General features: G+C 36.2%; 3 protein-coding genes across 4 annotated transcripts; all 3 read right to left on the bottom strand.

Moving 5' to 3' along the window:
- Positions 1-22,907: 22,907 nt before the first annotated feature.
- LOC145667004 (uncharacterized) lies at positions 22,908-104,455 on the bottom strand. 2 transcript variants are annotated; one of them, XM_081734684.1, is made up of 7 exons: positions 104,288-104,455; positions 57,352-57,502; positions 52,965-53,053; positions 41,395-41,641; positions 37,095-37,221; positions 35,998-36,503; positions 22,908-23,301 (listed from the first exon to the last, which is right to left on the bottom strand). In XM_081734684.1, the coding sequence occupies exons 2-7, from the start codon at positions 57,494-57,496 to the stop codon at positions 23,120-23,122; spliced, it is 1,296 nt and encodes a 431-aa protein (XP_081590810.1). In that variant the 5' UTR covers positions 57,497-57,502; positions 104,288-104,455; the 3' UTR covers positions 22,908-23,119. The 2 variants fall into 2 exon arrangements, with proteins under 2 accessions (XP_081590810.1, XP_081590809.1); XM_081734683.1 differs by lacking the exon at positions 104,288-104,455 and adding an exon at positions 101,479-101,617.
- Positions 63,113-89,168, bottom strand: LOC145667006 (short-chain dehydrogenase/reductase family 42E member 1-like). Its single transcript, XM_081734685.1, has 3 exons — positions 89,013-89,168; positions 79,583-79,824; positions 63,113-73,894 (listed from the first exon to the last, which is right to left on the bottom strand). Exons 2-3 carry the CDS (start codon positions 79,809-79,811, stop codon positions 72,951-72,953), a joined length of 1,173 nt encoding a protein of 390 aa, XP_081590811.1. The 5' UTR covers positions 79,812-79,824; positions 89,013-89,168; the 3' UTR covers positions 63,113-72,950.
- LOC145667003 (uncharacterized) lies at positions 101,803-104,291 on the bottom strand. The gene has a single exon (XM_081734682.1). The coding sequence runs from the start codon at positions 104,191-104,193 to the stop codon at positions 101,806-101,808; it is 2,388 nt and encodes a 795-aa protein (XP_081590808.1). The 5' UTR covers positions 104,194-104,291; the 3' UTR covers positions 101,803-101,805.
- Positions 104,456-108,985: the final 4,530 nt, after the last annotated feature.

The following is a 108,985-nucleotide window of genomic DNA, read 5'->3' as shown; positions in this document are numbered from 1 at the left end:
GAAGCGGGCTAATAAGCCATACTGTATTTAGAATTGTTTTTAATCGGGTTTTCGTGTTACTTAGTTAATACTTGATAGTTTTGCGGGTCATGCGTTGAAAATCTTGGTCTTGGATTACACTCAATCTAGGCATTTCTGTGCTGTATGCATATGTGTATTTCCTAAAAATTAGTGGACACATGATACATTAAAAATAAATAAATAAATAAGGGAATTACTTTCACTTAATTTATTTCAGAATAATTTAGGTAGTTGGGGCAATACATTCAAATCTCCACTTAGAAACTAATTGGGAAGACCAAAAAATAGATAAAGCTTTGGCCACGAGTAGGGGCGAGTGTTGTCAATTGCCCCTGGATTTTCGAAAAGAGTCCAGTTTTTGAAAAACACTAGATTTGCTTACTCACACTAAAGTATTTCATAGATTTACTGTACTTTAAAGATGTGCAATGTGCGTAAATTCTTGCTTTGCATGAAGTATTATATGTACCAAGGTGCGTGTATTATCGACTTGGCTTGTGTGTCACTCATTTACCATTTCTTCCTGGCAAAAATCGTGGAGCGTCTTTGGATAAAGTTATTTATTTATTTCATAAGAGTCAAGAGTCAATCAATAGAACTATGCGAAAACTTAACAATCATAGTCCATTAATTACTAATGGACTCAGAGGAAGATGAGAACACAATTTATTGAAACTCCAGTAAATTATCGGAAGGACAATATTAGTTGTATATACGCCCTTCTGCAGACGTTATTGCATTAAATTGCTAACATGTGGTAAAATTTTCCATCAGGTTCCTCTTTCGCCTCAAACTTACAACAGTCTTTTATATTATTTGAAATCTAGATACTTCTTGCCTGAAATTCAGTTCGGTTACGTCATAAACCATTCTTGACATGATACTATTTACTTCTGGTAACATAAAACATCAAAAAATAATGTAGTTCTCCGTAACTAGTACTATTATTATTATTATTATTGAAATTCTGCGTCTCTATTCAGCATCGAAATTATGAGACGTAGACTCGCAGTGACGTAACAAGGGTGGGCAAACGGGGCTTGTGCCCCGGGTGCCGGATTGGGGGGCGCAAAATTGGGCAAATACTTGGGGAAACGGTTTGATTTGGTTGGTCAGGAGGGCGCTAAGGCGAGTTCTTGGCCCGGCCGACAACTAGCGTATTTGCGTCGCTGTAGACCTGCAGTTTAAAGTGAAATTGAACCACCATAAAATATTCAAATCTCAAAACTTTTCCATGGGAATCGAACGCGGGATCATCCACCAAAAGCGCACACCCTAGGTACTAGTTTACTAGTAAGCGGTTAGCGTACGTGCCTTTGGCGTGGGAGACCCGGGTTCGATTCCCGGAGGTAGCTCATGTGGTTCGAATTCCACGTTAATCAGTAGGTCTACGTTTCATATAGCATCGCTGCTGAAAGTAACGTTAAACTCAAAATCAACTCAAGTTCGCTAGTGTTTGACATCTAATGATACACATAATTGTGGATCTATTTACTGAGTACTGTCGATTTCAAGTTTCATCCTGGGTGAATTATGACACCGATAGTTGTCCATTTGTTCTTTTTTCCCCTCCTTAATTTATATGTTCAATGTTAGTTGCACTCTTTAAGATCATGCATGAAAGGGAAAATTGGAAACCATTGGGGTTTGACATAAATTGCCTTAATTCTGAGAGAAAGTAGTGTTGGGAAGGACTAAAAATAAACTGCGTTCTGAAGGGAAGGAAATAAAGAGAAATTACATAATTTCTGATCTGTAGACATTCTGCCTAAACTTAACAAGAACTACGTATAACCAACAGCATGTTGTAAAAATAAAAGTATTTTTTACAATCGAAGAGAGATAGGAAGGCTGTGATAGTGTTAGTAAATGATTGTTACATTCCTTCAGTCCAAAGATGGTGGGATTTCAACATTTTAAACTTAAGGCCTTGAAACAAAGGTTATACTTACTGTTAAATTGTTAAACAGATAAATACTTCTCTGTGCAAAAAATAAGTTTTTTTTTGAAAAAAAAAAACAAGAAAAAAAATAATCATCTTTCTTTCTTTAGTGTAGAGACAATAGTGAATTCTTTACTTATTGTTCACACTTTTTCACCAAGTATTTGTAGTTTGTCCAGAGAAGAGGTGGTGCATCGCTGGTATTATAGTTATTAATTTGTTAAATTTTGTACAGTTTGCCATCCCACATGTAGAGGGAAAGTAGTGTGGTAATGTCTGTCTTTTATTTTTCCGTAAATGTTAAAATGAGAAACTAAACATCAGAAGATAATGGCCACTAGTTGTAGAAGAATTTTTTTATTATTTCTACCCTGTTTACTGACCCTAAAAGAATCACACTTAGTGTGAAGATATATTGAATACATTTTTTTCCACCATATCATGTTGTCCATTTTGTACATTTGCCATTAACTTCTGACAGTTTATTCTATTTTTCTCTATCATATCTGTAAACCTGCCTTTAAGTCAGGTTATTGCTTTTCCTTGTTAATATTTTCCGATTTTTTTTTAAAAGAACTACTTTTCAGTGGTTATATATATATATTCATTTTGTCTGGTATACAGTATAATGCACATTTTTTTTTTCATGTTCATATATTTTTAGCTGTTAGAGGTACATTTTGAACAACTATGCTCTGTAATAATTAATGATGGTCCATTCTGTAAGATGCTCTTTAAATTATAGTAGTTTTTAAGTCCTTTTGTGATCACCAACACTTATTTTTTTTATGTGTACTGTTGTTGGGAAGAGCGTATATTATTTGTTCATTTCCTAATTAAAACTTTGGAGAGAGAGAGACAGACAGACAAAGCTAGTTTGTAATATTATCTGCGGCGATTAACTTTTTTTTTTTTTTAAGGGGGGAAAGAAAAGGTTGATTTTTGGGGATTGTCCTACTTCAAAATTTCTTCGTGGCAGGCATGAGAAGTAAAAGAGGGCAATAGTGCAGTGGGTGTGGTCATGCTGTTTTGCAAGTAAATGGATTTTTTGAGAGAAAAAAAATAAGCTTTAATCATGAAGATTGTTTTTGTTCTTTTTTTGTTTTGTTTTGTTTTGTTTACACATAACTTGTAAAAAGAAAAGCAGAAGAAGCGTTAGGAAATTCTGAGTGTATCGGTGACAGTGACATTAATATTATTACCACCTGTTGTGAATAGTGTTAAAACAATGCCTTCTGTATTTTTCCAGGATTTTCGTAGTGTTCTTTTTATTTCCTGTCAAGTGATCTAGTTTAGATAGCAACACTCTCTCCAGAGGAACAATAAAGCCATTGTTATGTGGCTTTTACGTAATCTTTCTCTTCCTTACCCCTCCCAATTTTTTAAATGACATACGATTGTGTACATATATATATATTAATTAAAAGCACTGATTGTTGTGTACTCCATTGTTACAAGATTGCATACAGATAGATTTGATATACTTCACAATGTCTAAGTGTCACACTTGTATGAGAAATTGTCTCCCCTCTCCAAGACACAGTTATGGATCAAGTGGTGTCGGGACCAACGAGAATTAAAAAAAGAAATAATAATAAATAAAAGACATTTATCACATAATATATTACATTTTTTTTGAAATGTTACAATTATTAGCCGTCAGTATATATATACATATATATATATAGTTAAGATATTAGTTAAGGTATTTGATAATGCAGATGTTTTCAGCGTTTGAGGTAACGTTTCACACATTTTACACACAATTCATACATACATACACACACACATACGTACATATATATATATATATAGAAATGTGTATATATATATATACATATGTATGTATATGTACCGCTACTACAAGGTAATGTAATGGTAGTTTTATTACTCTAGGTCGTATCTCGACAAGTGTGACAGTTTGTTCATATTGTTATATCACAAATTTTTTCAATATTATACAGGTAAATGGTTTATACATTCAGTACAAGGACACTTTTTTTTTTTATCAAGTAGAAAGTAATTTGACAATTCCAGCTGGTGTTAAGATTTTTATATGTTGTAATAGATGCTTGTTTCTTTTTCCTGCTATACAACTAGTGTAGCTTTTACATTTTTTAACGTACGTACGTAAATATATCTTTTTTAACTTCAGAAGAATGGTACCGAAGTTCAAAGAATTTGGCAGAGATTGACCAAAGTATACGTAACGTTAATTAAAAAGTATTGTAATTATTAGAAGTAAAGTGATAGTAAAATTATTCGTTTAAATAACAATAATAATAATAAGGGGTGAATATTCGTGGAGCCTGCTTTTTTAAGATTTTACTACAAACTAATTATTTTCACTTGTGTGTTTATTGTTTTTGGCTGGCTAAGTTGTAAGTGTAACGTTAATTTCTCTTTCCCATAGTATATATCAGATGTTCTCTACCTTTTTGCAGTGGCATGCCACCAACAGCGGTTCGCGTACCACAAGTTTAGAAACCTTCTGTGTGTATATATAGATCTTCAGAATATACACTTAATACTAGTTGTTAATTGCGGATTTCGTTCAGTGGTGGACAGTATGCATATTATAGCACAGTATAATTTCAAATAAAAATAGAAAGTTTCTTCAATTTCCATTACTTTTGCTTTAGTGATTTAGTAATTTTCAGCCTGTAGTTTTATTTTTTTTTCTTTCTTTTCTTGCTAATGTAAGTAAACCACGTGTTGTAGTTCCTTTGAAAGAAGAAAAAAAGTAGACTGAGAGATTTAGTGATATTGATTCCAGTTATATCTGCCAAATTCTTTGTATGGGAAGTGTTTGCATGGGGTATATAACTACTTTTTCAATTTGGAAAATTCTCATAAAGTAATTTCTTAAATGAAGTTTTTTTTCTGTGTACTCATTGTTTATATATATATATATATTTATATATATATGATGAACTGATGCGTGCAACACCGCTTCGCTTAAGTTATTTTTTTAAATCAACTTGTATACTCTTATGATTCTGCTGTATATTTATGTATATGTAATTGTGAATCCTCTTTTTTCACTTCTTACATTACAGTACACACAACTTTTTTTCGAAAAAAAAAAAACATAAAAATCAAATAATTACGTCATATATAGAATATTTCTGAAGATTAATTACCGTATTTACGCGATTCTAAAACGCATTTTTTTGTATTTTTTCCTCTCTCCAAAATCAAGGCGTGTCTTTGACTTGAGTTATGCAAATTTAGGCCAGATTAGATGGAGTTTGCCAAAAATTGCTAATACCGTTAGTCACGATTCTGTAAAGAATGTGTATTTGGCCATCAAAAGTGGAAAAATTGAAAAAATAGCCATACCGAGGAGCAAACAGATGATGAGCAGTAACGTGTCAGTGTTGTTCTTGCGAGTGAGAGTGCAAAACAGAAGAAAAGAAATAAGTTTAAATAATTGCTGAATAATTATTTATTTGTTTGTGTGTGTGTGTGTGTACATACTGGTATAATATACATACTGATATGACTAGCCTTTGGCTAGCTGGGGGTTACGCCCCCAGAACCCCGCATTTGCTAGGCTTACAGTTTCGCACCTATTAAACCCACAATTCCATCGAATTTCAAGTTTCTTTTCCTATTTGAACTATCTAAAAGATAAGATTTTGTTTCCCAAGAAAACGTCCATTTAAATAACATAGGAATTTCTTTATCCCCCTTTACACCCCTTAAAAATTAAAAATATTCACTTTTGGCAATTTTCCTGTCGGTTAGTCCCGGAAGTCCCGGAAAGCTACAATCATGCCAAATTTCTTTCCAAGTCAACCGGAAGTACCCCTTTTATTTATATCAGTTCATGCAGTTTTATATATAATTAAAGATACCGATAATGGGTTGCTATAAAACTGACGCAAGCACGTTTTGTACTAATTACATCAGGAAAATAAAAAAGTACCAGCAGATGCACATGAATATACCGTAAATTCGAGCAGTCCTCAACATTATTTGTTTTCCCATGTTTATTAATATTTTTTTATTTACTTGTTTTTAAATCAATGCAGTGTAGAGTTTTTTGATTTTCGCCAAGGGTGCGTCTTACATTTGTGGGCGTCTTAGATTCGCGTAAATACGGTATTGCAAAGCACAAAAGTCCGAGAAAACTTTGAAATTTGTTGCAACGGAAACTTAAGATTCATCTATATTTATAAAATGTATGTATATTTACAAAATGATCTTATTACTTGTGAAAAGAAGAGTAAATTCTCTAAAAAATAATGTATTTGCATTTTTATCTATATTTATCACTCATATAATGAGTGTTGCATTTTTTTAAAAAAAAGAAATCATAATATAGATATATATATATATTCTTATATATATGTATGAACATATCAAAATTTCTATCAGAGTTTGTGATGTCTTAATCTAGTCTGTGTAATTTTTTCTTCCTGTTCCGAGAGAATTGTGTAAAAAAGAAAACAAAAGAATTGAGTGGAAGAGATGTTTTAAAATCTTAAAAACACAGCAAAAACTGAAGTGAATGGTATATAGTGATTAATTTTTTTTTAGTGTACCTTTGTTAACTATTTGTTCTGGTTGTGATGGTTGGACTAAATGCATGTCTTTGTGGATTGAGCTTTTTTCTCGTAATTTATTTATTAATTTTTATTAAAAATGAAAGCTAATATTGTAAAAAGGTCGCTTTTTTTTTTCAAAGGGGAAGGAACGTAATGCTGGATCTTTTCCCTTTCTCAATTCCTCAAGGCATTGCATTAAGCGATCTCGATTGAATGGTTTTTGGATCCTTATGCACAGTTAGCAAGTGGTTTTGTGCTTGTGAAAAAAGACTGAATTTAGCCAGTATTCTTTCAAATGAATTGTTAATTACGTTTTTTATGAACTAAATTCTTCTTAGTCTCAGTGTGTAAGAAGAAAAAATTGTTTTTAATTAAAAAAAAACAACTAAAGAGCTGCATGCCATTGCTGTCTGTCAAAGGATTCAATGAATTATTTTTTTTAACTAAAGAAAAAGTAATATATAATATATATATTTTTATTTTGGCGTTTTTAAAAGTAAAGTGACCACATTCCCTTTGGTAGATATAAGGTTTAAGATTATTAATATTTTTCTCCCTTTTTTTCTGTTTTTATGATGCATTTTCAATTCTGACTGTTATTTATCTATCTTGGTAGCTTACTCCTAGTGGTTTTTCCCCTTGCAGTGTGGGACCAATTCTTAATGTCCTATTTAGATACATATATATATATATATATATAAAAACACACATGAAAATGTTAGAAATGGTTTTTAATATTGCATTAACTTCTTTTTTTCCTCTCTTCTTGATCATTGTTAAATGTGCCTGCACTTATGGAGGTGTGTATGGCAAATCTCAGTCTCCATAACCCCCTCCCCTCTTCTTCATCTGATCGTAGATCAGATTCATTATGTCCTAATGGTTAAGGAAAAAGAAGCAGCCAAATTTTCATCCTGGAGTATCAAAAAAATTTTCTTTTTTTTTTTAATTAATAGAATACCAACAGAAAAAGTGATAACCCAGGTTAGTTTTAAGGAAACAAAAATTAAACAAAAAAAATATTTCAATTAGAGGCTTTCCACCACATTTAGAGGTATTGTGTGGCAGAAGGCTTCTACTTTCTGTGTGGAAAGGTGTTTTGACATGCTTGTGGGAAGTGTTATTTTCAGAAAATTAAATAAAAAAAATTGTATATTTATATTGTGACTTTGGAGTAAATCAGTATTTATTACTGTGAATGGTGTTTGCTTTTTTTTCTAACCTATTGCTCAACTGAAAAAAAAAAAAATACACACAAGACACGTCAGTATATGTTGGGTAACAATGTTTGTACTGTAGCACAAATTATACTACACTAGCTGAAATACCATTCTTCGCATGGGTCAGATAAAATATCTATTGTATGTAAACAAACTGAACAACGAAAGGAAGAAAATGGTCGTTTTCTACTACTTTTACATGTCTCGGTACTCTTTCTCTCCCCGCTAGTGATTCCCGGCCCGCATACAATGGTAGCTGAATTTGAAAGTCATCGCTAATGGAAATGTCATCATTGACCTCAGCGACCGGAAAAACTATAGATTTGACACTAATAATGGTCATTTTGGATTATTTTTACATGTCTCGGTATTACTCCCCCCCCCCTAAACCACAGCCCGTAGCCAAATGGAGAGAATTTGGACGTTAGTGTGATCAGAGTTTCACTATTGATCTCAGCGACCACGAAGACTGAATTTGACACTAATATTGGTCATTTTCTACTATTACATGTCCCGGTAAACTTCCCCTTCTGAGACCCCCTGCTTCAAATTTGAGAGAAAAAAAAAAAAACGCTTCGTCTTGGTCTGGAGCCTGGACCAAGGTATCCGTGACCAAACTTTGGTAACTCTCGGTCTACTTGTGTGGTCCCCAGGCTTCACATAGACAGACACACAAACTATTTTATTTATATTATATTATAACGAATTGTTAAAACTTTACCTTCCTATTTCATGATTTCCTCGCAACTGGGAAAGCTACGACCGGTTTACAAACACTTTCACACCTTTTTTATTTATTTATTTAATATACGGTATTCTGCTGAATGTTTCGTTTTCAAATTTCAGGATTTTCGTGTGTAATTAGTGCAATGGGAACATTTATCATGGTCTTATTTTCGTTCATACGATGAGTATTATCAATTAAAAGGGGAACATATTCGTTTATCAAACACTTATTCAGTCAGTGGGCAAGAGGTCTGGTAAGGATAGTGTGTATGGCAAAGTTTCATGGCGCAATGTGTGAACTTCTGCAGCGGCAATTGTGCACAAGATATGTGACACGGTTGACTGAGGAAGCTGGAGTAAATCAGTGAAACTACGGACCACCTCAGTCACCGTGAACTTCTTTGAATGCAACGTCGGCTCAGAAAGATCTCTTAGGAGCTGTATCGCAATCATCTTCTGGTAACGTAAGTTGTAAAGCCTGAAAGTAGATGAAAGCATACAAGTATTTCTTATGGCGTATATAGCTAAGAAGGGCAGAACATAAGTTTTCTAGTAATACAAACACGTACTCTTCTCGAGTTAAGATTCTGAGATGTTGCATTCATTTTGCAGAAACGCAATAGAAAGAAAAAATCAAGGAATTCCAGTAGACTTTACATACAGACAATAAGTTACAAATTTTCAGTTACACTTTCTTATGTTTTTTTCCTCCAACATATGAATTCCGAACCCTATCTCGAACGTCTTGTGTGGCGTTGACACCAGTATACCACATTTTGGTCTTCATAGTTAATTTATAACGTATTAAGTTTGTCTTTACCCATATCTGATGCAAAAACACTCTCTTTGACCAGGAATTCCGTTAGTACACGCAGGCGAAACTGACTTAATACTTGCATTTTTTTTTCCTTCCTTGCTACTGTGCATTTGCATTGCACCGGTCACTTCACCCTAACTTCGTTTTCAGTGCGGACTTCGTAGAATAGACAGATTCAGTATCAGTGATCATGTAAGCGATTCACTCACTCGATACATCTTCCCTGAAGGACCGCAATAGATACTTTTCCTTCCATTAATTTATACACTTGAATACTTATTCTTGGAGTGGCCCCACGTGGCATAGTCGCTAACGTTCTTGCCTTTGGTGCGAGCGGTCCCGGGTTCGATTCCCGGTAGGGACACTCGGTCGAAAAAGTGTAAAAGCTTTTTCAGGCCAGCCATCTTGAGTGGTTTTTCCTCATTCACGCCAGTCAAATGCCGGGATGGTACCTAACATAATGCTCCCATACAGCTTCCTTCCTTCCCTTTCATCGGATAGTGTGCTCGCCGAGGGACGTCGTCCCTTATATACATGACGGGCTAAAATGGCCATAGATACCGAAAGCCCAGAAATCTAATTTCTTACTTATTGTTGGACGCTGTATGCCCTTGTAAAATCATCGATAATACGAAATACCAGATCTTGTGACTTGCGATTGATGAATACCGTGGATTTTGGAGAATGCTCACCTCTTTAAAACCCTTCCAGTATGTTATGTAAATCAAAGGATATTCCTAGAATTATTTTAAGATTTCAGCAATACTACTGAATGAAATAGTTTTGTGTTTTCAATATGCAGTTCTGACACTGACGTTCAAAGTGAGGGAAATGTTTTAAAATATGTCGAAAGCCAGGGAAATTTCACAGAAAAAATAAAGAGTGTCGGAATATTTTTTCAGCTGCTCGCAGAAAATACCAAGAACAATCAAGATCAATTAAAAACGATAAGAGAAAATATGACCAGAAAAGAAAATTAGAAATAAAGATGCTTGAAAAGCGCCGAAAGATGTTAACACTTGGAAAAAAGAAAAAAAAAATTCAAATGCTACGTAGATTTATTGGTTTAATTTTTCCCTCAAGTTAGCTGTAAACGATAGATGGTTGACTTGGGAGTTTAGCGTCCCGTTGAGGCTATATGAGACATTAACATACAGGCACTCTCCAAATACATAGTGCATGTCCTTTGAAAGCTTCACAAACACATCGATACCAAAATTGTCTTCCTGCCTTAATTAGGAGCTGAGCTATGAAGGTTTAAAGCCATAACGCAGATGTGCGTCAATAGGCGTTTAAAGTTGAAAATATTAGAAACAAAATATGCCAATTAGAGACGTCCATATAAATATATCAGTCTATGGGCCAGACAAGATTTGAGTATAATTTGGGGATACCAGATTTCCTTCAAACCACAATTGTATTGGTACCTGAGGACCACGAAAAACTATGATGGTAGTCTCGGAACGGTAGCTTTTCAAGATGGCTTTGAATCAAAGATGGCGCCCGAGTCGATTTATAAAACTCGCAATAACTCTGCTCAATTACCGAACTTCAACGCTTTTTTTTTTTTTTTTTTTTTAAACGATAACTTTTGCAACAAGTAATGTCATCATTTTGCCGTATCTTGGACGATATATAAGGAAAATAATAAATGAATTTCGAAGCGCTTCAAGTTTTATTTAATCTTCGTGACGACAAAAGATTCATGAAAAAATACTTTGGGCAAAAAGTGTCATTAATTAGCTTTCGTTTGATGTATTTGTGAACATTTTAACAATAATACAACCGTAAATATCAAGATTTGAATGTTCAAAGGGGCGCGGCGTTCAGAAAACTCAAATAAAAAATTGATTTTTAAAATAAAACTTTTCTTCTGCAAAGAGCACATAACATAAGCTACATTTGATATTATTTTACTCTCTTTAAATATGAACTTACCTTGCAAATTTTAGTTGAACTCTTTACTGTCTGAAAACCCAACTTCTTCGTTAACTGTATACTCCTCAGGATCTATTTGAGGTAGGTTGTCACAGTCCGTGAACTTACAAGCAGGTGGATATTTCATGTTATTAAGCAAACAAGAACTGCTAGGTTGCTTACAGGAACGGAAACAAAGGATGGGTAATCGGTCATCTACTGAACAGATACATGTCAACTCTCGTAATTGTCCAACCATGGTTTTCAGACTCGGGAATTTCGGGAAAGTTCTCCAGACATCGTTTCCAAATTGCAGATTGGTAATTTGCTTTGAGAGCATGCTGATAAAGCAATCTTCGCAGGGAGTAAATTGAACAGAATCGATTACACCTCGTTTACTTCGAAATAATTGGTAGTGTGCCTCATTTACTTGATTAATACGCTTATGTCTCAAATGCAGGAAGCAAAGAAACTTTTGTAGTTGGCTGAAAAAGTTCACTGTTCCAGTCTCTTCCAAAGAAAGAAACTAAATGTATAAATTCAGCGTCAATTCAACAGTTTAATTGCCTTTAATTTTTCTTGACTACACATAGCACTAACTGAATCACAACCAGTCATTATGTAAAGAAAGGATAAAGTAGACAATAAAGGAGATCACAAAACTGAGACAAGTTTTGTTACATCAATAAGACGAATTCGGTTTTTTGTTCCACGTTTAATAGAAACATTACTTTGATTTTCAATATGCACAGGCGTATATGCAAACAGAACGAACATATTCGTGTCATTTGATTTACATATGACATTTGAAAACTCTTGTAAGTTATGTTTAATATGTAACATCATTCTCGTATCAGCTGCGTCTTGAGAAGATGACAGTTCTGGCACTTCATTCATATCTTTTCCTGTACTTTTTAAACACATGTTTCCATACATTACGAACAAAATTTTTCCTTTTTTTCCTTTTGCTGCCAACTTTCTGCTAGGATTCTCGTTACCTTGTTCTTGCTGCCATTACTTGTTAAGAATCGCTTCCAGTTTGTAATTTATGTGCACTCTTCAAAACATGAAATGATATCGCTTCATCAACATCACTCAAAGTTCTTTAAGCGGACTTTATTGATTTCTCTTTATAAGTGTCAAAAACTACGTCAATTCGGTCACTGACATGACCTACTTTTAAAACTTCTAGCAGTATTAAATGAGATATTTCATCAAAGGTACATTTTTTCCATGTAACTTATGAACTACCTCCATTACGTCAATAACTGTTGCAGATTTACCTTGTGGACGGTCAGTAGGTGAAATCATACCCTCAAGAAAGTTCGCTAATGTAGCTTTATGGTGCCATTAGGATTCGCTAGACTCCATAGCAAAAGACCCAAAGGATGAGTTAAAAGTCCCTCTATGTTTAGGTTATGGTTTTCTGCTAACAAAATCATATTCCCGAAAATATTTTTATCTGTCTTTAAATTATTTCTTTGTTACTGTTTTACGCCTAACTTCTGGTTATTTTTGAAAGTTTGCAACTGATTTTTTTTAGTAGAGTCAAAGAAACATTTATTCTTTTCTAAACGATCATGTTGGAAGTCTTGGTAAGTTTTTTCCCTTTTCTGTCTTGCCAATAATAAATCATTTTGAATTTCTGTCTGCGCTTCTAAGCCTTTGAAATGTGTATAATGTTGAGGGATTTTTGTCGAAAGGGTTGGTCCACTCATTTTACAGAAGCTCGACTAAGGCAGAGACTTGTTCTTCGTCTTTAGAAATACGGGTCTTCTGAAGATCCGGATGCTGGTATTACTTGTCTGGAATGATTTCCACAAATTTTCATATCTTCCCAAGTGCTGAAGCTCGATATTCTGCGGTTAAATATTATTTACTGACTGCTTCAAGCTTTAAACTGAATCCTTTTGTCCCACCTACTGTCTGTGTATCTTTATTTACTATAACTATTCTATCAGGCCTTGTTTCCATTTTGTACTAATACACAATAACACACTGAGCAAGGCTATGTGATAATATGTAAAAAAAAAAAAAAAAAAAACAGTATCACGTAACAGTTTCAACACAATAACTGTGTCTTCATCAGACTTCCACTTTATTTACTCTCTCTTCTAGAGCCTGATCAACCGGAATTTGTGCAAATGGATTCTTTGATTTAAGCTGAACAGAAAATTCTACAGACATCTAGAACTCAAAAATGGAAAGATTTGTATTTTCTAATTGGGATAGTTCATCCAATTGAATTGAGAAGTACCTGGAATAGGTCATTTTATATAAACAAAACACCATGGGATCAATTTTTGTAAACACGAAAAGTAGATTAACCAATAACGAGCTCGAATCAAGTCCAACAATGATTCCACTAAATCTATATAAAACATCCAGAAAGATGAAAGTACTCCATTCTCATGTCTCAAATGATTCATATAGCCTTCGAAAAGAATAAAACTTCCTTTGATTTTGTCGTCTCCGTACAACGTTTCAAAATTATTTGAGATACTGTAGGTTTTCAAATGAACATTTAATTTTGTGATTAAAGGGAAGCTGAATATTTTCGACTTCGACATGATCCAAGAACTCATTCCAAATTATTCTTATTAAAGCTTCGTAGACGCATTCGTGGAATCTCACAGCACGGTTGTATTGCTTTCCGTCTAAAACTTTACAAATGAAGCCAATTGCAGTTCTTCCTGATTCTACTGCTAAATCTAAGTCCAGCATTACCAATAACTTCCCAATATTAGAAAGTAGGTTACAAACTATATGAAAAGGTCCCATCATTATGAAAATACTGTCAAATTCATTGAGATGTATCCATTTAATTTCTGTTGCTTTCGAAAAAATGGCCTGATCTACGACAACGATAATATTTTCCAAATTTAGCCTTGACTTTATTTGATTGCACTCAGTCAATATTTCATAAACTGTTGACATCAGTTTCTGGGTGATTTATGGAAGGCAAATAAGCTATTGGATTTGGTTAACGTTGTTCCTGACTAATATATTAAATCCTGTCCAAGAGCTATCGATCTAATTTCCAGACTTGCAATGCCGACTTAGAACCCAAAGTAAATTTTTCCGTTTAAATTCCGGAAACAAGCTAAGGCAAAAAGGAAGTCACTCTGTTTTAATCTTAGGACTCAATCTTCTTACCTGCAATATATTCTGGTAAAGGTGAATGGTGAAATACCACGTATCTTTTCTTCTTATCATTATTAAATACAGGTCTCAGAGGTAAATACGAGTCTGATACTTTCTGAATTATAATGCTGTTAACTCGATGAGTTTATGGAAACATTTTGCCTCACTATTCATTGTTTACATTGAATTGCAGTGCTGACGCGCGCACCTTTAAACATTCAAATCTTGATATTTACGGCTGTATTATTGTTAAAATGTTCACAAATACATCAAACGAAAGCTAATTAATGTATCTTTTCTTTTGCCCAAAGTATTTTTTCATAAATCTTTTGTTGTCACGATTAATATAGATTAAAACTTAAAGCACTTTGAAATTCATTTTTTTGTTATTTTCCTCATATATCGTCCAAGATACAGCAAAATGATGACAACGATACTTGTTGCAAATATAATGAGCTATCGTTTTAAAAAAGAGCGTTAAAATTTGGTAATTAGGAGCCGAGATATTGCGTTTTAAAAATCGACTCGGGCACCATCTTTGATTCGACGCCATCTTGTAAAGCTACCGTTCCGAGACGGCCATCATAGTTTTTCGTGGTCCTCAGGTACCAATACAATTGTGGTTTGAAGGAAATCTGGTACCCCAAATTATACTCACCTTACCTATACTGGCCTATAGACTATATCGAGTAATTAACAAAAAGTTTGTTCCCTTCATTTCCCATGAAGAAGCAACAGTTGGCTCAAGAGTTCTCTGCTAACAAACACTTCGCATTAGAAAACTTAAGAAACTGAAGCATACATCGTCAAAATAATTGTAGTTGTTAAATTAAAGACAGTTAAGATAATTTTGTGTTCGTAAAAAGATGCTCGTACTGCGATTGCAATTGCAAGGCAAAAGGAACTAGATAAAGAGCGTAAAATCTAAGAAAATTCGTCTGAAAACGGACAGGACACATAGAAGAATTAAAGGATAACAAACTTATAAAAAGTGTTGTAAATTTGTAACATTCAAATGACCTGCAAAAATTAAAATAAGCAAAAGAAGAACGCACATTCTGTAGCAGGGTTTACATTGGCCGTGAAAGTCAGGGAAATGATTTAGTATATGCCAACAGTCAGAGAAATCTGCTATGTTATGGAAGAGTCAAGTTTTTTTGAGTTGCCTACAAGATACGAAGGCCCTCCAAGAGTCAAGACAAGTTCAGAAAGGTAAAAATTCTGAAAAAACAAAATCTTTAGTAATAAAGAAGCTTGAGGAACCCCAAGGGATGTTAGAACTTTGAAAGGAAAAGAACAAATGAAATAAAAAATTCAAATGCTACAGAAAAAAAAGCTGTTTGTTGATTATAGATATCGAAAGTTATAGTTTGTATATAATTATTGTTTGGTACTAGCGTTTCATTGCACAGGGTGTTTCAAAATGAATATCGGAGTTTTAATGCTGTGTAGTATTTTCCTCATTTAACAATACATCAAATGAAAGAGCAACTCAAATAGTTTTTGCTACAAGCACTGGCTCAAATCCCAGGAGATGAGGGGGAAATGTCTCCTCTCATCTTGAAACTAGGGGGACTGTTACCCCAATAATCCGATTTGAAATGTGTTTTTTGGGGAGAAATGTGATTTGTGTCCGACTGCCACAAAGGAAAGTGAGATGAAATTGGATGTCCTTTGTCCTTAAACGTATTCAGATCTCAGAATGTGTTCACGCAGAGAGCGAAGAGGAAATCCTTGCACGAATCTTCGCTGCCAGTGACATCATCAGAACGATACCAGGGATATTTGAGCATGTGCAACAACGCTTCCTACGACGCTGTTCTGCTTGCAGCGATGCCAGGGACATCTACATCTATTGTGAAGCTGTGAGTACATTACCTATCATTTTAATATACTGTTTTACATAGTACAGTTTGTGACGGTATTATTTTGTAAATCTCGCACACTCACAAATTGTTTACCATGATACATGATGTTTGATGGGTAACAATCATGCTGAACATGTACTTAGTAAACGAACTTCGGAAGCAAAAACGTCCATGTAAGCGTAATCATGCCTATAGATCACAAATACAACTATAAGAACGTTGGATTTGCATTAGATATGTATTTAGATATATTTGGAGTATCTACTACAATGTGCGAATACTCAGAACGCGGGATAACTTGTATTTTAGCTGACAATAATGGGTATATTTCCCTTGTTCACATACTGTAAACCTATCACATCATCTACGTATTTGTAGCATTTTATTTCCTAGTAATATATAAACAATTGTGTAATATACTAGCTACTGGATACATTATATGCACACGTGGAACTTGTATTTGTGCTTGATGATAATGGATAAATACAGCGCTACACTAAACATTTATTTACAATACACCATATGCTTTTCGTGGATATCATATCAAGAAATATGGCTTTCTTCATACGTTACTATTTGATGGGCACATATATTAGTAACCTATGTCCTCCAGGAATACTGATTCACATATAGAGACACTCATGTCCGATTGATATGAATGTTTAATATATCGTCTTTACACAGAAAGTATGTTGGATGCAGAGCTTCCGTTCTGTTTACAGCACTATACACCGAGTATTACTACTCGCAGTGTTGTCAACTCGGAAGTACTTTTCATGTTGAGCAATGTGACTAAGCTCAAGAACCCATATTTTACCTGTTGTTTATATTACTTGTACAATTTAGTTTATCAAGTTAGTAACACTGTTATTCAACTGTTTGGTTTTTTCACCTGTAAGAGCGAAGTTACTTATGGAATTCTTGTTCAGGATCTCTACCCACTCCTGTTTTGGGTGAAGGAGTCCAATTTCCTACAATTGTCGACTACATTGGGCTTATGCAGACTTCCCTGTCAACAGATCTTTCAGGATCAATACCTTATCGTCGAGTACCTCCTCGCACGATACTTGCTATACCTGGAAGAACTTGTTTGTTTTCCTTTGTGCGAAATTCCTGAAATAATAGGCAAGTAAAAGCACCAAATCTCCTGCTTTAACCTCTTTCCGGAGAGCTTGTCGCTCATTGTGGGCTGTGTTACTTCCTTGTCGTTTGGTTAACTTATTCTTGAGAGCTTGAAGTAGGGGTCTGTTCTATTCATCTTGTATGTCTTCAGGATCGAGATTGGTCTTGGTTATTTCTAAATAGATTTGCACATAATGATGAAACATCAGTCCAACTGGCGTTACTCCTAGGGAACTGAACACAGAATTGTTCATAAGCATGACACATTCCTGCGGAAGCGAACACCACTTCTCAAGGTTCTCATGGTAAATATGTCGCAATAGCCTGATGAGCTCTGCGTGGTTTCTCTCTGGTCTGTTGCTGGAAAGATGGTATTCTGTGGTGAAACGTAACTTTATGTGCTGTGCTTCCAGGAGATCGGAGAGGCGTCCACTCCTAAATATGGTAAAATTATCATACACTACCACGTCTGGTCGCGTAAGATGCGAGGTATACGTTGATAGTGATTTGATAACATGGCTGGTTGAGGCCTTAGTGTTGGGGTAGACTACAATATAGTTGCTGAAAGCATCCGTAACCGTCAGTACGTATCGATATTTGTAAGTTGAAGCTGGCCATGCGCCCACGTAATTAATACAAAGTACTTGCCAAGGCCTAGAAGCTTCGAATACCTTATGTGGTTGTACGGGAGATGCGTATCAACTTTGCTTCTCTTACATTCCACACAATCTTTTTGAATCTGGATGTATTCTTTCATGTTGGGCGCCAAAAGCAATTCTCTGATAATTTCGTGTAGACCTCCCCCGTGCCGAAATGTCCTGTGCGTTCATGCCTAATCCACAGTATATCTGGTACCATATCTGCCATAAGGGCAAATCCTCCATTGTTGCGGGTGCCTGGGTTGTTTGACTTCTAACATGTCATTGTCCAGGCGGTAATTCTCATTCCAATAGCTCCATCTCGTATCGTCTTTAGCTACTCGAGGATCTCTGAGAGCCAGGATTATCGGAATCAAGTCTTGATATTGTTACTATTGAAGACTTAACAACGCTGGTGTGAGATGCTGGATTTCCTCACAGAGGGCCTATACGGAGTTCACCCGGTATTGGTAAGTTTCCCCATCGATGGCTACACGTAACAATACGTCCATGCTACATTTATCTTGCCTTTGTACTCGTACTGCTGCAACTCAATGGACCACCTGGTTAGGCTGCTGTTCCAGTTTCGCTCGTTCTTCAGTCATTTCATTACTTGGTTGTCGCACAAGATCTTGAATTTTTGTTCTACTGGCAATTTAGACCATTTTCGCACATCGAACGTATCAGGTAAGCATTTCAGCTCACTGGAACTATTAATTCCTCTCGGGTGCCTTCAACGTCCTGCTAGCATACTCGAAGACTTTAGCTTCGTCGTTGTGCTCCTATTTCAGACAAGCAGCTAACGAAAGACGTGAGGCGTCACTCTGGATCAAGAACTCTTTGTTCCGGTCAGGATGTTTTAGTACATCTTCTTGCACTTGCTCTTTGAGCTTTGTGAATGTTTGTTCATAGTCTTTTGTCCACATCCCTTTGCTGTCTGCTTTCAAAAGCTTAAAAAGAAGTTGCGCGGTCTCCGCAAACTTCTCTAAAAGCGGTGTTGATATTGAATCAACTCTAGTCAAAGCTGCAGTACCTTTTTTGTCATTGGACGTGGGAAGTTGATGATGGGCCTTACTGCATCCGTATCTTTTGTCACACCTTCCTTTATCATATATTCCAAGAACTTCTGCGTTCTTCTGCAGGAGACACTTTTGTCCAGGTTGAGATGTAAGTTGGCATGGCGAAAGGCCTGTAGCAACTTCCGCAAATGGTCCAGATACTCTTCAAACGTGTTGTCCAGGGTTTGGATGTCATCCATGCACTTGATCAATGATTCGCCGAATCTTTCTGGTGGGATCTCTCATTTCAGAACTACATTCAGCGCACTATTACCATTTATGTAGCCGTAAGGCACGACACGGAAATCCCATTGCTGTCCTTCGAACGAGAATGCGGTCTACTTCCTCGACTCTGGATGTAGGGAAGGGAAACGGAATTGTAACCTTGCATGATGTCCACCGACGACCAATACTTCTGTTGAAAGTTTTCCCAGGACATCGAGAGGCTCTGTCCTTACTTGTTTCAACTTTACGAACGAGTTCAGCCTTCTGAGACTGAGGCAGATAGGAATTTGGCTCCTCCTTTCTTAGGGAACACTAAAATAGGGTCGTGGATGAACTGGGCCGAATTATCCTGCTCCTTGCGAGTTTAGGCATCTTTCTCACTTGGTTGCGGTACTTCACTGGTATGGGGTAGGACTTCCTTACTATGGGCTGACTCAGTTTTACTTCTATCCTGTATATGAAGTCACGGCATACCCTGGTGTCTTGCTGAACACATACTGATATTCCATCAGTAGTTCGTAGAGTTGGTTCTGTTCCATCCTGCCAAGAATCTCCGCGCTCCGAGTCACATCGTGGATCCGTCCACATACACTTTGTCGACTTCTTCTTCCAGAGCATACGTTCTACTCAAATAGTTTATACAAGCGTCATCCTGTTCTTCGCTCATCCTAGCCTCAGATTGGAAATCTATCAGAGCTCCCAGTTCATTTTACACGTCTATGCCTAACGCCAACTCTTCTGACAAGCGCTCTACTATATACACCTTAACAGAGCATTTGATGTCGCACACCGTCAATGGAATCGTGGCTCTGCCTCGAACTCCAGATTCCTTGCGTCCAGTAAAGTTAACCAACATTACACTGTCTGCTTTTTCTTTCCTAGGCCGGTACATATCATGCGTGACTGTCCTCCATGTGTTATAACTTAGCAGGGACACTTCACTCCCAAACGGGTCCCCAATTTGGTTCGTTGGTCCAAGATGGGGCGCCTTGGCCAGGATATGTTAGTTTTCCTGCTACTGTGTGAATGAACTGACGTCCTGATATCATCATTGGTCTTCTCTCGGATTCGGTTTCCTTCTCCACTCTTCTGTTTGTCTTGCTCTGGATCCGTCTCGTGTTTCCAGGGACCATCATGACCATCACTTCCAGATTCTGGAAAAGAACCAGGACAGCATGTATGCAGTTTGTTGGAGGATCTAGAGAATCGGCTACAGAGAACTCAACATGAGAGAAAAACGTACTGAACTCCCAAAACGCTTGCCAATCAGCATGTTTTAAAATGTGGAATGTGATTCGGATTGGAAACAGGCAGACCCGGAGTGAATATCGGTAAATAATCACTGCCACAGAGATTTGGATATACATTTCGTATTAATGAGCCGGGAGGTTACACTGCATAAAGACTAGTGCAGGAATATTATCAGGGCCAGTAAAGAAGGATGCCGTCGTTTATAACGAATATCCCTCTCTCTTTAAGAAAGTCTGTCACCTGATGGCCCCGATCGTTCGTACGAATGGAGTCCTATTAGCGGTTTTTGCATATCTAAGATCTCCAACAATCGACATTGGAGTCTCGAGCTGGTGGTAAAGCTAAAGTAGATCAGCTGCTGTAAAGGCTTTAGATCGAGTGATATAAGGAGCAAATCGTGATCGGACAAGAAAAGTCGCACCGCAACTGCTTGCAAACAAGGGTGTTATGCTTACAATGGAAAGCGTTAGATACAGTTGCCTCGATGGCTATACCATCATGACTTGACCATCCGTGTGCTTATCGTTTCTATAGAGCATTAAAAGAAAAGACTGAGACGGTTGAAAATGGGTGTCTTGCAAGCAGGTAACAGCAGGTGAGTGGTGAGAGAACAGTGTTTCGCTTTCTTAAGGTGACTGCCAAAGTCATTAACGACCCATTGAAGAAGAGCCACATTGAAAAGATCAACATTTGAGTTGAACCTTGCTTCGTGAACATCAATCAATTGGTCCTACACCACATTATATTTCAGTGAAGTCGAGGGGGAACTGACGAAGACAGAGAGGAAAGAATTGCTAAAATAACAAATATGCTTGCTTAGCACAAGGGAGTAGCGATGGGGTGGTGTTTCTCTCTAAAAGACTGGACAGTCCCTAGACCAAACGGAATTATCACCCTTATAATGAACACAATAGAACTTAGTCGCTGTACAGGACTCCACAGTTCTCACAAACAGGTAAAGTTCATTCAACGAGCCTTTTGATCCTGATCTAAACATTGCAGAATGGTATTACTCCGTCAGTCATCGGATGATTGGCTATTGGTCAGCTCTTCTTTTGAGTAGTACGTGCTTGTACTCTGTCGGCGTTTTGCATATTCCCTGCACACGGGCATATTGTAAACTGTGATCCGCACATAAGGTGAGTCAAAGCCACTTTCTACGCATGCGTATTCTCTTTTGTTACATTAATTCAATTTAGTTCTTAAATACAGTGTTGTTTCTGTTATTTAATTGTAAGTAAATTGTATTTCTGGTAATGAGCCTTATAAGCCACAAAAACATTGAAAAACAGCTTACTTGATGATGGACTATTTTCTTGTGCCGCATGGATGTTACAAGGCTCTTTAACCAATAAAATAAAACAATCACCACGTGTATTTGTTTACATGCGGTACTGAACGTTCCTTGAATAAACGTATAGAATGTCGTATTGCAGGACGTGATAATGTTTCCGAAATGTTGGCATTTAAACCAGCAAAGACGACTGGGAATGTAGGGGCGATATACTTTTTATCGATATATTCAGTGTTCACGAATACCGATAACATACGCAGACTGAGAGTAAAAATCGCCGACTGAGTTGGAAGCAGTTTACTTGACATCTTACTTTTGATTCGAGCTACTTCAATGACATGTTTGTCAGCTAAATCCAGTCCTCTTTTCGCTGGTGTTTATGAGATCTGAACGCGAAATCGCTCCGGGGCTGATATTCACTACACGCTGAGGTTCTACTGAAACGTGAAGTGGTTCAATGCTTTCCAATTTGAGTAAATTCTCTGTTTGTCATTCATAGTTTCTTCAATGGTATATTGCTTCGTAGTTTTCGTATGTCTTTAACCTGTCCGGCTTTGTAATAGTAAAAGGGGACAGGCCCTTAATAGCACTTGAAAAAACTAGATTTTTCATTGGAACTAACAGCAAATGTTTTTTTAATTATTTATCGGACTACAGGAATCGCCATAATTGTTTCTTCATATTTTTTTGAATCAAGTTTATCTTTTGCCTTACATCAGATTCGAATTTCTATGAAAGAGTGAATCTGGTCCTGGAATCAAGGATTTTTTAAATCCATTTTTAAGAGTATTTATGTGAAATAATAAAATATATACGAGCGTCGCAACAGCACACGGGAACGTTCACAAGAAGAACTACCGTTTCTCCTCTAACAATCTCGTAAGCATGCTGTTATCATAGAATTAGGGTGGGGGTGACGTGGTCAAAGGGAAAAGGAGAAAAAAAGCATTCTCATCGACAAAAACACATGATTCTGGAAGATGAACAACACAAACGAAAACGTAAAAATGGCGTACATGGACAACAGAACAGCCTCACCAACAAAACAAATAGCATTTTATAAAAACATGGTGCAAAATTAGAAAGAAAATTCCTGGATATTTTGAAATAAAATTTATTTTAGTTTAAAAAAAAGCAGCAAAAATTTCATGTCATTTTCATTATTTAAAAAATATGACACTTTTAATATTAAAAAATTAAGTTCTAGTTTTCCTCGACGTATACCAATCCTGACGATTCACTAGTATTTCTTTATATTCATCACTCCTGAATCTGTCTTAGCAGTGCACGAACTTTATAGTTTTCACGCATAACAAAAACAAATTAATCTGTGAGTGTCACTATCGTGTTCCAGTCTCCACAAGAAACATTGATCTGTGTCGTTGCACTACACGTGTTTTGAGCTGTTTCAAGCGAAAGCCGAACCATTTGATCAAAACCAGGAACGTTGTTAAGACCCAGTTGACAATACTCGTTCCATCCGCAGCCCCAAAGTGAACCATCATCTGGAAAGAAAGTAAAAAAGAATTAAGCATGGCTATTTGGATGTGTTTACATTCAATATTAAAGGTAAAAGCAAGCATAAGTGAATGAGTGAAAACCACAATCGTATACCTGTAAATGCATAAATCTTGTTACTAAGATAAATGAGTTCAAAGTTGGCTCATCCCATAAGTTTGTTTAGAAAAGTATGACTGTAAGCAGTTATATCTCTGGCAAATAATATTATTCTGCTTAGATCTCTTTACCACTCGAACTTTCTTGTGTTTAGTCGTCTTTTAAGAATTTATTTCAATTTCGACCAAAATGTTAAGAGCAGCGTCCAATAAGTTATCTACCTAGACAGGAAGGAACGCACATAGGTTCATCTGGTCATCACCGTTTTTCGATGCACCGTCACCACTTTGTGGACAACGAAGAAATCCCAGAGAAAAAATAGACTTTGTCATGGCCTGCAATCGATGATCATCTCCGCAGAAAGCTGTGTGCGGAACTTCTTCGGAGGGCGGAAAATTGTGTTGTTCCCACTGCATGGACTCCGCTTGCTCTCAGGATCCCAACATAAATCCAGGTTTCGTCCTCTGTCACCAGCTGAGAGGTGCTCCAACTTCTGTAAATCCATTGTTCGCGGCGTCACACAAACATTTGCTACGCGTCATTACACAAACACTGCTCATTGCACTGCGTTGCTCCGACAGAACTCAAATTGCGCAGCGGGGTTCCCCATTGTGGCCTTGGCGTGCGTGTCAGCCGTCATTATGCTCCGCCCCTCCCTTCTTGTCTAGGTAAATAATTTATTGGACGCCCCTCGTACTTAAACCGTTTTCACCTGTAACCCGTTTGGGTTCGTATCTTGTCCGGTACGCCTTTCTTGTGACCCGACTGGGTTCGATTCTCTCGTTCGGGCACTAAAGACTTTCATTTATAGTGGGTTTAGTGGTTAGAAGGAACGAGTAATTCACTCTGCTATTAGTAATGGCTAGATTAGATAGCAAGCAAATCTCCAATTGGATCATGAACCAATATGAACTTAGATTGAGGTTGCACTTGCGCGTACCCACCGTCTTCGGCACGCCCGTCAACATTTACGGAGTGAACACAAATACCTGAATGTAATACCCACAACCTTGGTAGTAATCCATACGGTAGTGATTCATGCTGAAACAACAACAGGAAACAAACAAATATATGTAATAGAATTTATTTGATTAAAAATAATTCACATATGAAATTGCTTACGTACACCCTTTCTCAATAAATTTCTGTTAATAAATTTCTTTGTGCATTTTCAATACCTTAGCCCATTGCTGATTTCAATTAAAAAAATAACGAGGAATAAATTTTTTTTATAGAAATAACTAGATTTTTGCCTATGAATTGCCGGCTTAGTGGTGCATAACCATCTAACACACGTTAATTCACTATTATTACTTCACTTCACCAACAGGGGATTAAAATGAGGAAAATAGGGGGGAGATTGAAATTAATTCCTTGTGGTCTCGCCTTCTTTCTTGTCTGATAGTCTTGTCTTCATCCTGGTTATCGCGACTCACCTCGGCTCATGATGAAATTTGTGACAATCCACTTAATATTAAATAAATTAATGGTACTGCAAATGGAATTACACTTGCAAGCAACTGCAATCTTACTATAATTGAAGGGAGGCTTGTTTACGAAACTTAAAGATTCTTATCTTGATGAAAACCTCTAAGTTCATAAGTTCTACGACGTGGTTTCAAACGACTTTAAGTAATTAACGTTCCTCTGAAATATAATTGATAATCCCATTAAAATTTCACGTTCAAGTAAGTGCATTTACCCTTCTACACTCGTGCATAACTAATTCACTACATTTTAAACGATGATTCTTTAAATAAACGATTTTTGTAACACGGACTGCACTTCTTGGTCCATTCAATCATCCTTGGCGGCACCGAGCACACCTTCGCGCGTTTAGCGTTAAGCGTCTGTCTTCTTACGCCTGGTATTAACTACGCTTATTATTGAAAAGCACCTTTTCATAGACAATATACATATCGTTGAATGTCATTTTTATTCGCTATCAAAGTTACATAATCAAAATACTAAGAGTGACAAAGGTAAGCATCGATGATGCTGGAATTCGCAGGATTATTTCTTGAAACAGTGCAAACACTTTACTTTCCTTTGTGCCTTAAACAGGAAATGCAAGTCATAGTTGTCAACACGTTGAAAAAGATAAAACCATAACACAAAGTTTGTGTCAACGTATAATCCATAGAGCCTTATTCCACTTTAGACAAGAGTAACTGGAAAAATTAAAATGGAATGGGAGTGAGGGGGGGGGGGGGACACGCTCATACACCCATTCAAATATCGCACCATTTTCCCTTGATATTCCGGATCAAGCTTGGATTTAGCCTCGGGCCTCTAAGAATGAGGAATCGCTTTGAAAAAACGATTATGTAACTGATTTTTCTCTTTAAAGTATTGCTGTAATTTCAAAAACACAACAGACGTATAGCACAACAAACTTATCGTCGGCGGCAATTCAAAACCTGCTATGTGCATTTTGCAGGAGAAGCGAAAAACAGTATCCTGGTTAGCTTTTTGGCTTTATAAAAGTGATGTTATAAGTAATATTTGATGCTGCACGTAACTGGTACCTTCTCAAGTTACTTGAGAAGGTACCAGTTACGTGCAGCATCAAATATTACTTATAACATCACTTTTATAAAGCCAAAAAGCTAACCAGGATACTGTTTTTCGCTTCTCCTGCAAAATGCACATAGCAGGTTTTGAATTGCCGCCGACGTTATACTAACCACCACACGAGATTGCGAGAAGAAAAGGCAGCTTACTATACGCAAAGGTGTCCACAGGCGCGTTTTAGGGCGCAAGTTGTGCCCATGATATCTTTGTGGGTACATAATTTACCATTAAAAATGGCACAATTGAATTTTAAATTGCATAATGATGTTTTTTAAGAACGCTAAATTCAATGAAATTTAGAAGACGAAGCAAGTTATTTGGTTCTGTTACAACCAACTCTGGTCTCTTCTACTACTTTTGGGGGCAGAGAGGAGGAAAATGGTAAGTTTGGGGGAACTAGGCTCAAACACTTGGAGGGGGATGGATACCACTGGCTCTATGTGTAAAAAGTTTGAGTGAGTGGAAATAAGCTAACTACTTAACTAACTCTATGGCTTATTCACAAAAGCTCTCCATTGACGACTGTCCTTAGCCAACTGGATCCAATTTCTACTTTGTATTCCTATTTCTGCAAGATCCATCTTAATACTGTCCTCCCATTTGCACTAGGTCTTCCTAATGGTCGTTTTCCGATTGGATTTCTTCCAGTTAAAATTTTGAAAGTGTTTCTACTTTCTTTCATTCTGACTACATGGCATGCCCACCTGAGCCTCCTCGACCTGATGACTCTAACAATGTCAACGGTATAAATTATGCTATTATTATTATTATTGCAATAAAACATCACAAACGAGATAGGATTGTCTCTACGTTCTTCCTTTGTCTCCATGTCTTTTCTTAGTCGAACGAATGCAAGCGTAATATGGCATGAAACAACCGTACCGTATGTTTCTGTTTACCGCACGGAAAAGGAATAATTGAAGACCCTTCTCCACTGCTTACTTTTCGCATCCTGAGCCAACAGGAACGTTTTACGAGGGAGTTTATCACCCTCTTCGTGTATTTATTTATTTTTATTTATTTATTTATTTATTTATTTATTTAACAATCACTAGATACAGCTTAAAGGTCATTTTACACTGGATATCTAACAACAACAATAACAATGGAAAGGATTTGGGAAGGCATCGGCCAGGGCCTGTTTAGTAGGTACCGTCCCGGCATTTGCCTGGAAGGACTGAGCAAAACCCTGGAAAACCCCAGTCAGGATGGTCGGTAGCGGGAATTGAACCCACGACCTCCCGAATGCAAAGCCAACGCTCTACCACTTGAGCTGCTTCGCTCGGTTCTTGTATCATTTGTCGCAACTGTTGATAGATAAGAATAAGAATAATTTATTGTCGTTAAACGACATGATGTTATAATAGACAACGTCAAAATTTAAGTTTGCGTACATGTAATATTTACAATTTTAATTAATCAATACAATATTTTATATTTTACCTAGTACTACTTTTCTATTCTAATCCTGAAATTTCTTCCTGAAATTCTGAAATACTATATATACACTTTTCTAAGAGCCACTTTTTACAAAAACATTTAAAATTTTTAATCTCCATTTCTCTCACTCTAAGTGGCAATAGATTATACAATTTCATCCCTATATATTTATAACTATTTTGAGTTTTGCACAGCCGCACATGGGGAATATTTATTTCATTTTTGCGCCTTGTATTGTGTGAGTGAATACTACTTCGAGTAACATAATTTGTACAGTTTTCTTTGATATACATAAGGGACGATAATATGTACAAGGACGGAATAGTTATTATTTCAAAATCTTTGAAAAAAGGTCTACAAGATTCTCTCTCTGGAATTCCTGTTATCGTTCTTATCGCTCTTTTTTGCCACTTAAATACTGTTTGTGCTCCGGAAGAATTACCCCATAATAGTATGCCATACGACAGATGAGAGTGAAAGAAGGCATAATATGCAGTGATTAATAGACTTTTACTTACAGATATTTTTAATTTACGTAACACATATACTGCCCTTGATAATTTTTTACAAAGTTGCATAGTATGCACATTCCAGTTTAATTTCGTATCTAAGTATATCCCTAATAGATTAACTGAGGAGCATTCTTTTGTATCAGTTATGGAGCTGCTGAGATGAAAGTATAACTTCTCTGTTTTATTATGATTCAAATGTAATTTATTGTGGAACAGCCAAACAGTAGATTTATCTATTGCTTTCTCTATAGATCATGGACAGAACTTCGAAACCGACAAGAAAAGTATTGTCAAGTAGTTAAAATTTCAATTTTTTAACTGGAACTATAATAAAAGTAGAAATTAGAGAGCTCCTACCATAACAAACAAAACTTTGTGACAAATACCGCAGTGATCTCAGTGTGGAAAGTTTTTGTTGTAAAATTGTGCACTTTAATATGTGTTTGAAATTTTCTCTTACAGACGAGGCTTCAAATCTTTCATTCATTGAAGAAATATACAAATTAATGGTTACGGATATATTTTCTAAACTTGATGAGAACCGGATCATTTTGTCTATGCCAATCACTACTTGCGAAGCTGAGAAAGGATTTGCAAAACTAACCCTTATTAAGAACAAACTTCATGCTACAATAAGATAAGATAAGAGCAGATTTCCAACTTCGCGTTGATATCTGTTCAGAGTGAGATAGAGTAGAATATTTTTTCTCTCGTTAAGTTATAACTAGGCAATTGACAATGTCAACTGAAAGCTACATATATGGTTTAGAAATGAAATGAAATTTTGAGTTTTACGTCCCACGGTTATGCCGGTTAGGCTAAAGGAGACGATGATAATGAGTAATGAATGAAATGGTGGAATGAAGAAAGTGGGAGGAAACGGGAGAACCCCGAGAAAACCCACGCACACGGTGTTTGTCCACCACATATATGGTTTAGGAATCACTATATACTACACTATCGTAGTTCATACGTACTTGTTAACAATGAAAGTTACATTCAGGTATCACCGATGAGCACATAAGTTTTGAGGTTCAATGAATGTTGTAAAACGGCATTGCCACTAGACCATTATATATTTTAGTTTTAAATTTATCTATAGGCAAATGGTGCATGTAGATTTAGTAACATGTTCATAAATGTTATACCTACATTTTATATAGCTTTCTTTAATTTTAGATAGTCTAGAGTATGGTCTATCAATTTCTTTACACGATCTACTACTACATGCATGTATATTTTGTCCAAAACCATCGTGCAAACGTTCTGTACCATATACGTATCAGATTAATAACATGTAAGTATATGGGTTAACCAGTCATAATTTTTAATTTAGCAAACAGTGGTTTAGAATGCTCATTGTTGGACACACCACAAATTACTCTAATAGCCTTTTCTTTAAAGTAATAACAGATCATTAATATGATTGATGTTACTCCAAAAGTAATTTTTTCGTGTAACTTCTAAGCATCGTAATACACATACTGTCCTTGATAAATTGCTACATACATATTTTATGTGAGGATCCCAAGATAATTTATTATCTAGCATAATATCAAGAAATTTTGTATTATCCGCATTTTTGTTAGAGGTCATTTAGAGTAAATATTAATTTTAATTTTGTTTAATTTTATATCTGCCTAATAGTAAATTATTATTTTCAAACCACTCCGTGGCTTGTACCACTATATCTTCACTTTGTTTCTCAAGGTCTGTTGAACTGTTAGTTGTGTTCAGAAAAGTTGTATTATCACCATACAGGATTGATTCGGGACCGATACTTAATGTTAGATCATTTATCATTAGAAGAAAAATTAACGGTCTCAAAACATAACCTTGAGGTACACCATATGTTAATTCAGCAATCTGTGAGTACTTCCTCATTTACATAGACACACTGTGTATGGCCTTCTAAATATGAGTTGAAGAATCTCAACTCATATCCTGGAATCCATAACCTTTTAGTTTTTAATTAAAATATTATGTTCTATACAGTCAACTGCTTTGCTAAGATCACGAAATGTAGCACAAGCACATCTTTACTTTCAAATATTTTATATATTATATTTCTTATCAATATGTCTTTGACATCAACAATCTTGCCTTCTCTAAACCCAAACTGGCATTCATTAATTATATTCTACTCGATTAAGCAGTTAATAAAGTTGTTCTTTTACTGCTGCCTCAATAACCTTCTAGAATATTGGTATTAATGATATAGGATGACAATTGGAAGCACTTGTGGGGTCACCTTTTTTAAATACCAGTACAGCTTTAAATATTTTCAATGAATAAGGAAATACACCTTCCATAATGCATCTATTAATACAGACTGTGAGTGGCCGTGCAATATAATTAATAACCTGTTTAAGAAAATCATTTGACAGGTCATATACGGTACAACCCTGCTATTCGAAGATTTAAAATTATTACCAACTCGAATGATGTCCTCAGGAGTCACATGGTGAAAGACAAACGTGTTCGGATAATTAATTTGTTTAGCCTCTTGACTATTATCATGATACGAGTAGTTACTGAATCCTCCTCGGAACAAATGGACATCGTAGTAAATGGAAAAATATTGATTATGATAATGACTCCTCAACAGCTTGCCAGCAAAAATATTTGTGTTGAATAACTGTTGTTAGTTTTTTTTTTTTTTTTTTTTTTTTTTTTTTTTACGTAAATACGAGAATCGTAGAAAGATACTTATACTAGTGTATGTTTATTTATTTTCATAGATATATTTGTTTTGTTGTAGTTTAACTTCCCCTTCGAGAACCGGAGCTATATGAGAATTCGGACTATATTGTAACATTCTGCTTTGTGCAGATATAAGGTAGAGCAGCTATATTCGGGAAATCCTTTTCTCCCACAACCAATTTTATTACAAAATTTCGTTCCAAACAGTATGGTTCAAAATAAGTACAAATTCTCTAATGTTTAGCTTAAAGTAGGTTTCCCAAGGATCTGATAGCTTTGTGCTGGAGCAGCACTGTGTGGATTTTTTCAGGGTTTTCCCGTTTGCTCTCACTTTTTTCATTCCAACATTTAGTTTATCATTAGTTTTGTAGTATCTTTTAACCTCAGTGCATAATCGTTGGACATTAAAAACAAAAATAAATAAATAAAATGGAATACTGTGTGTTTACTGGTAGACGCAATAAAATAGTTAATAACTTATCATAAACTATGAAGACAGTTTCTTCTTACTTCCTTGTAATCACTTGTAATTATTTGAATTCAAACACCAATTTCCTTGTCTTTTTCGTGAAGTTCGTTTGATTTGATTTGATTTTGAGTTTAGCGTCTGTTTCAGCAGCGACGCTACATGAAATGTAGCCCTACAGCTTACCTGGGATCCGAATCACATGAACTCCCGCCAGGAATCAAACCCGGGTCTTCCATTGTAAAGTTCTTAATAACACCATCACAAAATTCGAAGCGTACGTTTTGTCTCATTTCACACAGTATTTGTTTTTCGATGGAAATCAAAGCTAAAAAGTTAAGTCTTTCCTGTCCTTGTATGGATCGACAGTAAGTCTTGATCCTTTTTAGAGAGAAGGAATGCCCTTACCGAGGCTATCGTGAATCACAATCACAATCTATGATGTACTTCGAAGATCCACTCCACGCAGTGAAAACGAACCAAAGTAAAAACAAAAAACACTCACTACTCCAACGCGCAATCAAAACCGAAGCTTACAATCGCAATCCGCTATGACCACTGGCGCAAATCCCGGGGGATGAGGGGGACATGTCCTCTCCAATCTTGGAACTGGAGGGGACTGTGCCTCCAATAATTTAATTTGATTTTTTTTTTGGGGGGGGGGAGAGAAACACTACCTCAGAGTACCACTACTTCATCTACATTAGGGTTGCCACATATTTTAAAATTAGAAAAGCGGGGGATTCTAAACCGTAAGTATTGATATGAACTTGTGTATTACAAACACTGACCTGGGATCCTTCGGACCTTTTTTTTAGTGATTTCTTTGTTAAGTTACACTTCCAATGTACTTTTCTAACGATACTAAAATAAAGCAAATTTAGATTTTGCCTTTAATGTTTTATTAAGTTTAACAAATGTGAGTCTCGAATTGTGAAGTAAGTAAGTAAGTATTACAGTAAGATATCTATAAGGCAAGTTTTCCAACAAAAAAAAAAAAAAAAAAAAGTGATATATGTAAGATATTGTTTATACGGTTTTCTCTCTAAGACACAGAATAATTTCTAAATTTTTATCATAAGAAAGGTAAAACATATTTAGGAGTCTTGATCCATCTCTCATAAAATTTCTAATCATTTTTTAAAGATTGCTACTTGAAATCTTACTAACATACAAAATTACTATGGTTTCACAATATATGAAATACAGCATAACAGAAAAATTTCAAAAGAAAAAATATTAATAATGAATCTAATCTAAACAAAGTGCTAAGGATACCTTAATTCAATTTGCAATCATTTATGAATAGACCTATATAAATACTAGGTGAACACACAGACAAACTAAAATCATAGACTTGTTCAGCCTGAGCTTTGAGTCCAAATTTAACTCAATCACGTTTGAGATTGACACAGAGATGTAGAGGTTTACGTTGAATATAACAACACTTTATCAACGAAGTCGTATTAGATTTTTCTCCCATCCAAAAAAGCGAGTGGCTTTTCGTGATTAAGAAATGATTAAGCGGGGGACGAATATAGGACCTGAAAATCGAGTGGTACCCACTAAAATTGGGTAATATGGCAACCCTATCAACCCTATTCTACATCGCCACTACCGTAATATAAGTCTCATCTCCCCCTTCCCCAGAAGTCTCACATCTGAGCACCTCCCAACGTTGAAGACGGGAACTGCTCTCCTGATCCTCCACAGCATTGTTTTTCAACTTCATAAATATTTTGAACATCACTTAAAAAATAAATAAATAAATAAATAAATATTATGGGAAAAGTCTTACCCGTCTTCCCCAATGTTGAAGACAGATTTGCGCCGCTAGCTATGACTACTGTTTTTTTTTTTTTTTTTTTCTTTTCTTCGTTTCGTACCTTCACCCTTTCGGCACCACCTGTTATATTTTGGAGAAAGCTAATGTTCAAGAAGGAACCCATAGTAGTATAGAAACAAAACACGACTGACTTGTATGAAAAACAATTTGGTTGTTGTATTTTTCTTATTTCCTTGTTTTATTTATTTTACTTTTTAATTTTGTATTTTGCAGCTTTCAAAATGGGTATTACAGAAAACAAACTTTAATTAATACAATAAAACGTGCTAAATACTCATATAATTATTTACTTTGTGTAAAGGAATATAGCGGATTTCTCGTCGTCTGCTGGTGAGTACAAATGTGTTCATGAGATGTCGTTTCAACCACGAAAACTGCTTCCCCCTTTGCAAGGATTGTAGCAGAAGCCAGTATCTCGCAAGCTTCGGTGGTAAACTTCGCCACGAATCCCAGGCGCTGTCCCATGCGTCTGGTCGTTGCTTTCTGTGCTGCTTATTCAGATGTATCTCGACAAACAGATGTTGGTTGCTCGCTCCATCCTCCGGTAAACTCAACAGATTCTTGTATCCGCTAGGTGGTGCTGGTGTTTCAATCTCGTACTGCAGACATAGCTAAAGCAACGAGACATTTTTATTTGTACTTAAAGTGAGAGAAAATTATAATAATAAATTTTGCTCCGATTATTTGTTTACCACCGGTAAACGCGGTACTGCCACTGCCCGAAAGAACTCCACTGTAAGCTAAGCGAGTTGGGGTAACCACGAATCTCTACTGTAAGCTGGGTGGTTCTGTGACAAGGAATCTCTCAATACTCCACTGCAAGCAGAGAGAGAGAGGAAAGGAGACCTAGGAGCCCCACTGCAAGCTGAAAGGTTTGGGTTAGGTAACGTTCTATCACAGTTCCAGTTCCACTGCAAGCTAAGGAAGGGGTCTGACCAGCCAGAGGTAACGTTCTATCGCAGTTCCAGTTCCACTGCAAGCTAAAGAAGGGGACTGACCAGCCAGGGGTAACGTTCTATCACAGTTCCAGTTCCATTGCAAGCTAAGGAAGGGGACTGACTAGCCAGAGGTAACGTTCTATCACAGTTCCAGTTCCACTGCAAGCTAAGGAAGGGGACTGACCAGCCAGACGTAACGTTCTATCACAGTTCCAGTTCCACTGCAAGCTAAGGAAGGGGTCTGACCAGCCAGAGGTAACGTTCTATCGCAGTTCCAGTTCCACTGCAAGCTAAGGAAGGGGACTGACTAGCCAGAGACTGATACCAGTTACTGTGATCCTCCTGGTTTTATAACTCCTCCGTTGTGCCGGTAGCGCTAATGTTCCTGTCGTCTGCCACTGTAATAGTTCGTAGTAGGAACGCACGTGGCTGTTGTTTGTAAATATACGCACGTATTGGTTGATGTCAACAGAACCATGTGCGGGATATTACTACATATATACTTATAATACGCGCAAAAGGATGAGTTTCAGTTTGATTAACATAGAAGCGTTGTTACATATTCGAGCTAAGAAATTATACATGTTACCCTAAGAACGAGAAAAGTATTCTTAAACTTATAAAAATACTTCTTAAAGATATCTTAGGACTTCTACATACTTGACGAGTTTGTAATTTTGAGTGTACTAACGTAATCGTGCTTATAACTTGAGAAACCCAGGGTGATCTAAAAGTTCCCGGAATGTTGTAATTTTGCCGTTTGTAATGCAATCACAATGAACCTTGTACAGTCCGCAGCAAAAAAACCTACAACATGAGCATGTAAGTTTATTGTGAAACGACGAAGTCTTTTGCTCCAAAGGGGCCACGGTGGCTCAGTGGTAGAGCGTTCACCTCTGGTGCTTGGGGTCCCGGGTTCGATCCCAGCCCCCGCCAAGTGAACTTTGTGGTGGACAAACACCGTGTGCGTGGGTTTTCTCGGGGTTCTCCCGTTTCCTCCCACTTTCTTCATTCCACCATTTCATTCATTACTCATCATCACCGTCTCCTTTAGTCTAAACGGCATAACCGTGGGACGTAAAACTCAAAGATTTCATTTCATTTTCTTTTTCTTTTGCTCCAAAATAAGTGTGCAGGGGAGGACGTCGAGGTTTCCCCTGGCGTGATTCGTGTCACTTAGACGTTATGTTGATTCCCTGCGCTGTTAGACGTAGTTTCACAATAAACTTACATGCTCATGTTGCAGTTTTTTTTTCTGCGGATTGTACAGTTATGAATTTGACAAGTGTGAACAAGTCATAACAGACAGCGTAGGCGAGGTGTAGCTGAACTGAGGAATGTGTGGTGATCAGTTGGTGCAATTTCACAAACCGAGCAATGAGCAAACGTCATGTTCATGTACAAATTGGAAAATATCTACTTCACAGACTTTGATAGCTTTAAAAGCAATTTAACATCATCGGATTTTAGATCTCCCCAAAAATAAAAGTGAGCCTCAAAGGTACTTGTTTTGCCACCGTAGAAGAGATCAAAACTAACGTGACGGCTGAATTTCGGAAGATACCAAAAGAGAACTTTTGTCAGTGTTTCCACCAATCACAGGAGCGATGGAGCGTGTATGTGTGTGTGTCCCGAATTGTCTACTTTGATTAAGTAAATGTATACTTACATTGGTGTAATAAAGAGCTATAACAAAATTCCGTGAACATTTTGACTGCCCTGGTAATGTACATGATATAAAGATGTGCAATAAATTAATGAACTGCATTTAACGTGACATCCGTACTCTCGACAGGAATCAAACCTGGATTACCAAAGATGAAAACATCACACACTTCCTTATTATACCCTCTGCATTAATTATTCCTTCCCTTCTCTAGATTTACATGACGAAATCGTAAACACTAAGAAATTTCTAAGGACAAAGAATGTGTTGTTTTCTTATTCAAAATCAATTATACCACCAACGAAAAGTTTGAACAGTGTTTAAGAAACATTTCCTTAAGAAGTCCCTTACGAAGCGTAATCGTTTAAACAGAAACTGACAAACTACAACTAATTACCTAAAGAGTAAATTAAAGAACATTCCACAGCGGTCTACATACCTGCTAGAGTCACGGTGTGTCTAGCTCCACAAGCTACTTTCACAATATTAACCATTACACCATTTGGCCAATCCACAGGAACAGGAATTGGCTGCAAAGCGACAAAGCCTTCTCTATTAGATTCATCTTGTTGTCTCTTCTCTGAACAGCTTTCACTTCCGACATCTGAAGGCCTTGAATTGGACACCACTTTCAGTTTCTTTCTACACTGAAACATGTCTTTATCCTCACTACCAGAAGAGTCCAACGTAACTTCACATGAAGACGAAGTCGAAGATTCAGCTGTTGCCCGTACTGCTTTGTTAAGAATGTTCCTGAGATTTTGTGACTTAAACCCTAGCTGTCCATAGTTATTCCATCCCCATGAGTATAAGTCTCCATGTGCTGTGGCAGCAACTGAATGCCACCCTCCTGCTGCCACATGCGTCACCTTCAGGCCAGAAAGAGCGCATACTTCACGGGGACACTCTTCAGGTTCCAATTCTCCATGGCCCAGCTGCCCTCGGCTAACAGAAAATAACAATTATATAAAAATCAAGGCAAACAACGATATTACAGTAACATTTATGCAAACATATTTTACAAAATATATATAATTTCCGTCTTGCAAGTTACAAAGAAAAGGTAATTTAAAACGCTATGTATGCATATATATGGAAAACATGTCAGAGTAAAAAATAAAAAAAAATAACACGATGGGATCGGGCGTTGGATTGTTAACAAAAACAAAAAATTAGATTGGACAAGAATTGTTTTACTAATTTGCCCTTGCTCGAATAAGGCAGAAAATTCAGTTAAATTATTAACTGTTTGATTTATTATTTTTACGATTGGGATTTATTTCTGGATAATCTAAAGGAATATGAGTTTGTCCCTAATTGAACTACGCTAGAAATTAACGTCAAGCTGATGTTCCAATCATTAGGACTATTGGTAACACGATGGGTTTCTTTAAGAAGGGTCGCCCTTATTGAACTAGTCAAAAGAAAGCAGCGGACGAAGAGTGAATTGTATAGTTTTAGGTTAAGAAATACAGCACAAGATGATAAAAACCTTGCTACAAATTTTAAACTGGAATCCATAATCAACTAACGTACCTGCCTGCTCCCCAAGAGTAGACAAGGCCTTCTTCCGTAAGTAATAATGAATGCTCTTTTCCGCAGGTTACATCTGTCACTTTCATCTTTGGCCCTGAAAGTAAGGAAGGAATGGCGTACACTCGTCCTAAAAGAAAAGAAAGAACGAAATAAGTTAGTTTCTTCAACAGTCTACACTTCTTCGCCAGATATATATACACAGGGTGTTAATAAACTATACCGACAAACTGCAAGGGGTGATTCCTCACATCAAAATAAGAGAAAAAGTTCATATGGACCTATGGCGAAAAGCGCAATTGTCAATAGGTGTAGAGGGTGTTCCCTACAGTGTGTAATTCTCAGATATTTTCAATAGAGTTTTCAGATATACCCTGATTTCAAGAAGGCTCCAAAGTAGGCAGGAGGTAAGCCTTGACAACAACGGACATCCAGTGCTTCAGAGGAAAGGTGGAAGTGTTAGGAACCGGCAGCTCCATGTTTCTTTGTGTTTGGTACAACGTGTGATGATATGTATTTCGCCACGGTATATTTCACGTTTTCTTCACTTATAAGCGCGAAAGAAAACATCGCAGCATGCGTTTTCCCGAGTACGAGAGACCGTGCTACTGACGATCCTTAACACTTCCGACATCGCGTTAAAGTATTCCGTGTTCACTGCTATCAAGGCTTATCGTTTGCCTTTGGATCAATCATAAAGTCAGAGCATATCTCAAAACTCGATAGATGGCATGTTTGGGAATTTCAACCTGCAGGGAATAATCTGTACATCCATTGAACATTAATTAAATATGCATTTTTGGATTGCGTATGCGTGACTTCCTTTACGATGATAAGCACCACCATCCACAGTCATTCGAAATAGGGCCTCTTGAAATTCGAAATAGGGCCTCTTGAAATTTTGCTTTTTCGTGATTTTGGACAGCCCTAGCTCTGAAACTATGCACTTTTCGTCATAGGTCCATATGAACTTTTTCTTTTATTTTGATGTGAGGAGTCCTCTTAAAGTTTGTCGGTATAGTTCATTAACACCCTATATATATATACAGTGAAACCTGCCTATGTTGGCCACCATCGGTTCCAACTTAGACAGGTGGTTAACTTACAGAAAATAAGTGTGATTGGTGTATTTTTAGAATAGGATTTCTAGTATTACTTGATTGTAAAATTTTAATAAGCAATGGCACCACAGCTACTTTTAAATAATGTATATAGAGCAGTCATAACAATATACAGTACTAAAATATTACTACAGTATGTTTAATGAGCCACAAGTGTTTCCCTTGGAGCAAAAGATGTTTTGAGAAATCTGAAGGAATTCGTATCTCAAACCCTCCGCTACCTTTCGCAGAAGCCGTCAGGTGTCAATAGTTGGCAATTGAGATGATTGTCTTTAACCTTGAGACTTTTCCGGAATTACTAAAGCTCCCCAGTGATGAAAGGAGCCGATACAGCTAATGGTTTTACAAAAACAGACAGGATAAACAAATACGTACAACCATTTCCTGAATTCCTGTACGTGCTTTTCCTTATTCACATTTTCCTTCACCATCCCTTTATCAGGGTAGTGTTGTGGCCATTGATCTCCAAGAACAAATCGTGGGAATCTATGTTTCTTTGTCTCCAGTTACAAATACAGAACATCTACCTCTCACATGGAAATACAAAAGAGTTAAGAAAAATAATAAAACGGTACTTTGCGTGGCCAAGATACGCAGGTAAATTTATCATTATCATCGTAGGGTAAACATTGCTTCAATGCGGCCAACTTCCAAGATAGATAGTTGGCCAACTTACAGAGTAATAAGTAATAAATGTCTTATGGGAAAATGCAGGTAAGTCAATAATTTATATTTTTAAAAAAACGTTTTTACATGATCGTTTAGCCATATTAAACATTATTCTTTTTTTTTTTTATTCAGAATCTACTAGCACTTACTCTTGAATCCCCCCAAAATATAACACCATAGTTTATTATTAAAAAAAAACTTTACTATCGTATAAGGACATGGCAGCTTCCTTGCACAAAATGCCTTGCAGTCTACGGAATGCAAAGCACAGAGAACTGAGTGTTGTATTAATGTATTCACTATGAGTATTTTTTTCCATGTTAAATCTTCATTTACGTATACCCCTAAAAATTTAAGAGGTTTGATTGACATAATTCTGCAGACTCTAAAGTTATTGTATAAATTCATTTCTTTGGTCCGAAAATCGAAATTTGACAATTATAGTTTTTCCTAAATTCATAGTTAGTTTATGATTAGCCAACTAAAATTTTTGTTAACGTCTTTGCAGTGACACTTCCTGCTTCGTCTACTGACACGTGAGTCTCCACTGACAAGAAAATGTATATCATCAGCATAATTGATTTGACACATCCTAAATTGTTAACTAAACCATTAATGTATATAACAAAAGATTATCTAGTATTGACCCTTGTAGTACTCCTTTTGTCACTTTCAGTATAGATCATTTGAACATTCAACAATTGGAACATAATAGAATGAATACAAAGTTCCTGAATTTAATATGTTTTCCCTCCATTTCATCCATTTTCTTTGGCCTATTCAATTCTCCTGTTTTCCAAAAATCCGCAAGAGAATGTTCGTAATCTGTATATCAAATGCCGTAATGTACCAAGTTTTATACCTGTTCATCCTGGGTCGATTCCGATGAAGCTTCAGCTTTCTTCAGTAGGATCACAGAATGGTTACAGGTTGCCAGGAATCTGACGAATAGCGTGAAGATGCAGCAAGGTATGTGAGGAACATTGTTCTACTATATTCACATTGAAATAACGCTAGAGATATATTCTACATATTTGACGAATGCAAACAGAAATCTGTAATAAAATTTTTGGTATCAAATGTAGTTTATTTTATGGTCCCTTGTTTCAATATTACGGAAGTAATCTTAAAATAGTCCTAATAAATCCCGACAAATGTGTGAATTTGCCGAACTGTTTCACATTATATATTAACAAAATGAAAGTATTTAGAAAAAGAATATATATTATATATATATTTCTGAATTCGCAATAAAATTTACGAATAATACTTCTATATACCTTAAACTATTCTTGGATATCAACTTATTCTGATTAAACGTAAAAACACAGTTATATATTACCAAAAGGAGGAAACAACTGGATATTATACATCAAATCCTCTGTAGGTACGAATTCAATAATATATAAGGAGTGAAAAACTCTTGATACACCATTTTTCACTCTTTGTACATAATTAAATTCGCACCTACAGAGGATTTGGCGTGTAAAAAATCCGGTTGTTTCCTCCTCCCATTAAAATATAATGATAATACAACCGTCAAAAGTGTTCTAAACATGGGCACTGGATTTTCCAAGCACAACAGCTGGGTTGTGGAACAACCCATGTGATCTAAGTATAGAGCACTGACTTCAAGAGTGAGAGAGTGTATGGCTCTTCTAGGAAGCGGACTGAGTGGCGTAATGGTTAATGCATCGGCACGGCATGCCGAAGATCCTGGATTCCAATTCCGATTGTCATTCTCTTTTTCATCTTTGTATATCAGTAAAAACGTAGTGTTTATTTCAATTCCATTTTCCGAAGTTTCAATGTGAAATCCTCAGAAACAAGAATGAATTCTGAGGGGGGAAGGGGGGTTCTTTAGGTTTGCCTCTGACTACTGGCATGATTGTTAGTTTTTTTCATAACTGTATTTTTATAAGACTTGTACGAGTGCTAGGTCAGCCGTACATTGACTAGAGGCAGGACAGCCAAGCCCAGGCACAGGGGGGGGGGGGGGGAAGGAGAGGATGTCTAAAGAGAGCTCGTGTGTCTCAATACAATACGGTACGACGATTGTTGCATTATTCAATAGTATTATGCCTCGGTTTGGTTATCCTGTTCTTTGGTCAATGTGCGGTCAACCTTAGTAATACATGTGTGATAAATAGTGAAGAATTTATTTGAAAGAAATTTGTTGTTTGGTTAGTTTAGATTTCTGCAGTCCGACCTATACTATGCATATTTTACGTTCCATGCCTAAGAAAAGCAAAACTTGTTATAATTACCATCTAGAGACGTCAGCAACAGAACACACAAATTGGAGACTTTTCCAAGGATTATTGCTGGACACAAGGGAATACAAAAACAAATAATGTTATGCTTTCAGTAGAGTTTAATCTTAATTTTAACCTCTAACAAACAAAGGGCAATAGAGGACATACCTAATAAGGCTGCCTCGTACCACTTATAAAACTCAAGTACGGGTTCAAGAACAAGAACTTGTACTGGAAAATAAACTGTGCACTACCTACCTGCCAAAGTTAATGCTAGATTTTGTTGTTCGTTGCAACAGACTTTGATTACTTGTTGTTCTTCTTGCATCACTCGTACTTTTTCAACATCTTGTTCCTCCACTGGTTGTTCACAGCTGCCTTCTTCAACATCTTGTTCCGTGGTCGTAAAATTAATCACTTTTCTTACTTTTCCTGATAAACGTTCATAAAGCCAACAAGAACCATCTTTGGCTACCAACAAGGCATGCTTCTCACACACTGCACTCTAGAAGATAACAAAATAAAATAGGTTATTAGTATAAAGATTGTTTGAACTTTATACAAAATGAACATTTCATGCGTGTTTAAATGTTTCAAGTTAAAACTAGCTGAACTTGCACTCTCTACACAGCGCATCATTCACATATGAGCATGAATCTCCTTCTCATTCCTCACAACATCTGTACATTTCCCTTTACAGACAAGTGAAAGACGTATTGATAAAAATCGTCAAGGGGTACCATAAAGGGGAGATTTTTCAATATCTCGCACCGTTTGCAAGATTTGAGCCTATTTCCGGTTGGAGTTTCTAATTCATGTATTATCAGTCTTTTTTCTTCTTACATGTAGTATGTAATAAGCAAATGCATTACATACACAATTAATTATAATGTCAGTAATACATGGTATTCATTGGGCAAAACAGTCCAAATAATAAAGATTCATCTTAGCTCGGAGAAATGGTTATCCTTCATTTTTCATCATCATTTGGTCATGAAACAAAACGCCTGATTAATATGCAACCTCCATATACAAATGTATGGTATTGGAATGTATAACGTGTAAGATATGATGCTTTACTTTTTTAAAATTTCAACAATCCCACTGTACGCTAAAAATGTATTAAACAAATAACGGCCATGTTTTTAAATATTAAATTAGAACTGGACAATCTACACAAAATTTGGAATCGACCAGCGACAACGGCACGTCTCTAGCACTTATGGTTTTCGAGATCTCATTGTCGAAAGGATTAGAGACAAACATATAAACTTTTCTTTGGACACAAATATATAAACCTAACATTTTAATATACAGACAAGCTGAACCTGCGCTCTCTACACAGCGCATCATTCACATATGAGCATGAATCTCCTTGTTATTCCTCACATCTGTACATGTCTCTTTACAGACACAAGTTAAAGACCTCTTAAAAATTGGCGAGAGGTACCATAAAGGAGAGATTTTTTCGATTACTTTTTCAATATCTCGCACCGTTTACAAGATTTGAGCCTACTTCCGGTTGGAGTTTTTAATTCATGCATGATCAGTGTTTTCTTTCTTCTTGCATGTAGTATGTAATAAGCAAATACATTACACACACAATTAATCATAATGTCAGTGATATATGGTGTTCATTGGGCAAAACACTCCAAACAATAAAGATTCAACTTAGAGTGGAGAAATGCTTATCCTTCGTTTTCATTATTATTTGGCCATGAAACAAACGCCTGAGAGGCATGCAACTCCCGTAAACAATTATGTAGTGTTGGAATGTATAATGAGTACAGGGAAAGAGTATTTGTGTAGTAAGTTAAAGGAAATGATAACTGCAAATGTAGCTTATAGTATAAATTCCAATGCAATTCCGCTTACATATAAAATAGATGATCTAACCAATGTGCAAAGTAATGTAGACAATGTAGTGTACGTAGGTGCCGAAGGTAAGGTAAACCGTTATGATTAAAGACTCAATTATGTGGACAGAATTTGTTTAATACAGAAGACTGATCATAAGGTAGATCACAAAGCTGAAGATTCTAATAATGACGTTTTAGTGCAAGGGCAGATTAGCAGTAATGTTAGTAATATGTATTATCCGGTAATAGAACTAACTGAAAAAACGAAGGTTGATACATATAAGAAACGTACTGTAAATAATAGCGAAATACCATGTCCAATACGACAATCAAGCAGAATTAGAAATCCTCCTTCTAAACTCAGTAATGGTGATTTTTTATGTATAACATTGCACAAATAGATGGTAAATATCAGAATCAAGGTACGAATTCGAACAAATTAAAACTTAATTTGAACACTAAAAATCAACAAAACACGTCAATATGTAAAAACATGGATCAGCCCCCAGAGAAATACGATAATAAAATTCCTACTAATAAAAATAACCCACTTACGCTCTTCCATCAAAATACACAAGGTTTTAATACAGATAAACAACTCCAATTAACAGTACAGTTACATGATTTGCACAGAGATGTTGATATTATATGTGTAACAGAACATTGGCATAGAAATGATGAGATTGACTATATTGCAATTCCAAACTTTACCTGTGCAGCAAGATATTGTAGAACTAATTTATCAAGAGGTGGATCATGTATTTTTGTTAAGAATGAAATGAAAGTAAAAAAGTGTATTATGTTTGAAAAACTTAATGAAGAAAAACAGTTTGAATGTTGTGTAATAGAGATACCTTTGCAAAAAATCCCGACAGTAACATTGAAATATTTATCAATAAGATGGATAAAATTTTGGCGTATTTTCATGTTAAAAAATACTTTCCAATTATTGTAGGTGATTTGAATGTAAATTTTCTAAGTGAAAAACTCAATGAAAACTTTGAATCTTTACTTCAAACATACAACTTAAATCCCACAATTAAATTACCTACAAGAATAACAAAAAACTCAGTATCTAACATTGACCAGATTTTAGTAAATCCATTAGTCATGAATTATGATTCAGAAGTTATAAATACAGGTTTTTCAGATCATGAAGCACAAATTGTAAAAATAAACATTTTAAAACAAACACCTGCAACTATAGGGAAACCCAGTGAAACACCTATAATAACGAGATGTTTTAGTTCAAATAATATTAGTTATTTTGTTTATTTGCTTAGCTTAGAGACGTGGGATGATATTTATGAACTAACCGACGTGAATGACGTATATGAGAAAATATATGATACTGTGAAACATAGTTTTGAAGTAGCATTTCCAATAAAAAATAATTTTAGTAAAATAAAGAAGAAAAAAATAAAATGGATTACACCTGAAATCTTAAAAGCAAACATGGTAAACATACAACTAAATAAAACTAGGAAGCGTTACCCTACCGGGATGAATGAATTAATTTACAGATAACACAAAACTAGTTATAAAAAATTGTTGAAGATAGCGAAACAAAATTATAACAGTAGGAACATTCTTCAGTCACACAATAAAACAAAGGCAATGTGGAAAGTAATCAAAGAAGAGCTCAACATGCAAATACGTAGTACCCATATAAATAGCATAATTTATGAGGGCGTGAACATCACAAATCCAAAGGACATAGCAATGTCTTTTAATAAATATTTCACAAATATAGGGCAAACTCTTATTAAAAACAAAGGAACTAGTAAAACTAACTTATCGGAACTTAAAACTAAAAAATGTGATAAATCTATATTCTTGAAACCAGTAACAGAGAGTGAAATAATCATCATAATAAAACAAATGAAAAATTCGAATTCGGCTGGGTCGGACGAATTATCTAACAATTTAGTAAAAAGTTGTTACAAATATTTAGTTAAACCATTATGTTATCTCTCAAATATTTCAATCGCCACAGGAACCTTTCCTGATAAACTAAATTTTGCTAAAGTTAAACCTTTGCACAAAAAAGGTAAACGCAATGAAATAGAAAACTATAGACCAATATCATTGCTACCCATTATAGGTAAAATTCTGGAAAAAATAATGTTCAATCGGGTTATGGATTTCATTAATAAATATTCTATTATATCCAACGCACAACATGGTTTCTTGAAAGGTAAATCTACTGAGACAGCAATTTTTCTTTTTCTAGAAAACTGCAGAAAGTTACTGGATGAGAAAAAATTATCTATAGGAATATTTTTAGATCTAACAAAAGCCTTCGATTTAGTAAATCATCATATATTGCTAGAAAAACTTAGTTGCTATGGTATTAGAGGCTTAGCAAATAAATGGTTTGAATCATACCTCAAAGATCGGAAACAAGTAACTGAAATCACAGGAATAGTTAAAAATAAAATTCAAAAATGTGTGTCAAGTGAAGAAATTATTAATCGTGGAGTACCACAAGGATCAGTTCTAGGACCACTTCTCTTTCTTGTTTATATAAATGATCTTTCTGAAAGTATTAATAGTTCATGTGTGACTTTATATGCAGATGATACAAACATAATAGTTACTGGGAAAGATGAATGCGAATTAGCTTCAAACTGCCAAACGGCAATGAACCAACTTTCAAGTTGGATGAATAAAAATGACCTAATCATTAATGTAAATAAAACATGTGCCTTAAATTTTAACAAAGGTAAAAGTAATCAAGCCAATGCAATAATAAAAATAAATAATAAAACAGTTAAATATGTAGAAACTGCTACCTTTCTCGGAGTTAAAATATCTAATAATTTCAACTGGGAACCACATATAGAACATGTAAGAAGTAAGCTAAGCAAACTATGCTATGCAGTTAGATGTGTAAGAGATAAGATTGATGTAAAAACAGCTAAGTGTATATATTACTCAAATTTTCATTCTACAATAAAATATGGCTTGATGTTCTGGGGAAATGCACCTAAAAGTATTGCTATCTTTAGGCTACAGAAGAAAGTAGTAAGAATACTTGCAGGAGTAAAATGGAACTCTTCTTGCAGAAATTTTTTTAAGGAACTTGGAATAATGACTCTTCCCTCAATGTATTTGTTCGAAATATTAATGTATTTGAAAAAACATAGTAGTGAATTTATTGTTAACAAAGACATTCACAGTTATAACACAAGAAGTAAAGACGACATTCACTTGCATGCACATAGGACAAATATATACAATAAATCAGTTACGCACAAAGGTACTCTATTATACAATCTACTTCCATCATGTATAAAAAATCAGGTCTCTGTCAATAGTTTTAGATCCAAACTGAAAAGGTACTTGATAGAACATTGCTTTTACTCGGTTGAAGAATATGTAGAAAATAATTCGTATACATGAAATTAAATGTATAGTAAATAAATTACTGAAACCATAAGAATCTATATGTAATAATAGTATGTATGTTTATGTATACTGGTATATATATATATAAATGACATGTCCAATTTCGTTGTATGACGATGAACGGATGCAATAAATTATGAGTAGGATATGATGCTTTAGTTTTTTTCTAATTTCAACACTTCCAGTTTACCCGTAAAAATGTAATAAAGAAGTAATGGCCATATCTTTTAAATATTCAATTAGAACTGGACAATCTACATAAAATTTGCAATCGATCAGTGAAAACGTCATCTTTCTGGAGCCTGTAGTTCCCGAGATCTTATTGTCGAAAGGATTGGCCACAAACGTATAATTTAAAAGAACTCCAAAGATGGTAGCACAATTCATTTGCATTGATTTTGGAGATGGCTTATTAAAATACATAGGCTTTGAACAATAATTTTTTAAAAAAAAATATGAAAAAGGTCTATTTAAATAATTTATTTAAAGAACACATACTTATAATATTTGTCTTTGTTAAACGTGAAATCACAAACAACCGTAAATCAAAGGTTTGAAGTCCAAAGATATAGGTAGGAGCTCAGGCGCTTTTGTTGCTATTGTAGCATTTTAATAGATAGATATTTCTGACGACGTATATTACGATATCGTCAGTTCTGCTGAGTGATTCGCAATTAAAGCTAATTAACTGAATGTTAGCTCAAGATCGAAAATTGAGTGTTTATGGTTTGTGATCTTACGTGGAAGCACATACCAAAGACTTTTCATCACCTATAAATTAAAAGAAGGAAATCTTACGATCGAATTCCAAACTTATCCCCCCTTATTCATTCTGCAGAATAGATAACCAGAGAACTTCATACATTATGTCTTTTATATAGCAACAAGTTTTTTTCCTTTAGGTGCGGCGAGGAAGAGGTGAAGAGTAACTCAAAACCGTTGTAGATTTTCTGTCTTTTGGAAGTTTAAGGTATGAGAATTTTTGTTTATTGTTAGCTTCCTCTTATTATTGACAAACTCTGTTAGTTTCCCCTTATCACGTATTGCAAAACTATCTCACACCTAGTAGTATTTCCCCTTGCAGACGCTATAATTTTCTTTACACCAAACAGAAACACTGTTGCCAGAAATTAATGATTTATAAATGACAACGATTGTAGGTTATATCGGTTAAAATTGTCTTTATATGAGGACTAAAGTTCTTTTATTATTGTCGTGTTTATACTTTGATATAATATTGCGACATGTTCAGGCAGGGATTTTCTATTTTCATTTTCTCTGACTTTTCCAGGTTTATGCAGCACATTTTCGAGATGGAATTTCTTGAGTTTCTAGTGTATATTAGAAAATCTTTGTTAGCTAAAAGTCTCACTCACTCACTCAATCTCTCTCTCTCTCACACACACACACACATATTTTAAGCAGAAATATTAATAACAAAAATTTACATGATGTATTTTGATGACAATAAACAGAACCTGGCATACAACATGCTGTAACTAACAAACAGTTGTAACAACTTTTTATTGCATTATGAAAGAGATTTTCTCAAAGTGGCAATTTCGACGTTGATAGCTTCTGTTTCCAGATCAGCTTCTTTTGATAACTTTGCTTTCTTCCTCTCTATTATAGTAATTTGATCAGCGATGCGTTTACGCTCAAGTTTTTTCGACTCAAATGGACTACTCATATCAAAACATACAGATTCCTTAGTTGAATACTTTTCAGTAACTTGCTAAAAACCTGATTTCATGCTTCTCTTAATTGGTTCTAAAATGTAATTATTTTCTTTAATTCTAACACAGAGTTCTAAAAATTTAAGCCGGTAAGCATCAAACATGAAATCTGAGAGAAAACAGTTTTTTTTTTTTTTTTTTTTTTAATTCCCTGATATAAATTGTTCTTCTATTATCTATCCAATATTCCACCTCCTTCACTCATACAATCAACTGGAGATTAAGAGTATTCACAGTCCAGACGGTTAACATTATTATTGGCATTAAGATCACAAAAACTAGACTGGTACAACCAAGTTCAGTTGGTCGCCTTAAGTTCTGGGAGTCCTTTATGTTAGGAAGCTTAGTAGTAAAATAAAAGTATACACACAATATTTCCCAAGGTCAAAAGCAGAAGTAAAAAGTAATAACCTTATTGATTTTTCTGTATTATTAAGAATTGAATTCCCTGACTTTTCTAGGTTCTCCAGGTTTTGCAAGTACCTGATAACCCTGCATGTTTATTAAGGTCTTCCTGATTCAAATTTAATTTTGGTTGTTTCATGAGAATATAAAAAGTTTCAAAAACAATCCATTGTGAGGCAAAGACAACAGATAAACCTTACCAAAAGAAAAGGAAGCTATTCTAAACTTTGAAATTTAAAAGATAAGAAAAATTCATCGGACAAAATCCAAAAATTGGTTTCCTTTTGTAACGGAGAGACCTGATAAATTCTTTTAATTGTTATAATATGATTTGCATACCACATAAGTTCTGTCTCAAATTGAATACTGAAAATTCTCGAAGATTGGCATAACTCTAACAAATTGAAAGAGTATATCACTAAATGACTGATCGTAGATTTTTCCAGGAATCACATGCTTTTCGTACTCTGCTGATTAGTGAAACTCTCTGCATGGTAAACGAAGCTAAACTGCTTGGTACCTGATAACTGCATGGCACCTGGTGGATGGATAACTCCAAAAATAGGAAAAGCATATATGATCCTTTGACTGTTTTAAGTTAAAAGTATCACGACGAAAAAAACAAAAAATATGTTTTTTAATTTCAGTCTCTAGTTCAGCATTGATTTTTTTCTGGAGGAGAAAGGATTTCTAATTTAAGCCAAACAATACATAAAACATAAATAAATAAATAAATATTAATAATGGGTACTCCGTAGTCTAGCAATTAGAGCGTTGGACTCACGTTCGTGTGGTCCTGGGTTCGATTCCCGGCCGGAACTTCCCAATATTCGGCGTCCACCCAGCGTCGTGAGGCGAACTGAGGAGTCGCGTGAATAAAACACATGACGGTCTAGAAAGCTCCTGATACGTCGGTTAGTGACAGGGTGACGCAGCGCGCTGACCACGTGCTTGTCGCTAGGCTGGCCGTAATTCAGCCGGTCGCTGACAGATGGCGTTGGAGCAGCTCAGGCCTTCAAGATGGGATGTTACGGTGCTGAAACGCGGTAACTGAAGAGCGGTGCTGAAACACACTTAGTCAAAGCAACGATCAGACGTCAAATAAAGGTGGCGTGAGTTGTGATATAGCGGAGTTGATTTGCGCATTCTTTTGTTTCTTAGTGGAAGATTGTCAACTCATGTTGGTACTTTTGTGGTTATTCCAATGCTGTGAGAATTTTGTAATAACTGTTTGTGATTCATCGCTTAAACATCCTTTGTCAAAATTTAATTTTGGTTTCTTTAAATGAATACATTTTCAAACAGGACACACACTGCTTCATTTTTCGTTTTTTTAAATCTTCTGTCTTGTTTTGAGTTTCATTTAAACGTTTTGATAGACCTGACACGGCTTTCCGCTTTCGAATCCCAAATATGTTTCTTGATACATACCTTAATGTTTCTTTTGGTCTTCCTATTTAACTCTCATGACAATTACATTTTATTTCATAGACACCTGATTTTCTCATTGGGATCTGTGTAACAATTCTTATATTGAGTAATTTTCTTTTCTACAGTTTTGGGAGTTTTTCAAAGCCGTACGGAAACCGTATTGTGTGTAAACGTTATTCAATGCAGATGTCAATCTGGGAAAAATAGGCAGTCTTACCTATTTTATGTCATTGGTGTCGATTTGAAGTCTACCGAAACGTAAATTCCTTCTAACTTGGTTATACTAGTTAATTAATAATGGGCCTGGGTACCCGTTCATACTGTCAAGCTTCAATAAATGGTCAATCTCTGTCTGTACGTGTAACTCCAGAGAACTAAGTCTAATTGTGTAATCTATGAGTTGTCATTATTCAGAGTCGTGTACTAACGATGAAGAACTTGTCGCCGATTTTATATCTGTAAGTGACTGTTTTCTATAACTTCATCCACTCTGTGACAGGTGAAAAGTCACCACCCCTTTTTGCCTAAAGTAGCCATCAGACTTCCGAAGATTTTATTTACTTAAATGTTAGACTGTGTAGAGGAGTACACGATCATAACGGCATAGCTAAAAATATACAAATTGGCGACCGTGATAGGATGAAGTGTAGCTAGGCAAAAGAACTGCACTATTTGAATAGAAATCACGCCTCCCCATACATTACAATTGCACGTAAGAAGAAATTCGTCCAAATATTTGCTTTGGCATTTGCGGAATGAGCAGATTTATAATGGATCTACTGTGTGCCAGTAGTACTGAACTGGCATTGGTAATGAACTTATTATTATGTCTCCTTATATTGATATCTAAATAAATACTTTTACCTTGCTTTTCATTATCTGCCATAAATCTCAAACTACTACATCTATTAAATTTATTCAGTAAACCTTTACCTTCTACTTAATTCTGATATATTTTATCCCCATTAAAACATTTTTTCTTACAAAAATAATCTTGACACCGCTACCTGTCAGTAAAATTTTGACTTTTGGTACAATTTTATATTTCCAAACTACGTATACTATGCACAAGTATCGGAAGACTTATGCAACGACTATGTACGTCTACATATCTGTCAACGGTATAAGAGAAAAATGGTAAGAGATATCGAGAAGGGATTTCTGGAATCGATTTAGCGTCCGAACAGTGGGTTCATATCTACTTCATTAACCTTTTATTCAAACGGGAAATGGTAGAAATCGGCCATTTCCGATTTTAACGTTAATCGCCATAACTAGAGCAAAAACGATATTAGATAGCGATAAACGGTTTTTGGAATTGATTCAGTGTCCCAAGAATATGTTTCATCCATTTTGTTAGCTCCCTATTCAAACCGGAAGTAGTAGAAATTAAATATTTCCAGTTTCAACATTGATCCCCAAAGAACAAATATGATAATAGATACAACATCGATCGCCAAAGAACAAATATGATAAAAGATAACGACCAGCAGTCTTTTAGAATCGATTCAGCGTCTCAAGAAAAGACAAGCAGCATGTCTCTAAGTAAAATGGGAAGTGGTAGAACTTCAATATTATTTCCGGTTTCATTATTGATTTTCATAGAGCAAAAACGGTAAAAAGCAACTGCTTACTTCTGATATGGTTTCAACGTTCCAGCAATAAATTTCATCCAGTAGTGGATCTAGAAGATAAAAACTAAGGGGGGAGGAGACATCCAGAACCCAGACTATGGTAGGTACACCATGAGTTTACGGAAATCATGTTATATCCGCTTCATGTATATCTCCCAATATAACTGTTGTTTGGGCATTTGAATAATTCCAGAAGGCAAAGCTAGTCAAAGAGAAACTGCTCTACTGCATGAACGTATCTCAAATAGTATTTTTTTTTTTTTTAATCATTGGTCTGGGTTTTTTAAATCAGCCCTTTCATTCAAAAGCTTTCTTTTCCTACTGTGAAAAAAATTGACAGGAAATACACAAACTGAAAATTTCGTGAATATGGGGAACATGGATATTAATTTTGTATCAATACTCTTTTTTTCCGATTACGAATAATATGTATTATTCAGCAAAACTTTGAAAGGAAAGCAAAAAATTGTAACAATTAATTTTTGCTTCTCACGTAATCACACATCTTTGTTGCATTTTCTCGTCATTTTCTTATATTTTACTACCAGCCCACAGTGACACAACATAAAAATCGTGATGCAATCAAGAACTAATTCGTCGATTGTGTTTGCAAATTGATTCATGATTTTTCACGAGTCCTGTAAAAGTTTCCTACTTTTACACATTGCATAACTGCAACTGAAACTATATCCAATGTTTTGAAAATTTTTCGATAAAGAATAAAAGACAAGGCTTACTATAAACGGTTAAAAATATATAAATAATAGCTTCTATCTTTTTCACTCTAAAACCTGGGAGGGGGGAGCTAGGGCTCCCGGCCTAGGGCTAGATCCGTCACTGGCTTTATCCGGAGTTTTGTCCATGTATTCGAATTGAATGTGTTGGAAATATACGATTTCCGGTTTAAAATGATCGTCATAGTGAAAACACGGCAACAGATAGTGAGAAGTTGTTCTTAATACCGCAAGAATAAGTTTTATCTCTAGTCTTGTACTTCTATTATATTACGACCGCAAGTTATGCATCCGTTAGTTTCTGTTTCAGTGGTTTGGAAGTCTACTGCACTTCCACACTATGAAAAATAGTCACTTGTTTTGAACCAATCTGCTGCAGGAAGAAAAGTATCTTTCAAAGTTAATTGATTAATTAGAATTTAACGCCCTTTTTCAACATTATGGTTATATGAGACGGGAGCTACTGCTTACAGAAAGATCCAAAAAGAAGTATCCCTACCGAAAGTCAAACACGGGCACACACGTGTTAATCACTTAATCATGAAGAGATACTTGTAAAATCTGGAGTTGTCCCTTTATCCCCTGCACTGTTCGCTTAAAGAAGAAAACATGTATTACCTGTACAATAGGAATTGAGACAGGCAGCTCCACTTTCTGTAGTTGATGGGCTAAATCGTTCACAAACCCCGAAATGAAACAACCAGTATCTGAAAAAAAAAAAAAAATCTCTATTTTAATATATTTTGACATTAAAAATTATAAGATAATATGTACTGTGGTAACTTCAAATTTCCCCCAGAAAAAGAGGAATTTCAGTAAGACCTAGGATGTGGACACCCTCTGAACTCATCATTGCGTGCAGTCGCCGACAAAAGCACGCATCAGCAGTGCCTATCTATTTTGACAATTCCTTCGCATGAAAACAAGTATTCCAATTCATTATCGAAATTTTCTTGTAATTTTATGTTACACAATTCTCTGACATCTATTATGTCCTACGGACTAGCTCATTTATTTATTTAAGAAAAAAACATTTCAAATTTACACTGACAAAAAAAAAAAAAAAAAAAAAAGAAATCATCCGACGTCAACGTAATTATCAGCGGGTATGTAAATGATTAGTATATTATTCACAAGGTCTCGTGCTCCGTTTGTATATGAAAACATATCTCTTTCTTTCCTAGCTACAAAAGATAAATGGTTAGCGTTTCTGCCTTCCATGCGCGAGATTGAGGTAAAATTCCCGGTGCGAGGTTGTATATGAGTTCAGATCCAACGTAAAGGTATAGATCCACGTTTCTTACAGCTTCTGTTCTAAAACGAGACGAAATCAACGTCAAACAAACAAATAAACGAACAAAAATGATGATGATAAAACAAATCTATACTAACAGGGTTGCCAGGGACTTTTGAAATCAATTTTCTCTGACAATTCTAGGTTTCCCAGGCAAAATCTATTATTTTCCGGACATAATTCCTTCCTTCAAAGAAAGAATAAATGGAAAGATCTCCATCATATCCACCCACTGCCTTCCATTCACTTTTTTTTACTTTTTATAAATACACAATTAACAAGATTTAAATCTTTGATGTGTTTCTTTCATTACAATAAAACTACAGTACCGTACTTGTGACTGCAGTCTACGTAAACAATTTCTGTTATGGAAGTTCACACTAAACAAATTACTACTGCATGTTTCCTTAGTTTCAACAGTTCTCTACCTTACGTTAGAGATGATTTCAGGGCCTTAATTTCATGTTCCAAATTTTGCATTCAATGGAAGTCTCTAATAAAATTTTGCCTCCTTTTTTTTTTTTTTTTAATTAGTAATCTGATCAGCTATGCGTTTATTTTCCTTTTTCTTTAATTCGTTTGCAGTGGTTTTCGTTCTTTTCCTTTGCATCTTTTCTTCATAACATGTATATGATCTACATATGTACTGAAGTACTTTTGAAACATCTTTGAGTTTTACGTCCCACGTTATGCCGGCTAGGCTAAAGGAGACGGTGATAATGAGAAATGAATGAAATGGTGTAATGAAGAAAGTGGGAGGAAACGGGAGAACCCCGAGGAAACCCACGCACACCGTGTTTGTCCACCACAAAGTTCACTTGGGCGGGAGCTGGGATTGAACCCGGGACCCCATGCACCAGAGGTGAACGCTCTACCACTGAGCCACCGCGGTTCCCTGAAGCACTTTTGAGTCTACATCAATACCAAGAGGTCCTCCAGCACATTGTATAGTATCATGAACAACTCGTAAACTCACCAAAGATTCTTCATCAGCATGTCTTCGTTAACTTAGAAATCCTTCTCAACAGAAGCATTTCCATGGGAAAGGACAAGTAACATTTTAATTATGTCCCACAGATCAACGAATTTACAATTATAAAGTAGATTGCAATAGAAGACATTTAACCTATCTGTGTATACATTGAATGATTCGAATTCCTTCTTCTCTTTTATTGCTAACACACAATTTGGAAAATTGATGTTTTACTTATTCAGCTTTCGCAGCTACAACTATGTTCTTGTTATGGAGTTACTCAAGAATATTATACATCTTCCCTTCGCTTACACTTTGGTAGTACGAATTTTATTTAGAATAAGACACGACAGATTTCGCACAGCGGGCTCTTTTTAATTCGAACTTGAATAATTCGAACTAAAGTCTACTCCCCTTGAAAACTGTATTAAAAACAATGGTACAAAATCGTGGATAAATCGAAATTTTGAATCTCCTGTTTGGATAATTCGAAGTATTTAGAGTGGAAAAATGTGTAGTGTTCGACAGATTACAAACAGAACAATGGAATTCCAACTGGTTTTTGTTTATCTGTTATCTTATCCAGAGGCGACCGTGGGAAAGAGAAAGCATTATTTGTTGATACCACCTCTGCTGGATACCCTCTTGCTCTAGAGAATCTGGCAGAAGGTAGTTGGTATGCATCTCTCCTCCTTCTCAATAACCTGGAAGTGTCCATCCCTTCTATAGAAGTGTGAATGACCTTGAACCCTGTCCTCCACTAGCAAATGACTTGTGCGAGACATTTGTGCAATTCCAATTAACTGAACTAAAAGCAGTGACAAAAATGTAAACAGATTCGTTTGTGATTTATTGGCGCGAATTATGCACAATGTCGAATCGCGTAGAGTATTCTAATTCCTTACGAAAATGTGGTGCTTTAAAAGGTAAGATGCTTTTAAAGGTAGGGTGCACTGCATGTTAGTTTTCCATATACAGTACAATTATTTTGTTTTCTTGATTTTACTTAAAAATGAGTTTTTGGTTAATTCGAATTTTGGATAATTCGAACTTATTCCTGTCCCCTTGGACTTCGAATTAAAGAGACTTTACTGTATTTTGTGTTTTAATGGGCATTTTTCAATAATTTTTGAAGTTAAAAAAAATGTTATCAGTATACAAAATTCCCTGACATTTCCAGGTTTTCCAGGATTTCCCTGACACAAATAAATTTCCCTGTCATTTCCAGGTTTTTCATATTTTCCAGGTCGCTGGCAAGCCTGACTAAGGAAATTATTGACTAAACACTGAAAGTGGAGGAAAACGAGAATAGGCGAAGAAATCCATGAATAACATGCTTGTCCAATACAAAACCCATATAGTCTGAAACAGAAATTCAGATCCTTTGTATCATAATCATACCATTAAATTGGGCCATGTCAATATACATTGGGCTTTGATTGATTGATTTATAAATAGCAGTGTGTGTCACTGTTAGTAAAAATTAAATAATAGATACAATCTATTCCTCAATAGTGGATACTTTTATACAGATATCATAAACAATATATTCTAACTGAAACTAACTCTATGGACTATGGACTGGAACCCAGAGGTTCAATGCTGGTTTAACAAAAGCTCTCCATTGACTTCTATCCTTAGCCAACTGGGTCCAGTTTCTACTTTGGATTCCTTTTTCTGCGAGATCCATCTTAATATTCTCCTCCAATCTGCGCCTAGGTCTTACTAATGGTCGTTTTCCGATTGGTCTTCCGGTTAAAACTTTGAAAGCGTTCCTACTTTCTTCCATCCTAGCTACATGACCTGCCTACCTGAGCCTTCTAGACTTGATGACCCTAACGATGTTTCGTGAACGGTATAAATTATATAGTTCCTCGTTATGAAGTTTCTGCCATTCCCCATTCCCGTTCCTTTTAGGTCCGAATGTCAGTTCCAGGATCTTGTTCTCAAATACTTTCAGTCTGCGTTTTTCCTTCAGAGTAAGTGACCATGTTTCGCAACCATAGAGGACAACAGAATCGTTTCAGTAAACAATCTACTGTAGCAGAATAAAAATATCAACTGCATCAGAAGGGCAAAGAAGGACACACTCTTTAACATGAAAAAAAAAAAAAAAAAAAATTCGTCACGTGCTACTGTTTGCATACGAAAACTCACACTCTGTCTTTTTTTCTCCTTCACGTTTTTTCAAGAACTACGCATCAGAATTTGCCCTCAAGCATGCCATTTTGTTCAGTTCGATGTTATCTACTGATTGATGTCTGTCTTATCTTCGGTGAATTATAGTTAAATTGAAAAACTGTCCTAATTTAGGGCTATACTTCAGTAACCATACTGGACATTATCATCTTGCTACAGCCATAATGGAAAAGCTTGGTCAGTGGATACTTCATTATCAGTTTCATCTTAAAACTGGGGAAGTTCTCCTATTGCACAAATTTAACATTTACAAAAAAAAAAAAAAAAGTGTTTCTCAAAAACTACGCATGAGGACTTATTCATCCATATCATTTTATTCATCGATTACTATATATATATATATATATATATATATATATATATAAAATCCTTGGACTTTTCTTTCGTTAAACGCAAATAATACGGTACAATTTTAGTCTTAACCCAATTGGTAGAATTTTGCTTACTACAGTATTAAATCAGCAGCACTTCTAGCACACGGTTTTGAATTATACAATTCAACCAACTACTAAGTTCCAAATTGGATATACATTTGTTACCTGTTGAATATACTACGCTGCTCCAGCTACAAGCTATAGAGTTCACGTCTGTGGGAAACTTTGTGAAGGTCTGAACTGTGGTATCTTCTATTTGAGGCAACTGTCCAAAGCCATTGAATCCGCAGAAAAATACTTTCATCATCATTGAATTCTATACAAGAAAGGAGACATTGTGTTACTAAAGAAAGATTAAAAGAAAGAAAGCAATTTATGTATCAACTTCCTTTCTCTTTTATGAAAAATACAACAATAAATAAAGTACAAAAAAAAAAAAAAAAAGATGTCATGTACCCGGTTTTGTGTTTGCACATTGCACCTGATCTAAATATATAAACAAATTGCTTCCCACAAAATAGTACGAGGGTGCTGCAGGAATTAATGCCTACAAGCCCACTACTTGACCAGTAGTACTGCAAACATTCTGAACTGTTTATCATGAATGCACTGATGTTTAAGTTATAGAATATCACTTATTTCACCTTTTTTCTCTCTTCTCGTTCTAGAGTCATGGCATCCAGTGGTGACGTCTGGTTCAAACAGTGAGCTGTCATTCAATTTTTGACTGCGGAAGATTTGCGCCCAGGAACATCCATCGCTGGCGACGAGTCGTGGAAACACCATTACGACCCGGAAACGAAACGGCAGTCCATGGAGTACGTCCTCTCCTCCACCAAAAAAATTCAAAGTTGTCCCATCTGCTGGCAAAGTGTGCTACCTCATCCTGCCTATAGTTCGGATCTTGCACTCTGCGACTTTTGACTCTTCCTTAAACTTTAGGATCACCTTAAGAGCCAACGCTGCAGTTGGGGAAGCAGCAGAGGGTGTCTACTAAAATTCCAAAATGAAATTTCGTGACTTTTTCGTGACCTTTTCTTTACCAAATCATAAAATTTCCTAACATTTTCAAGAGCGAATTTGGGTACGCATTAGGCCGAATTTTCATGCATGCGATAGAAACGTACTTTGCTTGCGATTTGGTAGCGTCTAAAGCCAACCATAGACATTTAGGTGGTGAATTTTGACGTTTTATAGAACAAAATTTTCCAATCTGTACTTACATTTGTACAATTTTAAAAAATCGTGACCCAAAAGCTAAATTTCGTGACTTCCATGACCGTTTTCTGATTTCGTGACTTTCGTGACCGATAAACACCCTGCAGCAGTTCGACAATGGTGTCGCCAGCAGGCCACCACCATTCTTGGCCGACGGCATGAAAAACCTTGTTTCGCGTTGGCGCAAGTGTGTTGCCCGTAAAGCGGTGAAAAATAATGCCACCATTTGTAGCTGATATTGCAACCTTTCCACTGATACCTGTATCGGTGCTATCTGTCAAACACAAATAAGGGTATCACCTTGGAGGCATTACTTGCTGAATCACCCTCGTATATGTCGTCTTTGCCGCACAAAAACAGGAATAGTAAACAAAAATAGCAATCAATTAAAATATTTATTATAATTATGAAAAACTGACATGCACTATTTCTGTAAATTTCAAGGACATTTCCAGGACAAAATCAATTCAAGGACATTTTCAGGTTTTCCAGGACGAGTGGGAACCCTGTCTACTGACAAATGATTCTAATTGCCTGTGATTTTTGCGTGCTTAATTCAATTTTGTTATTCTGAAATCACAAAGATATGCAATCTACAGAACTCGGTCCGATCTTACCAAACTTGGCATGGAAATAGACTTCACTTGCTAAGCAATCATCTGAAATATCTTCCTATGCACACCTTTGGTTTCAGAGTTATGGGCCATCAAATTTGAAAACCTAATCAAATTTTGATCAGAACAAAAGACAAACCTGATTGTTATTTAAATCTAGAATTAGGGGAAATACAAGGAGCAAATCTGTAAAACGTTAAGTGAACGAAGTGTGAACTTACAATAAAGATTTACTAAGATCAATGGAGGACGATTTTATTTCTTTTCCCACATCCGCAACACTTATTCACCTTTGTCTCTGAACCTACTGCATTCATTAAGAGCCAAATAGACTTACGTATTAAATAGGTGGCATTTAATTTTATTCGATGGATTAGAGTACTCAACCAAACTAACTAGCCATTATTTTTCCACAATTAGATGAGTCTTGCTGTTCGTTCCAACCGATAGTAAGAGTGCATTTTAGCTTTCACATAGTCACGATATTTCCAATCAAAATGGTGAATTTTCATATCTTCTAATCCTCATATCGTTTGAAAATATACATTCCTTAGGTGTACCATAATTTACGAAGTCCATCACTGTCACACAACATAATAATTAATACAAAAATAAGTTTTTTCCATGAATTGTTCTCCTAGCACTGCTTCTATTGCTAGTAGTTTATTGTACTATTACCCTTTTTCTCAGTATAAATTACCAAAATATATTTAAAACATTGTCACAATACTATATTATCACTACGAGTACTTCCGCTGAAACGCTTCATCATTGAGGCTTAAGTAGTACAAATAATAGTAAAGGCTTAGATACGCTCAGGTAGGTACTATGTTGTCCACCTTCAATTTTTTCTCTCTATTTTATGAAGCGTTTTTAGCATTGTGATCAGTGTTTCTGTCCTGGTGGTATGCAGTATCGCTACTTCTACCTGAAGTTCTCTTAAAATGCGATTTCCCTAGCCACTTCTTTATTTATTTATTTACATGATTTTCTTCAATTTACATCGATTTGAAGACTGGTATAAAAGTATATTTTATGTATTTAAAAAGTAATACAACCAATAGATGGCAGTACTGGTATATGCAAGGTGGTTTCGGGTTTTAACCCCTCCGTTCTTGCGCAAGGTATTTTGAAAAATGAAACATCTACTATATTAATACATATATATAGTACATGGAGAGAGAGAGAGAGAAAGAAAGGAAAGATAGGAGATTTAATGCTTGAACAACCTCTTTTATGAAATTCTGCGTACCCCACAGAAAGGCAGTACCTACTAATTCCTTCGCATTGTTTAAATGTTGACGACTGCCAAAGCAGCCAATCAGAATGCGCAGAATAACATTCACGAGATTACTGACACTACCCCCCCCCCCCAAAAAAAAAAGAAACTTATAATTATGTTTTCACTGCTTTTCACTAATTCATTTGCTACTCCTACTTCGGGGTAAGTCTGTTCCAACTGCATTGTATACATACATACACATACACACACATATGTATGAAATCTTGCTGAGATTTGTCCTTGGCACTTCATGTTTGCAAAAGTTAAGTGTTCTTCCTCTTTCCTTTTAGTTTAACATCCCACGTTTCTGCTTCGAGGCCAAAGGAAATGGTAGTAACAATTATACTAAACGAAATAGTGTAATGAAGAGGAAAAAAACGGGAGAACTCTGTGAAAACCTATGCATACGGTGTAAGTCCACTATAAAGCCTAACTTGGCGTGGGCTGAGGTCGAACCACTGATTTAACACACCAGAGTTAGGCGTTCTATTATCGAGGCCTCCCTAATTTTTCTCGTGTTTTAGTTTTTAAGCAGAAATATGACCTTGAATAATAAAATGGCATCAATATTAAATTTTCAATTTTAATGCCTCTATAGGCTAAAGAAGTGTGTGAAAAGTGAACGATAATGGAAAAAATTGATGAAGTGAGAAAAAGAGAGGAAACGAAAAAATTTCGAGAGTTCGGGACATGATATGGAACGAAGAACTATTCGTACTAAAGACCACCACTTTACTGCAGCCTACATTGGAAACTACTATACTAGCAATCTGGAATTGCATTGGATAATATGAAATTACACTGTAACTTTATATATTTGTTAAAATTATGTAGGTCTCTTAATAAAATCTTTGAGTTTTACGTCCTACGATTATGCCGGCTAGGCTAAAGGAGACGGCGGTGATGATAAATGAATGAAATGGTAGAATAAAGAAAGTGAGAGGAAACGGGAAAACCCCGAGAAAACCCATGCACACGGTGTTTGTCCACCACAAAGCACACTTGGCTCGAACTGGAATCGAACCAAGGACCAGAGGTGAATGCTTTACTACCATTGCGGCTCTATGTCTTAATAGTGACGGTCAGAACTTTAAAACAAGAACTTATCATGCCTGTTCTTATAGAAGCCTACGAGAGCAAGAACGCACTTTTATGTCAAATCCTGGTTCGTTTCCTAATAAGAAGACAAAGCTGTCTCTGTGTATTTTGATTGGCTGAAAGAACGTAGCCTGCCTGCATCCACCACATGAGGCAGTGAAGAACTTTTTGCTTTCAACAATTTGAATTCGACTGACATACAAAGCGATCTCACTAACTTACTAACCACGAACACAATTTTTGCAGTTTACATAATGAGAGCGGTTTATAATCTCAACATAAACGAAGGATCACTTACTCTATATTTTTGTTCTTGTACGAATCTATTTTCAAAAATTAGTTGGTAACAATAATACATATAGGTTCCAGTTAAACCACAGAAGTTGGGATCTGATTAATCCTTAGACGGCAACCATGGGGAAATAAAATCGTTAAGTTTTACGTCCCACGATTATTAGGCTAAAGGAGGCGATGATGATGAGAAACGAATGAAATGGTGGAATGAACAACTACTTCATGGAATACTAAGGAATACTAGACTGGTTAAGCATTGAGTTCAGTTTTTATGCTTTGCGCCCTTATGTAACACCAAGGTTATGAGGGACGGGCCCCACTATTAATGTGAACTCCAAACTAAGACTTGGTCTTGAATGCGTGACAGTTGGCGAGTGCATAGGCCATAGGCCACGATACATAATCAACCCTCACTTTTCCCATCGCACTGTCTCGCCTCCAAGAGAAATGCATTTCAGAATCACGCCACAAGCCTCGGCATATCTAGTCCAGAAAACCAGCAACAACAACTGTGAGGCCCTTCCCGATGGTCTAATGGCTAGCAGGTCAGCTTTTAGTGCGCGGGGTCCTGGGTTTGATTTCGGAGGGAGCGGTTTCCACATTAAAATGTATATCTACGTCTCATATACTAATAGCTTCAGTCCTGAAAGGGACATTAAACTCCAACTAAATTAACAGTTGTGGGATTTATGATATAGCTGACCACACACCCTCCACATTAAAATTATCAATTGGTTAGCTTAATCCTTCGAGACACTTTAGCTTGTTTTTAGAAAAGCTGAGAGGGTAAACGCCTGATTCCGGGATTGGTTTCCGGTAGAAGTACAGACTTTCGGCAGAAGCAAATCATTACCGGTAAAGCATAGGATTTTTCGATAGAAGCGAAGTTTCGGTAGAACCACAGGATTTTCGATAGAAGCAGAGGATTTTTGGCAAATGCAAAAGATTCCCGGTAAAGCACAGGATTTTCGGCAGAATTTCCAGTAGAGGCAAAGGATTTCCGGTACAAACAAGGGATTTTGGGCAGAAGCGAAGCATATCCGGTAGAAGTACAGGATTTTAGGTGTAAACCAACATTAGGAACCTATTCACTAACTATGCATCATCCAGTTGAATGTACACACTGGTCATAAAAACAATCGGACTGACCGTCGTTATTCGTGAGCTGCAGTGCTTGCGAATTTAGACAATAATGAACACACAAGAAAATGTTCTAGAAGGTTCAAGAAGGCTAAAATTTTCTTTTCAATAATCGATGTCTAAAAGATGCTGTCTCCGTAATTCAATCTGCCGTACTTGTGTATCTGTAGGTATTTGTATGAATAAAAGAAAAAGTATTGATTTGAGACTTTTAATACCGAATTACTCAATGAGTGTAAATTACAATATAGATTATCTACATAAATATGCTTTAAATATATATGTATAATTATCTACTTCGATAGTTACAAACTTACAAAAACCCTCCATTGGAGCAAAACAGTTTACCTGTATACGTGGTTAGAAGTAACCATTTTAAACACTATAGTCTTTTTCCAGCTAACTTCAGTGTGTTAATGTTCTGAATTACTTTCTGTTTTAACGTTACAAAGTACCTCATTATTTGGTCATACATGTTACAATAGTCATAGTACTTTTAACAAATAACTTTTTATTTGATTCTTCCTCTCTTTTTTTCCTACATAAAAGAATATATGCTTAGTAGTAGCAAAGTGCATTATCATTTGTCTATTTTTCCTAATTTCAATTTTAGAAGATAAACAAAACATACGAAATTAATAGTAAATAAACACAGATTCAAAACTGTAAAACCAGCTTATTTCTCGACACTGTATCTATAATGTTTGTTCATATGTTTGTCCACTCTTCTCTGGAAACATTTTTTGCAATGTACATTAACTTAAATTTCTTATCTGTACAGCAAAATTCCACAAAGCCTACAGTACATGCATTTCTTGTTCAATTTGAAAGATTTAAAAAATAAAATAAACTCTACGCACCGACGTTGTGCAATTACAGCATAGCACCAATCAAATAATAACTATCTTACTCGATTTCCCTCCAAAACACAAATACCAATATTAAAGTCCTAATTATTATTATTATTATTTTTGACTGATAGCCATATAGATCTCGACATATTTTATTCGTATTTTTAAATCTACTCCAACGCTGCTTATTCTTTGGTACTGTTTCGCGTGTCGGAATCGAATATTAAAATTATAATATTAACATTTTGTATGTTGGATGCGTATAGAGTAACATTTCTCTTACTACAACTTCAAATGGCTTTCTTGCGCAGCAGCTTTAAACATGCAAGATTGTTTAAGTTGGTCTAGTATCACGCAACATAGAATTTTTCCATTTCAAGTGCCGCTGCGCTGCTATGGATATATTTTTCCCGTATTTCCCTCGAAAGAGGAGGGACAAGTTTCTTTTGATCGAGCTTGGATGTGGACAGGGTTGCCAGATTGACGGGCTTCCCTGTGCACTCTCTTGTTAGCCATTCTAAGTAGCCTACGATCTTCACTCGCCAAGACTATACGACTGAATGACAAATTGGCAACACAGCCGAGGTCATTCACTTCTTCCCTCAAAGCAAAGGGAAGGTTTCCTCTCACTTCACATATTTTCCGAGGGTACACTTGAAAAGAAAGGCTCTATCTTCGTATTTATTTACAAAAAAAAAAAAAAAAAAAAAAGTATTCAATAAATTTAAAAGAAACACTGTTTAGTAATATATATATTTTTTAAAAAGTTCAATCATTTTTGCTTTTAGTAAATTAGTATTGGGACTTCATACAACCTTCCATTAACATGTAGTTGGAAAGTCAATTAATGATGGTTTAGAAGTTTCAAGACAGACTTTCACAAACAAACATCAGGGATGTCTAGTCTTGATGTGCCAGTGTATTTTCTATCATTACATGATGTACTGTTAACCATGTATTTGGGATTTTTTTTTTTTTTTAATTTTTGAAAATTATTATTTTTGGTTTATTGTAATTTTCTTTTCTTGGTTACTCTAGCATCTTGTTAAAATTATTTTTCAGTAACATCTGAAAATCCTTTCTGAAAATTTAGGAAGCATATTTTGTATTACGGCATTTTATCACTGACGCAGAAGACACCGAAATTACTGGAAGAAAGAAAGAATCCTTAAGATTCATATCGTACATAATACTAACACTGGAATGTCTTCTGCTGTTCTAAAACAACAAAATGCGAGCGAACACCAAGAAAACTTGCTATATCGGTGTTGTCATTCATTTCAAGAGGGAAAAAACGCACAAAATACATAACACACGGCCAAATCTGACAACTAGGGTTACAGAAAACCAACATATTTTAATATTATTAGTCATCTGGAAAGAATCATGCAGATGTGGTCTTATATTTTACTCTTTGTACTGAAGTTAACTGAAAATGACTATCACTCTCTATCTATCCTTTAGGATAATTGCAGTACCCACTCTTCAAGGTACTATACACGTAATTTTTTTTTAGCTCCAATTTATAGAATCAATACGCTTATTTTACTAACAAAATATCAAAATTTAAATATCGTTGTTCGAAGATAAGAGAAAAAATGCTCGTTTTCTGAACAGTTTATACAATCTACTACTGGTAAAATACAAACATCACACAAGAAATGATAACAAAATAATAATAACTAAAATTAATCATTTCCTGTGATATATATACACACATATATATAAATTATATAGAAATTAAAGTTTATAAATCTATAATGCATATAAAGAGAAAGTTCATAATATCGAAATTATAAGAAGATACATAAAATTATCAATTTGTGTTTACCCTATTTTCTTTATGTTATTTTCAATTTCAACGCATACGCAAAATAATATTTGTACCCTCATTTTTACAAAATTGGAAACCATCGAGAAACCGTAAAGAAAGAAAAAAAAAAAGGAAAGAAAAAAACTAAAGCGTATGATATGTCAGGGTGGAGAAAGTAAACCGTGAAATTTCGAAGGAGCAAAATAAAGATTGTCAAGCTTCAAGATCCGAGTAGTACAGTAAGCACAGAAACATAGACCATGAAGTTACCTTTATTTTTGAATGTAGGAAGGAATGAGTCACATTATTACAGACGTATAGGACAGCAGCAAGCATAGGAACAGAGAGCATTTATATAAAGTGATGTAAAATTTACAGCCCAGAACAATGTCATACGAGATTGGAAAAGCAGTGTTTCGATGAACTGCTGAATATTTACGCGGGAAGAGAGCAAAAGGACAAGAAGTACAAGCGGCAGAACCCTTATCTGGTAGTATTAACCAAAGAAAGTCAGATTAATCCATAGAATATGGCAAAATCAAAAAGCAAAAATAGAAGGATCTTAAATAGGACCTGTACCTAAGAGAGGGAGATTTCTAGTGGTTATTACGAAATACTCCACCCAGGCTGATCCAAGAACTTGTCTAGCAGTCTTACAGGCTATGATCATCTAAGAAACTTGGGGTTGTATTATATTTGAAGTCAGTTGTATTATAATATTCAGGCCAATAAATATATCTTTAAAAAGCCAGGCAGTATAGTGCAGGCGTTTCTCAGTAAGACAAGTAGTAAGGGGTATGAATAAGAAGAAATAGCCTGAGTCTTGAAATTTATAAGGTAGTGAAGCAAAGGACGTCATATTCTTTCTTTTTTAATTTTGCTTTAGAATATGTGATTAGGAACACAAATGGCAGAACCGGACTAACAGAGATGGTCTTAACTAGTGATCGCCAAACCCTCGATCGCGAGCTACTAGTAGCTCGAGGGGATATTTTTGGTAGATTGCGTTAACGCTCGTTCGGTTAACCTTGATTCCTCCACTGAGCTGACGCTAACGAAAGGGGCGCTGACAACGACTGCTTATTTCTCCCGCGCAACTACCAATGTCAGCCTCATCTCACAGTTGGGGTTGTGCACGTTATGTTTTTCGGTTGTGCACGTTATATTAGACATTTGCACGTTATATTAGACATTTGCTAACTTGGACAGTTTGATTCCATTTTTACTAGAAATGTAAGATTATAGGCAATAAACAAATGTACTTCTTTTGGTTGGTAGCTCAAAGTAGGATTTGTAAACGGTACAGTAGCTCAGAAGATTCGTAAGTTTGGCGACCACTGGTCTTAACCATCTGCTCATATATCCAGACAATGAAGATTGGAGAGAAGACATCAAGTTTTCTAACCAAATAAATACCTAACATTATAATTTATACAATGTCATAAGTATGGCCCTTAATAATAATAATTAAATTTTAAAAAAATGAAGACTTCGATTACTGAAAGAAACTAGAAATGGAAGACTAAGAAATGAGGAAAAAATACACAATGGCGTTTACTTATTATTATACTAATAGGATTCATATTTAATACAAGCACAGCTTTTTTACTTACGTAAGTTCTCACAGGTAACAACTGCACTTTGACCGAAATGTTTCAATAACGGGTTGTCATCCTCATCTGTACAGTACATAAAGAAGGATTACCAAGATCTATAATACATTAACTTGTTGAGACTTTTTATTTCCATAGTAAAAAGAAAAGCACTTACATAGTCAAAGAGGGAAACTGCAAGTCTTAATTCGTTTATACATGGAAAGAAATTCCTTGATAATATAATTCTTCTAGCAAAAATGTTTCCTTCAAGGTATTGTACTGATGAAGGTTATACACAGTCATTGAAACGTGTACGGTCAAGAATGCCACTGTTACTTGTGGGTGCTTGCTTCAATTATTGAAAAAGGCTTATTTATATGTAAGGTGTTTATAATTTACTTATATAAGCAACTGAAAATGACAACCACTTTCCGCTCAGGCACAAATATATTATGATTGGACTGCATGTAGTGCGGTATCGGCACGGAATTCTAATCTTAAAAGATAATATTAGCCAGGAACTATCTTAGCATTCAGCAGAGAATCTTCAAAACAGATTTGGCTTAATGTTTTCATTTTTCTTTCAGGTTTAACCTTTCATTTTTCAATTTTGTAAACTAAACGTAAATTCACAACCATTCACAGCCAGACTCAAGACTTTACATTTTACAAATTGCTATCATTTTTCCGTTAATCATATAAAATTATAAAATAGACTACAGTTTGGAGTTTAACGTCTCCTTTCAGCATCAGCACTATATGAGACGTGAATTTACAGCTTAATGAGAGATCAAAACATTTGTTCTCAACGCGAATCTAATCTCGAACACAAAACACGAGATAACATGCTTCCACGAAGCTTTTACCAATCTTCAGCTTATGTTACACATTAAGCTACGTCGTCCAGGATATGTTAAGAATGTGAAACGGTTTTTACAATTCACCAGAATCAATTCATAACCTATTTCTTAAAAGTGAATTCAGTAACTCTCAGTTTTGTTGTATGAGCAGTTCATTTGTATACCCACGCTCATTAACACAAGAAGCATAAAATAAAAATAAAATCACAAACCAATCAAAAATTATGGAAACTGAAATTTACAAATCACAAAAACAGTTATGAAAAATAGTCTATTTATAAGGTTTACACATACTGTTTTTAGATAATCCTACAAACATGTGATCAATACTCTAATCTCAGGGATTCGCGCTTAGCGCGTACACGGTTATCCTGATCGACTGCATTTATATTTATTAATTTGCATGTTCCAGAATTAGCCACAAAAGACCATTTTACACTGATGACATTCACAATGGAAGGAGAAAAGGAATTTTCGGAAGAGGCCAAGGTTTACATATTAAAAGTACTATATTAACATTCGTTTGATAAATTGACGAAAAATCTGAATATATCAGGATGGTCGGAAGTGGTATTCGAACTTAGGATCACCAGAATACTAGACAAATGCACCAACTAGGACGAAAAATACAAACAACAAAATGCACGTAAAATGAAAGTTGTTGGAATAATGCAAGTATCTATAAGAGCTTTGTTTCTCGAACGGAAGTTTACCTCATCAGTATAAAGACAAGTTTTCGATTACTTATCTGTAAAAAAAAAAAAAAAAAAAAAAAGTGATTCAGTGTGATTAATAATCACTTCACTTTGTACGGGTACCGCCAATTTCTCTATCAGTATAGCAAGGTGGTTTTTCTTGTTATAGACGGAAAATCCATTCGCTACAAAATCTGATATATTCTTTCAACAAACATGATATCCACATGCACATTAAAGAGCACCCTGACCAAAGCCACCTGAGACACAATAAGACAGCCTTCAATTTCACGGTCTCCCAGCAAGAATTTTTCTCAAAAGTTCCTTGTAAAATATTCTTCTCCCCTCGAGTTCCCTCAGAACCAGGTGTGATTCAGTTTTCGGTTTCATGTCTCCGTAAACTTCATAAGCTTCAATTCTGATCATAATAAGTTAAATAGGTTTCTACATTGCTTTCGAAAGATGTGTTTAACTAAAAGCGCAGTTGTCTTTAATCGTGTACTTGTATTAATGATATCGTGTATTACTTTAGAATTACTGTGTGTACGTAACATAGCTTTCACATGGCATGGAATTCCTAACTGCATGTTAGACATTTTAAGAATACTCCATTAGTAATTCTTTCTTAAAGGGGACCCTAGTTCCATCTGGTTACGGGCTAACTACTAACGTTTGTGAAACCCTGAGATATTGCAATATTTAAGTAAAATTTATACAAGATATTTTTAACAATGGTGATTTGTTTCTGATAAATAAAAATTTAGATCTTTAGGTGTATTACCAAAAGCTTGTCTATAGTTGTAGAACCATTACCACGATAATAATCTGACAAATAACTATAAAACAATACTAAGAGTACAACATAAGCGTGTACTACTAATCTATCAAAACAAAAGTATTGTAACAAAAGAAATGCTGACCAAAGCTTCAAAACACACTTATTTTAAATTATAATGTGTTACAGTTTCACATGCCACATGTAGGAGAGACGGGGAACAGAATAAAAGAAAGGATAAAACAACATAAAAATGATGTGAAGAGAAAAAAAGATATCAATGCGATATACGAACATGTAAAGGAGACTAATCACGAAATTAACTGGGATAAGACGGAAGTATTGGAGACAGAGAAGAGAATGATAATAAGGAAGTGGAAAGAAGTAGATTGGATAAAGAAGGTAGAAAGAAATAAGCTGATGAACTGAACAGGGGGCTTACCTATTCAGGAATTATGGCAGAGAATTTTGGATAGTATACGTAGACAGTAAGATGAAACTGAAAAAGGCCCTTGTAAGAACAAAAATTGATGGCACGTGATTGGTTGGAAAATGGACACGGGGTTCTACGGGATTGACTGACAGCTTATGTCTGTATCTTTTACGTTTTATAGTGTCTATATAGCGTCTGATAAAGGATATGTTAGAAATCCGAAACTGTAACACATTATAGTTTAAAATACAGTGTGTGTTGAAGCTTTGGTCAGTGTTTCTTTTGTTACAATATCCAATACAAAGCCATGGATAATGTTATTATTAAAATATATTTACATTACAATGCTATCGGATTATAAGCTTCATTCTTCTGTAATTTTGCCTACTTTGATAAGAGTATCTTCCAAAACCGAAATTCAAACATCACTAATTAATATGCATATTTAAAAGGGCTGACAACTACCTACCAGGTGAGTGTTTGTCGCGGGAGCATTATACAGAAACCTTTGTGTAGTTTGATGATTTTGCTAAACCAACATTTCACAGCTGTGTGTTACTGTTCATCTGAGGCAGTGTCTTCTAAGTAAGGCCTGTTTTTTGACTGTATGCATGTTTATTTCGGTGTGTTATCACAAGAATAATTGTGTTTGAATTAGAGCAACAAAAACGATAACTAGGTTCCAAAATTGCTTTGGATACTGGGCTAAGTACTGGCAACTGTGCATAGTTTTCCCAAACGGTGTACCTTGAGGATGGTTACAGTAATCTTTAAAAATGCGATACACAACACTTTTCTCGTGATGAGCATGCGAACTTTATTGTAGCGTCTCGTATGAGACTTAATTAGAACAATGAAAACTGGTTTTTCTTTCCTGTGATAACGTTGTAGTCCAAATACGTTTATCATTTACTTCCAATCCAACCATTTTATCTCAACACGTAAAAAAGGTTCTATGTATAATTTGTACAGAAATAAAAGCAATATGTTTTTCCTTAGAAATCAAGTTCTACAGGTAAGTATTCAAAGGAAAAGCAGGTTACTCTTCCCGGTGACAACGGCAACTGGCTAACCCTTTGTACCAATAGCACCATTGGGCTTATTAGCAATCCGCAAATGGCCGCTAATGAGCCTCTAACATTTTCCACGTAGACAACGAAAATTGCTGTTTTAATTTGTAATTCCACCATATTAACATTATAACATTTAAAATGGTATTTCAAGCTGTCCTGTCAAAACTTTTTTACGCAATAATATAAATTTAAGGTACAGTATATTTTCATTTAACTATAGCTTTTACTTCCTATATAACGTATAATTTTACAAAATTGTATATTCTGTCGAAAATAAAGTGCTTTTTGAAAATCGTAGATTATAACCCTTTACAAGGTTTGGATGAAGTCAGGGTTTAAGGCATCTGGAGAGAGTTCATCCGTGACACGCGATTAAGAGTGTCAAAACCGAGACAAGATTAGAGGATTCGGGAAAATTGCATCACTAAAACACTTCATGCAAATGAAGCCTATATACCTAAATATATTGAGAATTGGACACATGTCTGCAGGATTTTTTTTCTCTCTTTTAAACACTATAATGACTGTCAAACTACGAGGGTCATTTCAAAACTCTTGCACACAGTGCATGCGAGACCGTTTGAGTGATGTGACCAAGTTCAATTTTATGTCAGTTGTGAGTCAGAGTTTGTGCTTGACGGTTGTGTCTGTGTTTATTGGTTCGCCTGGCTGTGTTGTGAGAAATTCAATGTTAAAATTGAAGATGAACCCGACCCAGGTCGGATTACACATAGTAACCAGTGTTCCTATTAAAACCGAAACTCTACGTGCAAAGAATCTAACTGAAATTTACAATGCTTTGCGAGAAGTTTGGAGAAATAGTGGCACTGTATCACGGTAGTCAGCTCGTTTCCGTGAAGGTTGTGTAAGTATTGCGGTATTACAGACAACCCAAGAAGTTGAAGACCATCAACTGCAACAGACTACATCTCTGAGATTATTGTGAATGACATTTTAAGAGAGGATCGACGAAAAGCATGTGAGGAAATTGTATATGAGACCAGAATGTCTGTCACTTCAGTTTTCAGAATCGTTACTGAAAAGTTAAATATAAGAAAAATTGCTGTCAGATGGCTTCCGCATGATCTGAGTGAAGAGCAGAAAGCATGTCGCAAAAGAATAGCAGAATTGCTTCAACGTTACCGAACAGAAGGAGATCAGTTTCTACGAAGGACTGTTGCAACTGAAGAAATCTGGATACGAGATTTTGAACCAGAATTGAAGTCTCAGTCATTACAATGGAAAAAGTTCCGACTCTCCACTCCCGAAGAAAACGTTTCGATACAATTGACGAAGCTTTCAGTGAGGTGACCGGGAGTGATCAGACAGCTCAACAATGAAGGTGCCCTATCATTGTAGAATTACCAAAACGTTAGGAAGCTGTCATAAGCAAGAATGGAGATCATATTGAAGGCCTGTAACAGTATGCTGTACAATAAATTATTTACTTCCATAATATGTTTCAGTGTGCAGAACTTTTGAAATGAGCCTCATATTCACTATTAACCTCGAAATATCCTACATACTGAGTTTCAAACTTTTGAAGAAACCAATAATATAACCCACCAAATAACAACAATAATTTAGAAACAAACCACAAATTCTGAGAAAAACTTCATATCCAGCTCCAACTTCCACGTAAGAATATGAAGCACTATATTATTTTGCTTCTTTATACCTTAAAGAAATGTTAAATTTTGTTTGTTTGTTTGTTTGTTTTCTTTCTTGAAATGTTCAATGAACTAAAATAACTACCAGACGGGAACAAAGAAAAACTTACTTGTTGTTACGGCCTAAAATTAAATTAACATTAAATTGCATTGTCATTGTTATATACACATAAATATAACAGCTGCAACAGTTAAAATATGAATTTTGATCTTTTCTAACTCACAAACTTGTTTCTTGGCTTATTCCTAAACGAAACAAAACTTCGATTTTCATTTTTTTTATACATTTATATAATGAGTTTATCGTTAACTCTACACACTACATACTTTTAGATTTAAAAAAAAAACAATCTTCAAATATTACTAAATAATATTGAAACTAAAACTAAGCCTATGATAATGAACAAGAATAATAGAACATTTTGTTTCTTTTTACTGGTGCATTCACTACTATTAACTTTGGTAACTCGATTTCTATAATATTCCACTACATCGGACAAATCATTTGGCTTCGTTGGTAAATAATACAATTCCCGTTTAGCTTTGTCAATACTGAAATAATGTGTTACTCCGCTCTTGTATAACTCTGCTTTACAAAGCAACGGATCAAAGTGAATGAGCCAGTCCGATATGTAATGTAAGAATTCCTCTATATATACAAAGGACCACATGAGCCACATTGGAAGCTTCAACGTAGGAAACTTAAACCCTAATCCTTCAATCAGGGGACGGAAGAATTTCAGATTATTTATAGGTGGTCCATCGGAGATGAAATACGCTTGACCGCCAACGATGTTGCGTTGGACAGGGTCTAACAATGCCTTTGATGCTTTTACATGAGCCTGGACGACATTTTGCATACTTGCAAACTGCACTAGGCAATCGCCCTGTCCGTAATCGAATTGGACTAAACCACGCTGAATCAGATTCACTATCCTCGGAAGATGGCGGCGTTCTTTGGGTCCCATCACTCCTGCCAACCGAAGGGCGCAGGTTCTCAGCACCTTGGCACACTTTGTTACTGTTCCATCTGCTGTTAAAACCAGTTGTTCAGCGACTGATTTGGTACGGGAGTAGTGGTCGACGTGTTTGTGCAACGGGAAATACGGCAGGCTCTCATCGCCATTCCTGATTTCTTGACCCCCAAACACTACATTGAATGTGCTTGTATACACAAGCGCAGTTATGTCCTCACTGCGGCACACTTCGATTACATTTTTTGTTCCATAAATATTTACTTCTTCCACGGTGTCCCAATATTTCGGAAGCTGCTGCCAGCTACTCATGCCAAACGATGCTGAAAGAGAAAGAAAGAATTATTTTCTAAAAATATATTTACAAGAAAGAGAACAAACATAATAAATAATCCTAGAAAGTTACTGTGTGATTATGATTTCAGTTTAGCACTCCTTTCGGCAGCGAGGCTATTTAAGACGTGGACCTACAACCTAATGTAGGATCCGAACCACAGGAGTTCCCGTCGGGAATCGAACCCGGGTCTCCCACGCCAAAAGCGCGTACGCTAACAGCATAGTCACGAGGGAGCCCTCCTAGAAAGTTATAAAAGACAGTTCATTTACACCTGAGCAATCTCCTTTTTCTACACATTCTGTCAAATGAAATGAAATTTTTGGTTTTACGCCTCACACTTATGCCCATTAGCCTAAAGAAGACAGTGGATATTGAAAAGTAATTATTATGAAATAACTGGTGGGATAAACATGTGAGAGAAAATGAGAAAACCTTGAGAAAATCCCAGGACGAAAGATGTCCATCACAAACTCACATGGTCCTATCAAGGGACTTCTCGCAGAAGATGTGACTGATCTACATAGCCTCCAACTTCTCTTAAGTTTTATATATTGTTTCATGTACAACCCTTTAGATTCAGGCATACATATATACAACACAAGCAAATTAATATTTTTCCTTACATCGCAATAGTGGATTCTTCCATTCTGTTTTTTCTTGTGTATATTAGCAGCGCATATTAGAAAGATATATTGTCACAAACTGAAAATGGCAACTCTATTTCCCGTATAGCGTTTACTAAAGTAAGTATCTAAGACGAAGCAGTTTACTGAAGTTTGAGGAAGGGTGTGCCAACAGGTTCCTTTATTATTATTATTATTATTATTATTATTAATAATAATAATAATAATAATAATAATAATAATAATAATAATAATAATAATAATAATAATAATAATAATAATAATAATAATAATAATAATAATAATAATAATAATAAAGCTCTTTTTGAGTTTCGTATTTTTTACGTTTGCCACTCTGATTAATAACACATTGACTACCACGTCGATCATATGCAAGATTAATTATTTTAAATCAAAGTGATTAAAATCACAACTTAAATAGGATTTTTTTTTTTAAATCAATGATTTAAATCAAATTTATTTTGCTTCATACTGAAACAAAATGCAGTATCTTGGACACTGATCGAATATCAGTCTGAAATCAGCATATCAGTCCGTACTATGTGATGTTAGGATCTCAATAATGCAAAGTTGAAATAAAACATCTAATTTTTTTTTGATTGAAGTTAATGACCTATGAATTTTTGACGATGTACTTAATTTAATCATTTCATATCGTACAGAATTTGAGAAAGCTTGAATCTTTTAACATTCAATACTTACGAAAATTTTTAGTTCAGAATTTACGTATTATACATTTTTTATCATTATTGAAACGTCTACACATACATACACACATTCTTATACATACATACATATTATGTGTAAGATACATACATACGTACAAACCTAATATACATGCATGTATAGGAATGAGTGTTATGTTTCAGCATAACATAAGAGTGCTTGCAGAAATTTTAACCATACTTGGCACTCATATTACTTGCAGTCCGGAAAACAGCACTGTGGCAGTAAAACTTGCACACCTAAAGGGAGTGAGTGGGATGATATTTAAAAATGACTGAAAATGACCGGCATTAGTGTCGATTTCCTAGTTTTCAGAGTCGCTGAAATGAATCGTGACACTTCTGTTGCCGTTTAAGTTCAATTTCAGACCTCATTAGCATCCGCGTGGGGTGGGGTGAACTAGTAACATTTAATAATAATAATAATCGAGAACGACCGATATTAGTACCGCAACTATAGTTTTCTGGGTCGCTTAGATAAATAGTGACACTTCAGATACCGTCTAAGTCCAATTTCAGTCGCCATTATAGCCGGGGAGGGGAGAATGAAATGTTGACATGTAAAAATAATAGCAAAATAAAAGGTTGGAATAATCTGCACATCGAAAATGAACTTCCCAATGGCTCATTGATCAAACTGCATTTTGTGGATGATTCGCCAATACGATATTTCACTGCACATGCGAAAGCAAAACAACGCACACAACTATAGAACAAAAGTTTGTTACATATCGTTATTAGAAAACGCAGATAAGATTTTAAGTTTGAAGTTGCCAAACCACTCAACTACATTTGAAATAGTCTTAAAATTTTCATTTCGAATGTTTTTAAAATCTTATTCTTAGCAAATCGAAATTCCGAATCTTAGCAGAATTCCCTGACAATACCTAATCTTCTCAAATTCCCTAACTTTTCCCAGTTTTCCATGTCTGTCGGCACCCTAGCTGCAATTACAACCTATAACTTACGATGTGGCATTGAAACAGACATTAGATGTAATTCTGAGGAATTGTCCTGTACGCTGCTTGTATGCAAATCCACAAGACATCTGCTGAAAGACAGTGACAAACTATACCTTACACATCTTCCACAGTAAGTGTCAGACGACTGTCTACCCATGGAAGCTGAGATGCTCGTCATTCGCCAAAGGCGGCTTGCACATTCCAGAATATAAGTGGCTAGGCATTGTCTTGTTCAAATATGGCATCGGAAGTCATCTAAAGAAAGAGTATGACCCCAGTTTCTGCATTCAGAAGATTGCGTCAACGCGTAGCAGCCGAAAGCGTGTGTTGTATGTAATGGCACTTTCTACCAGCAATCTACCTGCCGCTATTACGCTCGACAATGCACACTAACATAGACTGTGCTTACCACGATTGCGTCTAATGCGTACGCAGCCAATCACTGTAGACAGGTTGAAGACGCGGAACTCGTCCAAAGCACGCTAGTGACAATGTACACGTCCCCATTATAGCCCGAGGTTTTTATGTTTCTGTATCAGTAGAAACACTGCAAAAGCATGCGTATCGTCATTCAGCGCCCACTACATGACCGTTGCTATATACTGCCTATTGCTTCGATACATGCATCGCTGTCGTGGCGGCAGGCACCATTTCGTGGTACGAGAAGCTGCCTTCCCATAGGCTGACTAGTCATCTGTTTATATTGCGCACTTTGACGTCGACAAGACATAGTCACAGTTGCTCTAAGCTTCCTAATCGCTTGAACACATTACAAGCACAGACTCTACTACTTTAATATTGCGTACACCATCCTCTTGCAACACTGTTTTGAGCAACGAACCACAAGCGCTGTTGACTCCACCATGGTGTCTACTAAAATTCCAAAATGAAATTTCGTGACTTTTTCGTGACCTTTTCTTTACCAAATCATAAGATTTCCTAACATTTTCAAGAGCGATTTGGGTGCGAATTAGGCCGAATTTTCATCCATGCGATAGAAACGTACTTTGCTTGCGATTTGGTAGCGTCTAAAGCTAACCATAAACATTTTTGATGGTGAATTTTGACATTTTATAGAATAAAATTTTCCAATCTATACTTACATTTGCACAGTTAAAAAAAAAAAAAAAAATCGTGACCCAAAAGCTAAATTTCGTAACTTTTTCGTGACTTTCATGACCGTTTTCTGATTTCGTGACTTTTTCGTGACATTCGTGACTTTCGTGACCGATAGACACCCTGCTCCACGTATGCTTCATCCTGCTGAAATTACAGTAGTTCGTACGTTATATTTTGCCGTTTGGACGCATTCCCGTAATTCCTTCTTGAAAATATGACTTTCACAAACAGCACTGTATTTGATACTATATATATAGTGCCTCAATACTGGAACTGTAAATGTATGTCCGTTTTTGCGTATTTTTATTTATTTTATTATTATTATTATTATTATTTAGCAAAAATGTTGCAGATTTCATTTTACGCAACTTATACTAATATGAAATTGCTTTAGCTTTTTTCAACTAAAAACTAAAAGCTTGTTTCAAAATTTTAATTTTAATTGGATCAATATTATTTCATCCACCTCTTATCCTGTGGACGTCATGTGATAGATCTCGACAGGTAACTCGTTTTACCACAATTTTCTCTTTTCAAGTTTTGTACGCTTTAAAATAATTATTTCTATTTTTAAGTTGATGTACAGTTTTGTGACGTCAGGAAAGAAGTTAGATTATGCGAGTAGAAAAATGAATAGCTTTCATATATTTTGTCACAGCAATTTATTTAGTTTCGAGAATTCAACGATTATTATTAGTTTTTCTCATGCAAAAAAAGTCCATTTTCATAAAAATGATTACAGAAACCCAATGATTAAAATCAGAATCAGAAGTATATTCTTAATCTGGTTAGATCTTGTTTTCATACAAGATTACATATATTAAAAGGGTGCGTGTCCGTGTAAATAATAGTTGAATCCTCCTCTAGGGGAAAAGGAGAGTAACATTTTGGGTAGAGATCATACTGTGCAAGATTAAAGCTAGAAAATATGTTTTACAAGTTAAATACGAGGCTGCGTAATTTTCCATAAACTGAAATACTAATGCAGTTTGTCTTGTATTACTGAGCAACGACTATATATTCAAACTTGCTGACTTCAAATGTAATCACAGTAAATTTACAAGACTGTTATATCTTTCTGTATGTATACTCAAGTAGATCTGAACAGGATGGTTACTTATGCACTGAGTGAAAATCAGTTATGAGCTGTGCACTGGTAACTTTCAAATACTTTTATTACCATTCTCGTAACATTTGACAGTCAAATTTGTTAGTACATATTTTCTGAGCCTGAAACAAATAGTTCAAATTATACTATAAAGATTACGTTAAAAAAATTAAAAGAAATTAAAGGTCATAGACGAACTTTGCACTTGTCTGCAAAAATAAGCCGAAACACTGAAGACATTCACATGATAATAGACGCATGAGATATTCAGGGTGTTTTCAAAACAACACCGACAACGTTTGGAAGGTGATTCTTGACACCAAGATAAGACAAAAAAATATAGAGTAACCTGGGTGCACAAATGCTTCCTTGCGGAGTTATAGGCTGCCGAAAACATGAAAAAATAAAATTTAAAGGCTCATAGCTCCAAAATTATGGGACCTACCGTAGTCGAATCAAGACTTCACTTAGAAACTAACATGTGCGCTATACAAAACTACATGTTTCAGAATCCTAAGGTACTCACGCAACAATTTCTATAGTGGGAGTTTGGTTACGGGCATTCAATTTGAAGCACTCACCACCAACCTGTATAAAAATTGTTGCGGAAATACCGCAGGATTCTGAAATATGGATATTTGGATAGGACACATACTAGTTCCTAAGTAAAGTCTTGAACCGACTATGGTAGGTCTCATACTTTTGGAGCTATAGACTTTCAAAGTTCACTTTTTCAAGTTTTCGGCAGCCTATAACTCCGAAAGGAAACATTTAAGCACCAGGTTGGTCTATGCTTTTTGTCTTATCTTGGTCTCAGGAATCACCTCCTAAACGTTGTCGGTGTTGATTTGAAACACCCTGTATCTGTCCAGTTAAACGTTAACGCAATATCAGGAAGAAAAAAAAATAATTATTTCATTCTACTTTCGCGTGCTTTGTTAATTAAAACTGCACAAAAATCTTCACCTTACTTATTATTTTGATAGACTTTCTAAGCTTAATGGCATACATTAGTCCCAATAATTGAACATCCTTTTATAGGTCACTTTATAGGTAAAGATCAAGTTCGTGGAATGAGAACACTAGTTGGTACATAATAAATTATTAATGTCTTACCTGTATGAATCACACACTGTTTCCCTTCCGCCGCCGCCTTCAACGCCTCCCTATCTCGAATGTCTCCCTTGAAGAAGACAAATCCATCTAGAACACTAGCCTCCGTTCTCCACTCATCATCTGGCAACGAAATGTCGAACAATGTGACGCGGTATCCACTATTCAAAAGATCTAATCCAATGTGGTATCCGATATATCCTCCACCTCCAGTAATCAGAAAATTAAACATGGTTCCCACTTATCTGCGGAACAAACATCGAAGCTTTAATGCCACAGAAAGCGATTATGTTTAAAACAAGACTACAACTGACTTACGAGATACATATTTGCCAACTGGAATGTAAAGCAAAGCTATCTTAAATTATCTGGAAATTCATAATTCGATCTAAGCGGCTGAATACCATGACTACAGACAAGTTCTGAAGACTTTTAACGGAGCCTGAAATGTGTTCAAACATCTCATCCAACAATTTTACAATATTTGCCGGTACATAAGATGTTCTCCATTTCTGCATTCAAATTTGAGGGAAAAAAAATATTTTCACTGTGAACAACACCGTCTCATCAATTAAGGACGTGATTTTTAATGTCAAATGAAGGTTCTAATTAGTGGGTTAACACACCGAAAACGCGAAAACATCACGTTCTAAAATGCCCTGGCTTGAAAACTATGAGATGTACTATCGCAAGCAGTTCAAGGTATTAAACAGGAACTAGCCTATTACGCAATGTACTTACATACTGTGTTTTACAGTCCTACGGTACCTACGCAATGAGTACTTTTGAGTACTTAAAAGTGTATCCCCGTACAGCAGCTTATTTTATACAATTCATTACGCCGGTGGATGTTTAGATAGAGTGCATACTAGTTCTTGTATTAATTCCTTGAACTCCTTGCGATAAGTCTTATAATTTTCAAGCCAGGATGTTTCCCGAGAAAATCCACGCACACGGTTTGTCCACCACAAAGTTCACTTGGCGCGAGCTGGGATGGAACCCAGGACTCCATGCACCAGAGGTGAACGCTCTACCACTGAGCCACCGCGGCCCCTAACTCCGAAAAGAATTGTTTTCCGAACTATGCTCATAAAAAAAAAAAAAAAAAAAAAAAAAATTCATTTGATAAAAGGAATCACCACTTAAATTTAAGACACGGTCTTCATTTAACACCCTATGATAATACCTCGACAAACTCAAGCTAATGATAGATCAAAATTAAGCAAAACATGTCTAATGAACATGGATCGAATGCGGTACTGTTTTACCATGAGCGGCGTTCAAACAGGCGAAGACGCTTATATAATGCCGAATATCCTACGAACGAGGAAAAATATCGTTATCGTGTCAAAATAATACGCAGAAAATCACACCTGATAAATGCAATGACGTACAGTGGGGAATGAAACGGTCGCTACAATATGGAGATCTTTACAAGTGAGGAATATATGTGTGAATTCTCCATCTGTGTGTTTGGATACCTATTGCGCACAGACCGCTCCCCTCAGCTTCCATCTGTATGTCATTCAATTTGTCTGGGAGAGCTCCTCCGTGGCTAAGTGGTTAGCGTACGCGCCTTTGGCGTGGGAGACCCGGGTTCGATTCCCGGCGGGAGCCCATGTGGTTCGGATTCCACGTTAATCAGTAGGTCCACGTCTCATATAGCCTCGCTGCTGAAAGGGACGCTAAAATCAACTCAACTCAACTCAATTTGTCTGGGGCCAAGTCTTGTGTAATATTTAGACCCAACAGCGACATCTTCCCGCATTCGTGAGATATTTGGCATTATATGAACCCCTCGCTGGTTTTCGAGCGCCTCTCACGGTAAAACAATGCAGCTTTCGACCCATTTCTTTAGACTTTCTTTGCCTTATTTCAAACCTATTTTTATCTTCAGTTTGTCAGTGTATAACATACCACTCTGTGCATTATACAGCAGGACGTAAAATTTCTGGTCGCCAGGTCGCCATTGGCGACTATAAATTTAGAGCTGGCGACCAGTGTTCAGTAGGAATGGTTTCTGTCTAAACTCACAGGGCTGCGCAGTTTCTGTTTCGCACGAAAATAATTGTCACTGAGTGAGAGAAATCACGGAATGTGAAATCTCCACAACAGACATGGAAAGTGAATTCACAACGTTGTAATTCGCCCCTCCTTTCCCCCCCTCAGAATCAAAAACATTACGAGATTCCAAATTTGCTTCCAGTTGTCACATTTTGTGCAGTTTTACCTGTGAATACTGCTTCATGTGAGAGAGGCTTCAGCACTCTCAACAGAGTTAAGACTGCCTACAGGAATTCACTGAAGACTGACACACTGAATGATTTGTTGACAATTCCTACAATGGCTCTTCACTTAACGACTTTCACCCGAAAACTGCAATCGACAACTGGTACTTTAGTTCAGAGAGGTAGCGTTACACAAACGTGAAGTCTTAAGGTAAGATATTTTTTAACGTGTATATGAATTGTCCAATTCAAAACTGATTATCCTGAATCTAACTGTGATTTTGAAATTTTATGCCCTGACGTAATATCTCTCTGTCAAACCAAAAGCTGTGTGTGAAGGGGGGGGGGGCTGTCATAATTTGTACGTGAGAGATACTGGCGACCGTGATTTTTGGATTGCCGAGTGCGTCTAATTTTCAAATTTTGCACACTATTATACGGTATATATTCAGGATTAACAATACTTAACTAAATGAAGAATTACACCCGTATCTGAAAATGTCTACAGCGCACGTGCGTCCAGAGAAAAAAATACATATAAGGCGCACTCAGAAAGTAAGTTCCAAAAGTCCCCTAAGATTGCATGGATGGTCAAAGTGGGATGAGCCTGTGCAGGACCGAACAAAGAACACGCAGTCATAACTTGCCGCGTGCGCAGTTGTGTGGAAATGAAATCTTTAAATTTTACGTCCCACGGTTATGCCGGTTAGGCTAAAGTATACGGTGATGATGAGAGATGAGTGAAAATGGTGGTGGGGTTAAGTAGGAGGAAACGGGAGAACCCCGAGAAAACCCACGAGCACGGCGTTTGTCCACCACAAAGTCCACACGGCGCGAGTCGCTGTTGTGTGGAGTCAGTGGTGAGAGAACTGTAGTATGGCACACACATCTGGGCACATAGTCTTCCACCACGTGCGACAATCAGGTTTCTCCATGATAAAAAGCTGTCGGTTTCAGATATCCACCTGCAGTTTTGTGAAGCATATGAACCTGATGTTGTAAATGAAGACATGGTTAAAAGATAGTACAGACAATTCACAGGAGGTTGCACTAATGTGCACGATGAACATTATAGTAGCCGACCTCTCATGTCATTTCTACAGATCTCAGATTCCCCGCTGCATAAGACCGTCACTCAGTGACTGCAGTTTCGCATGGGTTCCAAAACAAATGACCGCGGAACACAAGGAAAGTGTCTAGCGTCTGCTGTGATCTTCCTGCTAATTACAAGGACAAATTCATCGATCGTATCGTCACCGGGAACGGAACGATCATGGTATCCTACGTGATCTCACCCTACAGCTCCGACCTCGCGCCTAGCGGCTTCTACCTGATCCTCCACTTGAAGCCACTTCTGGCCGGCCAATGTTTCGATAGCGCAGCTGAGTTGCTGATAGTAAAGACATCCTGGTTCAAGTTGGTTCGAGTTCTTAGCGGCAGAATTCCTTGACATAAGCATAAAAAAGCTAGCATTGCGGGTTACAACAATGTCTCAGTAAGGATAGTGCACATGTTGAAAAAGTAAACCCACAATAATAAACAGTAATAGAATAATTTTTTTCTGAAGTTTATCTTTCATCTTACAATCCATCAGAACTTACTTTCTGGATGAGCCATGCATTATGAAACGGTACATAAAGCGACTGTATTCAACACTTACTGAATCACTTAACTGTATGTAGCTTGAGTACTAATGCACGCTGTAAGGAAAGAAAGGGGAAAAAAAGGTACCAAACAACAGAGAATCGTTAATATTTCTTGAAACTGGGATAATCAAAATCTCTGCATCGGCGTATAAGATGCATTCAATTTTCGGAGTTATTCTTAAAGAACGGGGAAGGGAGGAGCCCCTTATGCTCTGGCAAATAAGTAATAAGTGATTGAATATTTTAAATTAATTTTTTCATATACTGAATTAAAGCTGCTTTGTTTTACTGTCGAGTATTCCCTAATCGCTCGCATGGCATGTCTCAGGGAATACCCAACACTTTATATTTAAAGTTTACAACATTAGACTCATGAAAGATTACACAAGCAATTTTAATATTCGTTGACCTAAGCTCAATGTAGTTATTTAAAATGAAGGATCCACCTCCAACATTTTGGTTTATTTTCATTTGCATTTACTTATTTTCCTTTGTTTGACGTTGTTGAAAATGAAATGAAATCTTTCAGTTTGACGCCCCACAATTATTTCTATTAGGCTAAGGGAGACGGATAATTAAGACAAGTGAATGACGATGGAAGAATTGGTGGAATGAACATATGGGAGGAAATGGGAGTACCCCGAGAAAGCCCAGGAAAACGATGCTGTCTACCAGAAACTTACTTGGCCGGGAATCGAACCAAGAACCCCACATACCAGAGTTACGTGTTCTACCACTGAGCCACCATGCCCTTCAATTCTGACGCTGTTACAAAACTTAGGCGATTCATTACTGTCGTATGGTTATGTTTAACATTATAACAATAGAAAGACCATCCATGGCTTTGGATTGATTATTTTAACAAAACATAAATGAAAATGTAAACTTTGTCATAACATTGACTATATATATGTCTGTATTTTCATTCATGTTCGAGAGTGTCTGAAGAAGGATATGTTAGATATCAGAAACCGTTACATATTATAATTTAAAATACAGTGGGTTTTAAGCTTTGGTCAGTGTTTCTTTTGTTAAAATAAAACATTATAACAATGTTAAAGAGGAGCCCTTACGTGCTTCCTTCCGAGTATTTTGATTTATCTTAGGAGCATGCAGTTTATTTAAAACGAAACTCACAGAGTGAAATGGTAATACTGAGATGAAATAGAAATGTTCTCTCGACACGGGGTTATATAGACAGTTACTACGCCTCTAAGCTCATATAGTGTGACCATCTGGTAGCGTATGGACCAGGTTCGATCTCCAAATCAGTTACATATTTTCATTCTTTGAATTTGATTATGGCTACACTTATATATATGAGGGCTATTTTTCTTTATCAACCTCCATTAAGCTACCAGAGAAGAACCACGTGGGATGACGAAACACGGATAAGACAAGTTGTCCATTGACATCAGCCATCCTCTACACCAATACACAGACTGTACCATTCAATCATTGTGAAGTAGCAAACTTGAATGCATATCGAGTGTAATCGAAGTGCTCGCCAAGTACGAACTACGATGCTCCAAGTATGAACTACAAGATGCGCCAAGTATGAATTACAAGAAGTAATTCGGTTGCCTCAAGCGGAAGGGTATAAGTAAGGATTACAGCATGAACTTCGTAAGTGATGGTTGTGTACACGACGAAGGCGACCAAGAGTGGAAAGCTACAATAGACGAGACTTCGCTGAACACGTGAATCATGTGATTGGTGAAAGCCATAAGTTATGATTTCGGAACTGACTGCTGAGTTCCATGAAATTTCAAAACCAGCGCCCGGAGAAATCAAATTACACTTTCATGGTCACTTCGACTGCTTTCGATTTGTTTTAAAGCTCTTCTATTACAGGACGTTTGAACGACAGTCTGTCTATCACGGGGAGGAGGGAAGGGGGGCGACGTCGAACGAACAGTTTTGTCATCTCACGTGGGTCTCCTCAGGTAGCTTAACGGAGATTGCAAAACATATACCTCGAATTACTATCTGAAATCGTTCTCTGCAGGTACAAATAGGTCTGCGCAAAAGGCTTTCATCAATCCTTAGAATATTCAATGAAAGTGTTACAATTTAAAAAAAAAATCATGTCATTCATTCCCACTCCCCATGCCGATGACGGCGGAACTTGCACTTAAACGACATCAGAAGTGTCACTATTCATGTCAGCGACCCAGAAAATATGGACTGCACATTAATATCGGTCGTTTTCGATTATACCGTACTAAACTTTCTTGCTCCTCTATTTTTAATTGAATTATGTCATACTGCACTTACGGAAACATTTATTTACGCAGTATGGACAAAATTATAAAAGATGTTTTGGAAAACTTTGTCCGAGGAAAACAAACCAAGAAAAATAATATCGCTTGAAGATTTTCTCATAAGAAGTTATTTACACGATATTCTACGGGGGTGTCAACGGAACATTTATTTACGGAATATGAACAAAATCGAATGAGTCTGTTTTGAGAATTTCGTCTAAAAAGGACATCTCCAAAAGAAAACTCCCCCTCACCTTCCCAACCCATATAAATCTCTTGATTTATGAAAAATAAACAAAACTGTTAAACCAGTTTTCGAGAATTATTATTATTATTATTCTTTTACTTCTTCCAGTTAACTACTACTATTTCTGGGAGTACAAAGAAAATTCAACCCCTCTCCCCCTCCTTGGTTAATCTTATAAAGATCTTCCTACTTGGAGAATTGTATTTAAAAAATTGAGATTAATATATATATACATATGATTCGGATACGTTGAACTGACAAGTAGATGGACGAACATTGAAAAATCCCTTCATTGGTATGAGTGAGTGATGAAAGTTGTAAATCCTTTGAAATCTCGACTATTTCACGATCACCGTACTTTCTTGTATCCTATCGTCACTCGAAAGTAATTATATAGATGTACTTTGGGCGTTACGTTGAAAGCACTTTTCCTGAATACAAAAACTTTCGAACGCACCTCCAACCCCACTATTGGAAGAAGAAAATGTGTTATCTTTGAAACGAAAGTATATTTTTAATTAGTATTTTTTTATTGTTGTAGACAAATTGGATGGAAGAAATTCAGTTTCTAAGTAATAGTATAGATGTCGCTAATCTGGTGTTATCCTTGCACTTGTTATTCGTGTCTGTTTACAAACAATTACCATCCAAACCTACACGAAATTATCTTCAAGTTTCTAAAGGAAAAGAATGCAAGGTTCCGTAATCTGAAAATCCGAAAGCACAACGTTGCACGTAGGGGTAATAGTATACAACAGTTCCTCATCGTGTTCCGTACTCGAGGATAGTTCTTACTCTTGCACCACGTACAGAAATGGTGGTATGTCATGTACAAGTGGTAATGGAACACATAAGAAACCCAGATCATGTTGTACTCACACTGGAATATGCAGTATGAGTACACCGTGATCTGCGTTTCTTATGTGTGCTATTACAACTTCTACATGAAATACCATCACGTTTGTAAGTAATGCAACAGTAAGAACTATTTACGAGCACAAGACATGCAAAATGCGTTCAAGTCCCCCCCCCCCACACACACATAGTGAAATATAAAGTACAAGGGCACTACAGAGGCGCACATAAAGTGCACCGTACTCGAGGATAGTTCTAACTCTTGCACCACGTACAGAAATGGTGGTATATCATATACAAGTTTCAGTCGATAAGTAAATGAGAGTCGCTTTTTTTACCCCATTTTCAAGTTCCTAGATCCTCAATGAATAATCCGTAAAAGACTGAACTTCGTGAGTCCTCGGGAAATGATGAGGAACTGTTGTATACTATATCCCACGTAGGAATTATATTAAATCGTTAAGATACTGCCTAAACATCTCAGCATTTATTATGTAACGGGCCCAATTTTGGCCTCGATCCGTTACAGACATTTTTAGCACTTTAATAAATAATGTCTTTGTCATCTCTTAAAAATTGCTAATTCGCTGAAGAGAAAAAGAATTTGGAATATTATTTGTTTATTTTCCAAAGAGGATTTATGTTCGGAAAGGCCATTGTAAGGTATAATCATTATGCTATACTCATGATTTAAATTGTAGGAAGAAAAGAAAAGAGGTGTATATACTGTTGTTGATTTTAGGAAATAGGAAATCTAATGATGGAACGACGAACAGGAAATAGTTACGAAAACGTCGTTAAGTTAATATAGTTCGCTGAGTAGTAAATCTCAGGATCTTGTTCATTCCAGTTAGTTAATTTCCTGATGTGTTTCCAGTGTGTTTATGGTGAAATGAATCATAAAAAGAATATGTGTGAGTAAACAAGTTCCGGGTTCCCTCAGCTACTGCTTCTCACCTAATGATGATAAAATTTCTAATGCATCTGATATATATATATATATATATATATATATATATATATATATATATATTTATTTGTATGTATACTACAGCAATTGGTCGGTAATCAAAACTAATAAAATTTTATATGGTATGGTCTGATTTTCTGTATTTTCATTCCTTTGTTTGCCAAGCTACACTTATACAGTTTATGCCACTGTACCATCTGCCGTCCTAATAGATGTAAGAATATGTGCTGAATCGCCAATGATCGCATACAGGGGTTCCAGTCCTAAGCGGACCTGATTAAGCGATATCCGTAATCTTCTGAAATTTAAAAAGAATGTTATAATCATCATCATAAAAACCTGTGGTCAGAAATTCAGAATGGAGTCATAAGAACTTTCTATTTCATAGTTACCCTATGCTAACAATTAATAGTGGATCTCCAGCGACCTCAAGTCGTTACAGTGATCAACAACAGAATCCACAGAGAATTGTCTGAACAATACTGTCAAGTCAAGATTGAAGCACACAGGAAGTTAGCCTGAAAAATCATATGGACAATATTCTTATCTGACACGAGTGTGCACAGGTCAGTAGTACTGTTATCCTTCGTCTAACACGTCATCCTGTCTTCCATCCGAGTCTCTGATAAAACAACCAACCAAACACTACATACAACCCTATTTTATATTAAAAACCTATCAAAATTGAAACTTGTTTCCAAATTAATAACTTTTATACACATAACTAATAAGAATATTACCGACATTGGCAGGTAATTGAGAACTCCGTTAATGGAACAACTTCTCGCATTACAGGATGCTACATTCCTTAAGAGTACCATACGATGGTGTCTCAATTTAACTCAACCTAAAATCTAAGCAAGTCTCCATGTACTTTGACGTAAAAGCAGTCTACGATTGTGCTCCGAAGATAGGATACGATTGTGCTACGATTGTGCTATTATAATGAACGAAATGGTGGAATGAATAATACAGTGGGAAGAACTACGAGAAAACCTACGCACACGCTGTCTGACTATCCCAAAACCCACTTGGCACGAGCTGGAATCGAACAAGAGACTTCATGCACCAAAGATTAGCGCTCTACCACTGAGTCAGGATGACTCCACGAATTGAACCTGCATCTTTAGAGTATCTGACTGCGTCCTCATAGCAATAAAACTAAATTATTAAATCTGCATGTACAAATATCAGTGTAACAAGTAAATTCGTAACTGACTTACCTGTACTTAATGATATGGATTTTATGAACAACATATGCAGATGCAACTTTTTTGTTTTAGAGAACGTGTCACTTTTCTTCACAAACACACAGTTGTATCTGATTAAAAATAATCTGTCTTGAAACCAAATCAACACAGATACAAATTACATTCAGCATTAACCGTCACAGTAGAAGAATCAATAATCAGTAAAAAAAAAAAAAGAGAAAAAAAACCATAGTTCAACGTTCAAGGTTATATCAACAATCGCCGATAACATACGTAAGCATAAGAAAAAATGACCTTGAAAATTATTAGTTGAAATATTCATTAGATTCAGTTTTAGCAGTCATATTTGAAGAAAGCACTGTGTGAGAAAAGAATCTGTACTAGGGCTCCATCCCGCTATTCACCTGATATGACTACCAAAAACTTTCATACGAGTGTTTTCACCAAAAATTTTATTGATTTTTATATTCTTGTCAATGATGTGTTAGGCCGGTCTCACATCTCAGGATAGAAAATTGCAAGACCCCCACTCCACCCCCGTCCATTAGGGATCTTTGCGCCTATATTTACTTTCTAACGACGAAAAGAGAGAAGGTAATCGAAAAAAAAAAAATAACGAATGTACACGTCTTATGGCCCATAGATACCGAAAGATCTGTCCATCTGTCGTCCTGATGTACACTCGCCTTGAAGTTTACCGTTTATTATTATTATTATTATTGATCTTACCTCCCAAAAGTGAGGGTAGTTTCCTGAAGAGTGAAAATAAAAAATGTGATTTTTTTCAAGAACAGCTATAACGATTTCGTTTATATTTCATAAATCAATTTTTCAATAACAAACCCATCCTGTAGTATAATTATTTTCTCTGGGAAAAATCGAGAAGGGGTAGTTTTCCCTTGGGGATAAGTTTCTTCTGGACGATTTTCTCACAAACGACTCTGCCGATTTTGCTTATATTTCATTAATAGCCTGCCAATATAACTCAATTTGTCCTGAAAAATCTACGAGGGTAGTTTATTGTTGAGGATGAGGTTTTTTTTTTTTTCGGACGATTTCGAAAACGAGTCAAGCTATTTTATTCATATTTCATAGAGAAATATTTGATTAATATTCTTGTAAAGTTAAATAAATCATTCCCATGAGAATATTCACAAGAGACAGTTTTCTCGTGGCATGAATTTTTCTCACAATTTTGTGAAATACAACTGAAGCGATTTTGTTGATATTTTATAAATAAACATTTTATTAGTAATTCTAACAAATAGCATAACACTTTTATATATATATATATATATATATATATATATATATATATATATATATATATATATATATATATATATATAAATGCACAAAAGAGAGTTTTCTTTTACGGATTGGTTTATGTTTTCGAAGTATTCCGAAAACTTGTTTGTATGTCACAAAAAAATATTATTAATAACTACAGCATAATATGATTTAGTTTAAAGAATGGAACGAGAATGTTCAACGGCGGCCCGTACCTTATATAAGGACATTTTATATATATGACTGTTAACTCGTAAGTAATGTATCGGCAATGAATAGATCTCATAAAGGAATTATTACGCTGTCTTTTTAGAGGTTCCTGTACGACATTCTACAGGGTTCCTACCGATCTGGAGGCATCTATTTCCCTGACTTTCCATGACCTTTGCTACCTGACTTTCATGACAGGTGTCGGATGACGATGACATATAAATAAGGAATAAATAACGGTGAATATCTATATATGAGATCACTTATTCCATAGAGACAAATAATCATCAATTGCTCATACATATATTCCACTTACTACAAATACAAATCTGAGCAACGTTCCATACTGTGAACATTAATAGTTGCCTAAGCTGAAATTGGTGTACAATTAATGTTAAAAAAAAATATATTTTATAAAATCTCCCTGAATTTTCCTAATTTCCAGTCTTTTCCCCTGAGTTCCCCTGACCAGTAGAAACCCTGCTCTAGTTCACCTGAATAGTAGTACGTAAAAAAAAGTTTAACACAGCCCAAGAAAAGCGATATGTGTTAACCGTTCTTTTGGCTTTCTACACGAAAGTTCATGCTCTTTTAACTCAAGTAGCTTTTGAAATGCGTTAAGGCCATTGAGTAAAGAAATTATTGTGTGTTCACATAAAAGTTAAAGATGGGATCAAGTTCAGACCGGAAAACTAACACTTTATGAGTTATAATTTGGCACATTTTGTCACAGGATTTCCACTTATTTGGCGAGCATGAATTCCCTTACTTTTCTAGGTCACGATTTACAAATTTCATGGTCTACATACAATGTAAAAAAAAAAAAAAAAAAAAAAAAGTCACATTTTCCTTCAAAAGGGGTTTCTCATCTACTAAACATGTACATGTATAATGTGTGTGTGTGTGTATATAAGTAGAGAAGTTTTATAAAACAAACTTAATTTATTTTGTAAAATATTCACTACCAAATAGCTGGGAAAGGTTAAAAGAGAACTAAGTTCTGAAAAGTAAAATCTGCACTTAAAATTCTCTTGACTTTATCAGTTTTAAGCTTTTCGTGAAATTCTCCTGACTTTTCCACGACTTTTTACAAGATGGATTCCCTGGCTTTTCTAGGATTTTCAGGTAGATGAGAAGCCTGTTGTTAAGATTAATAACATTCATCCATTATATTTCCTAGGAATCATAATCGGATTGCTATATTCCTGATATGATTTCGTCAACTCATCTTGTTCCCTTCGACGGTCAGACATTAATGAAGAGATTCGGCTTTACAAATACATTTTACATTTTATTCAACGTACTCCTTTTTCTCATAAAAAAAAAGAAGAAGAAGAAGAAGAAAATCAGCAATATGTTTTCAAATGTCGGTGACTACTTCACAAACTAACTCAGAACTTAGTGATATCAATGAGAAAAACAATGTAAGCCAGAAATTTCAGTCAGTCTAAAAAGTATTGAGGCTTTTGCACACGAGATGGCGTTAGTGTCCCAAAGCTCACGGTATATACGAAACACAAGTCAAGCTTAACATCATTCGACAGGTGACATTTGAAGCTAGTAGATATGAAAAAGTGTTGGAATTCTTATAACCAGATGTAAAGTATTGTATCGTGAAGATGAAACTGGGCTCTATCAGTATTTTATAATTTTAATTCGATAAAGGCGCAAATGGTGCGGAGGCCCGTGAAGAAATTTCTGTTTATGAGCAAGACAGATTTACCAACGGTAATAACCGAAAGATAGTTCATTCGCTTTCGTTCTGAAAAATTTTGATATCCAAAATGCTCCTCACAGAGGTCCACCAATCACAAAGAACTGACAAAAATCAAGCAAGGTCGGCATATAAGCACGCAAGACATCGCCAATGACCTAAACATCCATCACTGAACAAGTGTTAAACCATTTAGAGAAAACTGATTACAAAAATGTTTGGGTATCACATGATCTGACTCAAAAAATATTTACTGGATCGAACGTACATATGCGAATTTCCACTGAAACATAATGAACTCGAGCTATTTCTAACGTGGTTGATCACGAGTGACGAAAAGTGGATAACCTATGACAAAAATGTCCAAAAAAGGTCGTGGTCGTGGAAGCAAGAAGCTTCTTCAGTCTGACAAAGATCACACTGACGCTCAGGAATGTTATGCTGCGCGTTTGGTGGGATTGGAAGAGCATCATGTATCACGAACTGCTGCCGCCGGGCAGGGCCTGTACTCGGACTCTCATCTGTACTGTCGAGAATTAGTGCGAGTGCACCTAGCAAAAGAAACGTCCGGAACCGGTCAACCAGGCTTGGCAAAAACCATGTTTTTATTGAAAAAACCAAAAAACCAGGTTTGTTTGGTTTAAATAATTTGCTCTATGTATTTATGTCATATGGACAGAAATAAGTTTGTTTTGCCTTCGTGTTATTATGCAACAACCGGGTTATGTTGGAAGGGGTCATATAACGGTTAAAGCGGAATCTAGTCGCTTCTCGGCTTACATCCGAGGGAAATTGACCTACATTTGGACTCGAAACCGGGACTAATTGGCCACAACTGCGATACGTCTGCCGACTCACTCACGAAGGACTTCTGATAAAAAAAAATACGTTGTACTGATCTTTACCTACTTGTCAAGAGTCGTTTCAGAAGGACAAAAAGATAAATAGTTGAACAAGTGAAACAATTATACAGATTTACATATGGACAATTTCAAAATACTGCAGAGTACAGAAGAACTAATTTAGTACAAGTTAGTTCACTACGACTTTTATTAGTCCAAGTTAAAGAAATACAACGACTTAATTGGCGTATCAGTACGAAAGTGAATAAATATACGAATTATTTGAGTCCACTTTGAGCCATTTATACATAAATAGATATCAAAGATACTTCTGATTTAAATAAATGCCTCTCGTGCGGTTTGTATGACCCCCCCCCCCCAAAGTACGGCATTTCAATGTATTTTATCAATAGTAAACATTATTAGAACGAAACAATATTTAGAATTTTTCTTTGATTGCAACTGCATAATAATAATAATAATAATAATAATAATAATAATAATAATAATAATAATAATAATAATAATAATAATAATAATAAAGTATAAAAAAATCACATAAGAAACATTCATAAACTTATACAAAAAACAAAAGTTGCTTTTGTAGTATAATCCATTTGAGTAATGAACGGGAAATTTAGGTCTGAATATAATACGAATAATATACGGGAGTGAAACGTGATAACCCACAAATGTATGTCCATCAAGATTTTACGAACATACACTTTTACGAAAATTTTTCGCTTTTTGGTTTAAACCAGTTTTTTTTTTTTAAACCGTCTGGTTTAAACCACCTTGATTTAAACCAGCCAACCCTGTGGTCAACAGAAAAAAGATGTTGCACACCACGCTGACAACGCCAGACTCTTTTCCAAACAACAGGGAGAGTGTTTGTTTGGAGATGACATTCTGATGCATACAATCCAGACTGCCTAGTACCCAGTCAAAAAAATGAAGCAGAGCCGTGGTGCTTTGGGATGCAACATCGTGGCAGACTTTTGAGTTCTCTAATTGTTCTAGAAGATCGTAGTCACTGCTAAGGACTACAGGCCCATTCAGGAGGACCATTTACACCAGGGATGCAAATAAATACGCCGGGGCGAGTGGTTCATCGGTGCTGGCGAATATTTAATATCATACCGAAGGTAAGTAAATGAGTTCTATTGTGGGATGTGGACTAGTAGCTTTTTTCTGGGGCAAGTAAAATTTTGTTGCTTTTTTGCATCCCTGATTTATTGTTCCAGGATGATAACTGCCCCATCTACACTGTTAAACTTGTCACAGTGGTTCGATACGCATCACATTTAATATCTGCCATGGCCCGCTCAATCGCAGGATTTCAACCTTATTGAATCTGTATGAAGTTTGTTAGAGGATCGAAACGTTTCCCTCCACCATATGCAGTGCTGAACCTGTCACTGCGCTTCAAGAGCAATGGATAAAATTTCCTCTGAAAACGGTATAGGACCTTGTTGTACTGGCCGCCAAAGGCGCCCCATCACCTTATTAAATACCAATTATGGCTTTGTACCACGTGCTTCAGTTTCAATGTCCACTCCTTGTACACTCATGTCCAAAATTATTGTCGCATATCTATAACTGTCTTCGTGTAAGAATATAATTTGATAATGATTTTGCAGAGTACTTTTAATACTGATAATAATTGTATAATCGAGAAATGTATATTTGTGGTAAATTTCATACGAAAAGAATTATAAATACGAATATTAGAATGAGTAAAACAAAATGTTGCTAAATGGACAAGAAAGTTTTATTTTCAGTTTATTGTTCTTATTTACTGCTCTTTTCACATGAAATTTGCCACATACTTGTCTTTGCCGATTATACACATGCTAACATTATAAGAAATACCTGGCAAATTCGTTATCAAATTATATTCCTACAACAACATATTTATAGACATGCAACAATAATTTTGGACATGAGTGTACATCCCGTTGATTATCTTCTGTATATCACAGCTCATGTAATACCTGTAACATGTTAACGAAATTTCCATTGCACCTACATATTTTTCTTTCTAAGCATGAACCGTATCATATAAAACTGGCGATGGATATATCAATGGAACATTGGTTGGCAGTTCCACGTCATTAGTAAACGTAAGAATAACATACTGGCGGCAATTCACTGCTGCTAACACGAAAAATTTCAGTGACAGAGACATTTCAATAGTCAGAGGTACAGAACGTGGGTCGAAATCTACAAATGATACTTACATATTTCGAAAGTGTTTTGGATAATTTGGCATACAAACACAATGCGTCTCTCTCGGACATGATTCAGGACACTGAAAATTTCGTTAAAATTCTGGATATACCGCCTAATTTGGGACAGGTGGAAACAAAATTAGGGCCTAGTTATTTGAAAGAATCTGTGCCGAGAATTTTTTTTTGCGCGAAACGTTTGAGGTTTTCGGTAAGTTTTTTATTATTATTATTATTATTTTTAACGTCCAATGTTTATGTTCTTTAACCCAAAGGAGATGGATAATTAATGAAATTGAACAAAAAATTTAAATTTCTGGTGCACTCCCATCGAGAATCGAACCCGGCACCATGTGCACTAAAAGCATACGCGCTAACGACTAAGTCAGCAGAGCGGGCTTGAGTAAGTACAGTTTTCATAAATATTGAATATGCATCCTACTAAATCAAATGCTAAATGAAATTCAAGTACCATGATAAACAAACAGAACACACACACACACACACACACACACACACACACATATATATATATATATATATATATATATATATATATATATATATATATATATAGCGTGAGGCAGCTAAAAGTACCATCTGAAATAGCGAAGAAACTAGAAACACTAGCGATGTATGTATTGCAAGAAATAATAATAGCAGAAGGGGCTCGTAAAATGGAGGTATGGGGAGGTTCGAAAAAAGAGCGACAGATGAGGAATCTGGAGCAAAGTTATATTTTGTTAAATGGAACGATATACATTAACATGCATAATATAAAAGAGCACACGCAGAGAAACACAACGCTGTTGGTCCCATGTGTGTACTGCACATAGGAACGAAGATATGGCCATGTAAATAGGTGTAAACAAAATAATACGTGGCATGTAAGACGGCGTTGTGTTTCTCTGCGTGTGCTCTTTTATATTATGCATGTTAATGTATATCGTTCCATTTAACAAAATATAACTTTGCTCCAGATTCCTAATCTGCCGCTCTTTTTTCGAACCACCCCATACCTCCATTTTACGAGCCCCTACTGCTATTACTGTTTCTCGCAGACCTTACATCGCTAGTGTTTCTAGTTTCTTCGCTAATATATATATATATATATATAGATGGTGATCAGAAAAATGGAAACACCTGTAGTTGGCAACACGTCAGATGTATGGGTTGGCAGTGGTGTCGCGGCGCCCGCAGCTCCGGACCGCTGGTGGTGGTGTGTTAGGTCGGTCTCCATACTACGTCAGGCGCAGTGGAACAGCAGTGTCCAGTGGCTGCAGCAGACGAAGGTAGCGTAAAATGGGAGACACCTCAGATTTTCAAAGAGGGCAAATTGTTGGTGCGCGGTTATGTGGAGTAAGTGTGACGGCAGTGGCTACTGTGTTAGGTGTGTCGCGTGGGACAGTGTCGAAGGTGATGAGGGCCTACACAACACGGGAAAACCACATCGGGGAAGCGGAACAATGGGCGGAAGAAAATCATGAGTGACAGGTCACGCAGGGTATTAAAGCGCATTGTCACGCAGAACCGTTGTGCCACTGCGAAGCAAGTGACGGAGGAACTCAATCAGCACCTTCCCCACCCTGTTTCGACAATCACAGTCCGCCGCGAATTACGACATGAACTTACGGGCCAAACCGCTCATCAGGGACCATAACGCTTTCGCACGCCGCAAATGGTGCCGCGACCATGCAACTTGGACCGGTGAGGACTGGAAACGTGTGATATGGTCGGATGAGTCATCCTTCACCCTATTCCCAACCACGGGCCGTGTTTATGTGTGGAGAACGCCCAAAGAAGCTTATGATCTGCAGTGTCTCCGCCCAACTGTGAAACATGGCGGCGGCTCGGTGATGCTGTGGGCCGCCATATCATGGTTTTCATTGGGTCCTGTGGTCACACTTAGCGGACGAATCACTGCCAACGATTATGTCGCAATTTTAAGAGACCACTTGCATCCTATGGTCCGGATGTTGTTCCCGGACAATGACGCCATCTTCCAGGATGATAATGCACCCATTCACACAGCTGGCGTTGTTGCAGCGTGGTTTGAGGAACATCGGGATGAAGTTCAACACCTCCCCTGGCCCGCCCAATCCCCAGATCTCAACATAATTGAACATCTGTGGTCCGTCTTTGAAACACGACTCCGGCGACGATTTTCACCTCCATCCTCTCTCACAGAACTGGCCGATGCCCTGCACGAGGAATGTTGTAAAATTCCACTTGCTACCATTCACGACCTCTATGCCTCCATCCCACGTCGCATCAAGGCTGTTCTGAAGGCGAAAGGTGGCCCGACACCATATTAATCTGGTAAGTTGCAATTTCGTTCAGGTGTTTCCATTTTTCTGATCACCATCTGTATATATATATATATACATACTGCCGGTCAAAAGTTTCCGGACAGGCGCTTCAACTTACATTTTTATGAGCTAATCAGTTTATATTCGATAGGGATTGCCACCAATTTGAAATATTTTGTTTGTTTAAGTCTCTATAATGTCTCAGGAGGATAATAGACGTTTTTCGTTTTTGTAACATGTTTACATGTAGTTAAAAAAGAAAGATGATTGAATTATTGTAAAGTCGGCGATTATTTTAATTAAAAATAGCGTGATCAGGAACATGCAGTAACTTTGCCTGATAGAAGTACGGTTAAATGTTAGCAGTTAATTCCTTTTTATAGTTACCCCTGGAATATAATTCCTTAGTATACAGGCCTTATCAGACACAAATAATGTCTACATTACATTATTTGTGAACAATATTATAAGATACAGTGATGTTTCGAACAATGTTTGTGTGGATTTTTTTGCCTCTTCTGAGGGTTTGTTGCCGCTATTAGAAATCACGGACAGAGGTAAGATCTTAGGTGAAGAAGCATAGGTTGGAATCATTGCTAGTCATAATGTGGGCTTTTCTATTCGTCAAATACCTTTCAAACTGAAATAGAGTCCATCTACTCTTGGTGACACCATGAAGCGTTTTCAGCGAAGACGAAAGAACGTGAACAAAAATCAAACTGGAAGGTCTCGTAATACGTCACGTATGAAAGATCATAGCATTATTTAGCAAAAGAAATTTGAAACTTACTGCAGCGGAACTCCAATCAGAATTTAATCATAGTCACCCTACAAACATTTCAGTTATTAACGTAAATCGACATTTGAGAGTTGCTGCACTCTGAGTAATAGCTGCTGTGCAGAAACAGTTAATAGTTCAGTGGAAACAGAGGCTCTAATCGACCCTGAAGAACAAAAATTGGACAAAAAAAGCAGTAGAAACGCGTACTATGGACTGATGAGTCAAAATTTCAAGTTTTTGGACAACGACACCGAGTTTATGTTCAAAGATCTGTTACAGAAAAGATGTGTCCTAACTATGTAACCCCGATTATTAAACATGGAGGAGGTTCTGTGATACTTTCGAGGTGTTTCGCAAATTCTGGAGTTGGTTGTATTCACAGAATACAAGGAAATCTGGACAAAAATGGTTATCATTCCATTTTAAGCAACCATACTATTCCCTCAGGATTTGATTTGATTGGTCGCAGAATCACTTTTCTGCACGATACTGATCCGAAGGACACGTCAAAACTTTGTTCTAATTATTTTAAGAAGAAACAAGCCAATGGAGATATTCGTATCGTGGAATGGCCTCCCCAGTCTCCAGATCTGAATCCCATCGAACTTCTCTGGGAAGAGCTTGACAGAAGTGTACGAAAAGACTGTCCAACATCTGGTGATGATGTTTTTGATATTCTGCAGAACGCCTGGAATAATAATTCGGATGAAAATCTTCAAAAACTTGGAAGCCGCATACCCCAATTGGTGAAACGAGTGGTAACGGCGAAGGCGGTTTCTTTGACGAGAAGAACATTTAAAGAATTTGCCAATTTTCGTTGTTGGATAACGTTATTATATTATTCTGATGTTATAACTATCACTGTGTTTCTAAACTACCAAGTACCCTGTCCAAAATTGCATCGTATTACAAGCCTAACTTCGTATTTCCCTGTTTTTTGATCTGTCCGGAAACTTTTGACCGGCAGTATATATATATATATATATATATATATATATATATTCAAACCTTACATGGTTTCCATAGAGGATTCCATTTTCACGATATCTCGGTCATCCCTGTGACCATGACCCCGTGGCATATGAGATGTAAGGAGAAATTATCGTCCAGTAAATTAAAATTAGGCTCAAGTATTCCAGAAACATACTTTTTGTCAATTAGATTCAACACTTGTCCGTATTAAATCCAATCATTCCTTACTTTAAACCCTTCTCAGTGATAAGTTATTCATGAAGATTCACCTTAAATTCACTCTGACAAATTACGTAGTTCTTGTGGCGGTTACTTCCTCATGTATAATAATTCTTCTTCAAATTCGTACTAAAAATCCTACAAAAGTGCATCAGCGCAATTATTACACCCATTCTTTATAGCAAGGGTCATAATATAAGGGCCCGAATCACTTGGTAGTGATCATGGTTCGTTATTTGTAATTCTGATGAGTGCAAATGCAAGTGTTGATGAATTGCAGAAAACATGAATCAACTTGTGCTAGACGGTCACTTAAAAGCACGAACGCTATCTAACCGAGTCAGGGCAGGAGCGCAGCAGGAGAACCCGAGCGACAGCTAGGGGGTGTCGGTAGGGAGCAGGCGCGTCAGCTCTGGTGAGTATACGCAAAGCGAGGTCGTTTACAGCGTTTCACTATAACCCATAGTACTAGTTCCTGAGCCGTCAATGGATTTGGAAGATATACTAAATGCCATCTGAATATGTGTACATAAGGTATAGTTCTAAAAGCAGTGATTGGATTTAAATCTAGAACAATTGAAGTTACCTGACAAAAGGTATGTTTCTGGAATATCTGAGGCTATTTTTCATTTATAGGAAAAAGATTGTCAAGTATCAAAAGGACCGTGATCGCGTATGCACGGGATCATGGTCACAGAGATGAACGAAATATCTTGATAACAGAATCCCAGTGCACATAATAAACTGACTCGCTTAACAGCATATATTAATCGCGGCGTCTAAAGGTTAATGGGTTTCGTAAATCCAAAGATGAAATTCATCATTAATATTGCTATTTACAATGAAGGGAAGAAAAAACTGTCAAGCATCTCATACAAACATCCCATAACAGATTTATTTATACACCATTCAATTAACATCTGTAAATCTAATTATAAAAAATAACGGCAACTTGACACAACGTTTCAATGGCCAGTTGTCCTCTTCCTCGTGTGTCTTCCTTAACCGTATTTTGACCATTTTCCTATATTGTAGGGATGTTTCTTTAATTACATACTTCTAATTTACACTTAATATTTATATCTGTCATCTGTTGGCTTGCTTTTGAGGAAAAGGCGAGTTATTTCTGACAAGGAATTCTAACAGTAGTGATTCAAAAATGGCGGGAAGTGGTAAAATTAGACAGTTCTAAAAGCAGGATAATCTCTTATGGAATACGCACGAGGACGATGATAATCACGGCTTGAAAAACCCACTCGCTGCTCGCCAATGGCGAATCTATTTTTCACATACAGCTGGACACCACAAAAAAATTAAGAATAAATAGCAGATGTTACTCTTTTCTACTTGGAAGAGACATGCCAATAAACAAATGTATGGCTATGTTTACTGTGCCGCAAAGTGATTTTTATTTATTTATATAAACATTATGACTGCAAATTGGTCTGGCTAGTAAGACTTTTTAGCCGGCTAGTACTTGCAAGCAAGATTTTTCAAGCCCTGATGATGAATACTGCGTCGAATTGCCGTTACTAGTTCGGTGCCGTAAGTACAATTTAATGAGTTTTATTTCGTCATTCAATACACTTACAAGTCTAGCATTATATTTGGAAACGATACCAGTTTCGGGGTAAACTATAAAATACACACTCCAGCTGCGCACCGATAAGTAGGGACACTTTGAAAGGGTATAGTAGAGTACGGTCGGGTAGAGTGAAAAAAAGGGATAAGTAGGGTAGGCTAGGAACGGATTAGCTTAAGGTTAGGGAAGTTTTGATCCATTTTCATAAAATTAATAGAGTATAATTTCTCGTTTCTGAGTATATACCAACTGGAATGGGCATTGTATAGTTAACCCTCGACCATGATTATGTTAATTCATATTTAAATGAACTACAATTTGAAAATCTTACCTTGAATTTCTGCTTTCATACTAGTCTTCGTATTCAACAATTCTTCCTCTATTCAAACAAAGATAAGACCTCTATTCTTCTGTGGAAACACTACATTGAATTTAACAAGAGCTAATATACATCTTTTCACAAATAAAAAGCGACTGAACTTAGTTTACAAAATGCCTTTCTTCTTCTTTCAATAGGAAAATTAAAGTTATACTGAAAAATGATTATACGAGTAATTTCATTGTAATTATGTTAAGGCAAGAGCATCCACTCTATATGTCCAACCACAATAAAGCTACTTTATTATGTTATGATAACGGAAAGCTGTAGTATTAATATCTACAGCATCATTTTAATGTTCAAAATTTCCCACACCATTTTCCGCCTAAAATACTGCATGTTCGCTTGAGAAAAGTCCATGCTTGCGTCCCTCGTAACATATTCTGCAAAAGTACATGCAAACACACCACAATCTGATCCATTCATTTGCTGAGGTATACTCTTCGGAATTCGGAGCTCCCAGCCTTTCCTGTCAAACGGCTGCCCTTTTTTAGTGGTATGTTCAGCTACAAGATATTTCGCCACCTTCATAAGGCATTCTTTATTATTCGTACCCATACTATCATAGAATGTTACAAGTTTTTTACGGAAATCTACAACACACAGGCACCAATGTATTTTGAAATGTAGAGGAATTATGATAATATCGTACGAGAAAATATCTACTTTTTTGGTCCATCTACTGACTGCATTGTATCCTGCAGATTCAAGTCTTCCGTAGAAAAATGTGTTAAATGCATACACTGAAGGATACTGTGGTAAGCTGCCTCGATCCATTAACAGGCACATGTAAAAATTGATAACTTGATCGTTAAGCCAATTTAAGCCAAATAAAGTTTGTATATCTGATCGCGCCACATTTATCTTAAAAGCCGACACTAGAATTTCTTCTTTTGGTTCTCGAATCCAAGCCGCCTTTATTACTCGGAGCATTTCCTTTGTTAGCTGTGGACAGCCCTCGGGAGTAACTATTCCTTTGGCTTTTACAACATAATAACTTATCTCATCATCGTTCTCATCCTTATCATTTACAGTCAAACCCTGGAATAACCGTCGAGTAATTGTGTAATCAAGCTCACTTGATGTTTTGGTTTGGCTTGTCGATGGCCTATTGTGAGAGTTATCGTCAGTAATATTAAGAGAAGATTTCGATTTTCTTTGTGGCAAAGGCTTGACCCGATTTTTATCATTATCAGACTCAATAATTTGCACTTCATCATCTGAATAATTTACTTCAATTGGGTCTTCCTTAACATTCTCCTCTTCAACTATCGGTTCATCATCGATTTCTATAATTTCTATGTCGCTACTATCATTCTCAGCTTTGCTTTTCAAACTTTCTGAATCATCTGAAATACACTCTACAACCTCCTGTTTCGTTGTACTGTCACTCGGATTTCCTTCAACAGACGTTTGCTTCCGTACGCTTTGTACTTTGCTAGTGGGGAGTAATGAACTACTCTTAGCTTTGCCAGTAACATGTTCTATTATAGTAACATCATCATCATCATCATTGTTGCCTTCACTACCTACTCCTTTATTTCCACAACTTTGTTTAATACTGCCTTTTGCAGTACTATTTACTGAACAATGTGCCTGATTCACTATGACAGGTGTATTTGACGGATTGGATCTAATAGACCGGTAATTATCAAGAAGTTCTAAAGGTACGTGAATTGACTGCCGACCTCGTATAGACTTCTTGGGCACTGAATTATCCAACTGCAAATTGCCATTTAACTTGGATTTAAACTTTTGTGTACAACCTAACCTGGGACTCTTCAGCTCTTCACAATCACTATGAAAGTCCGACACGATTTCATCGAGGTGGTTTCTCACTCTTTGTATTGAATCTTCGGGCACCGAATATTTATTTGGAACTTCACGAACATTATCATCTACTGTCCTATCGCAGTCCACATCACTTACCATCACTGGTGAGCTATATATGTTTGATTGTTTTTTCAGTAATTTCTCATAGTTCTTCCTATCACGTAACTGGAAACTGATGTCAAGAGCAGGTGATTTAGTTTTAAAATTCCCGCATGACATTCTTGGTTTTGCTCCATGACGAACCTGATTCTCGGATGCATCACGAGCTCCGAGTTTCAAGAGGTCTTTAGAATGGCCACGACATCGATGTGCACGTTCCGAATTTTTATCCAATGATTTCTTCTCACAAATTAGGTTCTTCTGTTCCATTCGGAACGCACTCACAAGATGTTTGTCACGAATTTTATTCCTCAGCAATGAAAATCGTCGTTCGACTACACGTCCTTTCTCGTGATTTTTATAAGTGATAGGAACTGTAACTAAAGGGCTAGATTCATGAAGTTTGTGAAAATGTACACGTTCTGCCACACTATCTTGTTCCGGATCAGAAAAACCTTCTACATATCCCACACACACAGGTGAATTTTGTTTCGACACACTGTTCACACAGGAACGAATTCCACCCACTTCCCCAAAGACCTTTCGACTACTACAGGAAGCTTCTTCATTAAATGGACCACACGCTGAGCGCTTAGCACGAAAAGCCATTACGGGATTGTCCTCATCATCATCACAATTACTTTCTTCCGACAATGACCGCTTTCTTTTTCTTGATTCTGATGACCCAAAGAGCGTCCATAATCCTGAAAATTTCTCTACGACGTACTTTAGCATTCTAAGTAATACTGGGTAAGAAACAGTACCCAGTTAGAACCGTAAGCATAACACTATTAGTCAATGTAACTTATTACTAACAGTAATTATATACCTTTTCCCTTTCTCTATGGGTAGCAACAAAATATAATTTTCTTTCGTAGAAAAATACAAGAAAGCACTTCCCTATCAACTTTCAATCGAGCACATAATCCCCCTCTAAACTTTGAACACTGTTTATATCTTTTCAAATCTATCTCTTGCTTTACAGATATCGTTTTCCCATTCCGTAAACACAACGCAAATTTCAGAAGAACGCTAGATTATAATCGTCATCGAGACAACTATTGAATATATGTCTTACGGAGAGGAATGCATAGCAAAAAATGCAAAAAAGTGATTATAAATACTATGATCATTACCGCAAAATAAAACGCAAATTCTGCATTCCATTTCGTAGTAAAAGAAAGAGTACAGATAAAATATATCAAAAGTCTCATTCCGTATCGATTTTGATCAACGCAACAAACATCTATTTTTGGTTTCGATAACTACCAAAGCAGTTACACTGTTATCAGATTCAGAATAACAGACTTCCCGCCCAAAGCACTGAAATTTCCAGATCGCTTGCAAAATTTCCGAAGAAAATATTGATAATTAATTAATTAAATATTATATTAATAATTTCAATCTAAAATCAAATAACTATGAACAATCTATCAGAAGTTCATCTTTTCCTGCGAAAAGAGAAATCTATTATAAGGCCATTGTTCTATTTTACATCTGTAGTTTATATGAGAGAAATGTGTGTGTTTACGTGTGTGTGTGTGTCTGTTTGTATGTGTGTACTACCTCCAAGCATTAGGTCGCGCCTCCATTGCTTCCGAATGCGATTGCGAATACGAATTTCCCAGCACGTGTAAATAAATTGGAGTGCCTCGAATAGTTCCGACCAGCGAATTTCGAAAACTGACGAAAAGATGCGAATGCGAACGATCCTAACATGCTGGGATTGTTCGTCCGAATTCATGCGAATGGAGAGTCATCTTCAGAGGAATTGAGCGCTATGTTTTGCGTGAAAGCAGACGACGTTGCGAGGTGCAGAGATAATATATATATATATATATATATATATATATATATATATATATATATATATATATATAAAAATGAAGATGGAAATAGATGATGATGCTTTAATAAAATGTATTTTTGATAAAGTTCCATTGTGGAACCAAGTTCATCCAGACTACCACAAACGACGCGTCGTGAGCAATTATGGGCAGACGTAAGCAAGGAACTTTGAGTAAAAAATATGTATATTTTATTTTGCTTTGTGTTTAAAATATGAAGATTTAATTAATACACGAACCGCAACATTTTATTCATTTTATCTTTCGTTTTTGCTCCTCAAATAATGATTTTACGAATACATGTAATTGAGCGAAGAGAAGCTCTTATACTCGGGTTAGCCGTTTGGTTGTCCGCGAACTCCTCCTAGACCGTTTGGCCGATCTCAACCAAACTTAGCACGCTGATAGAGTATGTCGTGCTGAGTGAGAACATAGGTCGAAATCAAAAATCCGATGTACCATCGAGGAATAATGACCGAAAAACGCTTCCTCCTAGACCGTTTGGCCGATCTCAACCAAACTTAGCACGCTGATAGAGTACCGGTATGTCGTGCTGAGTGACAACATAGGTCGAAATCAAAAATCCGATGTACCATCGAGGAATAATGACCGAAAAACGCTTGCATAGACTTAACATGGGGAAAAAGTTTTCACGCGATTTTTTTGTCAACAATTAAAAATGACATTTATTATTGCATAATGGCCAGGAATGATTACGTAGTTTAAGCTCGCTCAGCTCATTTCATTGCAATCGGGTACATCCATTGCATTCCTAGTTATTGAGAAATATGTTTGAAATAGGAAAAATGGGGTTCTTTACTCATTGAGAAAATTTTCTTAGAAAGTAGGTTGATTCTGTAATTTCTAATTTTATTTAGTAATAACTGTAATTTCTAATTTAGTATAACTGAAGATAGTAGCGGTTACCACGAAAGCATAATAATAATTGAAGCGACATTCACTTTATTTTGCACGCAAAGGAAATTAATAGATATTATTGTTATTTAGTCTCTCAAGACTTTAAGGTACGAATTTCCAAGTAAAAATATTTCACATTGAAGCTTTGAAAGAGACATTCCAACTTGACTCGCATTCGCAACACTGGAGGTGCGGCCTTCTATCCTTCCCTTCTTTCCCTCACTTCACCCTAACATTCAGTGAATGATTGGTCATAACAAATATAATAAGCAAAGGGCCATAATCATTCTCTCCCTTCTTTCTTCTCGCAGAAAATAGATATTGGTGTGATTAAAAATCAGTTCCATTTGGTTCGGTTTATAAACCTCCTTTGCTGTTTTGGTTCTTTTGACCTTCAAAAACGGTTCCAATCAAGGATGTTATAAAATAGAGGACCTGCCCTTACAACAGAATCTTGACGCCTTACGTCACAGTTTCGCCACCCCTACTCTGCCCACTCCGCCCAATAGGATCGCAATGTTCTGAGCCAACAATCATGGCGGAAACGAAAATAGCCAATCAGACGATGGCGGAAACGAGAGTAGCCGATCAGACGTGCCGATGCTCGGTTGTTTTTTGGCTTCATTTATTTTATAGGATGAAGACACATATGGGCAGATCCTCTATTTTATAAGATCCTTGGTTCCAATGCATGTATTATTCTACGAGGGGCATTCAATAAGTAAAGAGACAAATTACTATAGCTCAATAAAGATTTATTTCAATCTTTCAAAACTAAGGCTATTTTTCAATATAATCACCCTTTACAGTTATGCATTTGTCCTATCTTTCTTGCACCTTCCTAATTCCCTTGGCGAAGAAATCTTTCGATTTACCCCGAAGCAACCTTTGCACCGCTGCCCTAACTTCCTCATTGTTAGCAAATCTTTTTCCACGTAGGGCGTCTTTGAGTGGTCCAAACAGGTAAAAATCAGATGGGGCGAGGTCTGGGCTGTAGGCAGGATGAGGTAAGACCTCCCAACCCAATTCTTGAAGCTTATCTCGGGTCAGCTGGGCTGTATGAGGGCGGGCGTTATCGTGCTGAAGAATGACTCCTTTTGACAAGAGTCCACGGCGTTTGCTCCTGATAGCTGGTTTAACTTTGTGTTCTAGCATCTCAGAATAGTATAGGCTATTGATAGTTCGCTGATCTTCAAGGAAATCGCAATATATTGGACCCTGTGAGTCCCAAAAGATGGTCATCAGCACTTTACCAGCGGAAGGTTGAACCTTGAATTTTTTGCGAACTGGAGAGCTAGTGTGTTTCCACTCCATACTCTGCCTTTTGGTCTCAGGATCGTAGTGATGGATCCAGGCCTCGTCGCAAGTCACTATTCTTTCAAAAAAAAAGCGTCTCCTTCAATCAAACTTCGTTGCGTTAAGGCTTGACAAATGGAAAGCCTTGATTCTTTATGATCGTCAGTAAGCTGTCTGGGAACCCATCTGGCACACGTTTTTCTGTACTTTAAAATGTTCCTAATGACATTGTGAACAGTTCCAATACTTACTTGAACTTCCTCAGCTATCATTTCAACAGTAATTCTTCTGTTATCACAAATAAGTCCGTCAATCCTCGATTCCAACGAAGAACCAGAAACTTCCACTGGACGTCCACATCGGGGTTCATCACCTACACTTGTTCGGCCACTTTTAAACTGATCAACCCACTTGTACACATTCGCACGGTTCATACAACTGTTACCGTACTGTCTCAACATTCGAGAAAAAAATTCACTTGGTTTTACACCTTCTGCGACTAAAAACCTAATGACTGAGCGCTGTTCTTCTAAGGTGCAATCTTCTAGAGGACTTGCCATGATGAATTGATATTTTTGAAGTTATGTTGACATAAAATTACGAAACAGCAGATCAGAGCATATCCCAAGGATGCCAGCTAACACCCCTGAAACAAAAAAAAAAATGATTAGTGTTAAAAATATAGACTTTGTCTCTTTACTTATTGAATGATCCTCGTATGTATAAAAAGATGAACATGAGAAAGAGACGACATGAAAAAGAAGGAAAGTTGACAGGATTTCCCAATTTTAACCAGAATTTCCCGCATTCCCACCAATGCTAAGAATTTACCATTTTACGGGAAATTTCCCGCAATCTGACAATACTGAGTTATAATTCTATTTTACACGATCTGCATTGCGTGGCTATTCACAAATGATACAGTAAGGCTATTTTTAGACGGAAGCATTTCTCGTAACGGATGTGCTGCCAAAATCTCGTATAATATTCTATGGCATCGAAAGTACATGGTCATTTTACATGGTAACATTTTGATAGGCATCTTGTCGTGGCGTTGAAAACAAATCGCTGGAGAAGAGCGCAATTACGCCTCCGAGACGAAAGCGTGAAGTAGCTAAAGCTATAGTGGTTGTAACAACAGTTCTCGCCGGTTATATTAAGAAACGAAAATCACAAAGAAATATGTGGGCAAAGACTTGGTTGTTACGGAGGGATCATAACATTTCAGTTCTTTCCATGGTAGAGAAAGAACTGAAGCCTGAGGATCCTATTGGATCCAAGAACTTCCTGCGTATGGATAATAAAGCCTTCGAAAAGTTCTTTGTACAGACAAGGATGCTCCTCATATTTTTCAATCAGCATAATAATAGCATTCCTACTCTTAACTCATTTTTCTTTAATACATTTCAATTTCGCACACAAAACAAGAGCATGGAATTTGGCACAAAATCTTACGCTTCTTTCTA

The sequence above is a fragment of the Thermobia domestica genome, chromosome 12, assembly GCF_964235325.1.
Source record: "Thermobia domestica chromosome 12, izTheDome1.hap1.1, whole genome shotgun sequence".
Taxonomy (NCBI): Eukaryota; Metazoa; Arthropoda; class Insecta; order Zygentoma; family Lepismatidae; genus Thermobia; species Thermobia domestica.
The sequence above is the reverse complement of the archived record's forward strand: the minus strand, read 5'-3'. Positions and strand labels throughout refer to the sequence as shown.

Bases quoted from the DNA above. Each gene is read 5' to 3' on its own strand.
- LOC145667004 (XM_081734684.1), bottom strand. From the start codon at position 57,496: ATGATGATGAAAGTATTTTTCTGCGGATTCAATGGCTTTGGACAGTTG. The intron at 53,054-57,351 runs GTAACAAATGTA...TTTTTTTTTCAG, and splicing joins CAGCGTAGTATATTCAACAG to ATACTGGTTGTTTCATTTCG. The intron at 41,642-52,964 runs GTAATACATGTT...GTTATCTTCTAG, and splicing joins TCTCAATTCCTATTGTACAG to AGTGCAGTGTGTGAGAAGCA.
- LOC145667006 (XM_081734685.1), bottom strand. From the start codon at position 79,811: ATGTTTAATTTTCTGATTACTGGAGGTGGAGGATATATCGGATACCAC. The intron at 73,895-79,582 runs GTAAGACATTAA...TTTCTCTTTCAG, and splicing joins ACAGTGTGTGATTCATACAG to CATCGTTTGGCATGAGTAGC.
- LOC145667003 (XM_081734682.1), bottom strand. From the start codon at position 104,193: ATGCTAAAGTACGTCGTAGAGAAATTTTCAGGATTATGGACGCTCTTT.